Source organism: Schistocerca gregaria, chromosome 9 (genome assembly GCF_023897955.1).
Source record: "Schistocerca gregaria isolate iqSchGreg1 chromosome 9, iqSchGreg1.2, whole genome shotgun sequence".
Lineage (NCBI taxonomy): Eukaryota > Metazoa > Arthropoda > Insecta > Orthoptera > Acrididae > Schistocerca > Schistocerca gregaria.
In genome coordinates, this window is record NC_064928.1 from 176,974,648 (window position 1) to 177,118,826 (window position 144,179).

Genomic DNA, 144,179 nt, shown 5'->3' on the forward strand with positions numbered 1-144,179 from the left:
ACCAACAGGCAACATTGATGAACGGCCAGAACAACAACTACAACAACAACAACAACAACAACACAGCAAAGACACCAGCGGCCACCAGGGGCCACTACCGCCACACATAAACATAAGGAAGAGGTCGCTGCAGATCGCGGAACTATTTTCACTCGTCAAACCACGTGCTGGAAAATAGTTCCGAGGTACTCATCCCTGGCGGAGACAAGTAGGAACTTATTTCAGTTGTTTTCTACATTATTCTTGTATGTAGTTGTGATTCGAAAACGGGTCACTGTTTTGTGTGAGTGTTATACTTGGAGAATTTGTTCTGGTTAATTGAACAGTCCAAAAAATTGCTTTCGGACTTTGATCGTTAGTTTCTTCTTCTTACGCAGACATATCACTTCATGTTTCGAGAACATGCTGGCCACTCTAGTCGAGCGATGTCGTTATCCTGAAGGAAGACATTCACGAGATGTGCGCGACGGAGGCGTGCATTGTGGTCCATTAAGACGAATGCCTCGCCAATATGCAGCCGATATGGTTGCACTATGCCGGAGGATGGCATTCACGTATCGTACAGGCGTTACGGGCCTTCCATGACCACGAGCATCATACGTCGGCCCCACATAATGCCAACCCGAAACATGTGATTTCTTTATTCTCGGAATCGAAAAGTTACACCAACTTTGACGGACTGTTGAAATTGTGAAGGAGAACACACTGCTGACAACTAAGGTCTCTCTTATGTGTATCCGTCCAAAGCTCGGTCTTAACACCGTGCTAGTTGTAGCTCGGTACAGCAATTTACTAACTAGCGTCTAACGAGCAAATAATATTCAACAGAACAAATACAACGCTTGATTAGGAACTCAGGGTGTGGCAGCGAAGACAAACTACCGCACATATATCCGAATCGAGTAAATGCGTGAAGTTGCGCTTTTCGCCATGTTATAGTAGAATGTGTGGTGAGTTTTCTGGCACGTACAGCTACCAAACGGTGACAACGACCTTGTATTGCAACTGTATAGTTTCTTCTATGGTCTGTGTGGAATCTGATGAAACATTAACAACGAGACATCTCCTCAGAGAAATTATGAAAGACTGTGCTGGTAAACTTCTACGTTATTTGATACAAAGACGGCTGAGTAAAACTAAACGTACACAGACAGTTGTCTCTTTACTTATTCTGATCATCACTAAACTGATACAAAATATTTTCTTAGCGCAACGCAAGCTGACTTTCAATAATCCCATCAAAAGAATGGGCCTAACTAACAATAACCTATACCTTTCATAAATCACTTGCCCCACAAAAATCTTCGTTACTCGAACTACTGCAATGCAGCGAGCGCCACTACTGCCAGCTAAATAAAAGATTCAAACTACTGAAGGCACTAACTGCTGATAGGCATAGTTAGCAAATGAGAGATTTTGATAGAGAACAAGCAATGTATTTACCTTAATAGTGTTCAAAAGTCACGATATATATATCAGTCCATGATATCCAATATTACAAATTTACTCTTTCTGATGGACACACGTCCAGATCATCCGCTCTCAAAACTCCGCCATCTCTCTCCCCACAGCCACCACTGCTGGCGGCTCACCTCCAACTGCGCAACGCTACGCGCTGTTCACATCCCCCTGCCCAACACTACAATAGCGAATATTCCAACAATGCCAACCAGACACAGACTGCACACAGCACAGCCAGTGATTTTCATACAGAGAGCTACGTGGCGTTACCAGCATAAAAACCTTAACAGCCTACTTACAACAACAGCAGCACTAAACACACTGCCCCGCCGTGAGCAGAAGAGAAGAGGTCCCACAAACAACTGGCCTCCTATACTAAAAAGAAACAATTCCGTGAGTTTGCTTGTGCACCTGAAGTTGAGCACTCTGTGATCTGCTGATGTAGCGGACACGCAGCCGATCACGCAACTCTATTCAGACTTTCATATTCCACACGGCACTGAAAGAAAAGGGGTAGACAAGCAGTGCTGTTGTGCTCTGCCAGATATCCTAATTACGAGAAAAACTCACACTTTAAAAAAAGATTTCAAGAACCCTATACAATAGAACAGGAAGTGATGAGAGATGCGCAACTTATATTTTAGCAACGATAACACGCCATCCACCAGTCACTGCGAAGCAGCTCTGATCTGCGAGTTACATCAGCCTGCAAATTCCACTCTCTCACTCTGTCAACATGAAAAGGGCAATTAGTTTTAGATTTGGTTACAGTTCTCCGAATGGTGTCTACGACAAAGTATTGCGGTGTTTATATGCTAGATGTTCGTTACAGGTGAAACATCATCTACAAACCCTGGGTGAATTGTTGTTGTACACAATGTAGCCTACTACTGGTCAGTTGAAAGTTTACCCTGGTCGACAGCTGTGGATAAAGAGTGACTTTGGTCTTTGTGAGGAGGAGATTTCATTAACCTCATCTTTAGAATCCAAAGTTGGTTATGTTGGAGGGGGACATCTGCTGGTGCTAAAATTAGTCCGCCACCCTAGTCCCCTGGGGGTGGGGTGGGAGGCGAGTTTAAAATTTCAAATGGGAACTCCCATTTTTTATTGCAGAACCAGATTCTACATAAAAAACTATGTACATTTTGTCTTAAACATTTGTTTTGATTCTTGATAGTTCGCGCTGTAATTCAAGAAAACCCATGTTCTCATTTTTGCGTGGAAAATTGTTAGGGATACATAAAAAATACTTATTTACTTCGTAAATTGTGATTCGCTAAGACTAAAACTCTCTCCCCATAGGGTGGGGGTTTGAGAGACAGGGTTTGAGTTTTACCGCGAAACAAACCCAACTTATCCAAATCTGGGGAAAAAATTAATATTTGGGTCAATATTTGTAAAACTCTAATTCCTCTCTAACCCCACCCTATGGGGAGAGAGAGAGAGAGAGAGAGAGAGAGAGAGAGAGTTTTAGTTTTAGCGAATCAAAATTTACGAAGTAAGTGAGTTTTTTTTATTTATCCGTAACCATTTTCTACGCAAAAATGAGAACATGGATGTTCTTGAATTACAGCGCCAACTAGCAAGAAGCAAGACAAATGTTTAAGACAAAATGTACGTAGTTTTTATGTAGAATCTGATACTGTAATAAAAAATCGGAGTTCTCATTTGAAATTTTAAAGTTGCCTCCCGCTCAGCCCCCAGAGGGCTGTGGTGGCGTGCTAGTTGTAGCACCGGCAGATGTCCCCCTCAAAAATAGTAAAATTTTGATTCTACACATTTCTTCGTGTGAAGCTTATTTTTCGAGTTATTCTGGTTTGTCAACTTAAAATTTACAAGGACACGCTTAGTAGATTACATCCCTCTAGCCACAAAGCCAATGAAGAATATTCCTCACTACCCACATAGATAATCGTAGAACTTTCTAAAAATATATATGAGAAGGGTGGATATGCAAATGTTGTAAGTGCCAAATGTCATATTTTTCCGACGAATCAAAACACTGACCAGGTGCAAGTAGGATTCGAGCGGTCAGGGCTCTGTACAAACTTCATTATGTATACAGACAGTGCATCCATTCCAGGAAGAGACATTCTCGACGATTTTTGTCTGTTATCGAGATTCATACTGTCCATATATCGGTTAAGTTTGAAGTCAGACAACAAATAAAAAAGAAATATTTTTTGTGTGATATAATTACAAATTGACAGTTTTTGGATTTTTCGCTTTACTTGTACTTTGATACCTTGCTTCTTGCCAAGTTTCATGATCCTAGGACAACGGGGAGTCCACTACAGGTTTTGATGAGTAAGTATGAGAGTGTCAAAATATGTCGCATAAATAGCCGTACGTTGTGATTGCACTGACTCACAAGCTTACCCTTTTTGCACCGCTAAAAGACCTCAAACAGTAGAATGAGACATAAATTTCTACTCTATGCGTCTCAACATTCGTGAGAAAAAGTCCTCGTAACATATAGATGGATAGTTAGACAGTCAGATAAGAAATAACAAAAAAAAAAATGTAATTACAAACTGATCCAGACAACTATAAACAGCCGGCCGCTGTGGCCGAGCGGATCTAGCCGCTTTAGTCCCGAACCACGCTGCTGCTACGGTCGCAGGTTTGAATCCTGTCTCGGGCATGGATGTGTGTGATGTGCTTAGGTTAGTTAGGTTTAAGTAGTTCTAGGTCTAGGGGATTGATGACCTCAGATGTTAAGTCCCATTTGAACCATTTGAACTGCACTTAAAAATGTTTTTCAAATATTTTACACGACAGTATCAAAGAACAAGTAGATAAGCAACTAGGAGAGTGCCAAGGAGACGTGAGACCTTGGAGAAGCTGTGCCGAACAAATAATTACCCTGAAATTAATCGTGGCTTATTACCACAAAGGAAACAAGCTTCTCTCAATTTCATTTATGAATTTTAAGAAAGCATATGTGTCTGTCAGTAGACCCTCACTGTTAAATATTTTGAGACATTTCGGACTCCATCAAAATTTAATTAAACCGATAGAGCTTCCCCTAAAAAATACAAATTCGAAAATTAAGTTCAGAGGGGAACTTTCTGAATCATTCTTGCCTGCTACCACTTTCTTTTAGTTGCGCCCTTGAATACATAATGAGGGAATGGTACGTGGACAATCCAAAGACTGCAACACAGAAAAAAACGACAAATTTGAACTGTCTAGGATTTGCTGATGACCTCGTTCTTCTCACTAACAACAAGCACAGTGATTACAGGAAATAACACACAGCTTTGGCCAGCAAAACAGAAATAATGCTAAGGAAAGCACCACTAACAAGAAAAAAATTAGTTTTGGGAAACCATGACATGGAATTGTTGAAAAGCTTAAATATTTGGGATATATAACAACAGACAACCTGAATGAGAAACCATAATGGCAGAGTAGACTAAACAAATTGATTAAAACACATCATGTTACCAAGAACTCATATAACAATAAAACGCCACTAACAACAACAAAAATTAGTTTTGGAGACCAAGACATAGAAATAGTTGAAAAATTTAAATATTTGGGATACATAACAACAGACACCCTGAATGAGAAACCATAATGGCAGAGTAGACTAAACAAATTGATTAAAACACATCATGTTACCAAGAACTCATATAACAATAAAATGCCACTGTTGTTGTTGTTGTGGTCTTCTGTCCTGAGACTGGTTTGATGCAGCTCTCCATGCTACTCTGTCCTGTGCAAGCTTCTTCATCTCCCAGTACCCACTGCAACCCACATCCTTCTGAATTTGCTTAGTGTAGTCATCTCTTGGTCTCCCTCTACGATTTTTACCCTCTACGCTGCCCTCCAATACCAAATTGGTGAGCCCTTGATGCCTCAGAACATGTCCTACCAACCGGTCCCTTCTTCTGTTCAAGTTGTGCCACAGACTCCTCTTCTCCCCAATTCTATTTAATACCTCCTCATTAGTTACGTGATCTACCCATCTAATATTCAGCATTCTTCTGTAGCACCACATTACGAAAGCTTCTATTCTCTTCTTGTCCAAACTAGTTATCCTCCATGTTTCACTTCCATACATGGCTACACTCCAAACAAATACTTTCATAAACGAATTCCTGATACATAAATCTATATTCTAGGTTAACAAATTTCTCTTCTTGAGAAACGCTTTCCTTGCCATTGCCAGTCTACATTTTATATCCTCTCTACTTCGACCATCATCAGTTATTTTACTTCCTAAATAGCAAAACTCTTTTACTACTTAAAGTGTCTCATTTCCTAATCTAATTCCCTCAGCATCACCCGATTTAATTTGACTACATTCCATTATCCTCGTTTTGCTTTTGTTGATGTTCATGTTATATCCTCTTTTCAGGACACTGTCCATTCCGTTCAACTGCTCTTCCAAGTCCTTTGCCGTCTCTGACAGAATTACAATGTCATCGGCAAACCTCAAAGTTTTTATTTCTTCTCCATGAATTTTAATACCTACTCCAAATTTTTCTTTTGTTTCCTCTACTGCTTGCTCAATATACAGATTGAATAACATCGGGGAGAGGCTACAACCCTGTCTCACTCCTTTCCCAACCACTGCTTCCCTTTCATGCCCCTCGACTCTTATAACTGCCATCTGGTTTCTGTACAAATTGTAAATAGCCTTTCGCTCCGTGCATTTCACCCCTGCCACATTCAGAATTTGACAGAGAGTATTCCAATCTACATTGTCAAAAGCTTTCTCTAAGTCTACAAATGCTAGAAACGTAGGTTTGCCCTTCCTTAATCTACACTCCTGGAAATTGAAATAAGAACACCGTGAATTCATTGTCCCAGGAAGGGGAAACTTTATTGACACATTCCTGGGGTCAGATACATCACATGATCACACTGACAGAACCACAGGCCCATAGACACAGGCAACAGAGCATGCACAATGTCGGCACTAGTACAGTGTATATCCACCTTTCGCAGAAATGCAGGCTTCTATTCTCCCATGGAGACGATCGTAGAGATGCTGGATGTAGTCCTGTGGAACGGCTTGCCATGCCATTTCCACCTGGCGCCTCAGTTGGACCAGCGTTCGTGCTGGACGTGCAGACCACGTGAGACGACGCTTCATCCAGTCCCAAACATGCTCAATGGGGGACAGATCCGGGGATCTTGCTGGCCAGGGTAGTCGACTTACACCTTCTAGAGCACGTTGGGTGGCACGGGATACATGCGGACGTGCATTGTCCTGTTGGAACAGCACGTTCCCTTGCCGGTCTAGGAATGGTAGAACGATGGGTTCGATGACGGTTTGGATGTACCGTGCACTATTCATTGTCCCCTCGACGATCACCAGTGATGTACGGCCAGTGTAGGAGATCGCTCCCCACACCATGATGCCGGGTGTTGGCCCTGTGTGCCTCGGTCGTATGCAGTCCTGATTGTGGCTCTCACCTGCACGGCGCCAACTCTGTACAACCTCTGGTACTTTTAGTTTATCCATGTCCCATCGCCTTAAATTTCTACCTTTCTGCAGTTTCTTCAGTTTTCATCTACAGGTCATAACCAATAGATTGTGGTCAGAGTCCACATCTGCCCCTGGAAATGTCTTACAATTTAAAACCTGGTTCCTAAATCTCTGTCTTATCATTATATAATCTATCTGAAACCTATCAGTAACTCCAGGCTTCTTCCATGTATACAGCCTTCTTTTACGGTTCCTGAACCAAGTGTTACCTATGATTAACTTGTGCTCGGTGCAAAATTCTACCAGGTAGCTTCCTCTTTCATTTCTTTGCCCCAGTCCATATTCACCTACTACGTTTCCTTCTCTCCCTTTTCCTACTACCGAATTCCAGTCACCCATGACTATTAAATTTTCATCTCCCTTCACTATCTGAATGATTTCTTTTATTTGATCATACATTTCTTCAATTTCTTCGTCATCTGCAGAGCTAGTTGGCATATAAAGTTGTACTACTGTAGTAGGTGTGGTCTTCGTATCTATCTTGGCCACAATAATGCGTTCACTTTGCAGTTTGTAGTAGCTTACCCACATTCCTATTTTCCTATTCATTATTAAACGGACTCCTGCATTACCCCTATTTGATTTTGTATTTATAACCCTGTAGTCACCTGACCAGAAGTCTTGTTCCTCCTGCCACCGAACTTCACTAATTCTCACTATATCTAACTTTAACCTATCCATTTCCCTTTTTAAATTTTCTAACCTACCTGCCCGATTAAGGGATCTGACATTCCACGCTCCAATCCGTAGAACGCCAGTTTTCTTTCTGCCGATAACGACATCCTCTTGAGTAGTGCCCGCTCGGAGATCCGAATGGGGGACTATTTTACCTCCGGAATATTTTACCTAAGAGGACGCCATCATCATTTAATCATACAGTAAAGCTGCATGCCCTCGGGAAAAATTACGGTAGTAGTTTCCCCTTGCTTTCAGCCGTTCGCAGTACCAGTACAGCAAGGCCGTTTTGGTTATTATTACAAGACCAGATCAGTCAGTCATCCAGACTGTTGCCCCTGCAACTACTGAAAACGCCGCTGCCCCTCTTCAGGAACCACACGTTTGTCTGGCCTCTCAACAGATACCCCTCCGTTGTGGTTGCACCTGCGGTACGGCCATCTCCATCGCTGAGGCACGCAAGCCTCCCCACCAACGGCAAGGTCCATGGTTCATGGGGGGGGGGGGGGGGGGAATGCCACTAACAACAACAAAATTAGTTTTCGAGACCATGGCATAGAAGTTGTTGAAAAGCTTAAATATTTCGGACACATAACAACAGACGACCTGAATGAGAAACCATAATGGCAGAGTAGACTAAACAAATTGATTAAAACACATCATGTTGCCAAGAACTCATGTAACAGTAAAATGCCTCTCAATAGCCACAAAACTGAAACTCAACAAAATAGTCACAGAGTCGCAAAGTATTTGAAACAACCAACACTGTAGGAAAAGACAGTTTACTCAATATAGAAAGAAGAACAATCAGAACACATCCAAATAAAAAAGACCAAAAAGACGGAGTTTGGAGATTAGCCTCAAATGAAATAGTTTGTAAAGAAATAGAACCAGTAACAAGTACGGGGTGTTTCAAAAAGTGTCTCCGCAGTGCCGTACGATTGTTAGCCGCTCGTGCCGTATGATTAGACGAATTGAATTGTGTATTCAACAACAGGGGGGACACTTTCAACATTTAATGTGAAGATTTGTCAGTAGAAATGAATTTTCAATTGATTAATAACTTGTATTTCACTGAGTTTCATTTCGGTATACTCACTGCGGTATACGGCACGCGCGGTTAACAATCATACAGGCAATGCGGAGAGACTTTTTGAACACCCCGTGCAATGAAAAGAAAACGGATTTGTTTCCTACGACATTTGACAAGCATGCAGAAAATAGAACCAGCAGGAGCATAATTGAGAAGCTATTGAGTAGTAAGAGCGGTATTAGATGGATTGCAGACATCAAGAAGGACATGATCAAATAACAGATTACGATGGAGGATTTGAAAGACAAGGAGGACGCACTCGAGAGCCTTCAGGACAAACATATCACACTACCAATAAAAATTAAGAAACACAGAATGTCAAGGGTGATTTCGGGTGAGGAGGGAAGGGCACGATCTGAAAGAATGTAAAAGTATTGCGTCAATAAAAAAAAACAGAAGTGCCCAGTTCATAATATTGATTACAGTGGGCTGATGTAGGACATAAAATAAATAAGTGAATAAAAAATTACAAATTAAACAATGCAAACCCCAGGAAGAAATATCAACAATGTAGGAAAAGATACATTGCTACTCACCGTAAAGAAGACAGGCTAGGTTGCAGACAGATGCAATTAAAAGACACACAAAGTTTTCGGCCACGGCGTTCTTGAGCAAAGGAGAAACAGAAAAGCGCACACCATTCATACACACAAGCCAGCACACCTCTCGTATACATGACCGCTCAGAGCACAATGTATTCTGGCCTTAACTTCCGGAGTTGGGAAGTCATGTGTACGAGAGGTGTGCTTTGCTTGTGTGTATGAATGGTGTGCGCTTCTCTGTTTCTCTTTTGCTGCAAAACGCTGTGACCGAAAACTTCGTGTAAGTGTGTTTTAATTTCGTCTGTGTGCAACGTAACGTATCTTCCTTACGGTAAGTGACAATCTATATTTTCCTTCATTGTTGATATAGTTACAAATTAACTGTTCTCGGAATTTTTCCTTTACTTTTACTGTGATACCTTTCTCCTCGCCAAATTTCATGATTCTAGGTCAACAGGATTGGATTTGGCGAGTCAGTTTTCAGGTATTAAAATATTTAACGTAAATGGCACAGGCGAATTTCCCTTAGGCTTCAAGAGGAATTTAATAATTCCAATCCCAAAGAAAGCAGGTGCTGACAGATGTGAAAATTACCGAACAATCAGTTTAATAAGTCACGGAGGCAAAAAACTAACGCGAATTCCTTACAGACGAATGGAAAAACTGGTACAAACTTACCTCGGGGAAGATCAGTTTGGATTCCGTAGAAATATTGGAACACGTGAGGCAATACTGTCCCTACGACTTATCTTAGAAGCTAGATTAAGCAAAAAGGCATACCTACATTTCTAGCATTTGTAGACTTAGAGAAAGCTATTGACAGTGTTGACTGGAATACTCTCCTTCAAATTCTGAAGGTGGCAGGGGTAAAATAAAGGGAGCGAAAGGCTATTTACAATTTGTACAGAAACCAGATGGCAGTTATAAGAGTCGAGGGACATGAAAGGGAAGCAGTGGTTGGGAAGGGAGTAAGACAAGGTTTTAGCCTCTCCCCGATGTTCTTCAATGTGTATATTGAGCAAGCAGTGAAGGAAACAAAAGAAAAATTGGGATTAGGTATTAAAATCCACGGAGAAGAAGTAAAAACTCTGAGGTTTGGTGATGACATTGTAATTCTGTCAGAGGCAGCAAAGGACTTGGAAGAGCAGTTGAACGGAATGGATAGTGTGTTGAAAGGAGGATATAAGATGGACATCCACAGAAGCAAAAGGAGGATAATGGAATGTAGTAGAATTAAGTCGGGTGATGCTGTGGGAATTAGATTAGGAAATAAGACACTTAAAGTAGTAAAGGAGTTTTGCTATTTGGGGAGCTAAATAACTGATGATGGTCGAAATAGAGAGGATATGAAATGTAGACTAGCAAAGGCAAGGAAAACGTTGCTGAAGAAGAGAAATTTGTATGGAGAGTAGCTATGTATGGAAATGAAACATGAACGACAACTAGTTTGGACAAGAAGTGAATAGAAGCTTTAGAAATGTGGTGCTACAGAAGAATGCTGAAGATTAGGTGGGTAGATCATATAACTAATAAGGAGGTATTGAATAGAATTGGGGAGAAGTTTGTGGCACAACTTGACTAGAAGAAGGGATCGGTTGGTAGGACATGTTCTGAGGCATCAAGGGATCACTAATTTAGTATTGGAGGGCAGCGTGGAAGGTAAAAATCACAGAGGGAGACCTAGAGTTGAATACACTAAACAGATACAGAAGGATTTACGTTGCAGTAGGTACTGGGAGATGAAGATGCTTACACTGGATAGAGTAGCATGGAGAGCTGTATCAAACCAGTCTCAGGACTGAAGACCACAACAACAACAACATAAATGGCCGTATTTTTTTATTACATTGTCTTGAAAGGTTCAATTTTTTGCTCCGCCAACCAACCGTAGACAGTATGTGGCACATATTTCAATTTGACACATCTATCTGACAAAAATAATTTTTGACAGTAAGACAGACAAAAAGACAGACAGGCGGACAAGGATGTGATGCTATGAGGGTTCTGTTTTTAGTGATTGTTGTGCGGAAGTCAAGGAAGAACGTTTCTCTTTGTGTACAAAACTTATTTCTATCCGAAAAATTGAGGAGGTATTGCTGCTTATGCTTTAAAACTCATCACTGCAAAAAATAACTAGGCAAATTAGAAAATAAGCAATTTATTCAGAACGTTCTAAGAGCCATTTCAGGAAACTGACTCGTTTCTAGTACCGATAAGAAAAAATTACTTCCGAGTGCCGTTAATACAGAAGAACTACGGTTTATTTGTGACAAGTATAGAAATACAGCTGAAGTATTTTAATTTGTAGAACTGTAATCAAAGAATTCATGAAAAAGTATGTACTCAGTCGAACTCATGAAAAACATCGGTTAGCACTGATTTCAGTTTCTTATGCAGCAACAAACTTGGGATCAGATGTTGCAAAGTTTAAAAATCTCTTTGCTGTTGACGAAGAAATGGCAGCAAAGTTAACAGGTCTTTCTGTTTAGCAACTGATAAACATGGCTGGTCTTTCACACGAAGTGTGTACATCAACCATGCTCTTTCCTCTTCTAAATGCACCAAAATTTTGCAATTCTTATGTAAGAATTTTTAATAGCAGTTTAACAGAGTATGAAACACTTTGACCATACTGCATTTCGAGTTCTTACACGCCTGCATTGACAACAATGTTTCATCTGCATCTTTATAATGAGAGGTCAGCCGTAAGCAGTGGAACGGCATTTGGAACTCCAGAGGGGAGACCGACTTAGCGCAAAGATCATGCAGCTTCTAGAAATGAATGAAACATTTTCTTCATGGTTTGATACTTGGAGATGTAACAGAGTTCCGAGAACACAGCAACACTGAAAACACATTCTTCATATGGAGATCGGTCGTTCGGGAAAAACAAATTGGCCAGCATGCTCGCTCGACTAAACACCTGTGCACTTTTCTGCATGGGGGAAATGAAAACAAGAGACCTACAAGGAAATACTGGCGACTCCAGAAGAAAGAAATGCCGTTAACATAGGTACAGGGTGATAATCATTGAACTACATAAAAAGACCTAAATTAGTTACAAACTACGGCGTGCACACACTTTTTTCAACATGTGAACGTCACTACAGATTTAGGTTATGACATGTTCGGTATGCCTGCCACCATTGGCGATGATGTGGCGCAGACGAATAGCAAAATTCTGCATGAGCTGCTGAAGTGTCGGAGCATCGATGCTGTTGATGACCTCCTGCATGGCTCGTTTCATCTCAAAAATGGTTTTAGAGTTTTTGCTGAACACCCTGTCTTTAATGTTACCCCAGAAAAAGGAGTCATGTGTGTTCAGATCAGGAGAATATGGCAGCCAATGCAGTCCCATGTAAGTGGCCTATGGGTACCCCCAGAGCCAGAGTCCGGGTCCCAAAGTGCTCATCCAGGACATCAAACACTCTCCTGCTTCGATGGAGTTTATCCTGCATGAAACACATCTTGTCGAAATCGGGGTGACTTTGTGTAAAGGGGATGAAACCGTCTTGCAAAACCTACACGTACTGTTCGGTAGTCACCGTGCCATCAGGGAATATTGCGCCGATTATTCCGTGACTGACAACTGCACACCACACCCATTGAGGGTGAAGAGACTTCTTGATTGCGAAATGCGATTCACGAAAAGAACGCCTCCTTTCCTCTAGCGACTCCCACCCCTGTTCCTGAAGAATCTCCGTAATACTCGTGTGATGATCAAACCTACTAGTAACAAATCTAGCACCCCGCCTCTGAGTTGCTTCTATGTCCTCCCTCAGTCCGACCAGATAGGGATTCCAAACGCTCGAGCAGTACTCAAGACTAGGTCGTATTAGTGTTTTATAAGCGGTCTCCTTTACAGACGAACCACATCTTCCCAAAATTCTACCAATGAACCGAAGACGACTATCCACCTTCCCCACAACCACCATTACATGCTTGTCCCACTTCACATCGCTCTGTAATGTTACGCCCAAATATTTAATCGACGTGACTGTGTCACGTGCTACACTACTAATGGAGTATTCAAACATTACAGGATTGTTTTTCCTATTCATCTGCATTAATTTACATTTATCTATATTTAGAGTTAGCTGCCATTCTTTACATCAATCACAAATCCTGTCCAAGTCATCTTCTATCCTCCTACAGTCACTCAACGACGACACCATCCCGTACACCACAGCCACATGAGCAAACAGCCGCACATTGCTATCCACCCTATCTAAATGATCATTTATGTAGATAGAAAACAACAGCGGACCTACCACACTTCCCTGGGGCACTCCAGATGAGACCCTCACCTCCGATGACCACTCACCATCGAGGACAACGTACTGGGTTCACATAGTTGAATAACTCTCACGCTGTTTGTGCTGCGATAGGTCTATATGAAATTCAGTGCGGAGTATTGTGCGTCTGGTATAACTTTGTGCCATGTATCATTTTGAAGGTTTGTTATGACAGTCTTAATAACAACTATAGGATTCATACCTGGGTCATGTATCCGTTTGCATACATTTGGTAGAACAGGGCAGTAGTTTACTGATCCTTTTCCCCTAATTGCGGGGTAGTGGTTGGTGCTACTTTTTTATTTTTTTAAATCTATTTATTGTTCCGTGGGACCAAATTAAGGAGATGTTTCCATTTTCATGGAACGAGTCAATACATGAAATTATAGCGCAATAGTAGAAACAGATAAAATGAAATATAAAAAAAAAACATATTGAGGCGACAAGTCGAAAGTTTAAATAAAGAAAATCAACAATGTAACACTGGCATTTGCTTAATTTTTCAGCTCTTCCAGGAGCTCCTCGACAGAAAAGATGGAGTGAGCCATGAGGAAACTCTCCAGTTTGGACTTAAAAGTGTTTGGGCTATTGCTAACATTTTTGAGTTCTTGTGGTAGCTTATTAAAAATGGATGCAGCAGAATACTGCACTCCTTCCGGCACAAGAGTCAAGGAAATGCATTCAACATGCAGATTTGATTTATGCCTAGTATTAACTGAGTGAAAGATGCTAACTCTTGGGAATAAGCTAATATTGCTAACAACAAACGACATTGAAGAAAATATATACTGTGAGGGCAATGCCAGAATTCCCAGACTATTGAATAGGGGTCGACAAGAGGTTCTCGAACTTACATCACATACAGCTCGAACAGCCCGTTTTTGAGCCAAAAATACCCCTTCTTAATCAGAAGAATTTCCCCAAAAAATAATACCATACGACATAAGCATATAAAAGTATGCGAAGTAGACTTTTTTCGTGTTGAACGGTCACTTATTTCAGATACTGTTCTAATGGTAAATAAAGCAGCATTTACTTTCTGAACAAGATCCTGAACATGGGCTTTCCACAACAGCTTACCATTTATCCGAACGCCTTATAATATGCCCATTCTGTTAGAAACTATAAAAACTCAGTCTTACTGTGATTTAGCATCAAATTATTTTCCATAAGCCTCGAACTTATTTCATGAACTACATTATTTGATACTGTTTCAATATTACACACAAGATCCTTCACTATCAAGCTGGTGTCATCAGCAAACAGAAATATTTTTGAATTACCTTTAATACTAGATGGCATATCATTTATATAAATAAGAAACAGCAGTGGCCCCAGCACCGACCCTTGGGGAACGCCCCACTTAACAGTGCCCCATTGGGACTGAAAATCACTACCACTCTCAGTATTGCGGAGAATTACCTTCTGCTTTCTGTTCTTAAAGTAAGAGGCGAAAGAATTGTAAGCTACTCCCCTTACTCCATAATGGTCCAACTTCTGCAGTAATATTTTGTGGTCAACACAGTCAAAAGCCTTCGTTAAATCAAAGAGAACACCTGTTGTCTTATTATTATTTTATGACCTTACACAAGTGTAAAATCGTTAAAGCCTTTTTAGAAGGCTATTTCCAATCCCACAGAAAGAGTGATACGTTTACACCGTCACTGTTATACACTGAGTTGACAAAAGTAATGCGAGACCTCTTAATATCATGTCGGACCTCCTTTTGCCCGGCGTATCGAAGCAACTCGATGTGGTGTGGACTCAACAAGACTCTGGAAGTCCCGCACGGAAATACTGAGCAATCTATGGCCGTTCTGAATTGCGAAAGCTTTGCGAGTGCAGGATTTTGTGTACAAACTGACCTCTCGAATACGTCCCATAAATGCTCGATGGCATTCATGTTGGAAGATCTGGGTTGCCAAATCATTCTCTCGAATTGTCCAGAATGTTCTCCAAACCAATCACGAACAGTTGTGGCTTTTGTCACGTCAGTCTAATTCGGCATGTATACAAGTGTAAATAGCCGGCCGCGGTGGTCTCGCGGTTCTAGGCGCGCAGTCCAGAACCGTGTGACTGCTACGGTCGCAGGTTCGAATCCTGCCTCGGGCATGGATGTGTGTGATGTCTTTAGGTTAGTTAGGGTTAAGTAGTTCTAAGTTCTAGGGGACTAATGACCACAGCAGTTGAGTCCCATAGTGCTCAGAGCTCTTTGAACCATTTTTGAACAAGTGTTAATAACTGTTGTGTACTTCATACAGACGGATGACAACAGAAGAAATTCGTGCAGAGGTCACGGGCAGCCAGTCAGCACGAACAGTCGTGAACACATCACTGGGAAACCGGCTGAGATCTCCAACCGCTACACACTTATCACTTACTCCCTATTGCAAACAGAGATTGTATGTTCTCACATGATATACTGAGAACTATGGATGAAGAGCATGGTTCACGTGGCTCTAAGCATTATGAGACTTAACATCTGAGGTCATCAGTCCCCTAGATTTAGAACTACTTAAACCCAGAATGAGATTTTCACTCTGCAGCGCAGTGTGCGGTGATATGAAACATACTGGCAGATTAAAACTGTGTGCCCTTCCAAGACTCGAACTCGGGACCTTTGCCTTTCGCGGGCAAGTTCTCTACAAACTGAGCCACCCAAGCACAACTCACGCCCCGTCCTCACAGATTCACTTCTGCCAGTACCTCGTCTCCTACGTTCCAAACTTTACATAAGCTCTCGTGCGAGGCCTGCACAACTAGCACTCCTGAAAGAAAGGATATTGCGGAGACATGGCTTAGCCACAGCCTGGGGGATGTTTCCAGAATGAGATTTTCACTCTGCAGCGGAATGTGCTCTGATATGAAACTCTCGCAGGAGAGCTTCTGTAAAGTTTGGAAAGTTGGAGACGAGGTACTGGCAGAAGTGAAGCTGTGAGGACGGGGCGTGAGTCGTGCTTGGGTAGCTCAGACGGTAGAGCACTTGCTTGCGACAGGCAAAGGTCCCGAGTTCGAGTCTCGGTCCGACACACAGTTTTAATCTGCCAGGAAGTTTCATAGTTAAACCTAACTAAGGACATAACACACGTCCATGCCTGAGGCAGGATTCGAGCCTACGACCGTAGCAGTAGCGCGGTTCCGGTCTGAAACGCCTAGAACCATTCGGTCACAGCGGCCGGCCGATGAAGATCAACAAGCAGATTCCATATTTCCAGATCTCCTGAAAGCATTTCATACGGTGTCCGACTGCAGGCTGTTAACGAAGGCATGAGCATAAGGAATAAATTGAGAGTGGCTCTGAAACTTCTTAAATGATAGAACCCAGTCATCGACGGCGGTCCATCAGAGACAAGGGCTTTGTCAGGAGCGCCTCAGAAAAGTGTGATAGGACAGCTGTTGTTCTCTGTATACATAAATGATTTGGCTGACAGGGTGGGCAGCAATCTGCAGGTGCCTGCAGATGATGCCATGGTGTCGCAGTTGAGTGACTGCAGGAACATACAAGACGACTTAGACAAACTCTCTGTGTGATGTATGGCAAGTGGCCCTATATGTGGAAAAATGTAAATTAATGCGGATGAATGTGGAGATCAAACCTATAATATTCGGATACAGTATTGCCAGTGTCCTGCGTGACATAGTCAAGTACCGGGTGATCAAAAAGTCAGTATGAATTTGAAAACGTAATAAACCACGGGATAATGTAGATAGAGTGGTAAAAATTGACACACATGCTTGGAATGACAGGGGGTTTTATTAGAACAAAAAAAATTCTAGACGCGTGACAGATCTCTTGCGCGATCCGTTTGGTGATGATCGTGTGCTCAGCCGCCACGTTCGTCATGCTTGGCCTCCCAGGTCCTCAGACCTCAGTCCGTGCGATTATTGGCTTTGGGGTTACCTGAAGTCGCAAGTGTATCGTGATCGACCGACATCTCTAGGGATGCTGAAAGACAACATCCGACGTCAGTGCCTCACCATAACTCCGAACATGCTTTACGGTGCTGTTCACAACATTATTCCTCGACTGCAGCTATTGTTGAGGAATGATGGTGGACATATTCAGCATTTCCTGTAAAGAACATCATCTTTGCTTTGTCTTACATTGCTATGCTAATTATTGCTATTCTGATCAGATGAAGCGCCATCTGTCGGACATTTTTTGAACGTTAGTATTTTTTTGGTTCTAATAAAACCCCATGTCATTCCAAGCATGTGCGTCAATTTGTACATCACTGTCTACATTATTCCGTGATTTATTCAGTTTTCAAATTTATACTGACTTTTTGATCACACGGTAGTTCAATTGTCTGGGCATAAGGTTGCAAAGCGATATGGGGTGGAACCATTTGACAGCTGTGGTAGGAATGGCGAACAGCGGCTGTGGTTTATTGTTAGAATTTTAGGAAAGAGTGGTTGATCTATAAAGGAGACTGCATATAGGACAGTGGTGCGATCTATTCTTGAGTACTGTTGCAGTGTTTGGGACCCGTACTACCAGGTCGGATTGAAGGAAGACATCGAAGCAATTCAGAGGCGAGCTGCTAGATTTGCTACCGGTAGGTTCGAAAAACACGTGTTACCGATATGCTTCGGGAACTCAAATGGGAATCGCTGGAAGGAAGGCGACATTCTTTCCGAGAAATACCTATGAGATAATTTAGAGAATCGGCGTTTGAAGCTGACTGCCGATCGATTCTACTGCCGCCAGTACACATTGCACGTAAGGACGAAGAAGTTAAGATACGACGAATCAGGTCCCATACGGAGGCATATAGACAGTCTTTTTTCCCTCGCTGTATTTGCGAGTGGAACCGCAAAGTGACCAAAAGCAGATTTCAGAGTACCTGACGGCTCAACACAAAAGTTTTGTCTCAAGTACAGATAGTGTTGAGGATCAGTGGACAAAGATCAAAACCACTGTACAATGTGCGTTAGATGAGTATGTGCCGAGCTAGATCGTAAGAGATGGAAAAGAGCCGCCGTGGTACAACAACCGAGTTAGGAAACTGCTGCGGAAGCTAGGGAACTTCACAGCAAACATAAACATAGCCGAAGCGTTGCAGACAAACAAAAATTACGCGAAACGAAATGTAGTGTGAAGAGGGTATGTGAGAGTCGTTCAATGAATTCGAAAGTAAAGTTCTATGTACTGACTTGGCAGAAAATCCTAAGAAATTTTGGTCTTATTTCAAAGCGGTAGGTGGATCAAACCAAGATGTCCAGACACTCTGTGACCAAAATGGTACTGAAACAGAGGATGACAGACTAAAGGCCGAAATACTAAATGTCTTTTTCCAAAGCTGTTTCACAGAGGAAGACTGCACTGTAGTTCCTTCTCTAGATTGTCGCACAGATGAAAAAATGGTAGATATCGAAATAGACGACAGAGGGATAGAGAAACAATTAAAATCGCTCAAAGGTGGAAAGACCGCTGGACCTGATGGGATACGTTCGATTATACACAGAGTACGCGAAGGAACTTGCCCCCCTTCTTGCAGCGGTGTACCGTAGGTCTCTAGAAGAGGGTAGCGTTCGAAAGGAGTGGAAAAGGGCACAGGTAATCCCCGTTTTCATGAAGGGACAACGAACAGATGTGCAGAACTATAGACCTGTATCTCTAACGTCGATCAGCTGTAGAATTTTGGAACACGTATTATGTTCGAGTATAATAACTTTCCTGGAGACTAGAAATCTACTCCGTAGGAATCAGCATGGATTTCGGAAAAGACGATCGTGTGGTACCCAGCTCGCGCTGATCGTCCACGAGACTCAGAGGGCCATTGACACGAGCTCCCAGGTAGATGCCGTGTTTCTTGACTTCCGCAAGGTGTTCGATACAGCTCCCCACAGTCGTTTAATGAACAAAGTAAGAGCATATGGATTATCAGACCAATTGTGCGATTGGATTGAAGAGTTCCTAGATAACAGAACGCAGCATGTCATTCTCAGTGGAGAGAAGTCTTCCGAAGTAAGAGTGATTTCAGGTGTGCCTCAGGGGAGTGTCGTAGGACCGTTGCTATTCACAGTATACATACATGACCTTGTGGATGACATCTGAAGTTCATTGAGGCTTTTTGCGGATGATGCTGTCGTGTATCGAGAGGCTGTAACATTGGAATATTGTTCTGAAATGCAGGAGGATCTGCAGCGAACTGACGCATGGTGTAGGGAATGGCAATTGAATCTCAATGTAGATAAGTGTAATGTGCTGCGAATACATAAAAGAAAGATCCCTTAACATTTAGCTACAATATAGCAGGTTAGCAACTGGAAGCAGGTAATTCCATAAATTATCTGGGAGTACGCATTAGGAGTGATTTAAAATGGAATGATCACATGAAGTTGATCGTCGGTAAAGCAGATGCCAGACTTAGATTCTTTCCAAAAATCCTAAGGAAATGCAATCCGAAAACAAAGGAAGTAGGTTACAGTGCGCTTGTTCGCCCACTGCTTGAATACTGCTCAGTAGTGTGGGATCCGTAGAAGATGGGGCTGATAGAAGAGAAAGAGAAGATCCAACTGAGAGCAGCGTGCTTGGTTACAGGACCATTTAGTAATCGCGAAAGCGTTACTCAGATGATAGATAAATTCCAGTGGAAGACGCTGCAGGAGAGACGCTCAGTAGCTCGGTACTGGCTTTTGTTGAAGTTTCGAGATCCCTTCACCGAGGGGTCAAGCAGTATATTGACCCCCCCCCCCCCCCTACGTATATCTCGCGAAGAGACCATGAGGATAAAATCAGAGAGATTAGAGCCCACACCGAGGCATACCGACAATCCTTCTTTCCACGAGCAATACGAGACTGGAACAGAAGGGAGAACCGATATAGGTACTCAAAGTACCCTCCGCCACACACCGTCAGGTGGCTTGCGGAGTATGGATGTTGATGTAGATGTAGGAGGGAAATTGTAAGTAGTGGTACAGAGTACACTCTGCCACGCACCATACAGTGGTCTTCGGAGTATCTATGCACATGTAGATGTAGTTGTAGATGGAGAATATCAGTACTTTGGGACGTTGAGTGATAGTATTTGGTGTTCAGCGATGACTCTGACGTCTGTTTGTAACGGTCAGCTCGTAGATCACGTGGCCGTTTACGACCAGGTGATCCATACCGCTCCAACTTCAGACATCACGGTGCGGAGACCTGTTGCAAATCGACGCGCCACTCGTTCGATATCTGTTCAAAGGAGGGTCAGTGCTCAGTATTTCGAGAGCGCGTTACCCTGTTGTCGTAACCTTCATTACCAGGCTACCAAATGGCAATGCTACTTCCAATGTTGCAACTCGTACCAAAAACACTTTGAGAAATGTTCCCACCCATGATCAGCCTACTCAGTTCCCTGATTTTGTCGCCTTAGTAACAGCCTTGGATGAAGTGCAGATACATATACTTTCTTATCAGACTTCCAACTGCAGTCTTCATGAACTAACACAGAATGTGTTTCGGGCATGACAAGAAATTCGTCAGATGACATTTAGAAGCATACCACAACGAATACAAAAGCGAGGTCGTGCCCTAGGGGGTCTAAAATCATACTGACGTTGTTGATGGGCGTATCTTCCGAATGGAATGAATCAGTTAAAACCTGTTGTGCGATACACATCCTCACAGAATTTGACAAATATCGGACTGATACTGCTTGGTTTAACATTCTCATTTCCGTAATAGGGTATTTGACTGTATTGCGGGAATTTTATTCAATGGTTAAATATTTCATTGTACGCCTGTAACATTCTTTTCTTCCTCTTGAATTTCACTATTCTTTTGTAAACCCGGAAATGAAATTGTAATCATTTGAAATCCCACGAAAGCACTCCATGCGAGTCATGTCTCTGACGTCACAGGCTAGTTTGCTGTTCCTACTGTCATGTTCACAGCGATGCCTTGGTTTGGAATTTACGTTTCGAAAAATGTGTTACAAATGGTTTGCAGCGCCATACTGTAAAAAAAGCATCTGTTGAAAACTCGCGGAAAGTTGTTTTTGAATGCTCCAGAGAATGATAATATGTGTAAAATGTGGTTGTGCACACGCAAATTGCGACCAAGTCGACGTACAAGCTCATAACTTAGTTAAAACTGTGTTGCACTGTGAAGTTAACATTAACTTATCTCCGAGATATGCTCTCCCACTGCTACAATGAAGGACAGTGTCTTTCAACTACATAAAACTCCTAGTTAGAATCGTCTTTTTACCTAACTACACATGAATTATTCGATACCTCAGTTGTTAGAACGGTAGACCGTCGATAGATCGGTGGTTCGAATCTAACCCGGAAGAAGATTTTAACTTATTTCTAAAACGGCTCGAAAGTCCTCTCATACGAAAACCAAATCACAATTACGTAACTTCACCATATCGATTAGAAACAAAACATTATTATGTTGTCCTTGCTGTTTATATGCGCTTACGTTTGCACTCGCTGTTCACACTCGTCACTTTCGGAAAGATATTTTCTAATTAATGTGACCACACACTTTTTACATTATTGAAAACAATGTTTTTATCTTCCTACCGTCCAGCTAGGATCGTCATTGTTTAAACTTTTGCATTTTCATCATCTTACATAAAGGTGAAGTATGTCTCCTTCAGGTGCTAACGTCTGTTTACACTCACAAACATCACACCCATACGTTTAAGCATTTGGTACATGCTTTATATCTCTGAGCATAACCTCATCATCCTACACCTCCTTGTACTGTGGACGTATGGTGGTATGTTCACTACTGCCAATGCTTTCCAAAACGGTGTATTGTTTGTTCGCAAAGTAAATGAATTTATCCTCTGTTGTCCATTTCTCAGGCTAATATTAATGTGAAGCTCTATATAATACATCCTACAGTCGAAATAACTGCTACAATCAGTTCTTGTTTAACCTATTTTCGGATTTCGTGCAAAACTTTTTAAAAAACTGTATGAACCTTAGGCCAACAGGATTCGAACATGCGACCTCTTAGTCTGCGATTAGATACCCTACCCGTTTCACCAGTCAACGCCTGCCGAATTCACGATTTCTGCTGAGTGTCTTGTAGAAAGAAAATCGGAACTAAGTTTTGCCAAGAATAATGTTACTGTGTTCTGGCTCACAGCTCATGACTGATAGTCGATAATCTAGTTATAATATAAAAACCCATTTGAGAAATTCCATAGTTCTGAGCAAGTTTAATGATGAAATTTGAAACTTCCTGGCAGATTAAAACTGTCTGCCCGACCGAGAATCGAACTCGGGACCTTTGCCTTTCGCGGGCAAGTGCTCTACCACTTGAGCTACCCAAGAACGACTCACGCCCCGTCCTCACAACTTTACTTCTGCCACTACCTCGTCTCCTACCTTCCCCAAACTTTACAGAAGCTCTCCTGCGAAACGTGCAGAACTAGCACTACTGAAAGAAAGGAAAATGCGGAGACATGGCTCAGCCACAGCCTGGGGGATGTTTCCAGAATGAGATTTTCACTCTGCAGCGGACTGTGCGCTGATATGAAACTTCCTGGCAGATAAAACTGTGCGCCGGACCGAGACTCGAACTCGTGACGGGCCGTGAGTCGTGCTTGGGTAGATCAGGTGTTAGAGAACTTGCCCGCGAAAGGCAAAGGTCCCGAGTTCGAGTCTCGGTCCGGCACACAGTTTTAATCTGCCAGGAAGTTTCATATCAGCGCACACTCCGCTGCAGAGTGAAAATCTCAGTCTGAAGCTTAATGATGTTGCGGGGAGCAGGGAGAAGAATGTCCATCGTTGCACATATCGCTCCTCTAAATGAGTGGAGCATAAACGCACCAACTTTCGCAGGGTTTCCACTATGACCGTCCACAACATTTCTTTCTATTGTTACTTAGAAGTTGTAACAATTTTTTCATAGCTAAACAGTTAAACTGTTTCCTGAAAAAGTACGCAACTCACCAGTAGCTTCGTCTTAATCCTAGTCGGAGACGTCACCGTATCATCAGCCAATAACAGAGCGTTTTCGAACACATGGCCAGATCTTGATATTTAATTGTTTTTAAGCTTTAGTTACATAATAATAACAGATATTTTGTGAGAATATTGACGTAAAACCTATTTAAATATAATAATCAGTCAGAATGACAATTCCTGCAATATTTTTAACATAGGAAAACAAAAGCTTGTCTTAATGTCCTCTACTTTAAGAGAAGTACAATTATCGTATACTCTTGCAGGCAGACAGAAAAGATCAGAAATATCGCAGATGTGCTACGGAATAGAAACTGAGTAACAGACTAAAGCGACAATGAGAGATAAGATTAGAAGTTGCGAACGCCAAAGGCGAGATTACGCGTCAGTGGTACCGTGTCTTCCTGGTAGACAAGACGAGTGAGGGCGTAGCAACAAGTGAGTATCCATAAAAAACACACTATCCGTTATACGCGCAATAAAATTTGCGCTGTTAACGGAGCAGTCTATATATTGAAGTAAGCGTAATAGTAAAAGGTAAAAGAAAACTTAATACGAAAACATGTTTCCCTCAAGGCATTGATCGCCTTTTCTCACATTGGGATATGTAGTTAATACTTATCGAGTCTTCTTTTGAAGTAATAAACAGATTACTTACTTTTCTTCCGCTTGATTCGTCTGCATATGACGATTCTTTATAAATTGGCGAAGTTATTTAACAACAAGGGGGTGAAAATTGCTTTCAGGACGGACAATAAACTGCAGCAGAGGCTGAAGCGTAAGAATGGTACAGGGGAGAACCGGATGCGGAAAGCGGGAGTATATGAAATACAATTTTATGATTGGGAAGCGAAGTGCGTAGGGCAAACGGGGAGAAACTGTAAAATACGATTTTGAGAGAATAATAATACAGCGGTTCAGTGAGCGTCAGAGGCAGTACGAATGTGTCACACTTTGAAGAAGAGGAGTGGTTGGTGCCAAATTTAGGTGTAGTAAAGAATTTTTGCACTTTGAGAGAGGAATGTCTCAACGTGTTACATGAGAATACAGAAGTGTCCACGGGACATGTCTAGGCCAAATTTAGCGATGTCTTCATTCAGGAGGATCCACCAGCTTACTGCACTTATGTTTAATGTTTCCCGTTGCTTGTTCTGTTTGGGTGCAAACATTGCGAAATACGTACGTTATTGGTTTTTATGGTTTGCCAGAACTTGAGACATAGCTCTCCATGATTTTACTGTAAACAGCTGCTTCGTTATGGGCTGAAATGTGTATGTTAAGGATAGCACAGGGGGCAAGTAAAAGTGACATGAAGAGCAAAGATCTATGGCACAGAGAAACACAGTAAAGGATATACAGTACTAACGTCACCATAACAGACGTTGAAAATAACCACCATTCATCTTTTGTCACTTTTGGGCCCTCGTCAGCAAGTTTCTGAAGGCAGATCGATACTGGACTGCTGGAATTGCTACAATCTCATACGAAATGTTCTGCTGCAGCTCTTGGAGACTACGAGTCTTGTACACTTTAGACTTGAAGGTCCCCACACAAAGTAATTGCTCACTTCCTTACATATTCCCGAAACATGTAATGGTAAATGTATCACACAATCGGCAACTGGTATGCTACGTTCACAGCACTCATTTTTCCGTTACTCAATGTTGAAAGTTTAATTCAGGCATAATTCCACTATCTTAAAGTGTTATTTGTCGGAAGACAGGGATGATTCTGAGTGTTTTATTAATTAGTTTGCTAGTGTTGTAATTGGAAAAATATTCCAGTGTGCTTTAGCAACCTATCTCCTAGAAGCGAAAATAAATCTGAAAACGAAGCAAACGGCAAATCTGTTAAACCGTTACTACAATATCAAACTGCTCCTACGATTACACCAGCTAAACGCTACTCACTAAATTATGAGTAAACCTGACAATTTGGAAAAAAATATTCTATCCTCAATTACGTGTGTATAGCCAGCCAAACATATAATTCAGCACACTGGTGATTTTTCAAAGAAAATAAGTACCTACTCGTACATCTGTTGCCATGCACCTAGCAGAACGGTTCAAACACTGAATCTTGTCATGCAGATAATTCGTAGGAATAGTGGACAATGAGATAAGTCTTTAATTCTACTTTGCATTATATGGGGTTCTGTACTCCTTTTATCTTAGATGGGATCCTGCTGAATACATTTTCAGCAGTGTATACAATACATACCTGCACCTATGCAATGAGACGAAATCTACATGAAAAATGCCTTTGGGGTCTTGTACTAATGGTATAGTCTGAGTTTTGTAGAAACCATGGAACACCAATTGCAATGTAAAGTGTATAGGAATTAAAAGGCCTGTAAAAAGGCTTCTGTGATATGTTTGGTTACCTGCTTAACACGACATTTTTTCTACTTGCTTGTACTAAATGAATATTTTGTTTGACGTGTACTATCCCAGGAGATAATTGCATACGGCAATAAGCTAAACGTGCCAACATTCTTAAGTGGTGACGTGTAAGAGCGAAACATGGTGAACTGAACATCTTTATTAGTGTTATCCACTTTAACTCCTTATGGAATTTCACGTAAAACAGTTTTAGTGTATCATGGTTAACGTTTACTTCTAACACTAGCAGGTAATTTTTGTGTGCTGGGAACAGCGCGATACGGGTCTTTTGGCCATAGTCCTCAGCAAGTACAAATCTTAAGATTTTGCATTTTCCACAAAAGGTTAAGTAGCTAAACATTTTGGAAGAAATTGAAATATTTAGGCATATGGAGGACAAAGATGTGTCCCTCCTTAACGACCAAATATTTGGCGCTAATTAGGCCCTTTGGAATTATGAAATCGGTGTTCTTAATGAAATCTTTAGGCTCTTTCTTTTCTGTCTAAATATGAGTTTTTTTCCCTCTGGTCGTATGTCGTCTTGTTAGCCAAGCCCTTAGGGTTCTTGACTAGAAAATGATATTGCGAGTTTGTCGCTTCAAGTGTCGACGCATCTTACACATTTTAATGTAAGTATAAAATAGAAAGGGAAAAGAAAGTTCATCCGCATCACGTTTTCGTCCCACGCTAGTGTATTTTTATAAAAAGAATTTTCTTGTTAGTTAAAAGTTCTTGCTCTGTATGACGCAGTATTGCATGTTATAGGTGGGCCTCTTCGTCCGAAATTATAGTCCTGGTTTTATAATGTTTTCGTTCTAGTGATATATGATACGTAGTATCTCTTTAGGCACCGCATCTACTGGTGTATTAGTCCATACACCATGGTATTATATTTTAAATTTACCGCATCCTTTTGTATTTGTACTCCGTCGTTATTTTATGGATAAATTAATGCACAGGTGTTGCTTCTAGTAATTCCATCTTATTAATGTTTTATGTGCATTATATTTATAAAGTTTTAGGGGCAATGTATATCCGGTTTACGATCTCTCATTCTTACCACCAGCTGGGTGGTGAGGTGATTCTATATTAGGTGTCAGTACTAGCACACGACGCTGTGCTCCATTATGCTAACTACTTAAGCCACATCTTATTCTATGATTTGCTCCTGTGAACGTGAACGCGTTATGCATGTCTTGGAGTCACTCACGTCCATCTAGCAAAGGTAAGGCCTTATCACAAGGCTTCGGGAATTTGATTGCATTTCTGAGTGTCCGATCATTGGTGAATTCTCTTATCCGTTCTTACTATTTTACATTTCTAGTATTTACTGAGGTTGGCGAAGGCGATGTTGGCCTGATGTACTCGACGATGCCCTTTACCTACACTGTCTAATGGATCGTCCTAACAAATACTAACTTAAGGTATTTGCTCTTTCAGTATTTGATCTGTTTATACATGCTTTTAGGTTATCCAAGTCTGCACACGGCGACCTCAATCCTTAAATAGACATATTTGTTCTTTGTTTTCTATGTAGATCAGCCTGAAGACGCCTAAATGAGGTGAAACGCGTGGTTGATAAATGAAAAACTGCATTGTACCCAAGATTGTTTTCAACTAATTCTGTTAAACACAGATTTGCTGAGTCATGCCGCAGATGGAATGGAAGAATTTCTAAGTAAACACTTTATTACTGCGTTAAAACATTTTATATATTTCATTGTTATCGCTATTGAATCGTACACATCTGTCGCCAGTTGTAAGTGACTGGTGGCAAATCATGTTTGGAGAAGGGGGGAGGGGTTGTGCAGAAGTAGAGACAGTAACGATCTTCCCCCCCCCCCTCCCCAAGTAAAGAACCGAAACATAGATCCGTATCTGATAACTAACGAAGAGCTGCTACATAGAAATGGGAGAGAAAACAAATTTTTCGCTCAACTTGACTATACAGGGTGAAAAGTATTTAAACCGACAAACTCTGGGAGGTTGTAGGGGACATCAAAACAAATAGTTTTCCCTAATTTCATTTTTTCCTATGAGGAGTATTTAAACCGGTAGAGGTAGCTTTCTCTGGCGGCAAATTAATTAAACCAACAAACTCTTTTTCATTTTTTATGACCGAGAGACAACACATTAACACAACCCATTTTCAATTATAGTAGATTTTCAAAAATGCCTCCACAGACACGTAAACAAAGTTTACTCCGTGTGATCATGTTCTGTATGACACGGGCAAAAACTCCAGGAGTATCCTGAATTGTTGCTGCTGCTGCTACTATCCGGGTAACCAGATCCTCTTCTGATGCAACAGGATTGCGCATCTAGCCCCGTCATGTTGGAACCACATGCGTTGTCTTGTAGGGAGCGGGACGTCTACCAGCAATTCTGGCAATGCTCTGGTGAGAAAATTGTAATATTGCCTGCCATTTAATGACCTAGGTAGCAGTTACGGCCCAATTAAACAGTCCCCAACAACACCGACCCAGACGTTAACGAAGAACCGCACTTGATGAGCGCTAGTAACTGTGGCATGTGGGTTATCCTTACTCCAAACATGCGAATTGTGCACGTTGAAGACTCCATCACGCCCGAACGTTGCTTCATCAGTAAACAACACAGAGGATGGAAATGAAGGATGCATTTCACACTGTCCCAGGAACCAATGCGAAAACTATGCTCTGGGTGGATAATCAACTGGTTCCAGGTTCTGGACACGCTGTAAGTGAAATGGACGTAACAATTGATTTCGAAGGACTGTTCCTACATACGTCTGATTCGTCCCCATGTTACGTGCAATTGCAGGAGTACTGATTGCAGGATGCCGCTCCACATGCTGCAAGACAGCTTCCTGAACTTGCAGCGTTCTTACCGTGCGACGGCGTCCCTGTCCAGGCAATCTGCTAAATGACCCGGTTTCTTGCAGAGATTGGTACACAGTTGCAAAGGTCGCATGATGCGGGATACGGCGATTAGGATATTGTTGTTGGTAAACCCGCTGTGCAGCTCGTACGTTGTGGTGCAGTACGTAGTACACACCAACCGTATCAGTGTACTCACTCCACGTGTATCGCTCCATTAGTAAACAGAGACAATGCACTACTACACAACGACTGAAATGTGCCGGCGCACCTTCAAGTTGGAACCACATGCGTTGTCTTGTAGGGAGCGGGACGTCTTCCAGCAATTCTGGCAATGCTCTGGTGAGAAAATTGTAATAGTGCCTGCCATTTAATGGGCCAGGCAGCAGATACAGTCCAATTAAACAGTCCCCAACAACACCGACTCACACATTAACGAAGAACCGAACTTGATGAGCGCTAGTAACTATGGCATGTGGGTTATCTTCACTCCAATGTGCGAATTTTGAATGTTGAAGACTCAATCACTCCCAAACGTTGCTACATCGGTAAACAACACAGAGGATGGAAATGTAGGATGCATTTCAAGCTCTTCCACGTACCACTGCGAAAACTGTGCTCTGGGTGAATAATCAACTGGTTCCAGGTTGTGGACACGCTGTAAGTGAAACGGACATTGCTGTCGAAGGACTGTGCTTACATTCGTCTGATTCGTCTCCGTGTTACGTGCAGTTGCACGAGTGCTGATCGAAGTATCCCTCTCCACATGCTGCAAGACAGATTCCTCAAATTGCAGCGTTCTTACCGTGCGACGGCGTCCCTGTCCAGGTGATCTGCTAAATGACCCGGTCTCACGCAGACGTTGGTACACAGCAGCAAAGGTCGTACGATGCGAGATACGGCGATTAGGATATTGTTGTTGATAAACCCGCTGTGCAGCTCGTCCGTTGTGGTGCGCTACGTAGTACGCACCAAACGTATCAGTGTACTCACTCCAGGTGTGTTGCTCCTTTAGTAAACGGAGTTTATGCACTACTACACTGGTGGACAGCAGTTGCCTACAACTGAAGAGCGTAATACACCCTCTAACAACTGAAGATCGTAATACAGCATCTAACAACTGAAGAGCGTAATACGGCCTCCACCGGTTTAAATAATCCTCATAGGAAAAAATAACATAAGGGGAAAATATTTGTTTTTATGTCCCCTACAACCTCCCAGAGTTTGTGGGTTTAAATACATTTCACCCTGTATAAAACAATCGATTGATGGGACGCATACTCAGGTATCAAAGGAAAGCTATTTTGCAACGGAGAGAAGGGTAAGGGTTCGGAGTCATTAGAACGCAGGACCGCCAAAAATGTTTAGGTCAGTCAGAGCGCTGCCAGAAGACACCACCACCACTAGCAACGTGCCAAGTGAAGCAGTCCAGTGTTCACACCTATCTCAGCACTGAGGACAGTTATCCAGACGATAAGAACCGGCAGTCCGCAGCTCGTGGTCGTGAGGTAGCGTTCTCGCTTCCCACACCCGGGTTCCCGGGTTCGATTCCCGGCAGGGTCAGTGATTTTCTCAGCCTCGTGATGACTGGGTGTTGTGTGATGTCCTTAGGTTAGTTAGGTTTAAGTAGTTCTAGGGGACTGATGACCATAGATGTTAAGTCCCATAGTGCTCAGAGCCATTTGAACAAGTGGCACATTTTCAACCGTGGGATCTTCCACTATAGTGCGCGTCATTTAGAGCCGAGTTTAGGTTCGTTCTGCCCGTCTGACGCCACAAAACACAGTCAGCCAATGAACAGAGAACGATGTTGCCAGAGCTCCACTGCAGTGCAGAGCACGGACGAGTTTCTGCAGTTTTAGAAACGTCCAGTCATAAATAAAGCAATTGAACAAAAGCAATGTCTCGATGGCAGACTTTCTTTTATAGGAAAAAGGCAATCTTTATACCAATTCCTTCATATTCTATTAATTAATTAAACCAAACAAACAATAAGCCTCCTAACTCAGGCGATAGCAAGGAAAGGTGTTTTTATCATTCTCACTAACCGCTTTTTCGCAATAAAGAACAGTGGTAATTGTTTATTTCCTATGTACTTCGACGAAACGTGAGCAATTCATTGTCATACCACCAGTGTTTCTCGGTATTTCGTGTCATATTTTAGACTTCTTCAGATACTCTGTTGAAACGGAAGCTGCGTTAGCGTAATGGCTAAGGTCTTTGGCTAGTGAACGAAGAGTTCTGAGTTCAAATCTTGAGTGGTGCTTAATATTTTCTTTATTTAAAAACTGTACCGAAGTGTCTTACTTCATGAATTTCATTCGTTTGAATGTAATTTTTTGAAATTTCTAGTGCTTTGTCTCTTCATTATAATCATAATAAGTTTTCAGTTTTTCGAATTTTGTCCTCCAATATTTCTTTTCACAGCAATCAAAAACAATGGAAAGGCACACATGCAGTATTCATGTTATCTGTTTTGTTTGTATATCTTCTCTTCCGCAGACGCTGTTTTACTGTTCATATTGAGATATACTCTTTTGCGACAGTATTAGAAGTATAAAAATCAAATTTCTGGGCCATATAGTTTTTGTGAAATCGAATGATATGTGTGTCAAAGCAGTCGGAGCACCATGTGTCAGCACAGGCGAGCGGTGCAGTGATGACAAAATCGCGCGCAGCGCAGAATGCGGGGAGCACGTCTCTGTAGCAGGGAAAGGGTTAATGCGGCCGTGGTGGCTTTACTTCATAAACTGCGCGCTCCTCCCTACACGTAAGTTTGCGAACTGTACTATACTATGGCTCTGCTTCTCTTGGCGGGCAACTCAGCAATCCCCCTAGTCTGGGCAGGTATGCGCGAGCCGCCAAGATAAAAGAATTCAACTATAGGACTGTGACAGGTAGCAGACGTACTCTTTGAATATTTTTGTTATTGCTAATGCTATTATTAATGTTTTGCAGGATGTCTTCCTTCGAGGAACGAGCCGAACTCCTGAAGAAGTCAATTGAGTGAGTACAATTAAAGAAAAAAAAAAGAACTTAAATTTCACGAGAACGATCTTCCCGCTTAACAGTGTGGCTTTGCGGCTCTTGTGGCCAGCAATGTAAGGTGTGGCATTTGCGTTCCAGTTCGGTCTGAGAATTTTTGTGGAGCTAGCTTGATCCTCGTCAGTTATCAGTGTCTGTAACAATAATCAGTGGTCTCCACGATGTGAGTTCCACAGAGAGCCCAGTATTACTGAAATCAGCCAATTAAAATGCTTTATTATTCGAGTCTCTGATCACAAATGAATTCTTTAAACGATGCCCTATTCCAGTCTGTTATGACCATCCTCAGATCTTTTCTACGCCATGCCCTAAAGTGATACGGCAATAATGGCATCGTCAAAACATATAACTATAAACAGCATAGCATCGTCACATAGATTTAAAATATGGTGTAGAATATCTATGTGACGATGCTATGATAATTATATTTATATGTTTTGACGATGCCATTATGGCCGTATCACTTTAGGACATGGTGTAAAAAAGATCTGAGGATGGTCATAACAGACTGAAACCGGTCATCGTCTAAAGAATTCATTTGTAATCAGAGACTGGAATAATAAAAGCATTTTACAGTATTAGATCACTGTTTGTACACGTGATTATGTCACAGTTGGTGGAACAGTCAATTAAAAGACTGGCAAACTGAACATCGATCCCTGAACACGGATTTGAACACCACATCTCATTGTGTCTTGACCGCTGTACTCGGCCACTTGTTAGCTGGACACGTTCCTGTGTGGTGTTCAAATCCGTGCAAAGGCATCGAATTTCAGATTTCCTGTCTTTCAGCTGATTAAAAGGATATGGACTGGTACAACACGTCACACACACGAGAGAGAACGGTGTGATCGCGCACCTGCCCAGCTGGTCTTCCAGATTTTGGTTTTTCTGTGGTTTCCTTATATTACAGTTCATATACTGAGTTGGCAGAAAATCCTAAGAAACTTTGGTATTATTTCAAAGCGTAGGTGGATCAAAACAAAATGTCCAGACACTCTGTGACCAAAATGGTACTGAATCAGAGGATGACAGACTAAAGGCCGAAATACTAAATGTCTTTTCCCAAAGCTGTTTCACAGTGGAAGACTGCATTGTTGTTCCTTGTCTAGATTGTCGCACAGACTAGAAAATGGTAGATATCGAAATAGACGACAGGGGGATAGACAAACAATTAAAATCGCTCAAAAGAGGGAAGGCCGCTGGACCTGATGGGATACCAGTTCGATTTTACACAGAGTACGTGAAGGAACGCGGCCCCCCTTCTTACAGCAGTGTACCGTAGATATCTAGAAGAGCGTAGCGTTCAAAAGGATTTGAAAAGGGCACAGGTCATCCCCGTTTTCAAGAAGGGACGTGGAACAGATGTGGAGAACTATAGATCTATATCTCTAACGTCGATCAGTTGCAGAATTTTGGAACACGTATTATGATCGAATATAATGACTTTCCTGGAGAGTAGAAATCTACTCTGTAGGAAGCAGCATTCGTTTCGAAAAAGACGGTCGTGTGAAACCCAGCTCGCGCTATTCGTCCACGAGACTCAAAGGGCCATTGACACGGGTTCACAGGTAGATGCCGTTTTTTTGACTTCCGCAAGGCGTTTGACACAGTTCCCCACAGTCGTTTAATGAACAAAGTAAGAGCATATGGACTATCAGACAAATTGTGTGATTGGATTGAGGAGTTCCTAGATAACAGAACGCAGCATGTCATTCTCAATGGAGAGAAATCTTACGAATGATTTCAGGTGTGCCGCAGGGAAGTGTCGTAGGACCGTTGCTATTCGCATTATATATAAATAACCTTGTGGATGACATCGGAAGTTCGCTGAAGCTTTTTGCGGGTGATGCTGCGGTATATCGAAAGGTTGTAGCAATGGAAAACTGTACTGAAATGCAACGAATTAATGCATGGTACAGGGAATGGCAATTGAATCTCAATGTAGACAAGTGTAATGTGCTGCGAATACATAGAAAGAAAGATCCTTTATCATTTAGCTACAATATAGCAGGTCTGCAACTGGAAACAGTTAATTCCATAAATTATCTGTGAGTACGCATTAGGAGTGATTTAAAATGGAATGATCATATGAATTTGATCGTCGGTAAAGCAGATGCCAGACTGAGTAAATGCAATCTGAAAACAAAGGAAGTAGGTTACAGTACACTTGTTCGCCCACTGCTTGAATATTTCTCTACAGTGTGGGATCCGTACCATATAGGATTGATAGAGGAGACAGAGAAGATCCAACGGAGAGCGGCGCGCTTCGTTACAGGATCATTTAGTAATCGCGAAAGCGTTACGGAGATGATAAATAAACTCCAGTGTAAGACTCTGCAGGAGAGACGTTCAGTAGCTCGGTACTGGCTTTTGTTGAAGTTTCGAGAACATTCCTTCACCTAGGAGTCAAGCAGTATATTGCTCCGTCCTGCGTATATCTCGCGAAGAGACCATGAGGATAAAATCAGAGAGATTAGATCCCACACTGAGGTATCTTTCTTTCCATGCACAATACGAGACTGGTATAGAAGGGAGAACGGATAGAGGTACTCATTGTACCCTCCACCACACACCGCCAGGTGGCTTGCGGAGTATGGATGTAGATGTAGATATACTCGAGGCGAATGCGAGGTTTGTTCGTTTGAAAAGGACGCACCACATTCCTTCCCGAGTCTGAACTTGCGTGCACCCTCGAACTACGTCATGGTCGACGGTACATGAAACCCCGGTCCTCCCTTCCTCCTTTCACAGTGCTTTTCTCAGATTTCCAAAAACAAGGATCAGTGTTGGTAACCGTGAAAGTATGTTTTGTGGAAATAATCGTGGTGTGTTCTATTCAAACGAACTAAAATATAAAACACCGATAGTGGTGTATGCAACTCTGTAACAAGTGAGTGGTTTTAAGTAGTATAGTAATGTGCTAACTAGGCTAAATTTACTGACCTTGAACCCTCGCCAGAGCACACGTGTCGGTCATTGACAGTGTGTTACCTACATGCAGAAGAAAGGCAGAGACGTCACAATCTAATATGGTGGAATCTATGATGTAGCAGTGGCATTATGCAGGCCATTAAAATAAAACAGACAATCACAGCCTAGTATTTTACTAGGCATTATAATGAAACTGCGAATCGACATGCAGCCCCATAGTCGCCATGTTCTAAAGTGCCCAAATGATCCGAATTCTGCCTGAAATTAACCAAATTACTTGGGCTGTTTACCAGTAACACCTAATGATATTGACAATACTGGCGTAACTTACGGTGGTCCATGACTGTATTACTTATTAACAGCACATAAGCTTCGTCAGTAAACACACACACACAAACACACACACACACACACACACACACACACACACACACACACACACACACACACGCACACACATACATACTGATATTGGAAAATGTGTAACTGGCTGGCTGCCTCATGGGCATATATTTAACTTGTTTGAATTAAGATGTACACATGTGTTCTCTAACAAAGTAATCCAGGAACTGTATGTTTTATCAAAACTCAGTCATTTTGCAAAAGCTTTATTTCCTCTTCCTCGTGTGATTTTTGTTTCAGTTATATATATGGATGGGTATTTCATTTTTGTACTTCTGTGCTGTTGAGGCTTACTGTTACAGGTCGCACCCTGTTCTCTGACAGCAGGTATGTTCTTGGATTTCTTTCCACAACTGATAGAAATTTCAGTAGCTTGGTAGACCAGTTTTGGAGTGAAAACACTTTAAAAAAACTGTATTAAATTTGCAGATTCGAACAAAATTACCAATCGTGAATTTACCTTCACCTGGGTCAATCATCTTCATGTTGTCACACACAGTGGACAAAAGACTACTAAAAGTTCAAATAACTTATGGGTTTGCTGCCGGGTGACGTCGTCGACCTCCGCCGATATTTCGACAGGAGCACACCCTGCCATTCTCAAGGCACAGCTGCAAGGAGGAAGCAATGTGCAATGGAATTTAATACTTCGGTTCACAGAGGGGAAACAAGGAAGACACCACACACAGAACAAGTGTCAACACAAACAAAGATAACCAACATCAGAAATATCGATAGTTACTGTTAGTCAACAGGAGAGGTAGCACTAATTCTGTCCCTCTGTTTTTGGTGAGAGACAGAGCCGGATTCCAAGCAGCATTTAAACAAAATCCACCATCTCTGTTTATAAGTTTGCTTGATAGTTTGATTTCAACACTATCCCAATACCTGGACGTGCAAGCCAGAATCTCCTTGTTGTTGTATTCCATAGGATGACCGGTGTCAAGGCAATGTTCTGCAATAGCGGATTGGCTCGGCTGTTGTAGGCGTGTGTGACGCTTATGTTCAATACACCGGTCTTCCACAGTCCTGATTGTCTGACCAATATATGACATGCCACAACTGCAAGGAATAAGATGGATACCAGCCATACGCAAACCAAGATCATCATTTAGGGACGCCAACAGGGCCTTACTCTTAGAAGGTGGTCGAAAGACACGTTTCACATCATATTTCCGCAAAATACGGCCAATCCGGTTGGAAATGCTTCTTGCGTAAGGCAAAAAGACCGTAGACTTAGGTGCCACTTCGTTGCTATCGTGACTCGCCCGTTGCACAGAAGGCTGATGGCGCAACGCACGTTTGATCTGCCTCTCACTATAACCATTCTGAAGAACGAGAGGTTAGAGCTCAGCTGCCAAACTTTCAGGGTCTGAGGTAACGTGGGCCCTGTTAACCAAGGTGCGAAGAACTCCTTCACGCTGAGCCGGATGGTGACAACTATCAGCTCGGTGACACAAGTCAGATGGGTGGGCTTCCTATAAACAGAATGTCCCAACGTACCATCAGTCTTCCTTCTGACGAACAGATCAAGGAAGGGAAGGCATCCATTCTTTTCCACCTCCATAGTGAACTGAATAGTCGGGTGTATTGAATTCAGGTGTTCCAAATACCGGTTTAAATTCTCACTACCATCAGGCTAAACAACAAAAGTATCGTCTACATATCTGAAAAACACGCAGGTTTCAAGGTCGCTTACGCCAATGCACGTTCCTCAAAGTCCTCCATAAACAAATTGGCCACAATAGGTGACAACGGGCTTCCCATTGCAACTCCATCAGTCTGTTCGTAGTACTGCCCATTGAATTGAAAGTAAGTGGACGTCATCACATCTCGAAACAAATTTGTTAACTCGACACCAAACTTAACCTCAATCAGCTGCAATGAATCAGAGCTAAAGTCTCACAAAAGGCTACTACTTTTCACATCAGGTCTCATATCAATTGTTTTTCGTTTTGTGTGCCTGGACTGACTTATGAGATCATTATATTTGGAAGATCGTTCAGCAGTGAAATATTTAAACAACTTATCTTTAATAGCTCTAACGAATCTCTCCACAAGTGAAGATTTGAAAGAAGAGAACGATGATTAGTAATTAATTTTATTTTTTGCAATTCCTTGTTGAAATGGGTGTTGCAAATTTCCTTATATAAATCTGTTTGCATTTCACTTCCGGTGCCATAATGTGGGGAAAGTTTAAACGTATTTAGTGTCATTTCACACAGGTTGTCTCACGCGTTGAAAGGGATGTTCCTTTTCTATTTATAAGTATCAACATCGTTTATTTTTGAGCTTTTCATCATTACTGAGGCTTATATCCAACATAATAATTTACTTTGAAATTACAAAACAAACAATAAACGTTCTTAAACTATATTTTCAAAATATTCCTCCAGGTGTTTCGATCTTGTGTGTCCTCGTCCTCTGCACCCATTCTCCTCACTGTGTGCTGTACATTTTGGATCCAGGTGGTCATAGGTCTTCTCCCCTCCGGTTCCCACTCCAGTATCAATTTTGTTATTCTGGTTTTCTCCATTCGTCGTACATCCCCATACCACTGTAATTTCTTCCTATCCATTACGGCATATATTCTTCCTTATATCTCCATTCTCCTTATTATTTTGGTGTTCCATATCTTTTCTTTCCTGGAGATTCTTGCCGATCTTCCCCAGAAGCTCATCTCTAGAGCTTGTAATTTTTTAATGTGCTTCATGCTAACTGTCCAGGTCTCTGTTCCATACAGAACCACACTCTCTAATATGGATTTGTATATTAATGTTTTAGTTCTGCTCATTACATTCCTGCGCCATAAGACTGAGTTAAGCATCCCAATGACCCTCCGTCCGCTACTACTTCTTTTATTGATTTCTGACTCTGATTTTCCCTCGATTTTTAAAATGTTTCCCAAACAACAGAAAGTGTTAATCTTTTTGATTTTCTTTCCTTCAATGTATAGCTCATCTGCATCATTATAATTCATCAGATTAAAAGTCCACCCCCTGTAAAACTAAGTCTTAGAGGTTGTGGAAAGAGAGTGTCAGATAAATAAATAAGATTAACGTGTTAAATATTTTTTCACACAATATATCAGTTATAGATCACGTGTGACTTTCATTTTCACAAAAAATCTGACTCCTCCTGAAAAGTGCTGTTACGAAATTTCAGTAGCAAATCTCTCCGTTATGCGCAACGCCTCTCTTGTAACGTCTGCCAGTGTAGTTTGTTTAGCGTCTCCGTAACGCTCTCTCGCCAGCTAAACGACCCCGTCACGACACGCGCCGCTCTTCCTCGGATCTTTTCTGTCTCCTCTTTGAGTCCTAACAGGGATCCCAGATAAATGAACAATACTCTAGAATCGGGCGAACAAGCGGCTTATAAGCCACTTCTTTCCTTAAGATTATTGCGATGAATTTGAGTCTGGTGTCTGCTTTTAACACTACCTGTTTTATATGGTCATTCCACTTAAGGTCGCTCTGGTTAGTTACGCCTAGTTATCTTAGGCAGACGTTGTCTCCAGCTGTTTGTCATCAATAGCGTAGCTGTACAATAGTGGATTACTTTTCCTATGTATGCGCAATATGTTACATTTATTTACGTTCAGGGTCAACTGCAAGAGCCTGCACTACTAATCAATTCTGTGCAGGTCGATCTGCAAATTCTTACTATCTTCTCGCGTTGCTAATTTGGTACAAACAACTGCATCACCTGCGAATAGCCTTAAACAGCATCCGACGCTTTCTACTAGCTCATTTATATACATTGTAAACAACAACGGTCTTGTCACACTTGCCTTGGAACTACTTTTATTACCTTTACATCTGTCGATTTAGTTCCGTTAAGAGGAACGTGTTGAGTTAAATCTGCAAGAAAGTCTTGAATCCAGTTGCATGTCTGCTCCGATACTCCATAAGCTCGTATTTTTTTCATTCTACGGAATTTGTAGGAAGCGTTTGCAAAAATCGGTCGGTTTTTAAATGCGAAAAATCACGCTTTTGCAAATGAAACTGTGTTTCGTAGAAACGCGTTCCATTTCGAGCCATTCATTATCTGCCGAACAATGCAGAAATTAAATCAGTAAATACATGACAGACATAGAGGTCCTACGCAGAGGGCGAAACGGTGCAAAAATAACTCGACTATCATTCACATTACAAAAACTCCATTTATGTCATACTGCACTCCAATGTATGTTTAGTTACAAGAAGTGTAAATGTTGTCCTTATGAATATCTTAAAACAAACATGTAATTTTGTCAGAATTGTCAAAAGACATAACTTTTAGAGTTTAAGTCAAGAATCCATTGAGTAAAAATTAACTTGTTTATGTCTGGTTGGTTGTCATATTTGGGACCTGTTATGTACAGTCATGTTCAGGAAAACAGGACGCCTTTAACGACTAGTGTTTGTTGTTGTTGTTGTTGTTGTTGTTGTTGTGGTCTTCAGTCCTGAGACTGGTTTGATGCAGCTCTCCGAGCTACTCTATCCTGTGCAATCCTCTTCATCTCCGAGTAACTACTGCAACCTACATCCCTATGAATCTGCTTAGTGTATTCATCTCTTGGTCTCCCTCTACGGTTTTTTCCATCCACGCTGCCCTCCAACGCTAAATTTGTGATTCCTTGATGCTTCAGAATATGTCCTACCAACATGTCCCTTCTTCTTGGCAAGTTGTGCCACAAACTTCTCTTCTCCCCAGTTCTATTCAATACTTCATCGTTAGTTATGTGATCTACCCATCTAATCTTCAATATTCTTCTGTAGCACCACATTTCGAAACCTTCTATTCTCTTCTTGTCCAAACTGTTTATCTTCCATGTTTCACTTCCATACATGGCTACACTCCATACAAATACTTTCAGAAACGACTTCCACACACTTAAATCTATACTCGATGTTAATAAATTTCTCTTCTTCAGAAACGCTTTCCTTCCCATTGCCAGTCTACATTTTATATCTTCTCTACTTCGACCATCATCACTTAATTTGGTCCCCAAATAGCAAAACTCCTTTACTACTTTAAGCGTCTCATTTCCTAATCTAATTCCCTCAGCATCACCGGACTCAATTCGACTACATTCCATTATCTTCGTTTTGCTTTTGTTGATGTTCACCTTGTATCCACCTTTCATGACACTGTCCATTCCGATCAACTGCTCTTCCAAGTCCTTTGCCGTCTCTGACAGAATTGCAATGTAATCGGCAAACCTCAATGTTTTTATTTCTTCTCCATGGATTTTAATGCGTTGATATTCAAAGGACATGGACATAAGTATGTTCGGCAGAAATGATTTGCATTTCACTCAAAATTCTGGTGGGTTGGCGGGCCAGAGAAAAAGGCTGGCATCCTGTGACACCATGAAGGCACGTGTTCGTGCAGTAACATGTGGTGGTGCATTGTCCTGGTGAAAAATAGCGTCTGGGTTCATGTGCAGGAAGGGTTTGGCTACGGGTCGCAGGATGTCCCTCACATAGTTCATGGGGCTACGTTGCCCTGGATACGCACCAGCTGTGATTTGCTGTTGTACCCAGTAGCACCACACACGATAAGGCCTTGAGTTGCAGCTGTACGTCTGGCGCGAATGCAGTCACTGGGATGCCGCTCCCCCTGTCTGCAGCGAACCAAAATGCAACATTTTCAGACAAACAGAACCTGGATTCGTCAGAAGACACTACCTGATACCATTCCTGTCCTCAGTGACGTCCCATACACCATTGCCGTCTAGCATATGCCTGCACATTCGTCAAAGGTAGACAGAGAAATGTACTACGCGCACCTAACCCATGCAGTGGTAAACAGCGACGGACTGCCACTCCTGATAGTGTACGATGTGTTCCACCGTTCCACTGTAGCGCCAGATCCGAGGAGGACGAGGATCTGTCCTGCTGTCGCATTGGGGTGATGTGTCGATCTTCTCGGGCGGTGAGTTGGCTGGTGCAACCTACGAGGTGTACCACACGTCTGGTCGATTCCCACTGATCCGTCACCTTAGCTTTATAGGAAAGCGGGAGCTGCTGTCACGTTTTACGGTTTGGTGGTGTTCCGGCGCGATATCGATGTTGACCTTGAACACGCGAGCCGACATTGGTTCAAATGCCACTCATTTCTGCAGAACATACTAATGTATTTGTCCTCTTCATACGAACATCCTGTTTTCTCTGAACATGAGTGTACTAGAAAATGGGCTTTAACTCGCAACGTAGGACGTGGAGGTATAATAAAGTTTGTGAAGCAAGGCTATAAAACTGTTTCGTTTGGTTAACATAATATAGAATGTTTCTCCATGAAACCAGAGTCGAATGAATTAAAATATGTGTAATGAGTAGGACCTGTATGCATTTTTGTGGAGCCTTACACAAGTGCCACTTTTCCCAACTTAATGCTGTAATGTCACCGGTGGAGTCATACATACTCGGAAAGTTGACAGCAGCCCTCTTCGGACTGAGGTAACGCCTCCGACTTGCGTCTTCCTTTAAGTGCAAATTCCACCCGTTGGGATTTTTTGTGTTCTATCAAAGGCTTTTGATTGTGTAAATCATGGAATACTTCTAGATAAGCTCAAGTACTGTGGTATAAATGGGACAGTGCTAAAATGGTTTAAATCATACCTAGCTGGAAGAGTGCAGAAAGTTGAAATAAACAGTTCACATAATATGCAAAAAACTGGTGATTTCTCAAACTGGGGAGCAGTCAAAAATGAGGTGCCGCAAAGTTCTGTCTTGGATCCTCTGCTGTTCTTAATATATATTAATGACTTGCCATTCTATATTCACTAAGATGCAAAGCTGGTACTTTTTGCCGATGATACAAGTATAGCTATCACACCCAGCAGACAAGTACTAACTGGTGAAATTGTAAACGATGTTTTTCAGAAAATCATTAAGTGGTTCTCTGCAAATGGGCTCTCATTAAACTTTGACAAAACACAGTATATACAGTTCCACACAGTAAATGGAATGACTTCGATCAGAAATCGAGAAATTGAGGATATTCAAAATTTCTAGGTGTATGCATTGATGAGGGGTTGAACTGGGAAAAACACACTGAGGATCTGCTGAAACGTTTGAGTTCAGCTACTTATGCTATTAGGGTCATTAAATTTTGGCGATATACATCTGAGTAAATTAGCTTACCATGCCTATTTTCATTCTCTGCTTTCGTATAGCATCATATTCTGGGGTAACTCACCATTGAGTAAAAGAGTGTTCATTGTACAAAAGAGTGTAATCAGAATAATGGCTGGAGCTCATCCAAGATCATCCTGCAGACACTTATTTAAAGAGCTAGAAATATTCCCCGTAGGCTCACAATATATATATTCACTTATGAAATTTGTTATTAACAATCCAAACGAATCCAAAAGTAATAGCAGTGTACATGGCTACAACACTAGGAGAAAGAATGATCTTCACTACTCAAGGTTAAATCTAACTTTGGCTCAGAAGAGGGTAAATTATGCTGCCACAAAAGTCTTGGTCACTTACCTAATAGCATCAAAAGTATGACAGATAGCCATATAGCTTTTAAAAGGAAATTAAAAGAATTTATTAATGGCAACTCCTTCTACTAATTAGATGAATTTTTAGATACAGTAAGTGGGTAATTTCACAACAACCCCCCCTCCCCCTCAAAAAAAATTTAGTGTCATGTAATATTTTGTCTAATGTAATATCTTCTATAGACACCTTTTATTAACCTGACACGTTCCACATAATTACGAGGTGTCGTATTCATGATCTATCGAACAAGTACTAATCTAATCTAATCCATGCTTTTCTTCGACGGAACTATCAACGGTTTCAGCCATATTATGTACGTGATGAACAGGTTGCATTGTTTTTCTGCACTGTATGAAGGCACCAAAAGAACGATTCCGTATCTTGTTTCACTCCGCCAACTGGAATACTTATCTACATTAATCGTTCACTGTAAAACCACAAAATCACTTTGCCATTTCAGAAAAGTAAATCAAGAATCCCTTGTTATTGTCCTTTATCGAACACACTTCACATGTCTTCCATAATCTTTTTACCACTTGTTGCATCGGAGTTTCCCCAAGAACTTTTATTTCAGCTCATTGTGTGGAACATTAAATTGCTTTACTTGTAAACAACAGGGTCTCTTCTTTACCACGTTCCTCGCATTTACCATCTCAGCGGAATCCGACGTTAGTTGGTTTCATTTATGAATATTTACTCTAAACATGTTGACGCTCTAAAATACCATGCGGTTGCGAAGACATTTTACAATAGGATTTTTGTATGAGGCGATGCACAACAGAAGACAGTTTCAAATTAGATTAGCATTTTAAATCAGAATCGTCACAAAGGAATGGAATGACGAATAGCAGCCTTGCAGGAATGAGAAGTCAGTCGGTAGTGTTAATGTGTGGTGGACGGAAGTGAGTAACGCTTTCCGGAGTAAGCACGTTTACAGTGTACTGCTGGGAGAAGTGGCCACTTACCTCTACGACTAGAATGGCCACTTTTCAAGATCGGAAACCAAATAAAACTATTAAACCGAACGAAATAAGAAAAAAACGAGAAACTACATTTATAGGCCAACAGGTGCTGTTTAAACATTGATATTGTAAAAAAGTATTACTCTTAGGTAGTAAATAATATGAATGGCTAAACAGTCCGCTGAAAATCAGGAACGTTCTTGCTAAAAAGGAAAACAACAAGCTTCCTCAGTCAGTCTCACTGAGAAAAATGATAGTATACGAGTACGCAAAGCACTGGTTGCGCCAAAATATGCCCGATGCCATTTTTCCCACACTGTCAACTTCACCCCACCTTCCCCTAATGGCAGATCGAGGAGCAATTCGTCTGCACATTTCTACATCCACATCTACATTTATACTCCACAAGCCACCCAACGGTGTGTGGCAGAGGGCACTTTACGTGCCACTGTCATTACCTCTCTTTTCTGTTCCAGTCGCGTATGGTTCGCGGGAAGAACGACTGTCTGAATGCTTCCGTGCGCACTCGAATCTCTCTAATTTTACATTCGTGATCTCCTCGGGAGGTATAAGTAGGGGGAAGCAATATATTCGATACCTCATCCAGAAACGCACCCTCTCGAAACCTGGACACCAAGCTACACCGCGATGTAGAGCGCCTCTTTTGCAGAGTCTGCCACTTGAGTTTGCTAAACATCTCCGTAACGCTATCACGGTTACCAAATAACCCTGTGACGAAACGCGCCACTCGTCTTTGGATCTTCTCTATCTCCTCCGTCAACCCGATCTGGTACGTATCCCACACTGATGAGCAATACTCAAGTATAGGTCGAACGAGTGTTTTGTAAGCCACCTCCTTTGTTGATGGACTACATTTTCTAAGGACTCCCCAATGAATCTCAACCTAGTACCCGCCTTACCAACAATTAATTTTATATGATCATTCCACTTCAAATCGTTCCGCACGCAAACTCCCAGATATTTTACAAAAGTAACTGCTACCATTGTTTGTTCCGCTCTCATATAATCATACAATAAAGGATCCTTCTTTCCATGTACTCGCAATACATTACATTTGTCTATGTTACGGGTCAGTTGCCACTCCCTGCACCAAGTGCCTATCCGCTGCCGATCTTACTGCATTTCGCTACAATTTTGTAATGCTGCAACTTCTCTGTATACTAGAGCATCATCCGCGAAAAGCCGCATGGAACTTCCGACACTATCTACTAGGTCATTTATACATATTGTGAAAAGCAATGGTCCCATAACACTCCCCTCTGGCAAACCAGAATTTACTTTAACGTCTGTAGACGTCTCTCCATTGATAACAACATGCTGTGTTCTGTTTAATAAAACTCTTCAATCCAGCCACACAGCTGGTCTGATATTCCATAGGCTCTTATTTTGTTTATCAGGCGACAGTGCGGAACTGTATCGAACGCCTTCCGGAAGTCAAGGAAAATAGCATCTACCTGGGAGCCTCTATTTAATATTTTCTGGGTCTCATGAACAAACAAAGCGAGTTGGGTCTCACACAATCGCTGTTTCCGGAATCCATGTTGATTCCTACAGAGTAGATTCTGGGTTTCCAAAAACGACAGGATAGGCGAGCAAAAAACATGTTCTAAAATTCTACAACAGATAGACGTCAGAGATATAGGCCTATAGTTTTGCGCATATGCTCGACGACCCTTCTTGAAGACTGGGACTACCTGTGCTCTTTTCCAGTCATTTGGTACCTTCCGTTCCTCTAGAGACTTGCGGTACACGACTGATAGAAGGGGGGCAAGTTCTTTCGCGTACTCTGTGTAGGATCGAATTGGTATCCCGTCAGGTCCCGTGGACTTTCCTCTGTTGAGTGATTTCAGTTGCTTTTCTATTCCTTGGACACTTATTTCGATGTCAGCCATTTTTTCATTTGTGCGATGATTTAGAGAAGGAACTGCAGTGCGGTCTTCCTCTGTGAAACAGCTTTTGAAAAAGGTGTTTAGTATTTCAGCTTTCGCGTGTCATCCTCTGTTTCAGTGCTATCATCATCCCGGAGTGTCTGGATATGCGGTTTCGAGCCACTCACTAATTTAACGTAAGACCAGAACTTCCTAGGATTTTCTGTCAAGTCGGTACATAGAATTTTACTTTCGAATTCACTGAACGCTTCACGCGTAGCCCTCCTTACGCGAACTTTGACATCGTTTAGGTTCTGTTTGTCTGAGAGGTTTTGGCTTGGAGTGAAGCTCTCTTTGCTTCCGCAGTAGTTTCGTAACTTTGTTGTTGAACCACGGTGGGTTTTTCCCGTCCCTCACAGTTTTACTCGGCACGTTTCTGTCTAAAACTCATTTTACGATTGCCCTGAACTGTTTCCATAAACACTCAACATTGTCAGTGTCGGAACAGAAATTTTCGTTTTGGTCTGTTTTGTAGTCTGAAATCTGCCTTCTATTACTCTTGCTAAACAGATAAACCTTCCTCCCTTTTTTGATATTCCTATTAACTTCCATATTCAGGGATGCTGCAACGGCCTTATGATCACTAATTCCCTGTTCTGCACTTACAGAGTCGAAGAGTTCGGGTCTGTTTGTTATCAGTAGATCCAAGATGTAATCTCCACAAGTCGGTTCTCTGTTTAATTGCTGGAGGTAATTTTCGGATAGTGCACTCAGTATAATGTCACTCGATGCTCTGTCCCTACCACCTGTCCTAAACATCTGAGTGTCCCAGTCTATATCTGGTAAACTGAAATCTCCACCTTAGATTATAACATGCTGAGAAAATTTACGTGAAATGTATTCCAAATTTTCTCTCAGTTGTTCTGCCACTAATGCTGCTGAGTCTGGACGTCAGTAAAAGGAGCGAACTATTAACCTAGCTCGGTTGTTGAGTGCAACCTCCACCCATAATAATTCACAGGAACTATCCACTTCTACTTCACTACAGGAAAAACACAGAGCGACAAACACGCCACCACCGGTTGCATGCAATCTATCCTTTCTAAACAGCGTCTATGCCTTTGTAAAAGTTTCGGCAGAATTTATCTCTGGCTTCATCCAGCTTTCTGTACCTATAACGATTTCAGCTTCGGTGCTTTCTATCAGCGCTTGAAGTTCCGGTACTTTACCAATGCAGCCTCGACAGTTTACAACTACAATACCGATTGCTGCTTGGCCCCCGCATGTCCTGACTTTGCCCCGCACTCTTTGAGGCTGCTGCCCTTTCTGTACTTGCCCGAGGCCATCTAGCCTAAAAAGCCGCCCAGTTTACGCCACACAATCCCTGCTACCCGTGTAGCCACTTGCTGAGTGTAATGGACTCCTGACCTATCCAGCGGAACCCGAAACCCCACCACCCTATTGCGCAAGTCGAGGAATCTGCAGCCCACACGTTCGCAGAACCGTTTCAGCCTCTGATTCAGACCCTCCACTCGGCTCTGTACCAAAGGTCAGCAGTCAGTCCTGTCGACGATGCTGCAGATGGTGAGCTCTGCTTTCATTCCGCTAGCAAAACTGGCAGTCTTCACCAAATTTGATAGCCGCCGGAAGCCAGAGAAGATTTCCTCCGATCCATAGCGTCACACATCATTGGTTCCGACATGAAAGACCACCTGCAGATGGGTGCACCCTGTACCCTTCATGGCATCCGGAAGGACCCTTTCCACATTTGGAATGACTGCCCCCGGTATGCACACGGAGTGCACATTGGTTTTCTTCCCCTCTCTTGCTGCCATGTCCCTAAGGGGCCCAATTACGCGCCTGACGTTGGGGCTCCCAGCTACCAGTAAGCCCAACCTCTGCGACCGCCTAGATCTTGCAGACTGAGGGGCAACCTCTGGAACAGGACAAGCAGTCATGTCAGGACGAAGATCAGTATCAGCCTGAAACCAGTTCGCCAGAAAAACTGGAGAGGCCTGCCGTTCAGCCCTCCGGAATATCTTTCGCTCCCTGCCACACTTCGAGACGACCTCCCACTCTACCACAGGTGAGGGATTAGCCTCAATGTGGGCAGTATCCCAGGCAGCTACAGTCGTAGCCGATCGGGGGATGCGTGGGACGAACTGGCCGTCCCTGACAAACCCCCATCCGGACCCCCACAGTGATGCCAACAGCCTCAAGCTGTGTGACCGAAGCCAACACTGCCTGAAGCTGGAAGCGAAGGGATGCCACCTTAGCCTGGATCCGAACACATTCTGTGTGAGACAGTACTTGCAGTGGGGCATGGAGAAGTGGTCAATTCGCCAATTACGTTTCGCAAACCCACTGAATCTATCACCATGTTACTTGCGTTGTACTGGTGCGAGCATTAAACTGAGGTAATATTCCTGTGCCTGCCATTGTAAAAGCACATGTGGAACTGATCTAAAGCATCTCTATTTTTGCTTTTCTACCCTCAATTTCTGTTCCTTTATCGTTCATGAGAATCTGGACACTAAATTTGGTGTCACTAACAACCTGTCTGGAGAAGCCCCGGACAGTGGTTGGCCACCAAACTAACCGTCGCCCGCCATATGCCCCGAGAACCACGAGTGATGATATGGGCGCCATTTCTTTTCACAGTAGCTCCATTTGGGTTCTGATCTGTGGCACGCATACAGTGCAAAAATACGTCGACGATATCCTACACCCCGTTTTGATGCTCTTCATGGCAAGCCATCGTGGGCTCAGGTTTCAGCAAGATAATGCCCGCCCGCATACGGCTAGAGTTTCTACTGCTTGTCTTCATACTTGGCAAACCCTACCTTGGCCAGCAAGCTAGCCGGATCTCTCGCCAGTTGAGAACGTTTAGACATTTATGGGCACCACCCTCCAACGAGCTGGAGTTTATCACGATCTAACGCACCAATTGGATATAATGCAATACTGGGCATTAAAATTGCTATACCACAAAGATGACGTACTGCAGAGGCGAAATTTAACCGATAGGAAGAAGATGCTGTGAGATGCAAATGATTAGCTTTTCAGAGCATTCACAAGATGTTGGCGCCGGTGGCGACACCTACAACGTGCTGACATGAGGAAAGTTTCCAACCGAATTCTCATACACAAACAGCAGTTGACCGATGTTGCCCGGTGAAACGTTGTTGTGATGCCTCATGTAAGGAGGAGAAATGCGTACCATCACGTTTTCGACTTTGATAAAGGTCGGATTGTAGCCTATCGCGACTGCGGTTTATCGAATCGCGACATTGCTGCTCGCGTTGGTCGAGATCCAATGACTGTTAGGAGAATATGGAATCGGAAGGGTTCAGGAGGGTAATACGGAACTCCGTGCTGGATCCCAACGGCCTCGTATCACTAGCAGTCGAGATGACAGGCATCTTATCCGCATGGCTGTAACGGATCGTGCATCCACGTCTCGATCCCTGAGTCAACAGATGGGGACATTTGCAAGACAAGATCCATCTGCACGAACAGCTCGACGACCTTTGCAGCAGCATGGACTATCAGCTCTGAGACCATGGCTGCGGTTACCCTTCACGCTGCATCACAGACAGGAGCACCTGTGATGGTGTACTCAACGACGAACCTGGGCGCACGAATGGCAAAACGTCATTTTTTCGGATGAATCCAGGCTCTGTTTACAGCATGATGATGGCCGTATCCGTGTCAGGCGACTTCGCGGTGAACGCAAATTGGAAGCGTGTATTCGTCATCGCCATACTGGAGTATCACCAGGCTTGATGGTATGGGGTGGCATTGGTTACACGTCTCGGTCACCACTTGGTCGCATTGACGGCACTTTCAACGGTGGACGTTACATTTCAGATTTCTGGATACAGAAAATGTTCTACTGCTGCCCTGGCCAGCACATTCTCCAGATCTCTCACCAATTGAAAACGTCTGGACAATGGTGGCTGAGCAACTGGCTCTTCACAATACGTCAGTCACTACTCTTGATGAACTGTGGTATCGTGTTGAAGCTGCATGGGCAGCTGTACCCCTACACGCCATCCAAGCTCTGTTTGACTCAATGCCCACGCGTATCAAGGCCGTTATTACGGCCAGAGATGATTGTTCTGGGTATTGATTTCTCAGCGTCTACACATAAAAATTGCGTGAAAATATAATCACATGTCAGTTCTAGTGTAATATATTTGTCCAATGAACGCCTGTTTATTATCTACATTTACTCTTGGTGTAGCAATTGTAATGGCCAGTAGTGTATATATGTTCGGATCACGACATTTTCTGACAGCCTGCGTGACAGTCTATCTGTTTGTAAGGATCTCCAGTGTTACTTAGCACTGTCGTAAATCTATCAGTACGTCTATCATTCACGTTGATTTCGGGCTACTAACAGATACATTGGTCTTATTCTTAAATACATTCTACAAAAATCATGTGTCATCTAGTGGCACTTTGTCTCTTTGAAATATGAACATACGTTACCCTTCCATTATGAGGGACTGGTCTGCATGCTTAATTGAGTTATTATATACTGACACGTAGTCAACACGGATTTAGAAAACATCTTTCTTGTGAAACTCTAGAGCGCTCCTATTCAAATAGCAAACATTTCCTTTGCTGTTCCTTATCTATATAAACGATTTGGGAGACAATCTGAGCAGCCGTCTTGGGTTGTTTGCAGATGATGCTGTCGTTTATCGACTAGTAAAGTTATGAGAACATCAAAACAAATTGCAAAACGATTTAGAAATGATATCTGAATGATGCGAAAATTGGAAGTTGACCCTAACTATAGAAAAGTGTGATGTCATCCTCATGAGTGCTAGAAGGAATCCGTTAAACTTCGGTTACACGATAAATCAGTCAAATATAAAGGCCACAAATTCAACTAAATACCTAGGAACTACAATTACGAATCACTTAAATTCGAAGGAACACATAGAATATGTTTGGGGATAATGCTAACCAAATACTGCGTTTTATTGGCAGGACACTTAGGAAATGTAACAGATCTACTAAGGAGACTGCGTACACTACGCTTGTCCGACCTCTTTTGGAATACTGCTGCGCGGTGTGGGTTCCTTACCAGATAGGGCTGACGGAGTACATCGAAAAAAGTTCAAAGAAAGGCAGCACGTTTTGTACTATCGAGAAATAAGGGAGAGAATGTCGCAGAAATGATACAGGATTTGGGCTTGACATCATTAAAAGAAAGGCGATTTTCGTTGCGACGGAATCTTCTCACGAAATTCTAAAGACCAGCTTTCTCCTCCGAATGCGAAAATATTTTGTTGTCACCGACCTACATAGGAAGAAACAGTCACCGTGATAAAATAAGGGAAAACAGAGCTCGTACGGAAAGATATAGGTGTTCGTTCTTTCCGCGCGCTATACGAGATTGGAATAATAGAGAATTGTGAAGGTGATTTGATGAACCCTCTGCCAAGCATTTACATGTGATTTGCAAAGTAACCATATAAGTATAGATGTAGATTATCAATGTTCACTAACACATACATGTACTAAGAGGTTGCCCTATGAATTGTCCCTGATATTCCTGAGGTGCCTTGGGAGAGAACTACAATTCAGCTCGGGCCAACTCTAAAGGCTAGTTCCGTTACTGGAACAACAGGGGTAGACTGTTAGTGTCCGCACCGTTAAACCATCTGAAGCACAAGTCGTCAGAGACACAGACAACTATGCGCAGATCCTTTCTAATGTGGAATAAAAAAAGTAAGAAGGAGAAGAAAGAGTAGGATATCCACCATTGTTCCATTACAGTGTACCATGGATCTAAGACGAAAATTATAGACCGTTACTGTGGTGTGCGTACTGTAAGATCTTCGGTACACACACCATCAGATTATTTGACTTGTCGCACTAACAGAGTAGGCGAGTGTCAGCAATATGTCTTGTGGTCTTATCGTGGCGTGTTTATCTTCTGCCGTGAGGTCAGACGATAGAAAAGCCACTTGCACGCTTCGAGCAGCATATTGACGGTGACCAACTTTAAACAGAACTTGATTAATTTTCACACACATTTATTAAAATAATAAAAATCATAGATATTACGTAACTTGATTCTGGATGCTGTTTACAAATGACAATCTGAAGTTCCTTTGGTCTTTGTACGTTAATCTTATTCTCACATATCTTTGTCACACTTGACTAAGTGTCTATACATTTATCTTCATGGCTATGTACAGGACGTAGACTGAAACTTGACTATAGACTAACGCTGACTAATGCAGACTGACTAATCGGAGGTCTGTACACTCGTTATAATACCTCGTGCATTCATGTATCACTGCATGAGTGTGATCCGTGAGGAGAAAAGGTTCTACGTTAGCAGTGATCTCATTGGCTGCGTTACATATCAATACGCGGATTGGCGGAAGCAGAATTTGGTCCGTCTCTAAGACAGCGCCATCTCGTAGAGCGGAGACGGATGAGCGCTGCGCCTGCGCTGTTCTGCTTAGCGAGGCGCACTCTAGTGGGAAAGTTGTGTACGTGGTGACTACGCAGAACAATGTACACAACAGTTACTTACTTGTGTTGTCTGCAAATCTTGAAAAGTTAGAATCCACATTTAATCATTTAAAATGCGTTAGGTGATCAACGTTTGATGATTCTGGAACTGGTGCTTCATAGTGTAACACTGTAGATTTAAGCCAGTTTATATAAAGAAATACTATTAAACCAACCAGCCATTGGCAGAATGGGCCTGGGCAATACACACTTTGCTTCTCCGGCTCACTCCAATGATTCACACTGTCCGTGATATGTTTCTCACCATAGGTTCATTGATGAACATTCTTAGCAGACAGAGCCATCGCTTTCTCCTTTGGCGGTCTGATTCGAGAGAGATTCTGCCCAACAGTACTTTATTGGAGCCGGCGTGCTACAGCAGCTCGTCACATATCTCTTGATGTGCATGTCGACAATATACAGCCATCTACTACAGTTGCTGGTGAGGCCAACATCCTTAGTGTTCATTCATTCCCTGACGCCATTATACAAATCACAGCGCAGTAGCTCTCTACAATACCGAGCAATGCGTTCAGTTCTGTACTAATCCTGCCCTTCATTCTTTCTGAATTGCTCTGATGAGTGAAAAGGTAAAAAATGTTGCATAAACCGGTCGTCATCCTGCACTCCATGCTTAACGTCGTCCTGATTTGGATCTAGTCTGTACAGACAGCCGCCTCATTCAAGAAATTTCATGTGAGGAACTGTTTCTCAGTCGTGTGTCACGAACACGTGCTGTAATTTTCGTGTAAGTTTCATGGTACAACATTATGGAAAAATACTTTTAATCTTTCTCTTTATTCATCTTATTACGTAAGACTTTGGACATAGCTGCTAAGGTTCAGAGACCGTGTCAGAATTATAATAGAACAAGTAAGCCCTCAGTCACAAATATTAAGTCAAAATTGACCAGGCTTCGACGCTACTATGAGCGACGTCTTCAGAATTAAACTAACTGTTCTAAAACGTATTAGGTATATAATACATTAATAAAATTAAATTTTGTACTGGCTGGAAAGAGAAGCAGTACTTACAATTCACATTTTTTAAAAAATTCTAAGCCGGAAAGGCGATGTCATGAATAGTTGTCAATAAGATGGCGAGCCGCTAAGGGCTGTTCGTACTTGAGTGAAAAAGGTTTCCAACAAGACTCAGGTGGCCACGTTAGAAAGTGTGGGCAAGTAAACATGGTGTTGCTACGAGCGCCATCTAGTAGCCGCAGAAACAACTAGGCTACTGTACATTCAAAATTAGACACATGAAATTGTGATGCACCTGATTCAGGCATAACTTAAGCACTAATAACAATAGGATGAAGTTACATACGTATCTGCTTTAAACAGAGATACATTTAGTAACGTAAAAAAACCGTCAGTTATGACATACAAGGAAACAGCAAAAATGTAACAGGAAAACAACATTTCGGTAAACTGCATGAGGAAATCTGAATCAAAGATCAAGCAATGGCTTTATACAGATTTCCTCATGCAGTTTACCGAAATGTTGTTTTCCTTTTACAATGTGAACGAATATTCCCTGAATGGGTTTCCAAGTTCTACAATGGATCGAAGGATGACCTGTGCCATATCACATCTATACTATAGGTTTAAACTAAGTTTCACAAAAGAGCAAACTATCAAAACGGTCTACAGTGACCCTCAATTATCTTTAATTTGTCGTAAATTACAGTGGCTGATGTGGTTTCTCAATAACTATATAACAGAAAAATCATCGCGTTTCAGATTTTTACTTCATGTGGCAAATGTGAACACCATGAGCTTTAATTGACGATCGACACTAGTATTACGAAAAAAGGGGATGTAACAGATGAGACTTCTGCAGTTCGAGTGAAGCTTTATGCGCTGTTACCTTGTCGTTGGTTAGGCAGCTTCAGGGGCGCAGCAGCCATCCACCTCGCCGTCTCGGAACTAACTCTCTTCTCCTTACTACAATTTACCGAAGTTGGTGTAAAAAAAAACTATCTGGCTGTGTTTTCATCTAACCAATCAGGTCTCAATGTTAACCTTAAGCTCCGCCTACAAAAATTCTGTCTATCCAATGAGAAACGTTATACTTTTCGTGGCGGGGCAATGTTTTTAAAGTTTGCAACGTAACAGAGACGCGAAAATGTCTCACGCTAAACTTTGCAGCTGATGTGGTCCTTTTAGCGTTATCGTAAGATCTATACTGTTCTTCTGGAGGGCTCTAGCTTTTAACATGGGCTGGGGGCTGGTCCTTGACGTAACAAAGAAGCGAAAAAGTCTCACGCTAAAACTTGCAGCTGGCGTTGTCCTAGTGGTTAACTGGCGTCGTGGGTGTGAGGTCCGTCCCTTATCGTAGGGCTCAAGTGGCTCTGAGCACTATGCGACTTAACATCTGTGGTCATCAGTCGCCTAGAACTTAGAACTAATTAAACCTAACTAACCTAAGGACATCACACACAACCACGCCCGAGGCAGGATTCGAACCTGCGACCGTAGCAGTCACGCGGCTCCGGACTGAGGCCTAGAACCGCGAGACCACCGCGGCCGGCTATCGTAGGGCCTTCTAGCTTAACACGGTTCTGCTCTCGGCTTCTGTTCTCGTTTCTCCCCTCGAAACTGTGTCTGTCTCATGGTGGGAAGGTATGACATGCATTTAGGCATTCTTGTGTTAGTCTGTGGTATTCCATTTGCTTACTCGTTACTCGTATTACTTTGGTTAATTTAATGTCACGATTTATTCGGAGCTATGTGACATACTACTTGGTTTGCTTATCACGTCAGGGTTTTCATGAAAGGTGTTGGATTTGCCTGACACCTTACAACCTTTCTATCAAATGTTTTCGGTTCCCATAGGAGAGGCACGTCCTTTCGTCTACTAATCGCATGGTTTTACGGTGCGGTCACGAAACACAGACACTGAAGTTATTACAGTGAACAGAGACGTCAATGAACGAACGATAGATCATAACTTTGCGAAAATAAAGAAAGTAAAATATACACTCGAGGGAAGACTTGAACCAAGGACCCTCTTGTTCCGGAGCTGTTCACGCTAACCACGGCACTCCTGAGCGTTTATTGGCCTTGATGTTGCGTGTCTTGCACAAGGACTACTCAGTTTGTATATTTTATTTTTTTCATAGTTCTATACAACTTCTTCCTGTTTTCTCGATTGATGTGTGTTCAGTATTTCAAGGCCTATCCACTGTGCCATCTTATAACTAAATCTGAGGGGGGTGCGATGGGGAGGTTCCCTTGTCAGTATAATGTCCTTTATTTAAACTGAACTACATTTCTCGAAGAATTACTATATATACACAAACAAATAACTTGTTGACGACAATTCATCTAGAGCATCGGTGAGGTCCGTCGGAGCTGGTCCTAGCTCGGCGAGGGACTGGCTGTACTGCTGCTGCTCTGGCCTTATAGAGCCGGCGGAGGTCGGCGGAGTACTCCAACTGTCCCTGTGTCTGTGAGGCGACCTCTGCAGAAAAATGTTCGCATTAGTCTCTAGCAAGTTCTGTTTATTTTGAAGAATTGTTTTCCTCTTGGTTTGCGCCTGCAAGTACTTGTATATATTATATGGTACACAGGGGTGTCTTGAGTGTAGTCTACCTGGCAGGGGCCGTCTGTGGCAGATGTAACAATGACAAAGGTTGCTAAAAGTCAATACATAGCAAATAGGACAAACGTTGATGTGTCTACTTGTCACAATGGTGGTAGGACATACTTCTTCATTAACGAATTACATACTTTTGCTTAACATATTTCATAGCGCAACGTTTTGAACATGTACAGCTCAATAAACATTGATTATATACTGAAGCGATAAATAAACTTATATTGGCTTGCGTATTCAAACATAGACAGATGTAAATAGGCAGAATACGGCGCTGTGCTCCGTTATTATATAAGATAACAAGTTATGGCGCGATTGTTGGATCGGTCACTGTTGCTACAATGGCAGGTTATCAAGATTTAAGTGAGTTTAACACCACGTTTAAACTCACTATAACACCACGTTCATAGTTGGCGCACGAGCGACCAGACGTAGCATCTCCGAGGTAGCGACGAAGTGGGAATTTGCCATTTCACGAGTGTACCGAGAGTATCATGAATCCGGTAAAACATGAAATCTCCGACATCGCTGCAGCTGTAAAGAGGTTTTGCAAAAATGCCACCAAAGACGACTGAAGAGTGACACAATATGACACAAGTGCAACCCTTCCTTAAATTGCTGCAGATTTCAATGCTGCGCCATCAACAAATGTCAGTGTGCGAACCATTAAACCAAACACCACTGACACACGCAGTGGTTGCGGTTACTACAAGCCACACTACAATTTGGGAAACGGGGCCAAATGTCTAGTAGTTTACTGTCGACTTGACATTTTCACACACAGATGTTTTATTCATATCTTACAGAAACTAGCAGTACGGCAATAAACAGCCTTTTAAACACGCCGCTAACGGCAATCAAGTAATTTATAGCAATACAAGAATTTAAAAAAAAATTATTAAAAAAATAGAAGTAACGGTACGGAAATAAACAACCTTTCAAAACACGCCACTAACGGCAACCAAGTAATTTACAGCAATGCAACAGTTTACAAATTTCTTTTAAAAACGGCATTCAAGTCATTTATAGCAATACAAGTTTATTTTTTTTAAAAAAAGAAAAACACAGAAGCTAACAGTAGGGCAATAACAGCCTTTCAAAACACGCCTTAACGGCAATCAAGTAATTTATAGGTATGTGAGAGTTTAAAATAAACACAGAACTTTGTTAATAAAGTACGTTGAGGTAGTGAAGCTACCAACACCGCCATAAAAAAAAAAATCAAAGGTCTCAGCAAACACACGATTAATGGCAATAAAGGAATAAAGGAATTTAAAAAAGTTTTTAAACAAAAGTGTCCTGGAATATCATTAAAACATAACCGATATGACGGACCCGTGTAAGGCGGCCACAAATCACCCACTCAGGGATGTTCAGTCTAGGCAGAATACTGACCAATTTAAATACGCCCGTAAAAACAATTGCCACTCTCAGGCTGGTCACGGCACCGACTTTTAGCCAGCGAAATCTTGTAATAAGATGGCTTAACTTGCTGACAGAATTAGAGCTAACCTCGTGCAAGGAAACATTGCCTCACACAGTCCCGAATGAGCGTCCACATGATCTACCTACAAGAAGCATGAATTTACTCATAACCCACGACAGAATAGCGAAATAATTAAACTGCCAAAACTACACCTCCCATCGGGCAGTAACGAGAGGAGGAGGAAACATCACTGTCTTCAATTACACCGGTGCCGGGGACAGGAATCCCGATTGCCGGAGGCCACAAGGCAGAAGAGACACTGCTTACACGAACTTATTACTTAATGATTAAACCTTCCACTAACTTATCTTGCAATTATGGTCGAACAGGCAGTACGCGACCTCCGATGGCAAGGATCCACACATCCGACCGCGCACACGTCGCCAGTGTACCCAACACCTCACGGTCACGCGATAACACGCTCTGTCACCTGAGTTCACGTCTTCTCTGCAACGTTGACGGGTAGTGACCGCTCCTCCATCGTAGGTGTCCCCTTTTTAAGCCCCAGTGTTGAAACGGACGACTTAAAGAAGCTTGTTAACGTCCCACCAAGGTGAAATGCACAGCGACTAATCGTGGGGCGATTCTGTGTACAACCAACCCGCGGGGAGATCTTCCGTCAACTCGACCCGCTCGTTACACACAACCGACATACACCACGTGGCGACTCGGTACAACCGATCACGCCTGGTCCGCGCTGGCGAGCCACACTGCCCTCCCGTGTCCACCAGACTCTCTCCGAGCGCTCAACGCTCCTACTTCCGCGCCACCACACAAAGTTACAACCGGTCAAAGACCTCACTTCCGCCATAGTAGGTTCCCGGAAGCATACGCAGATATCGATAGCAGAGGGAAAAGACAACCAAGCAGCCACGTAATGACAGACAACATATCAAACAAACATGTCAGGGAAAGAAAAGGAAAACCAATGCAATCTAAATACAAGGTGTAGCAGGAGTCGATACACGGCTCAACCATCGATATGGGCTTTCGAAGCCGAAGACCCACTTATGTACCGCTGATGACTGCACTACACAAACCTTTACGCCTCGCCTGGGCACTTCAACACAGACATTGGACTGTTGATGCCAGGAAACATGTTGCCTGGTCGGACGAGTCTCGTTTCAAATAGCATCAAGCAGATGGACATGTACGGGTATAGAGACAACCTCACGGAACCGTGGACTGTGCATGACAGCAGCGTCTGTTCAAGCTGGCGGAGTCTGTTTAATGGCGTGGCGCGCGTATGGTTTTAGTGATGTGGGTCCCTGATATGTCTACGTAAGACTCTGCCAGGTGACACGTACGTAAGAATCCTGCCCGATCACCTGCATCTATTTATGCCCATTGTGCATTCAGACGGACTTGGGCAACATCAAGCAGAGAATGCGACACCCCACAGTTCCAGAATTGCTACATAGTGGTTCCAGGAACACTATTCCGAGTTTAAAAACTTCCACTAGCCGCCATTCTCCCTAGACATGAACATTATTGAGCATATCTGGGATTGCGTTGCAACGTGCTGTTGTGGAAAGATTTCCAACCCCTCGGATTTACGTACAGCCCTTCAGAATTCTTGGTGTCACTTCCTTCCAGCACTGCTTCAGATGTTGTTCGAGTCCATGACACGTCGTATTGCGGCACTTTTGCGTGCTCACGTGGACCCTAAATAATACAAGATAGGTGTACCAGTCTCATTGGCTCTTCAGTGTAATAGTAAGTTAAAAGCAGACATGTCCCCGATAAAAACAAATATTGTAACGCTAACGTACACACATATTTCAAATTGATAAAATGCCGCTAGACGGCACAAAATTTTAACACAGACTCATTCAGAATAACACCAATATACCCATGACAGTAGTCTGACACCTGCGTGAATGCTTGTCATAACACAAGCTGTACTTAAACAGGTCATGGCTACGAATTCATGCATGGGATTAATTTCTTAATAGATAAGTTGCAGGGGTACCCGTGGTCTAGGGGTAGCGTCTTTGATTCATAATCAAAACGTCCCGGGTTCGATCCCCGCCACTGGCTGAATTTTGATAAATAGTCAGCATTGGCGGCCGAAGACTTCTGGCATAAGAAGTCAGCTTCATTCTGCCAACGGCCTTGTCAAAGAGGGCGGAGGAGCGGATAGAGCTCCAGGGCACTCTCTTGTTCTAGGTGTGGGAAATTGCCCCTAAATGCGGAAGAATCAGCAATGATCAACGACACGAGGATGCATTAAAGACACGAAACGTGTATCCACAGGACATGTGGCCTGTAGTTGAAGAAGTGTCATGATGATCTCTCCTTTGGCAAAAGATTCCGGAATAGTACCCCATTCGGATCTCCGGGAGGGGACTGCCAAGGGAGAGGTTACCATGAAAAAAAGATTGAATAATCAACGAAAGGATAATGTTCTACGAGTCGGGGCGTGGAATGTCAGAAGATTGAACGTGGTAGGGAAACTAGAAAATCTGAAAGGGGAAATGCAAAGGCTCACTCTAGATATAGTAGGGGTCAGTGAAGTGAAGTGAAGTGGAAGGTCAGATGAGTATCGGGTAATATCAACAGCAGCAGAAAATGGTATAACAGGTGTAGGATTCGTTATGAATAGGAAGGTAGGGCAGAGGGTGTGTTACTGTGAACAGTTCAGTGACAGGGTTGTTCTAATCAGAATCGACAGCACACCAACACCGACAACGACAGTTCAGGTATACATGCGGACGTCGCAAGCTGAAGATGAACAGATAGAGAAAGTGTATGAGGATATTGAAAGGGTAATGCAGTATGTAAAGGGAGACGAAAATCTAATAGTCATGGAATGCAGTTGTAGGGGAAGGAGTGGAAGAAAAGGTTACAGGAGAATATGGGCTTGGGACAAGGAATGAAAGAGGAGAATGACTAATTGAGTTCTGTAACAAGTTTCAGCTAGTAATAGCGAATACCCTGTTCAAGAATCACAAGAGTGGGAGGTATACTTGGAAAAGGCAGGGAGATACGGGAAGATTTCAATTAGATTACATCATGGTCAGACAGAGATTTCGAAATCAGATACTGGATTGAAAGGCGTACCCAGGAGCAGATATAGACTCAGATCACAATATAGTAGTGATGAAGAGTAGGCTGAAGTTCAAGACATTAGTCAGGAAGAATTAATACGCTAAGAAGTGGGATACGGAAGTTCTAAGGAATGACGAGATACGTTTGAAGTTCTCTAACTCTATAGATACAGTAATAAGGAATAGCGCAGTAGGCAGTACAGTTGAAGAGGAATGGACATGTCTAAAAAGGGCCATCACAGAAGTTGGAAAGGAAAACATAGGTACAAAGAAGGTAGCTGCGAAGAAACCATGGGTAACAGAAGAAATACTTCAGTTGACTGATGAAAGGAGGGAGTACAAACATGTTCCCGGAAAATCAGGAATACAGAAATACTAGTCGCTGAGGAATGAAATAAATAGGAAGTGCAGGGAAGCTAAGACGAAATGGCTGCAGAAAAATGTAAAGACATCGAAAAAGATATGATTGTCGGAAGGACAGACTCAGCATACAGGAAAGTCAAAACAACCTATGTTGACATTAAAAGCAACGGTGGTAACATTAATAGTGCAACGGGAATTCCACTGTTAAATGCAAAGGAGAGACAGCAGATAGGTGGAAAGAATACATTGAAAGCCTCTATGAGGGTGAAGATTTGTCTGATGTGCTAGAAGAAGAAACAGGAGTCGATTTAGAAGAGATAGGGGATCCAGTATTAGAATCGGAATTTAAAAGAGCTTTGGAGGACTTACGGTCAAATAAGGCAGAAGGGATAGATAACATTCCATCAGAATTTCTAAAATCATTAGGGGAAGTGGCAACAAAACGACTATTCACGTTGGTGTGTAGAATATATGAGTCTGGGGACATACCATCTGACTTTCGGAAAAGCATCATCCACACAATTCCGAAGACGGCAATAGCTGACAAGTGCGAGAATTATAGCACAATCAGCTTAACAGCTCATACATCGAAGCTGCTTACAAGAATAATATACAGAAGAATGGAAAAGAAAATTGAGAATGCGCTAGGTGACGATCAGTTTGGCTTTAGGAAAAGTAAAGGCACGAGAGAGGCAATTCTGACGTTACGGCTAATAATGGAAGCAAGGCTAAAGAAAAATCAAGACACGTTCATAGGATTTGTCGACCTGGAAAAAGCGTTCGACAATATAAAATGGTGCAAGCTGTTCGAGATACTGGAAAAAGTAGGGGTAAGCTATAGGGAGAGACGGGTCATATACAATATGTAGAACAACCAAGAGGGAATAATAAGAGTGGACGATCAAGAACGAAGTGCTCGTATTAAGACGGGTGTAAGACAAGGCTGTAGCCTTTCGCCCCTACTCTTCAATCTGTACATCGAGGAAGCAATGATGAAAATAAAAGAAAGGTTCAGAAGTGGAATTAAAATACAAGGTGAAAGGATGTCAATGATACGATTCACTGATGACATTGCTATCCTGAGTGAAAGTGAAGAAGAATTAAATGATCTGCTGAACGGAATGAACAGTCTAATGAATACACAGTATGGTTTGAGAGTAAATCGGAGAAAGACGAAGGTAATGAGAAGTAGTAGAAACGAGAACAGCGAGAAACTGAACATCAGGATTGATGGTCACGAAGTCAATGAAGTTAAGGAATTCTGCTACCTAGGCAGTAAAATAACCAATGACGGACGGAGCAATGAGGACATCAAAAGCAGACTCGCTATGGCAAAAAAGGCATTTCTGGCCAAGAGAAGTCTACTAATGTCAAATACCGGACTTAATTTGAGGAAGAAATTTCTGAGGATGTACGTCTGGAATACAGCATTGTATGGTAGTGAAACATGGACTGTGGGAAAACTGGAACATAAGAGAATCGTAGCATTTGAGATGTGGTGCTATAGACGAATGTTGAAAATTAGGTGGACTGAAATGGTAAGGAATGAGGAGATTCTACGCAGAATCGGAGAGGAAAGGAATATGTGGTAAACATTGATAAGGAGAAGGGACAGGATGATAGGACGTCTGCTAAGACATGAGGGAATGACTTCCATGGTACTAGAGGGAACTGTAGAGGGCAAAAACTGTAGAGGAAGACAGAGATTGGAATACGTCAAGCAAAGAATTGAGGACGTAGGTTTCAAGTGCTATTCTGAGATGAAGAGGTTAGCACAGGAAAGGAATTCGTGGCGGGCCCAATCAAACCAGTCAGTAGACTGATGACCAAAAAAAGTTAAGTTGCCATATAGGCCAATTCTGAGATAATGCCGTATTCCCATGATATATATTAAGTGAGGTGTAGCTCAAAGTCAACGTACGTACAGTAAAAGGAAAATACAATTGAAACGCCTACGCTATTTCCTGAAAATATGCCAGTAAGAAAATTTATCTGTTGGTAAAGACATCCAGTATTACATTTCACACCCTTGACTCCTTGTACTGTTGTATAGCTACTAATAAGGCTATCATTCACACACAAAGGGCCATTACTCACAGATACGTTGGTGTTATTCTGAAGTACGTTAGACTGAAATCATCTGTCATATACCGCCATTTTATCGCTTTGAAATATTAATGTTCATTACCATTACGGTGTTTTGTGTTATCTGCGACTTTCCCATGTGTTTTGTTATAATTATTATCAGTTCTCATCAAACTCCAAATTAGCAAAAAGGTTGGGCTCAAGCATGCAATTGTTTGATGGCTAAGTGTCTGCTAAAGGCTTGGCGATTGCACGCATGAGCGTTTGTCGTGTTTGCTCAGTACTGATTGCTTAAGCTTAGTCATAACAACAGCTTCTGTCACGGTCCCCTCTGTCATGTGCAATTTTCTAAGAAATTTCTGTTCTGAAGATGGGTAGCTATTTTAGCTGAAACTAGTGCAATGATTATGAATCCCATTTGCTACCTTGACTAATAAAGGGGCCGGCCGGAGTGGCCGTGCGGATCTGGGCGCTACAGTCTGGAGCCGAGCGACCGCTACGGTCGCAGGTTCGAATCCTGCCACAGGCATGGATGTGTAAGGTGTCCTTAGGTTAGGTTTAATCAGTTCTAAGTTCTAGGCGACTAATGACCACAGACGTTAAGTCGCATAGTGCTCAGAGCCATTTGAACTAATACAGGATTATAAATAAAAGTCCGTAACTTTTAAAATTGATACGTTGCTTCTGCCCAGCCTGCTGCCTCCGTCAGACGAAGAACTACACTACTGCCCATTAAAATTGCTACACCACGAAGATGACTTGCTGCAGACGCGAAATTTAATCGACAGGAAGAAGATGCTATGATATGCAAATGATTAGCTTTTCAGATCATTCACACAAGGTTGGTGCCGGTGGCGACACCTACAACGTGCTGACATGAGGAAAGTTTCCAACCGATTTCTCATACACAAACAGCAGTAGACCGGCGTTGCCTGGTGAAACGTTGTTGTGATGCCTCGTGTAAGGAGGAGAAATGCGTACCATCACGTTCCCGACTTTGACAAAGGTAGGATTGTAGCCTATCGCGATTGCGGTTTATTGTATCGCGTCATTGCTGCTCGCGTTGGTCGAGATCCAATTACTGTTAGCAGAATATGGAATCGGTGGGTTCAGGATGGTAATACGGAACGCCGTGCTGGATACCAAAGGCCTCGTGTCACTAGCAGTCGAGATGACAGGCATCTTATCCGCATAGCTGTGACGGACCGTGCAGCTACGTCTCGATCCCTCAGTCAACAGATGGGGGATGTTTGCAACTATCTTCATGAACAGTTCGACGACGTTTACAGCAGCATGCACTATCAGCTCGGAGACCATGGCTGCGGTTATCCTTGGCGCTACATCACAGACAGGAGCGCCTGCGATGGTGTACTCAGCGACTAACCTGGGTGCACGAATAGCAAAACGTCATTTTTTCGGTTTAAATTCAGGTTCTGTTTACAGCATCATGATTGTGTTTAGCGACATCGCGGTGAACGCACATTGGAATCGTGTATTCGTCACCGCCATACTGGTGTATTACCCCGCGTGATGGTTTGGGGTGCCATTGGTTACATGTCTCGGTCACCTCTTGTTCGCCTTGACGGCACTTTGAACAGTAGACGTTATATTTCAGATGTGTTACGACCCGTGGCTTCCTTCGTTCGATCCCTGCGAAACACTACATTTCAGCAGGATAATGCACGACCGCATGTTGCAGATCCTGTACGGGCCTTTCTGGATACAGGAAATATTCGACTGCTGCCCTGGCCAGGACATTCTCCAGATTTCTCACCAAAGGAAAATGTCTGGTCAATGGTGACCGTCCGCAGCTCGTGGTCGTGCGATAGCGTTCTCGCTTCCCGCGCCCGGGTTCCTGGGTTCGATTCCCGGCGGGGTCAGGGATTTTCTCTGCCTCGAGATGACTGGGTGTTGTGTGATGTCCTTAGGTTAGTTAGGTTTAAGTAGTTCTAAGTTCTAGGGGACTGATGACCATAGCTGTTAAGTCCCATAGTGCTCAGAGACAATTTTTTTTTCAATGGTGGCCGAGCAACTGTCTCGTCACAGTACCCCAGTCACTACTCTTGATGAACTGTTGTATCGTGTTGAAGATGCATGGACAGCTGTACCTGTACACGTCATCCAAGCTCTGTTTGACTCAATGCCCAGGCGTATCAAGGCCGTTATTAGCGCCAGAGGTGGTTGTTCTGGATACTGATTTCTCAGGATCTATGCACCCAAATTGCGTGAAAATGTAATCACATGTCAGTTCTAGTATAATATATTTGTCCAATGAATACCCGTTTCTCATCACTTCTTCTTGGTGTTGCAATTTTAATGGCCAGTAGTGTAAGTTTATAGTGTCTTAGAGTGTACAAATTTACATTTCGGAATATTTAAACAAGATGGCATCCGTTTTATAAAGTTTCTGGAGAACTGCCGGATGTGCGTAACTTGCTGGTACGATATTTCGGCCTAGAGTCTTCTGGTCATCTTCAGCTGCGCTTCAGCTGTAAGTCTGTGCGCTCCACTTCGCGCCCTCCGCGGTGAAATCGTCTTCTTATCGAACACCATTGTCTTCGGACGGTGAGGTAGCAGGACGGCTCCGATTACGCAGAGCACAAACTTTTTCTATAAAACGGGGAGATTTGAGTACTGTTCGTCACCTGAAGATGACCAGAAGACTCTGCGTCGAAATATCGTACCAGCAAGTTACGCACATCCGGCAGTTCTCCCGAAATTTTATAGAACAATCTGTAAGTCGGAAAATAATTTTACAAGATGACGTTCTTTGCACAATTTTGCCACTTTATCGGTATGTCTGCTACACCGGTTCCCGTGAGATCACCGAAGTTAAGCGCTGTTGAGCGTGGCTCGCACTTGGATGGGTGACCATCCAGCCGCCATGCGCTGTTGCCATTTTTCGGGGTGCACTCAGCCTCGTGATGCCAAATGAGGAGCTACTTGACCGAATAGTAGCGGCATCGGTCAAGAATACCATCATAACGACCGGGAGAGCGGTGTGCTGACCCCACGGCCCTTCTATCCACATCCTCCTCTGAGGATGACACGGCGGTCGGATGGTCCCGGTAGGTCACTCGTGGCCTGAAGACGGAGTGATCAGTATGCCTTCAGATTTGCGCTACTCCTTCAGTCGCCATAGAAGGTAACATGCTGCATATTCCCTACCGGGAAGTCTTCAGTTCTGTGATAAATTTTGTTTGATAACCTGTGTAAGGGGTCTTTCGTTAATAAGCATTGGTGTGGTACTAAGGGTTTTTTTCTCGTGTATCGTGAAATACTACCTCTGTCTCAATGTATTGATCCGTAGCTTTCAGCATATGTGACAAGAGCCCGAGTTGGTTTTCACGTGCAAATCTCGAGGCATAATAATTTATGTACAAGTGCACTGAAAAAACAGTATAACGGGACTTCTCTTTTTCAGGACGGACCAACTGAAATACGAGAAGATGCGCCAGTTTGCGACTGGTGAAGGCGAGCGGTATGAGGAGAGCACGCTGGCCCTCCTCTTCCTCAGGTGCGTCCGAGCTGGGCTGCAGTTCTTCCTTTCTTCCAACGACGTAGCTGGGGGGAAGTTTGACGACATTGTCCTTCACTGGAGCAACGGGGGCAGTCCTGAAGTTTACGCACTTTTCGGCCAACTCAAGCATAAGACGTCAGAGACACAGAAAAGCATTCGAAAATCCGATCTAATGTGGAGTAGAAAGGATAATAAGAAGAATAAAAAGAAGGATAATAAGGATTTTTCCATTGTGGTGTACCACGAATCTTACACGAAGATCATAGACTCTCTGGGCGGCGGTAGTTATGCACTTGTGCTGTCTACAAATCTTGACCTAGACAAAGACGCACAGCATATGTTCGTCCGACACGACCCGGAATCAGTGCCCGGGATGAAACTTCTGGAATCAGGCGGCTGTTTGTACAGACTGAACCCCAATGACGACGACGTTAACAGTGCGGTACAGGGTGACGTCCGATTTATGCAACACTTTTACCTTTTCGCTAGCCAGAGCAATTCAAGAAGCATCAAGGGCTGGATTTATTCGGAATTGGAAGTGTTGCTCGGTGTTGAAGGCAGCTGCTGCGCTGTCATGTGTGAAAATTTATGCAGCGGCGTCAGGGAATGGATGAATACCCAAGACGTTTGTCTCACCAGTAACTGGAAATGTTGGTTGAATATTGTTGACACGTACATCGAGAGAGATGTGACTTGTTGCAATAGCGTTCTGGCTCGAATAAAGTATAACTGTGTAGAAACCGTTGAAGCGCACATACGGAGCTGCAATCCCGCTTGGATCATACCGCCAGGGGAGGAAGGGACGGCGCTGTCTGCTACCAAGGTCCATCAAGCAGTATGTGGCGAGAAACACGTCGTGGTCAGTGTGACGCGTTTCAGTGAGCTAGAGAAGAAAATTATGTGTTGCTGGGGCCCGTTCTGTCGATGGCTGGTAAGTTTCATTCATTTTTCGTTCCTTAGTATTTCACTAAACGCGCAGACTCAAATGGACAGTGTTACAGGGTTAGAGCTTTTGGCTACCCTGGCGGGTCTATAAGCACAAAAGAAATAGGCAGTCTAAAATAATGAAAGCTACTAGAATAGTGAAGGTACTCTAAATAAATCTGTGAGGAAAAGCAACCCTGAAGAAACACCGTTTTGGGGAAAGGAATGGGGGAAAGAAGTTTACAACACAACAAGAAGTTTTAGTGTCACAGCATTATTTTCACGCTATAACATCCATCACTATATGAAAATGGTGCAACTAACACTATTTCTGTATCAAAAATCCTAAAACGTATGTCAGAAAGTTGTAGAAATTTTTCAGTAGTGTGTCACCTCACCGAGCATCGTGTTAGGAGGGAGCAGGCTATTCCATCATGTCCAGCACTAGAGAATAATGATTTTTATTTTCTTTTGCCTAGGCCTGCTTGTTATGTGCAAAACTTTTGAGGATGGCTGTGACGTTTTTTAATCTAAACTACGCTTTCAAGGCCCTCTTATTGTTTACAGACTATATTTCCATAGTTAACTGTTAAATAATACCAAACTATAATTTTAATGGTGCAAAATTCGAGTTGTATAAGCAAACAATATAGCCAAAAGACAAATGAACGGATCAAGCATCATTCTAGGGGTAAAAGATGTTTCTATGAAAGCTTTATTGTGCTGTAACACTTGAACTGCATATTTCTGCAATAGTGTTAGTTGCACCATTTTCATAATGGTGAAATATAACTTCTCAATGCAAAAACATGAACGTAAACGAGCCCAAACGCAATGGCAAACTAGGTCTTACACACAAAATAGAACGTTGATATTTCTTTGAACCACAGATTTCTGATCACGATCAGTATTTTGTACCAAAATAAAAAAAGCTTTTCACTATAAAAAAACACCCCAAAGTTGCTCACGACAATTCGCAATTATGATCGCCAACATATATTCTAACATAAAAACGACATGCATCATGAAGGAATTATCTGAATGGTACATAAGTCCGTAGACGTGATGTACTGGGTGGTCAAAAAGTCAGTATAAATTTGAAAACTTAATAAACCACGGAATAATGTTGATAGAGAGGTAAAAATTGACACACATGCTTGGAATGACATGGGGTTTTATTAGACCAAAAAAAAATGTCCGACAGATGGCGCTGGACAGCAAAACGCCAGTGACTGCGCATGATAATCGTGTATAAAAGGAGCTGTAATGAGAAAGAGAATCAGATGCGCCAGCAGTCGCAGCATGTTGACGTTACCTGAAAAGGCGCTTTTAGTGAAGCTGTATTATCAGAATGGCAAATGTGCTAGTTCAACGTTACGATCCTATCGCCATAGGAATTCGAACGGGCCGGCCGAAGTGGTCGTGCGGTTCTAGGCACTGCAGTCTGGAACCGCGAGACCGCTTCGGTCGCAGGTTCGAATCCTGCCTCGGGCATGGATGTGTGGAATGTCCTTAGGTTAGTTAGGTTTAACTAGTTCTAAGTTCTAGGGGACTAATGACCTTAGAAGTAGAGTCCCATAGTGCTCAGAGCCATTTGAAGCATTTGATTCGAACGGGTAAGGTCCGTTGACAAATGCAGCAGTGGCGAGAATAATTTCGGGTTGTTTCCACAATTTACCCCGCAGTGGCCGACCGAGCACAAGGCGTAATGCTGCTGAGACAGTTCAGGGAGACTGTAGCGGGTTCGTCTATGCACGGGGAAGACAGCGCTCGTGCAGAGTCGCACTTCGCACCGGCATTCCACACATTACTGTTTGGTTGGCACTTAGGCGTACCCTACGATGCTATCCGTGCAAAATCCATGTGCATCATGAACTGTTACCTGGCGATTTAGTGAAGTTGAGGGCATTTGCGGTTTGGGCGTTTCAAGAGATGGCGGAAGATGACGATTGGTTAAGTAACGTGTTGTGGACCAACGAAGCTCATCTGACGCTCCGAGGGTCTGTCAACGTCCACAACTGTAGAATCTGGGCTACCGAAAAATCCCAGAACTGTCGTGGAAACTCCATTGCACGACGAAAAAATCACGGTATGGGTTGTATTTACCACGTCTACCACTATCGGGCCTTTTTTCTTCGAGGAAACGCGTGATTCTGGTTTTGTAACTGCTACCGTGACGGGTGAGAGCTACGCCGATACGTTACAGAATCCCATCATCCCCAGCCTGGATGATAAACACCTGCTGTAACGTAGGATGTTTATGCAGGATGGCGCTCCACCCCATATTGCTAGAGGAGTGAAAGACCTCTTGGGCGCGTGGTTTGGTGATGATCGTGTGCTGAGCCGCCACTTTCGTCATGCTTGGCCTCCCAGGCCCCCAGACCTCAGTTCGTGCGATTGTTGGCTTTGAGTTACCTGAAGTCGCAAGTGTATCGTGATCGACCGACATCTCTAGGGATGCTGAAAGACAACATCCGACGCCAATGCCTCACCATAACTCCGGACATGCTTTACAGTGCTGTTCGCAACACTATTCCTCGACTGCAGGTATTGTTGAGGAATGATGGTGGACATATTGAGCATTTCTTGTAAAGAACATCATCTTTGCTTTGTTTTTCTTTGTTATGCTAATTATGGCTATTCTGATCAGATGATGCGCCATGTGTCGGCCTTTTTTTTTTTTTTTTTTGAACTTTTGTATTTTTTCGGTTCTAATATAACCCCATGTCATTCCAAGCACGTGTGTCAATTTGTAGCTCTCTATCTACATTATTCCGTGATTTATTCAGTTTTCAAATTTATACTGACTTTTTGATCACCCGGTACATGTACTGACTGTGGGGCCGAATAGGGTGCCTAAAGGATGCTGCGTTCTGGGAATGCTACACGACAATTCAAGCAAATCACATTAATAGTCGCAAGCGATGGGCGACATGCAAACAGTCAATGTCTTTCACTATAGACAAGGTCCATACAAGCAATGGATATGAATCACACTTGACTGCTACCGTAGCGCTCTCTAGTAGGCTGGGTTTGGTACTGTAAGGCAGAGGCTGCCCGGAGCGGCGCCTGTATTCTCTTCTTGTAGCGGCCGCTCCTGTCATGAGGCCGTTGTAGTCAGCAGGCTATTTATTGGCTGTCGTCGTCTCGCAGCCTTCACTATATTCTTGGCGCTTGTTGTTACGACGAACACAGACAAACCAATTATTACAATTTCTGCAAAACTGACTTATTTATTCAAGATAAACAACTTCAAAAATTGAGCAAGTCAGCAACGCATTGATCCACCTGTGGACCTAATGTAAGCAGTTATTCTGCCTGGCATTGATTCTCAGACTTTTCGGATATATTCCTGGAGGATATCGTGTCGAAGTATGTCCAATTGGCGCGTTAGACCGTCAAAATTTTTGAGATGGTTGGGCGGCTCTGTCCATAATGCTCGAAACGTTGTCAATTGGGGTCAGATCCGGCAACCCAGCTGGCCAAGGTAAGCGTTTGGCAATCACGGAGCACTAGTAATAGAAACTCTCACCTTATATTGCTCGAGATGGCTTCCTATGAAAGGCAACAAAACGGGGCGTGGAATATCTTTGAAAAACTGCTGTGCGGATGTCATCCCACACTATCACTCCTGGTTGTCAGGGCGTATGGCGAGCGAGAGTCAGATTGGTATCCCAGTGTTATCTGGGCCGCCTTTAGACAAGTTTTCTGCCTGGAATCTGATTGACTACATTCAGTCTTCAGTGATCAGTCTCGCTTAGAAACGAGCCCTGATGAACAGTAAAAGACGTCCTGGACAGTGGAAGGATACTAACCTGACTTTGTTGCGCCGTATGACCTAACAACCAAGAGCGATGGTGTGTGATGCCATTTCGTTTCATGGCAACATCCCTGTGCTTACCATCCGCGGAACCCTTACAGCACGACGGTACGTCACCGATATTCTATGTCCAATTTTGTTTTCCTGGTCGTACATTTGAACCATATAACGCCTACCTACACACGCCAAGAGTTTTTACTCCTCGTGAGCCGTGTATCGACTCTTGCTACACCTTGTATTTAGATTGCATTGGTTTTCCTGACATGTTTGTTTGATATGTTGTCTGTCATTAAGTGGCTGCTTGGTTGTCTTTTCCCTCTGCTATCGATATCTGCGTATGCTTCCGGGAAACTGCTATGGCGGAAGTGAGGTCTTTGACAGGTTGTAACTTCGTGTGGTGGCGCGGAAGGAGGAGCGTTGAGCGCTCGGAGAGAGTCTGGTGGACACGGGAGGGCAGTGTGGCTCGCCAGCGCGGACCAGGCGTGATCGGTTGTACCGAGTCGCCACGTGACGTATGTCGGTTGTGTGTAACGAGCGGGTCGAGTTGACGGAAGAGCTCCCCGCGGGTTGGTTGTACACAGAATCGCCCCACGATTAGTCGCTGTGCATTTCACCTTGGTGGGACGTTAACAAGCTTCTTTAAGTCCTCCGTTTCAACACTGGGGCTTAAAAAGGGGACACCTACGATGGAGGAGCGGTCACTACCCGTCAACGTTGCAGAGAAGACGTGAACTCCGGTGACAGAGCGTGTTGTCGCGTGACCGTGTGGTGTTGGGTACGCTGGCGACGTGTGCGCGGTCGGATGTGTGGATCCTTGCCATCGGAGGTCGCGTACTGCCTGTTCGACTATAATTGCAAGATAAGTTAGTGGAAGGTTTAATCATTAAGTAATAAGTTTGCGTAACCAGTGTCTCTTCTGCCTTGTGGCCTCCGGCAATAGGGTTTCCTGTTCCCGGCACCGGTGTAATTGAAGACAGTGCTCTTTCCTCCTCCTCTCGTTACTGCACGACGGGAGGTGTAGTTTTGGCAGTTTAATTATTTCGCTATTCTGTCGTGGGTTATGAGTAAATTCATGCTTCTTGTTGGTTGATCATGTGGTCGCTCATTCAGGCCTGCGTGGTGTAATGTTTCCTTGCACGAGGTTAGCCCTCTTATTACAAGTTTTTGGTGGCTAAAAGTCGGTGCAGTGACCAGCCTGAGAGTGGAAATGTGTTTACGGGTGTATTTAAATTGGTCAGCATTCTGCCTAGCCTGAGCATCCCTGAGTGGGTGATTTGTGGCCGCCTTACACGGGTCCGACATATCTGTTATGCTCTAATGATATTCCTTTATTGCCAGTAATAGTGTGTTTACTGAGACCTTAGATTTCTTTTTTTAATGGCGGTGCAAGCTTCACTACCTCACAGTACTTTATTAACAAAGTTGTGTATTTACTTTAGTAGCCTGTTTACTAATGTTCTTTAATTTTTTTGAACTGCTGTATTGCTATAAATAACTTGATTGCCGTTAGCTGCGTGTTTTTAAAGGCTGTTATTGCCGTAGTGTTAGCTTGTGTGAGTTTTTTTTAAAGAAATTTTTGAGCTGTTGTATAGCTATAAATTACTTGACTGCCGTTTTTAAAATAATTTTTTAAACTGTTGCAGTGCGGTAAATTACTTGATTGCCGTTAGCGGCGTGTTTAAAAGGCTGTTTATTGCCGTACTGCTAGTTTCTATAAGATATGAATAAAACATGTGTGTGAAAATGTCAACTCGACAGTAAACCACTAGAAATTTGGCCCCGTTTCTCAACTTGTGGTGTGGCTTGTAGTAACCGCAACCACTGTGTGTGTGTGTCAGCTTGTGTTTATGCTTGCCAAACCCTGGTCAGCAAGGTCGCTAGATATCTCCCCAACTAAGAACGTTTGGGGTGAGAGCTCCAAAGCCCTTTCGGGATTTCGACTATCTAACACGCCAACTGGACCGAATTTGCTACGATATATCTCAGAATGAAATCCAACAACTCCACCTACAAATGGTAAGCCGAATAATTGCTTGCCTATGGGCCAGCACATTACTGACTTTCCCAATTTGGGAAAATCTTTGTCTTGAATAAATAATCCACTCTTTTTCTAAAATAGTAATCATTTGCTTGCCTGTACATGTACAGCACATCTACTGATCTCCACCTTCAGATAATTCCTCCGTGGTGCATTGATTTTGTTTTCTTTTTTTCCCCTTACAATGCGTATTCTATCAATGCACCAATTTATAATTATTTCTCAAAACATTAAAGATTCGAGCATTAAACAAACAAAGGAATGCTGTTGTAACCTAATTGTTCTACAAGACTAACGAAAGGCGTATGCTTCACATACTGCTGCTACAGATAAAGAAGTTCAAGGTAAACACCACTTCTTAATGACTATAGTTTGACATCTGAACCACACTTAGCGAACACAATGGTCTCTTACAGGGTGTCCAGAAAAGGACTCCCTGATTTCAAAATTAAATATCTCGAAAACAAAGATCGATAGAGGAATGCAGTAAACGGTATGTTTATTGTGAAAGCTGCAAGAAGTTTATACAGCAGTTTGAAATATTAGTTACAAAAGCTGCTAACAGATGGTGCTGTACGCTGTACAGTTCGTATCAGCATACATAAGTGAAATAATCGTATGAAAACAATCTTTGCAAACAATCACATCACAATATTTTCAAAATATTCACCATTGGCACTACAGAGGTGACACAAACGAAGAATGAAATTCGCCATCACATTTCGTAGCGTCTCAACCGAAATGGATTCACATGCCACAGAGATCGCCGATTCAAGCTCCTCCAGCGTGACGGGATGCTTCGGGTAGACCATGCCTTTCACTGTGCCCCACAAAAAAGAAGTCACAGGGAGTCAAATCCGGCGTATATGGAGGCCAATCCATGCCTGCAACAGTAAATTTGGGATATTCCAAGGCAATGAGTCGGTTCCCGAAGTATTCCTCAAGAAAGCGAAACACTTGTTCGATCCGATGTGGTCGGGCTCCATCTTGCATAAACCATTCAGTACCTGGTCGATTCTCTAACGCTTGCTGTGTGGCGACAAATTATTCCAAAATTGCAACGTAACGTGCACCAGTGACCGTTTCTCGAATGAAAAAAGGGCCAATAATGCCTCTGCTGCATACTGCAGCCCACACAGTAACTTTAGGAGAATACAGGTGTTTCGCTTCACATCAATATGGCTTTTCGGAACCCCAAAATCGCCAGTTCTGCATATTCACGTATCCATTCAGGTGGAAGTGTGCTTCATCTGTAAACCAGATGCAGCCAACAACAAATCCTTCACTATGAATCATTGTGAGCATCTGATTAGCAAAGGCAATCCTTTGTTGCACAGCTCGTATGGGTAAGGCCTAGTGCGTTTGAATTCTGAATGGAAACATGTGCAGTCTCTTTCTCAGTATATTTTGCGTGCTGGAACGCTTCAAACCAGTCTCAGATGCAATTCTACTGACGGATGACATTGGATTTCGCTGAATAATTCCAGAAACTGTGGCGATATCTTCAGGCGTAACTGCGGTTTGCTTGCGGCCAACATGCCCCACTAGATCATCAGTTACGCTGCCTGTTCGTTGAAATTTTACGAAGAGCGTAGGAATGGTTTTCGCATCGGGTCCTTTTGGAACATTAAATCGTGCTTGAAAACTTCGCCTTGTTGCCGTAGGACTCTCTTCTAACCTGTGGTACTCTAGCTCCAGAAAAACGCGTTGTTCAATCGAGTACATGGTTTTAATCTCTTCCCTCGGTACGCTAACCTCCTTTCACGTTTCAATAGTGGAACTGATCGCTCTGGGCTTCGGATCATTATTTGTACTAGGCATTACGTATGGCGATTAGAGCGCCATATGTTAGCAGCTTTTGTAACTATTATTTCAAACTGCTGTATAAACTTCTTACAGCTTTCACAATAAACATAAACATACCGTTTACTGCATTCCTCTAACGATCTTTGTTTTCGAGATATTTAATTTTGAAATCAGAGAGTCCTTTTCTGGACACCCTGTATATTATATACAGCACATACAAACAGCATTATTTGTCAGAATACACTTGATCAGTTTATTAGTACCACTAACATATATTACATGCTAGTCAACGGGCTTAATTCAGTCTTTGTGCCATCCATTAAAGAAACCAAAATACATACGTTGCAAGATACACGTGGGTACGACTGCCCATCTGACTAACAGCTTCAAGTTCACGTGTCGGCGAGGATTACCAAAGTAATCCATGTAATTCCCATGACATCACCCCATGCTCACAAAAAAACCGTTTGAGATAATTCAGAATTCAGCTGAATATATTTCTACGCTTGTAATACGTTTAGCACAGCAGTATGATCAGCAGCAAATGCTCTCTGTTGATATCTCAGCGATCTGGTTGCTGGTGACTCACCGAAAACAATAAAAACCTCTCCTTGCATCATCGTCTTACAAAGTCTCAGTTCAACTGGCAACTAGGCCATTGGAGTACATTCATCGTTTTTTTTATATAACCACTGCATTTCTCAAAGTAAGACTTCAAGTTTACTTAGAGCATCCATATGAAGCAGAGCAAGTGCTCTTTTACAAAACTGTGCTATCGCTCCTTAAAGCAGTGTTTTCAGTGACAAAAACTTACCTTACTTCGACTTCTGATACCAAAGTCATAATTACAGGGACCCCCAACATCAGGTTATTAACATAACCTTGCAGTACAAAAGTTTATCTTCTTCTGTCACGCGATGGAGAGTACAAGTCAATTTTCTGTATATACTGCCACTTTACAGCAAAACTGTATCAAATTTCCCCTTGTCAAAACATAATTGTAATAAATGTACAGACATGTACACAAAAAATTTAACACTATGCTCCATGATGCAACAAAATTGTAACATACTACACCACGTAACAGCAAATATATACTGAAACGCCAAAGAAACCGTTATAGGTATGTACATTCAAATAAAGAGATATGTGAACGGGCAGAATACAGCGCTGCGATCGCCAACGCCTATATAAGTCAACAAGTTCTGACACAGTTGTTAGGTCGGTTACTGCTACTACAATGGCAGATTATCACGAATTAAGTGAATTTTATCGTGGTGTTGTAGTCGGCGTACGATCGATAGGACACAGCATCTGTAAGGTAGCGACGAAGAGGGGACTATCCCGTACGACCATTTCACGAGTGTGCCGTGAATATCAGGAATCCGGTAAAACATCAGATCTACGATATCGCTGTGGCCGGAAAAAGATCCTGCAAGAACGGTACCAACGACGGCCGAAGAGAATCGTTCAACGTGACGGAAGTGCAACCCTTCTGCAAATTGCTACACATTTCAGTGCTGGGCCATCAACAAGTGTCAGCGTGCGAACCATTCAACAGAACCTTAACGATAGAGACTTTCTGAGCTGAAGGCTTACTTGATGACTTCAGGACACAAAGCTTTACGTCTTGCGAGGGACAGTTGATTACTGGAAACATGTTGCCTAGTCGGACGAGTCTCCTTTCAAATTGTATGAAGCGGATGGACAACCTCATGAATCCATGGTCCCTGCATGTCAGCAGGGGACTGTTCAAGCTGGTGGAGGCTCTGTGATGACGTGGGGCGTTTGCAGTTGGTGTGATATGGATCCCTTGATACGTCTAGATACGACTCTTGACAGGTGACACATACGTATGGACGCTATCTGATCACCTACATCCATTCATGTCCATTGTGCATTCCGACGTACTTGGGCAGTTCCAGCACGACAATATGACACCCCAAATGTCTAGAATTGCTCTTCAGAGTTTGAACACTTCCGCTGACCAGCAAACTCCCCAGACATGAACATTATTAAGCATATCTGGGGCGTCTTGTGCTGTTCAGAAGACATCTCCACCTCCTCACACTCTTCTGGACAACCTTGCGGGATTCATGGTATAAATTCCGTCCAGTACTATTGCAGACATTAGCCGAGTCAATGCCATATAGTGTGGCGGCACTTCTGTGTGCCCTCAGTGGTCATACACAATATTTGGCAGATGTACAAGTTTATTTGGCTCTTCAGTGTATAACAAATTGCCTTCGTAAGAATTAAAATGCAACAAAGCCCCATACATCAGAGCGGCACAAGAAATGTGAATACTATTAGGACAACGATAGACAGTTTACACAATAATGCAATGAAAGTCAGTTTACAGGGTGACTACCATTATCCTGAGCGGAATGGGGGGAGGGGAGGGGGAAGTCGGAAGGACAGCGATGGCCACTGAACAAATGTTGACTACCGTTACTCTGAACACAGCTGGAAGCAATAATGAGTAGTCACTATATTGTAATCACCACTAGCCTGAAGGCAATTGGGGGCAATATAGGTCAATTCATAGTGTGACTATCAACACCAAATGCAATTGGGGGCCTTTACCGGGTGACTACCATAAGCCAAATGCAATTGTGGATGATGATGATGTGTAGCCCCCATGAACCATGGAACTTGCCGTTGGTGGGGAGGCTTGTATGCCTCAGCGATACAGATAGCCATACCGTAGGTGGAACCACAATGGAGTGGTATCTGTTGAAAGGCCAGACAAACGTATGGTTCCAGAAGATGGGCAGCACCCTTTTCAGTAGTTGCAGGGGCAACGGTCTGGATGATTGACTGATCCTACCTGTAACACTAATCAAAACGGCCTTGCTGTACTGGTACTGCGAACAGCTGAAAGAGAGGGGAAACTACACCTGCAATTTTTCCCGAGACCATGCAGCTTTACTGTATGGTTAAATGATGATGGCCTCCACTTGGGTAAAATATTCCAGAGGTAAAATAGTCCCCCATTCGGATCTCCGGGCGGGGACCACTCAGGAGGACGTTGTTATCAGGAGAAGAAAACTGGCGTTCTACGGGTCTGAGGGTGGAATATAAGATCCCTTAATCGGGAAGGTAGGTTAGAAAATTTAAAAAGGTAAATGGATAGTTTTAAGTTTCATATAGTGGGAATTAGTGAAGTGGCAGGAGGAACTAGATTTCTGGTCAGGTGGATACAGGATTATAAATCAAATAGGGGTAATGCAGGAGTAGGTTTAATAATGAATAAAAATAAGAATGCGGGTAAGCTACTACAAACAGCATAGTGAATGCATTATTGTGCCCAAGATAGATACAGAGCCCACGCCTACCAGAGTAGTACAAGTTTATATGCCAACTAGCTCCGCAGATGACGAAGAGACTGATGAAATGTATGATGAAATAAAAGAAACTATTCAGATAGTGAAGGGAGACGAAAATTTAATAGTGACTGGAATTCGATAGTAGGGAAGAGGCCTGTAGATACTAGAAGGTTTCAGATAGATTACATAATGGTAAGGCAGAGATTAAGGAATCAGGTTTTAAATTGTATGACACTTCCTGGGACAGATGTGAACTCTGACCACAATCTACTGGTTATGAACTGTCGATTAAAACTGAAGAAATTGCAAGAAGGTGGGAATTTAAGGAGATGGGACCTGGATAAATTGACAGAACCAGAGGCTGTAGAGTGTTTGAGGGAGAGCATCAGGTAACGATTGAAAAAATGGGGGAAAGAAATACAGTAGATAAAGAATGGGTAGCTTTGAGAGATGAAATAGTAAAGGCAATTGAGAATCAAGTAGGTAAAAAGACGAGGGCTAATAGAAATCCTTGGGTAACAGAAGAGATATTAAATTTAACTGATGAAAGAAGAAAATACAAAAATGCAGAAAATGAATCAGGCAAAAAGGAATACAAACGTCTCAAAAATGAGATCGAGAGGAAGTGCAAAATGGCCAAGCATGGATGGCTAAAGGAAAAATGTAAGGATGTAGAGGCTTATCTCACGAGGGGTAAGATAGATACTGCCTATAGGAAAATTAAGAAGTCTTTGGAGAAAAGAGAACCAATTGCTTGAATATAAAGAGCTCAGATTGAAAACCAGTTATAAGCAAAGAAGGAAAAACAGAAAGGTGGAAAGAGTATATAGAGGGTCCATACAAGGGCGATGTTCTTGAGGACAATATTATGGAAATGGAAGAGGATGTAGATGAAGACAAAATGGGAGGTATGATACTGCGTGAAGGGTTTGTCAGTGCACTGAAAGGCTTAATTCGAAACAACGCCCCAGGAGTAGAAAACATTCCATTAGAACTACTGACAGCCTTGTGAGAATCAGCCCTGACAAAACTGGGACTGGATGAAGCGTCGTCTCACGTGGTCTGCTCGTCCAGCACAAACGCTGGTCCAACTGAGGCGCCAGGTGGAAATGGCATGGCAAGCCGTTCCACAGGACTACATCCAGCATCTCTACGATCGTCTCCATGGGAGAATAGCAGCCTGCATTGGTGCGAAAGGTGGATATACACTGTACTAGTGCCGACATTGTGCATGCTCTGTTGCCTGTGTCTATGTGCCTGTGGTTCTGTCAGTGTGATCATGTGATGTATCTGACCCCAGGAATGTGTCAATAAAGTTTCCCCTTCCTGGGACAATGAATTCACGGTGTTCTTATTTCAATTTCCAGGAGTGTATTACTGGTTACGGCAATGATGGGCAGTTTGGAGGCTGACTATCGTTAGACCCATATTTGGTCAATGATGCTGAACTACATCGCACATTGAGTTGTCTCGTCTAATTTGTAGGAAATTGCTCCATACATGCCCATTGTTAAACGAAACTGTAATACAGCGTCACGGATATATCAGAAATTGTAACAATTTACACCCAGACATCGCTATGTAACATCAAAATTTACCAATACATCAGTATTAGTATACAAAGATTTAACATATTCCCCTATATATCACTAAGCTAGTTGAGACATGATATGACCAGCTACAACTCACTCCATCAAGCTAAAACAATTAGTCAGAAAACTGAGACTGATGAAGACTCCATAAGTATAGTCTGGTTCCAACAAACGAAACAATTACTCAGTTCAAGATGTCATATACCTGTTACAGACATCAAATTCTCCTTTACTACGACTTCAGCATTATGTCTTGTGCGCGCCATTGGCCTTGACCACATGATGTTAATCCAAATTGGAGGACTGAATGGCATCATGGTGCTATTTCTCTTAATGGCCATGCTGTCTATTTCATTTTCATGACTGATGTAACATAAATGTTGCATGTGAAGAATTACTGTCAGTAAGCCTCTGTATGAGGTGTAATATCTTTCATTTCCTCATTCTGGTTATTTCATTATTCGTATGTAGGAGGAAGTAATATGTTGTCTAATTTTCTTTTTTGGATGTACGGTCTTGAAACCTCAAGGGAAAAGCCCCCATTTTGATGTGAAACGCTTTTGTCATAACAATTGCATCCGGGGTATGTTGAGCATTTAATAGCGCTCTTCCACTAACTACGCTAACTAAACGATTCCCTGACAAAACATGCCCATCTTCATTATATCTTCTGTACCTGGCAGAGTAGCTCAGTGTGGTAAGTGTCTTAGGCTGTCGAGCAATACTGAAAAATAAGTGGAACAAATATTTTTAAGTCACTTCATTTAACGCTAGTTTACATTTCCCTAAAATTCTCTCAATGATTCTCAGTTTGGCATACGTCATCCTACAATGAGTTTTAGAACACTCAAAATAGGTACTCCATGAATTTTTACAGTCGATGCTTTTTCCAATCGCTGCCTGTCAATAGTGTATTCGAACAGTAGTGAATCTTTTCCCATGTTTATGCACAACAGTTTAAATTTGTTTACGTTTATGATCTACAGCCAGTCATTACACAATCGTTAATCCTTTGCATGTCTTCCTGCATTTCGCTATGGCACATTTCTACATGTTGTAAATATTAATGGCCCTTTAAAACATAATTCGGGAAGTTCCATTATTGCCTTTACACCTGTTGATTTTGTCCTGTTAAGGCCGAGAACTGAATTCCATCGTCAAGGAAGTCCTGAATCGATTCATAAATCTGATACTCAACAAGCTCGAGTCTTCAGAATGAGATTTTCACTCTGCAACGGAGGCAAATGTCCCGAGTTCGAGTCTCAGTCCGGCACACAGTTTTCATCTCCCTGGAAGTTTCAGGTCGTGTTTTGCTCAGTAAGCGTTTATGTGCGAGGATATATAAAATGAAGTCAGAAATCTGGCCCTTACTTGATAAGCTTGTGTTTCGTTTGAGTCAGTTTTATGACATCGGTTAATTTGTTTTGTAAGCCATGCTGGTAAACCAACTATCACACACTCAATGACAAAAGACGTTTTGCACTTCGAAGAAGACGAGGAATACAAAAGTAATGGCACATGGTGAGACGTGATATTGTATTGTTACAACCCATCAAGTTCTCCAATAAACGGAACTGACGGCGAGAGCAGAGAAAATGCTATACTTTTTCATTACTTACAGGTTCTTGTCAACGATGTGGAACGTAGCTACCAAACTCTACTTCGCCTGGCGCAGCACGCTGGACCCAAGCGCCGCCTGGTGGTTGTCTCGTACAAGGGCAACGACTTATTTTCGGATACGTGCAAATCGGACGACATTCATGAGGACAGCTGGAAGAAGTTTACAGGTGTCACTATCAAACTGAACAGTGAACAACATATGTGTTGTCTGGGGGATCTCTGTGACACGGAAGGTCTGAAGGCGATGTTAGATGCGAACCCTGACGCTCTGGGCGCGCTAGCGCAGCTGTCAGGCCCTGTGAGGATGGGTCAAGACTTGGACTCACCACCCGTGAACCTCATTCCCAGAGAGCTTACATATCGGATGCGTATCAGACAAGAATTTTTCTCATCACTGGGACATAAGGATGTGTGCATCATGGATGAGGTGTCTTATAAACACTTGACCAACAAGTCTGCTCTGAAAAACAGGATCAAGTTGGAAGAGCTTGAGAACTATCTCACTGCTTCGAACGCTGCCTGGCCCCTCTTTGTGGTTGCCAACAATATTGATCATACTGCAGTTGAAATGATATGCATTAAATATGATGACATTCATGTGTACGTTCTAGGATATGCAGATAACAGATGGGAGATTCTGTTCCTCTGTGGAGGCAGTGCGAAAATTCGACCATACGTCGAAGGGGAATCAAGAAGTCTCCTGAAAATTGTGGATGGTCAGAGTAATCGAATTGTTGTCGAAGGGAAGCCAGGGGTAGGGAAATCAACTATGTTGGTGGATTTGGCGAGGCAGCTGAAAGGCCAGCATCCTTCATGGTGGATTCTGAAAATCGATTTGCAGAAATACTCAGAAGTCTTCGACGACTGTGGCTGCGGTGTCGAAGCTAGTAAGGATATTTTAGTTAGAGCGGTGTACAACGAGAAAAACCTGGGCATACTGGAACACTCACTTCTCCGGCACTGTTTGCTGGAGTATCCCCGTATCGTTTGCTTGGCTGATGGCTTTGATGAGGTCAGTCCAGACTACGCAGACATATGCCTACGGGCTCTGCAGGAATTGGCTCCACGACGAGGGAAGCTGCTGGTGACAACTCGGCCGTCCATGACAGCCCACCTCGAGGCTGGCCTGGGCGTTCTTGCGCACTTACTGCCTGTGTTCAGCGAAGCTGAAGTTCACCAGTTCCATGGGTGGTCCCGCCCACAGACAGGTGTTAACGATGTGGTTAGAGACCTGCTGAGGATTCCTTTGTTTTCAAGAATGTATGCAGAATCATTGGAGGGTCAAACTGTGGTAGATGACGTTGTAAGCCTCTATGATAGATTTTTTGAAAGGAAATTCAGAAGACTGTATGAAGAGAAGTGGGGGGATAATTTGTCCATAGCTGGGAAGAAGAAAAAAGTGGAGCGGGAACGCAGGGAACACGAGAAGCAATTAGGGTTTTTGGCAGTATCACACCTTCTCCCTAGATTCGAAGTACCTCGCCCTGAGAGATGATCTCGTAAAAGCTGGTGTCATTTACCAGTTCATTGACGATAAGCCAGTTTTTATACACAGGACCTTTGCCGAACATTTCTTAGCCAAGTGGTGCTTTTCTTGCGAAGCAGGCGGTCTGCGTGCGGATGTGTACCGTAAAGCTCTTTCTGACAGCGGCCTGGAGTTCTTCGTCGAGTCTTTCGACCGAATGGCCAGTAGGGGCCGACCACTGATGACGGCTGTGCTGAACGGCAGCAAGAGTGAGGTGAGATCGCTGCTGGAACAGGGAGCAGACCCTGTAGAGGGTGACCTGATGGGCCGCAACTCGTTTCACCTGGGGGCAGCGTACAGTCGTGACTCCGCATCACTGCAGCTCCTGCGAGAAATCGCGGAGGTGGCGCGGGCGGTGAGGGCGGGGAGACCAGCACCAGGGGCAGCAGGAGCGCCGCGGGAGGCAGCGGAGGCAGAGGGGGTGTCCGAGGTGGAGGTCGAGGGGAGGGCAGTCGAGGGAGGGAGGACGATGGAATGCGGACGAGTGTCGTGTGAGGCGGGTTCAGTGGAGACCTCCTCTGGCGCAGCGACTGGGGAGATGGCGACTGAGGAGATGGTGGCAACTGTTGATCCACTGTGGTGCTTGGAGGCGGTGTGGGGCATGGAGGACGAGCTGATGCACTGGACGCCGCTGCGGTGCGCTGTGGAACGTCGACGCTGGAAGGCTGTGACTGCTCTCCTGGACATGGGTGCCGAGCTGCACCACCTCGGAGACTTCCAGCGTGACCAGCACGATCCTGAAGAGCTGTGGGATATTTTCAACAGATACGGCTACAGTGCGCTGTTTCGTCACGTACTCGACAAGAAGTACAAGTCGATGTGGAGTTCGCAGACGGTTAAAAAGCGAGTCGAAAAGCATTTAGAGGTAAGGTACATATATCTACTTTTTTATATTAATATGAAACCAGATCCACAGGCTAATCAGGGAAGATTCAGGGAAGTGGGGAAAAAACATACTTTAGTGCAATTTACATCTGAAACTAAACATAATTTTAAATGAAACAGTTAGTTCACTGTTACCAATCACCGTTTTATTTATTTCCATGACGCGTTTCGAAGGTTTAAACCTCCATCATCGGGTGGATTTGCATACGTTAGTATTACATATGTGTGTGTGTGTGTGTGTGTGTGTGTGTGTGTTGTGTTACGATTGTTAGAGGAACTTGTGGCACTGCCTAGTGGAGAAGCAAGACACTATTTCAGAATATGGTTTAGGATTACTTTGGACAAAAAATTAAACTGCTATCTAATGGTAAACATTAAATAAGTAAACTAGGGTACCTTCAGTGGTCACAGGTTCCTTTTGCTGTCTTAACACAGCACATGTATACTGCCACATTTGTAAAGAAATATGGAGTCTGGAATCAGCTCGGTGCAAGGTTTGTATAGCAGAAGAGAAGACATAATCGCAAAGTGCAAAGAATATACATCGTAACAACATTATTACAGAATAATTGTTTAAAGCATTTGGAGGTGTTTCTTTTGAGGTGTCGAATATATGTGTGTGTACTTCAGGTGGTATATAAATCCAATTTTGACAAGTTGAAACACCTAAACATTCGTACTCGTTTATACTATTAGGTGAAATGTTAAAATATCTTAAACTTCATACTTGTTAATAACAGTTAGGTGAAATGTTACAGACTTGAATTATAATGATCATATTGGCTACAGCAGTAAAATAATACATAGATGACACTCTTTGATTGGGATTAATAAATGGATGTGAAGGGCTGGAGGTAGAAGAAGAGGAAGAGAGAGAGAAAGTGTTGTGTGTGTGTGTGTGTGTGAGAGAGAGAGAGAGAGAGAGAGAGAGAGAGAGAGAGAGAGAGATTATATGAGAGCAAATATTTACATGGCAAGGAGTCTTAATATTACATGTTGCATAGTTTATCTGCCTAACGGTTGGGATAATACATCGGTTTGCTATAAAATATGCAGATAGATATACATTTGTGACAGTAGCTGATGTACATACAGTTTTAAGCTGACAAGGGGTACAAGCTGTTGGTGGGATGAATTATTTCTGAATGAGGTCAATCTCTTGTACTCTTGGCGGCTGTCAATATTTATGGTAAATATTGGGATGTGTGCACATGTATGTATGTGTGTGTGTGTGTGTGTGTGTGTGTGTGTGTGTGTGTGTGCATTTTAAGAGTATAGGCAGTTGCTGAAAACAGAGATGATACTATTGTCATTTTTGTCATTTAAGATGGATTCTGGTTGTTTCATTTGGTGCTTGTATATTTGGAGTGTTTCAAGGATGTCTAGTTTTCTGCCTTTTGTTTGCATGTGTAGGATTCTAATACTTTTGTTGTTAACATGGTGTTTTGTTTCATGCAGGTGGGTAGCTACTGCTAGTGTGGTATTTTTTGTTTTTTAGTGCTGCCATGTGTTCCTTGAACCTAATCTCAAATGATCTGCCTGCCTGGCCTATGTAGAAGCAGTTACAGTCCAAACATTCAATTTTGTACACACCTGTGTGATGAAGTGGGTTTCGTGTGCCGATGTTGTGGGGTAACGGTGACTGGTAACAGTGAACTAGTTGTTTCATTTAATGTCAGTAACAGTCACGGTAAAGCCTAACCTAAAAATGTTCGCATTTAAAGGTAAACATAATTTACTTCTACATTTACATAAACCATCTGGAAATCAGTGTGAATAGCATAAGATAATTAGAATAGTGCAGGCATTACTTAAAAATGAAACACCCGCCTTGGCTAATGCTGACGGTACAGCGTCTTGCTCCTCTCTGCCACAACGAAGTTTTGAAATATTTCAAATTAGGTTCATAACGCACCTTGCCGCAGTGGTAATACCGGTTCCCGTCAGAACACCGAAGTTAAGCGCTGTCTGACTGGGCTGGCACTTTGATGGGTGTCCATCCGGTCTGCCGAGCGCTGTTGGCAAGCGAAGTGCACTCAGCCGTTGTGAGGCAAACTTAAGAGCTTCTTGAACTGAAATGCAGCCAGGAGAAGAGTGTGCTGACCACATGCCCCTCCACCTCCGCCTGCGAGGTGAGGATGACACGGTGGCCGGTCGGTACCGTTGGGCCTTTCAAGCCCTGTTAGCACGGGGAGGCTCATAATGTTGTTTACGACCTTTTCTTTCATATCAGTACATATTGCTCAGGGTAAGAGTGAGACTATGCCATACAAATGAAATTTGTAATGAATCAACAACACAATTGCGAAAAACTAGAACACTTATTCAGAAGTTAATTACGATTAGACACTAGATCGGGTCAGCGATGTTACTCACGTGCTTGGCAGAAGAATGTTGGCAGTGCTAGGCACGAGGTGAGATGGGACAGTAAAACGCATGTAGTCGATCACAAACCTTTTCAGATTCAGTACGTCAAGCTATTTGGCAATTTGGTCCTTTATTTGACGTGTTTGGCAGATAAACACTGAAAGAAATTTTCTTTGATTGTGAAGCTCATAAAAAATTTCTGATTTACATTTGTATTTGTCAAAACAAACGCCAGATGTTTGCCAGAAAAGAGTGATGGACCGTACGAATGTTGATGCTTCATGGCGTATTTTGAGCGAAAAAAAAAAAAAATTCTGTCGCAGTTTCTCTCTTTGTATCGTGAGTGTGAAAATTAAGAGCGAAGGATGATATGGAGGAAGCAACATATCACAAAAATGACACAGATGTCGCGTCTTTCCCATGTAAATGCGACGCGTACAGACGTAAAGAAAGAGACTCAACATTTTATACCCTACGTACAAATGGAAGCGCAGCAAAATGATATTGTCTCTAAATACTTCATGTTTTCCTTCACATATTTCCGTAATACTGTCAGTGTACGAGGTGCAATTCAGGTTACAAATTTTAAATCTTTGAAACCTACTCCAGTTGCAAGGTACCTGAAAGTTATAGGGAATCGTCGAGAAACTCGAAGAGATTATCACATAACACTGTCTCCTTTTTCAGAGTGAAGGAGTAACAGTTCTAATAAGTTATGGAAGTCTGACCGTCAATTTGGAGGGCGTCGTTGATGGCAATCAAAGGGGTCATGGTATGAGAAGCTGTGCCACCCCAGATCATCAATCGTGGTTGTCGGGTCACGGCGGCCGACAGTCAGGGAGGTGTCCCACCATCGTCTGGGGCGTAGAAGTAATGAGTTCCGCTTGCAACTGATCCCCGACGATCGGCGAAGACGTGTCTGAAGATGCCCCAGACAGCAGTGGGATACCAGATTGAATGTTATGCGCTGTACGCCCCGACAACAGCGAGCTATGGTCCTGGGTGCCACTTCTTCTCATAGCATGATCTGTTTGGTTGTGATACGAGGCAGCCTTTCAGCACAGCCGTACGTCAACGATATTCTACACTCCGTTTTGTTTCCCTTCATGGCATGCCTTCCATGGCTCACATTTCAGCAAAATAATGCCATCCACCACACGGCAAGAGTATCTACTGCTTGCCTCTGTGCTTCCAAAACCAAACTTTGACCAGCAATGATCTCTCCCCAATCGAGAATGTTTCGAGCATTATGGGCAGGGCATTCTAACCATCTTTGCCGATTATCACGGTATAAGTGTATTTATTTTTTGTTTTTATGATTATATACACTCCTGGAAATTGAAATAAGAACACCGTGAATTCATTGTCCCAGGAAGGGGAAACTTTATTGACACATTCCTGGGGTCAGATACATCACATGATCACACTGACAGAACCACAGGCATATAGACACAGGCAACAGAGCATGCACAATGTCGGCACTAGTACAGTGTATATCCACCTTTCGCAGCAATGCAGGCTGCTATTCTCCCATGGAGACGATCGTAGAGATGCTGGGTGTAGTCCTGTGAAACGACTTGCCATGCCATTTCCACCTGGCGCCTCAGTTGGACCAGCGTTCATGCTGGACGTGCTGACCGCGTGAGACGACGCTTCATCCAGTCCCAAACATGCTCAATGGGGGACAGATCCGGAGATCTTGCGGGCCAGGGTAGTTGACTTACACCTTCTAGAGCACGTTGGGTGGCACGGGATACATGTGGACGTGCATTGTCCTGTTGGAACAGCAAGCTCCCTTGCCGGTCTAGGGATGGTAGAACGATGGGTTCGATGACGGTATGGATGTACTGTGCACTATTCAGTGTCCCCTCAACGATCACCAGTGATGTACGGCCAGTGCAGGAGATCGCTCCCCACACCATGATGCCGGGTGTTGGCCCTGTGTGCCTCGGTCGTATGCAGTCCTGATTGTGGCGCTCACCTGCACGGCGCCAAACACGCGTACGACCATCATTGGCACCAAGGCAGAAGCGACTCTCATCGCTGAAGACGACACGTCTCCATTCGTCCTTCCATTCACGCCTGTCGCGACACCACTGGAGGCGAGCTGCACGATGTTGGGGCGTGAGCGGAAGAAGGCCTAACGGTGTGCGGGACCGTAGCCCAGCTTCATGGAGACGGTTGCGAATGGTCCTCGCCGATACACCAAGAGCAACAGTGTCCCTAATTTGTTGGGAAGTGGCGGTGCGGTCCCCTACGGCACTGCGTAGGATCCTACGGTCTTGGCGTGCACCCGTGCGAAGCTGCGGTCCGGTCCCAGGTCGACGGGCACGTGCACCTTCCGCCGACCACTGGCGACAACATCGATGTACTGTGGAGACCTCACGCCCCACGTGTTGAGCAATTCGGCGGTACGTCCACCCGGCCTCCCGCATGCCCACTATACGCCCTCACTGAAAGTCCGTCAGCTGCACATACGGTTCACGTCCACACTGTCGCGGCATGCTACCAGTGTTAAAGACTGCGATGGAGCTCCGTATGCCACGGCAAACTGGCTGACACTGACGGTGGCGGTGCACAAATGCTGCGCAGCTGGCGCCATTCGACGGCCAACACCGCGGTTCCTGGTGTGTCCGCTGTGCCGTGCGTGTGATCATTGCTTGTACAGCCCTCTCGCAGTGTCCGGAACAGGTATGGTGGATCTGACACACCGGTGTCAATGTGTTCTTTTTTCCATTTCCAGGAGTGTATTTTATGATTTTGGTTGGGATGGCTTTTAATATTGTCGGCTAGCATGAGACTTTAAATCAACTTATACCGCGATAACACAGGTACGAACATCGGCTGCCCCGAAGTACGAATGATATAATATTTTTAAAACACAGCTCGCGACTCACGGCCTTCTAATAAATAGTTTGCGTGAGCGCTGCTATTTAGAAAAGAAAATGTGCGTATTCTTACGCAAACTGTAATTATTAATGTAAGTCTCAGGGGCTACTGGTTATTACATAAAGACTAACTGAGATACTGCGTAATTTAATGATTTTAAATATTTCTTTTTCGTCATTTACAAGGCAAAACTGGAGAGCATCTCGTCTGCCGTTATGCGGCCAAAATGAAACATACTGAACTCACTCAGTATTCTAAATATTAATAAACGAAATCTATTTTGACTCTTTTTAACTTTGAAATTAATGAAAGATCAAAACTGAGAAGTCTATCGCATTTACATTTAATATTATAACATTATATTTTAATTACTTATTACAATCAGTGTAACGGCCGACTAAATCCTGCTATGGGAGATGAGCTCCCTGTACTGCGAAGTTCTGTAATAACTTTGTTAATTATAATTAATGGCTGCAATCATTAGAGGTGACAACTAATTCAATAATACACACTTTCTAATTACAATTTCTATAATATTTTTCAAAATAAAGATAAAACTTACGTTAATTATCCGACAGCACTACAATGGCGACCTACCGCTAGACGAAACAAAACAAGAGAGCTAGTTCAATCAAGGCATTGTCTCTGATCTTCATGGCCTATGCTACACAGAATTATACAAAAAACCGGTGTTTTGTCAATTACATCGATATTTGTGTTCTTTACTATTTGTTATACATCGCTCACGCTTACACAGTCTTGAAATAATTTATAATTCACACGTCTCATAACAAAAACTTCTTTTCCCTTTCTCCAAATGTCCATTTATGTGACGTACCGTCACACCATCTAACGCGCCAGTTGGCAGAATTTGGTACGATACCCATCAAAAGGACATACAACAACTCTATCAACGAATTCCTAGCGGAAGGGACGGTGGTTGATCAATGCTTTATTGCCTTGCCCAATTTTCAAAGCTCTTTTTCATTTTAAATAATCAAATTTCTTGCAAAATGAGACCAAATGAAGATGCAAAATCGATTGATAACCAATCCTGGCCGGCTGCAAGATTATTTCAGGCAGCGGAAGGACATACTGTGTTACATGACACAGAATAACGGCGCAACGAAACCATGTGCGTGTATCCCCTACAACGGCTCTAGCCAGTCAACTGCCCTGTGGACACATCTTACTGGCTTGACAGTAGGAAGAGTTGAAGGCTGCTTAACTTGCTGGCTTCAAGCACCTTTCCCCACAACAGTCCAGAAGCTTCATCAACTGTCACGAGATGGATATACTCTCATTCTGTGCATCTTCAGGTTTTGACGGCGAAACACTGTTCCATTAAGTTTCGGGTGTGCAGCCGCAATAAATCTCCTTCTTCTTCTAATATTTCGGCTGCGTAACGTTCAGCCATCTCCATAGTGAGCCTCAAGACTGACGCTCCAGTGCTCGCTTAGTCCCTTTATACTCGTGTAGAGCACGACTGCGCATGCGGCCACAGATGCAAATGCGCCAGAGACGTTGGTCGGCGGCAGAGACGTGCATAATGCGCGAGTTGTATCTATGACTCCGCAGTCGATCTATGTTAGTATATCGATATATCATTGTGAGCTGCACTGTGACGACGTCTTTGTGAGTTTATTACAGCAAGTGCCGGACTCCATGATTTATCAAGATTGAAACCACTATCTCTATTAATTAAATTAGTCGTCAAGCCCAAAAGGATGGCGTAGTTACCAAAATTTCGACGTTGTCATACAACATACTGTGACCATTATCAATACAGTGCTCTGCCACTGCCGACTTATTAGGTTGTAAAAGTCGTGTGTACCTCCGGTGTTCTGTACATCATTCTTGGACAGTACGAGTTGTTTGTCCGATGTAAGAAAGGCCACATTCACATGGAATTTTGTAAAATCCAGATTTTCGGAGCAGCAAATCATCTTTCACGAAGCCCACGGGTGCAGTTGTCTTGGATGGAGGACGAAAAATCACTTTTACTTTGTGTCTGCCAAGGATGCGTCCTATTTTTGATGAGAGGCTACCCACATATTGCAGGAAGGCCATCGATTAAAAGGTTTCTTCATCTTCTTCTGCTTTCTTTGTGGCCTCTTTCGGTTTCATTTTTAGTGACCTCTGTATTTGTTGTGGAGAGTACCCATTGTCTTCAAACACTCGTTATAAGTGGGAAAGTTCATCTTGCAGACTGCTTTCGTCAGAAATAAGATGCGCTCTACACGAGTATAAAGGGACGAAGCGAGCACCGAAGTGGCAGTCTTGCGGCTCACTCTGAAGATGGGTGAACGTTATACAGCCGAAATATTAGAAGAAGGAGATTTCTTGCGGCTACACACCCGAAACTTAATGGAAGATACTCTCATTCTACTTTACTTCATTAGACATCATGGGTTTTCAGTAATTTGTCTGTGTACGTACACAGCTAACGTCATGGCATAAAAATGGGTTTTCTCTTCAACAAAACGAATTGATATTTTGGAAAGTGGCAAAATGTTTTAATTATTTATTTTATTTATTTATTTGTTTAACCTGTTCTGATCTCCTACATCAGAGCAGGGTTTACACTTACAGTGTATGTTACATCATAGTTTTGTGAGAGAATAACAGTTTTAATATGGCAGCTAGTATTAAAACGTTTACAGCGTCTTCAGTATCGGTGTGAGTAAATTATACTGACTCTGATCTAAAAAAAGTTAATACTGGCATTACTTGTGTTACTGAAGCAGCTAATAGTAATAATAATAACGAAAATAATTGTGACATTAATAACAATAACAATACTGGCAGATAAAAGAAGAATTTAAAAGTCTAGAAAATACATGTACTGTGATATGGTGAGTTCTGGGAAAATTTAAGGAGACAATGTGGGAAATGAGGTAATCAGGTTGAAAAGAGTCATGTACAAGGGTAACAAGTGCATAGAGGGACAATGATAATCTTGTTGTTCAAATGAAATGAATTGATTGTATTTCATTGGTGGCCCGCATTCTGAAGGATGATGGTTCGAGTCCTTATCCGGCCAACCTGATTCAGATTTTCCCTGATTTCCCTAAACCGCTTCAGTCAAACGCCGAGATAGTTCCTTTGAAAGGGGACATCCGATTTCCTTCCCATTCCTTCCCTAATCCTCTGGGATCGATAACCTTGCTGTTTGGTCCCCTCCCCCAAATCAACCATCCAGCAAGCTTAACACAAGTTGCCATGTCATCTTGCATATGTGTATCAAGCTTGTATGCAGAACAAGGAATACGGTTCAAAATTAATTCAGAACAACTTTCATTCATTGATTAAGACTGTGAACGGCTCTTCGTCTAATTTAAACAAGGCTTTTGTTATCGTCGTTGGAACCCAGTATTTGAGGGACAACTTTTCATTAGCATTTTTAATAGAACTTGAGCTAAAAATCTTCACAATTATAACTTCACTTGCACGATTTATTTCAATTCACACCATCTTGAAATAGTGACACTAGAAAATCCCATCGCCTCAGTGGCAACATTTGCAGAACACAGAAGGAAATTGTGGGAGGAATCATGTGCTAGTTTTCGTTGCTTGCTGCAACGCAGCTCAAGAAGTGAGCCATTTTCCTTTTAGTGTTCGTGTTTGAGAGTGCATCATGCCTGTGAGGGTCTCAGAAGTCGTCCATGCATGATGGAGTGTGTGCAGCATTCTTTAAAAAAATATGAACTTCGACACGGAAAACAATGCCATACATATATGTTTTCAAAGGTTTATCACTGTCTTCCATACTCAACAATCATATACAAGCGCTCACTCGAAGACAGATCCACACCAAAAGACTTGAAAATCTTAGAGATCACATCAATATTAAAGAAAAGCAATAAGGGGGTGTAAGTTACAGGCCCATATCATTAACATGGGTATCTAGCAGATTTTTGAAACATATATTGTGTTCAAAAATCATGATTCATATAAAAGAGAATCGTCTATTGACACGCAGTCACATGGATTCAGAAAACATCATTGTTGTGAAACACGAATAGCTCTTTCCACTCACAATAAGGGGTTTAAAATGTATTGCCCATTTCTAGAATTACAGACCGGTTTTGATTCTGTGCCTGACAATCGGCTTGTAATCAAAATTGGATGCTTATAGAATATCGTCTCAGTTATGCGATCTCCTGTTAGAGAGGACACAGTTCGTAGTAATTGAGATAAAGTCTTGAGTAAAACAGAAGTCCTTTTTAGTGTTCCACAGAGCATCATTATAGGCGCTCTTCTGTTTCCTATCAATATAAACGATTTAGGAGATAATCTGACCAGATGTCTTAGGCTGGTTGCATTTTATGCTTTCGTTTACTGCGTAGTAAAGCTATCAGAATATCAAAGCCAACTTCAAAGCAATAAAGATAAGATATCTGTGTGATACGAAATTTGGTAGCTGAGTCTAAATAATAAGAAGTGTGAGGTCATGTACATGAGAGCTAAAGGGCATCCGTTATACTTTGATTACATGATAATTCAATTAAAACTGAAGGCCGTAATTACAACAAAATATCTAGGAATTACTATACCAACAACACAAATTGAAAAGAATACAGAAAATGTTGTAGACAAGGTGAACCAAAGACTGCATATTATATGCAGAACACTTAGAAGGGGCAACAGATCTACTAAAGAGACTACCTAAACTATGCCTGTCCATCCTCTTTTGAAATACTGCTGCATGGTGTGGGACCCTTACCAGACAGGCTTAACAGAGTACAGCGAGAAAGTTCAAAGGTTAGCAGCACATTTTGTATTATCAAGAAACAGGAAAGAGTATGTTACTGGCATGATTCGGGAATTGGGGTCATCATTAAAACAAGAACGTTTCTCGTTGCAGTGGGGTCGTCTCACGAAATTACAATCACCAATTTTGTCCCCCGAAGGCGAAAATATTTTGTTGACAACAACCTACATAGGGAGAAACCCGTCCGGCTAGCCGCGCGGTCTAATGGGCTGCTTCCCAACCAGAAAGGCGTGCCGGTCCCAAGCAATAATCCGCCCAGCGGATTAGTGTCGAGGTCCAGTGTGCTGGTCAGCCTTTGGATGGTTTTTAGAGCGGATTTCCATCTACCTCGCCAAGTGCGGGCTGGTTCCCCTTGTTCCGTGTCAGTTGCAATGTGTCAGCGATTGCTGCACAAACACTGTCCCCATTTATGCATACACCATCTTTGTTCTACCACGCAAACATCTGGGGTTAGACTCGTCTGGTATGAGACATTACCGGGGGGTCCACTGGGGACTGAACTGCACAATAAACCTGGGTTCGGTGTGGGGCGGCGGTGGGGTGGGTGGATTGCTGTGGCCTGTTGTTGGGTTGTGAACCACTGAGGGTTACAACGGAACGAACCCTGTCCTTCTTTTCTAGGTCTCCAGTTTAATACATACATACATTGGGAGAAACGGTCATCATAATAAAGTAAGGGAAATCAGAGTTCAAACAGAATGATATTCGTTTTTTCTACACCCTGATGGAGAGTGGAATAATAGAAAATTATTGTGAAGGTGGTTCGATGAACCATCTTCCAGGCACTAAAATATGATTTGCAGAGTAGCCATATAGATGTAGATGTAGATCTAGATATATATTTGTATCTGTAGCCATATTTTCACCTCGGATGAGAGGTCAGTGTCCTATCATTTTTAAAGTTATTGTACTTGTGTTTCACTTCTACAAAAATATTACCTGCACTTCACAGGTTGGTCATAGATAACTTCAGGTAAAATATTTTTAGCGTCTCATAAAATTCTTCATTAAAGATGTGAATGAAGTCTGCTGCTGGCACATTCAATTATTATTCCATATTTAGCATGTTTCATTCATTCAGCACTGTGTTGGAACTGCTTAACGATGAATTTTGTGTTTTCTCTCTAGGCTGGAGTGTCTGTGGTCTGTGCAGGGATGTCTTTAGACCAGTATCATAAAATCCTGTCTGAAGGCAAAATCCAATTTAATTCTGTGGTAAGTGCAGTCAAATGGCAATAGTTTCCATTCCTGTGAAAATGAAATATTTCATGTAGAAAGACCTTGTCGCTAACTGCAAGATTAAGACACTTCTAACATCTCTCTGTGCTGCCATTATCGAAACACTGGTGCAAGTTCCCTATGACGGCTGTAGGACATAAGACTCATTCTATCTAAACATTAGCTTCAGACCACATGCCGAATATCTGTTGGTGTCCGCTCCTAGCCTTGGTAGTGACCAAAAACATAAACCCACTTTTAAAGTTATGTTCGTGGTGGTGGATTTATTATACAGGGTGTTAGTGGTGTAACTGCAGATTTTGCTACTAATGAGGGTAGCGTACTAAATTTGCAAACTATTACCTACAGCTATTTTTAGGTCGATTAGTACCTCCAGATGTGCGTGGCACAGACAAGCCTTTTCAACAGAAAATGCTATATATGCTTTCACTGATCAAATATTAAATGCTCTGAATAACCGGACATCACCCATTGGTATTTTTTGTGATCTCTCAAAGGCCTTTTATTGTGTAAATCATGGAATTCTTTTAGATAAGCTAAATCATTATGGTTTGAGTGGGGCAGTGCACAAATGGTTTAATTCACACTTAACTGGAAGAATGCAGAAAGTTGAAATAAGTGGTTCGTGTAATGTTAAAACAACAGCTGATTCCTCAAACTGGGGTGCTATCAAGCACGGGGTCCCACAGGGTTCCGTCTTAGGTCCTTTACTGTTCTTGATATACATTAATGACTTACCATTCCACATTGATGAAGATGCAAAGTTAGTTCTTTTTGCTGATGATACAAGTATAGTAATAACATCCAAAAACCAAGAACTAAGTGATGTAATTGTAAATGATGTTTTTCACAAAATTATTAAGTGGTTCTCAGCAAACGGACTCTCTTTAAATTTTGATAAAACACAGTATATACAGTTCTGTACAGTAAATGGCACAACTCCAGTAATAAATATAGAATTTGAACAGAAGTCTGTAGCTAAGGTAGAATTTTCAAAATTTTTAGGTGTGTCCATTGATGAGAGGTTAAACTGGAAGCAACACATTGATGGTCTGCTGAAACGTCTGAGTTCAGCTACGTATGCTATTAGGGTTATTGCAAATTTTGGTGATAAGAATCTCAGTAAATTAGCTTACTATGCCTACTTTCATTCACTGCTTTCGTATGGCATCATATTCTGGGGTAATTCATAGTTGAGTAGAAAAGTATTCATTGCACAAAAACGTGTAATCAGAATAATTGCTGGAGCCCACCCACGGTCATCCTGCAGACATCTATATAAGGATCTAGGGATCCTCACAGTAACCTCACAGTATATATATTCCCTTATGAAATTTGTTGATAATAATCCAACCCAATTCAAAAGTAATAGCAGTGTGCATACCTATAACACCAGGAGAAAGGATGATCTTCACTATGCAGGGTTAACTCTGACTTTGGCACAGAAAGGGGTAAATTATGCTGCCACAAAAGTCTTTGGGCACCTACCAAACAGCATCAAAAGCCTGACAGATAGCCAACTAACATTTAAAAATAAATTAAAAGAATTTCTAGATGACAACTCCGTCTACTCATTGGCTGAATTTTTAGATATAAACTAAGAAAAAAAAACTTTATCGTTAGTGTCATGCAATATTTTGTGTAATGTAATTTCTTGTACAGACATCTTTTATTAACCTGACACGTTCCACATCATTACGAAGTGCCGTATTCATGATCTATGGAACAAGTATTAATCTAATCTAATCTAATCTAATCTGGTTGGTTGATTGGTTTGTGGGGGTTGAAGGTACCAGACTACAAAGGTCATCGGTCCCTTTTTCCACGATCATGATGCACCCACAAAGAACAAAAACAAGGAACAGAGATGACAAGGGACGATACAGAACAACAAAGATAAGCACAAAGACCTGACAGAAGTTATTAAAAGCACACAGAGTGTTAAAGTGGTTGTCCGACCATGGAAACAAAAAAAGGAAAAGCGAAACACCAAGAGACACACTAAAAATCCCAATCTAAAACAGTAGGCTAAAGGCCAGACGCAACGCACAAACGAGAAAACCCTCAGATTGAGCGATGAAAGCCCCCTGTTTGAATGTTCGAATAAAACTGAAAACGAAGCCTACCATTGCAGCGTCATCTGTTAAAAGTGCAGGGAATGTATCAGGCAGCACAAACGTCTGCCTGAGTGCAGTTAAAAGTGGACAGTCCAACAAGTTGGGGGCCACTGTCAACGCTGAACCACAGGGACAAAGAGGTGGGTCCTCACGGCGCAATAATTAACCATGCATCAGCCAGGTGTGGCCAATGTGTAGCTGGCAGACAACAACTGAGTGCTTGCGAGAGGCTCGCAAGGAGGAGCGCCACACACCAGTAGCCTCCTTGACGACCCAAAGTTTGTTGGGTGAAGGCAAAAAATGCTTCAAATGGCTCTGACCACTATGGGACTTAACTTTTGAGATCATCAGTCTCCTAGAACTTAGAACTACTGAAAACTTACTAATCTAAGGACATCACATACAGCCATGCCCGAGGCAGCATTCGAACCTGCGACCGTAGCGGGCGCGCGGTTCCAGACTGTAGCACCTAGAACCGCTCGGCCACTCCGGCCGGTGGGTGAAGGCAGAGAGCACTATTCATCTCTCAAGATACCAAGGAGCTTCTGCCACAAAACTGACTGGAGATAACACTCCGGAAGACCAATCTCCAGAGCCACTGCATCGACAAGCCTGTTTGACCAGCCTGTCAACCTGTTCATTACTCGGGATGCCAACATGACCCAAGATCCACACAAACACCATGAAGTGGTCACAATCGGCAAAAGTATGGTGGGACATATGGATATCCATCACTAGACGAGAGCGAGGAAAACACTGATCGATAGCTCGTAAACCGATCAGGGAGTCACTACAGATAACAAAGGACTCACCTGTGGAGGAGCAGGTGTACTCTAGGGCGCAAGAGATTGCGACAAGGTCTGCAGTGAAAACACTGCAGCCATCCAGCAATGAGCGTTGTTCAGATTGTTCCACAAGACGAAAAGCATACCTAACTCGAACAGCAACCACCGACCCGTCGCTATGGACTACTGCAGAGCTGGGAAACGCGGCAAGGATGAAAAGAAAACGTTGGAGGATGGACTGAGTCTTTTAGGCCTTGTGCCAAATCCAGCTGAAGGCATGGGTAGGGCACACACCATGGGGACATGCTCACTGTAAATAGAGTTAAGGATGTAGACACAGACACCACCAGATACGCATATGGGCCCGGAGAGAAGAGGATGGATGTGAACCACGATCATACATCCTGACTCGTGCCAACTTTCTGGAAGATGGACAACTGAGTTCGGGAACAGGAGACTGTAATTTGGATGCCCGGTCAAGTTACAAATGTGCAGCATAAGCAGCCAGCAGTGCTTGGCACAGGATACGCAATGGAGCGACACACCAGCCTCCACAAGTATGCTGTTTACAGGGCTTGTGTGGAAAGCTCCAGTTGTGAGTCTGATCAAACAGTGAAGTATGGGGTGAAGCAACTGAAATGTGGAAGGCAATGCCGAACCATAAGCCAGGCTCCCGTAATCGAGATAGGACTGTATCAACACCTGACAGAGTCACAGAAAGGTAGACCGTTCGGCACACCAGCTGGTGTGACTCAAGCAAAGAAGAGCGTTAAGATGGCGCCAACACGTTTGTTTAAGCTGCCGAAGATGAGGGAGCCAAGTCAACTGGGCATCAAAAATCAAGCCCAGAAACTGATGCGTCTCCACCACAGCAAGAGGTTCGCCATCAAGATTAAGCTGTGGCTCAGGGTGAACAGTGCGACGCCGGCAGAAGTGCATGACGCAGGCATTGACCACTGCGAACTGGAAGCCGTGCATGACGGTCCAAGACTGCGCCCTATGGATTGCACCCTGTTCAGCAACCACAATTCTAGTGGGGCTATATTACAAGTAAAAGTCATCAGCATACAAAGAAGCTGATACGGACGTTCCCACAGCTGCAGCTAGCCCATTGATAGCAATAAAACGAGGCTGACACTCAAGAGAGAGCCTAGCGGGACACCATTCTAATGGACTCGGGAGGGACTTGAACATGGAACGAACGAAGCGTCAGAAAATTTAGAAAAAAATCCAGTATGCGCTGACACGTGCCTCTTACGACAGGCAGTTAATTCTGCTAGCCTATTCTTACCCCGGAACCCCCAAGGGGGAAGCCATTAATGCTCCATCAGTTTTCGTGTTTGCAGCTATCTAAATTCAGTTTCTTCTTCTAACATCTCGGCTGTGTATCATTCAGCTTTCTTCAGAGCTTTTAAACTTGCTGACCATGCCACTGCGCCTGCGTCCGCAGATACAGTCATCAGAGACGTTGATCTGCGCTAGGGTGTAGATGTATCACTCTGAACCACAGTATTCCCACATCTTTGTAAGTTTATTACAGGAAGCACCAGATTTCGTGACTAATCCGAGCTGTAGCATCTATTTTTATTAGTTCGTCGCCTAGCTTATTTCAACTGTTGGGTCCCTGAAATATACTGTGACCAGTAAAATTTCGACTTTTTCGTACAATATAGAGTGAGCACTATCAACACAGCGTTCTACCACAGCCGACTTTTTTTTTTTTTTTTTTTTTTGGCTATAGGAGGTGGGTCCCCCTGACCCCCACATGGACCATGGACACGGTCGTTGGTAGGGAGGCTTTTGTGATTTGGCGATATAGATAGCCGTACCGTAGGTGCAACCACAACAGAAGTGTATTTGTCGAGAGGCCAGACAAAAGTGTGGTTCCTGAAGTGGCGCAGCAGCCTTTTCAGTAGTTGCAGTGGCAACAGTCTGGATGATTGACTGATCTGATCTCGTAACATTAACCAAAACAGCCTTCCTGTGCTGGTACTATGAATGGCTGAAAGCAAGGGAAAACAACAGCCATAATTTTTCCCGAGCCCATGCAGCTCTTCTGCATGGTTAAATGATGATGGCGTTCTCTTGGGTAAAATATTACAAAGGTAAAATAGTCCCCCATTTGGACCTTCGGTTCGGGACTACTCGGGAGGATGTCGTCATCAGGAGAAACAAAACTGGCATTCTGCGAATCGGACTGTGGAATGACGGATCCCTTAATCAGGCAGGTAGGTTAGAAAAAGGGAAATGGATAGATTATAGTTAGATATAATGGGAATTAGTAAAGTTCTGTGGAAGGGGGAACAAGACTTCTGGCAAGGTGAATAAATGTTTACAAATACAAAATCAAATAGGGAAAATGCAGGAGTAGGTTTAATAATGAATAAAAAATAGGAACGGACATAAGCTTCCATGGACAGCATAGTGAAAGCATTAATGCAGCATTATTGACGCCCACACCCACCGCAGTAGAACAATTTGTACGCCTACTAGCTCCGCAGATGAGGAGGAGATTGAGAAAATGTAAGACGAAAAAAGAAATTATTCAGATAATTAAGGCAGACGAAAATTTGATAGTCATGGGGGACTGGAATCCGATAGTAGGAAAAGATAGAAAAGGAAAAGTAGTAGGTGTATAGGTACTGGGGGAAAGGAACGAAAGAGGAAGCTGCCTGGTAAAATTTTGCCCAGAGCATAATTTAATCGCCGGCCGCGGTGGTCTCGCGGTTCTAGGCGCGCAATCCGGAGCCGTGCGACTGCTACGGTCGCAGGTTCGAATCCTGCCTCGGGCATGGATGTGTGTGATGTCCTTAGGTTAGTTAGGTTTAAGTAGTTCTAAGTTCTAGGGGACTAATGACTACAGCAGTTGAGTCCCATAGTGCTCAGAGCCATTTGAACCATAATTTAATCATAGCTAACAAACACCTGGCACCTGGATTAAGAATCATAAGAGAAAGTTGTATACATGGGAGAAGCCTGGAGATACTAGAAGGTTTCAGATTGATTATATAATGGTAAGAAAGAGATGTCGGGACCAGGTTTTTAGCTGTAAGACATTTCCAGGAGCAAATGTGGACACTGACCACAATTTATTGGTCAGGAACTGCAGGTGAAAACTGAAGAAACTTCAAAAAGGATAAATTTTAAAGAAATGGGACCTGGATAAACTAATAGAATCAGAGGTAGTAGAGAGTTTCAGAGGGAGCATTAGGGAACGATTGACAAGAACAGGGGAAAGGAGTAGAGTAAAGAAGAATTGGTAGCTTTGAGAGATGAAATAGTAAAGGCAGCCGAGGATTAAGTAGGTAAAAAGAAAAGGACTAGTATAAATCCTTGGCCAACACCACAGATATCGAATATAATTGATGAAAGGTGAAAGTATAAAAATGTAATAAATGAACCAAGCGGAAGGCACAAAAAAATTTCTAAAAAATGAGAACGGCAGGACGTGCAAAATAGCTAAGCAGGAACGGCTAGAGAACAAATGTAAGGATGTAAAAGCTTATATCAATAGGTGTAAGCTAGAGAAAAGAGAACCACTTGCATGAATATTAAGAGTTCAGATGGAAAACCAGTCCTAAGCAAAGCCAAAAGGTAGAAGAGTATATAGGGGGTCTATACAAGGGATATGTACTTCAGAGCAACGTTACGGAAATGGAAGAGGGTGTAGATAAAGATGAGAATAGAGATATAATTTTGCGTGAAGAATCTGACAAAGCACAGACAGACTTAAGTGGAAACAAGGACTCGGGAGTACACAACATCCCATTAGAGCTATTGATAGCCTTGGGAGAGCCAGCCATGACAAAACTCTTCCATCTGGTGAGCAAGATGTATGAGACAGGCGAAATACCCTCAGATTTCAAGAAGAATATAATAATTCCGCTTCCAAAGAAAGCAAGTGCTGACAGGTGTGAAATTTACCGAACTATCAGTGTAATAAGTCACGCTTGCAAAATACTAACACGAATCCTTTACAGAAGAATAGAAAAACTGGCAGAAGCCGACCTCGGGGAAGATCAGATTGGATTCCAGAGAAATATACGAACACGCAAAGTAATACTCGCCCAAAGACTTCCTATAGTAGATAGGCTATAGAAAGAGAAACCTACGTTTATAGTATCTGTAGACTTAGCGAAAGCATTTGACTGGAATACTTTTTCAAAATCTAAAAGTGGCAGTGGTAAAGTACAGGGAGCGAAAGGTTTTCTACAATCTGTATCTGCGGCCACATTTTTTACCTGGAATAAGAGGTGACTATACTGTCACTTTGTATTGGTGTTTCACAGCCATAAAAATACTGATGACAACAGCTAAAATATTTATGGAGTCTGTAACTCATAAAATTCTTCATTAAAGACGTGGTTGAAATCTGCTGCTGACACATTCAAATGTTATTCCTTATTTAGCAAATTTCAATGAATTCAGCACTGTGTTGGAACTACTTAACGATGATTTTTGTCTTTTCTCTCTAGCCTACAGTGTCTTACGTCGGTGAAGGGAAGTCTTTAGAAGAGTATAATAAAATGCTGTTTGAAGGCGCATTCCTTTTTAATATTGAGGTAAGTACAGTCGAATGGCAAATTTTTTCATTCCTGTACAAATGAAATACTTTATACTCAAGGGCCATATCGCTCACTGCAAGATTAACACACTTGTAATTTCTCTCTGTGCTCCCATTATTTCAACGCTGGTGCAAATTCACCATACTGTTTGTAGAACATAAGGCACGCTCTATCTAAATAAAAGCATGAGACCACGTTGCGTATAACGGTTGGTAGTGAGCAATAACATAGACCGACTTTTAAAGTTAATTAAGTTGTGACGGATTTATTATACAGATGATTAGCAGTATACGTGCAGATTTTTCCACCAGTGACTGAGGACAATGTACTTTATTTGGGAAATACACTACTGGCCATTAAAATTGCTACACCACGAACATGATATGCTACAGACGCGAAATTTAACCGACAGGAAGAAGATGCTGAGATATGCAAATGATTACTTTTTCAGAGCATTCATACAAGATTGACGCCGGTGGCGACACCTACAACATGCTGACATGAGGAAAGTTTCCAACCGATTTCTCATACACAAACAACAGTTGACTGGCGGTGCCTGGTGAAACGTTGTTGTGAAGCTTCGTGTAAGGACGAGAAATGCGTACCATCACGTTTCCGACTTTGATAAAGGTCGGATTGTAGCCTATCGCGATTGCGGTTTATCGAATCGCGACATTGCTGCTCGCGTTGGTCGAGATCCAATAGCAGAATATGGAATCGGTGGGTTCAGGAGGGTAACACGGGACACCGTGCTGGGTCCCAACTGCCTCGTATCATTAGCAGTCGAGATGACAGGCATCTTATCCTCATGGCTGTAACGGATCGTGCAGCCACGTCTCGATCCCTGATTCAACAGACGGGGACTTTTGCAAGACAACAACCATCTGCAAGAACAGTTTGACGACGTTTGCAGCAGCATGGACTATGAGCTCGGATACCGTGGCTGTGGTTACCCTTGACGCTGCATCACAGACACGAGCGCCTGCGATGGTGTACTCAACGACGAACGTAGGTGCACGAATGGCAAAACGCCATTTTTTCGAATGAATCCAGGTTTTGTTTACAGCATCATAATGGGCGCATCCGTGTTTGACGACAACGCGGTGAACGCACATTGGAAGCGTGCATTCGTCATGGCCATACTGGCGTATCACCCGGCGTAATGGTATGGGGTGCCATTGTTTACACGTCTCGGTCATCTCTTGTTCGTATTGACGGCACTTTGAACAGTGGACGTTAGATTTAAAATGTGTTACGACCCGTAGCTCTACCCTATCCCTGCGAAACCGTACATTTCAGCAGGATAATGCACGACCGCATGTTGCAGGTTCTGTACGAGCCTTTCTGGATACAGAAAATCATCGACTGCAGCCCTGGCCAGCACATTCTCCAGATTTCTCACCAACTGAAAGCATCAGGTCAATGGTGGCCGAGCAACCAGCTCGTCGCAATACGCCAGTCACTACTCTTGATAAACTGTGTTATCATGTTGAAGCTGCATGGGCAGCTGTACCTGTACACACCATCCAAGCTCTGTTTGACACAATGCCCATGCGTATCAAGGCCGTTATTACAGCCAGAGCTGGTTGATCTGGGTACTGATTTCTCAGGATCTATGCACCGAAATTGCGTGAAAATTTAACCACATGTCAGTTCTAGTATAATATATTTGTCCAATGAATAACCGTTTATCATCTGCGTTTCTTCTTGGTATAACAATTTTAATGGCCACTATTATGGGTAGTGTTTTTTTTTAGGTTGATTAGTACCGCATGTCCGCAGCTCGTGGTCGCGCGGGGCAGCGTTCTCGCTTCCCGCGCCCGGGTTACCGGGTTCGATTCCCGACGGAGTCAGGGAATTTCTCTGCCTCGTGATGACTGGGTGTTGTGTGTCGTCCTTAGGTTAGTTAGGTTTACGTAGTTCTAGGAGACTGATGACCGTAGCTGTTAAGTCCCGTAGTTCTCAGAGCCAGTACCGCCAGGTGAACGTGGCACAAACAAGCCATTCATGCTCTATCAATGCTGCCGCCTAAATTCACTTTCTTCTTCTAATATTTCGGGTGTGTATCGTTCAGCCGAAAGACTAATAATCCAGCCCTCCCCCTGTCCCTTTAAACTTGCGAACCGCGCCACTGCGCATTCCCCCCTACGCAGACATCAGAGACAAAAAATGTACAGTGAACATAAATTATATCTCTGGTTGTGCAGTCGATTCACGCTAGGATGTAGATGTTCCACTCTGAGCTGCACTATCGCAACATCTTTGTACGTTTAATAAAGGAAGCGCCGGATTGCTTGACTTATCCAAACTGAAGCTTCCATCTTTACTAATTAAATTCGCCGCCAAGCGTGTGTCATTTGCCTCTTCCCCCACCAAGTTCGAGAAATATGCTGTCGACGTTTTTGAGCAACACAGAGTGACCACTATCAGTTCAGTTGTCTGACACAGGCGATTTACTCGGCTGCAGGAGGTGGGTGTCTCCACTGTGCTCCATACATCTTTCAAGGACCGTACGAATCTTCTGTCTGCATGAGAGGCCACATTCGACGGGTATCTTGTAAACTCCACTCTTCAAAAGTATTAAATCATCTAAAACCCATTAACGCCAGAATTAGCTTTTTCGTGATTTAAAAAAAAATTGCCTTATTATGTCTGTAAAAGGCATAAATTACACAAGAGTTGTTTCGACAAAAGTCATTACCGCCATTAGCGAGATATTTGATGTTGCCATATGGCAACACTAGGCGCTTTCACTACCTAAATTTACGTGGATTACAACTTCAACTAAAATAAGTAGGTTACTGAAATTTCTTATTACATATACAAGTTTTTGAGCAAATTTACCATTCAGTCTTCATCATACTACTGATACTTTCTAACACGGTACAAATAGTAATAAAAAATCAAACCTTTACTCAGCATTATTTTACATGAAATGAAATAAAACAGTCAATACTCAGTCCCACATTACACTTTGAACACATTGTTCTCACAATATATTTACAGGCCTTGTGTGCACACCTCTTCTTATTTGTTCATTCTGTGTGCTGGACGAGGTGGTCAGTCTTATAAAACCTAACTGAATCTGATATGCGGCTGTCAGAACATGCCCTTGATGCAGGTGGTCTCCCGGCTCCTTTTGGTAAAGCTTGGTATCTTTTCAAGTACACTGTTGCTATTTCTCTCTTGAACTCAAGATGAGAAATAGTTTGGTTTCCTGCTTTATTATATAAAATCCAACTGTTTTGTATGGGGACATCTAAAAAAATGGCTCTGAGCACTACGCGACTTAACTTCTGAGGTCATCAGTCGCCTAGAACGTAGAACTACTTAAACCTAACTAACCTAAGGACATCACACACATCCATGCCCGAGGCAGGATTCGAACCTGCGACCTTTGCGGTCGCTCGGCTCCAGACTGTAGCGCCTAGAACCGCACGGAACATTTAACATCCACGTAAAGGGACACCAGTATCATTTCTTGCTTCTTATTGCAGTGCCATAGCACGCTAGATTCTGATCCATCTGATCAGTACCTCCCATATATGTATTATATTTGGCTACCAGTTTTGGTCTGGGATTCATTATATTTCGCTTTCTTAGTTGCGATAATCTCTTGACTTGACCAACTTCTTGCGCACCACGTGAAGAAGAGATCATTGTGACAAATGAGTTGTCCAGCCACCGCACACACAATAATCCATCATTCTTCTCTATTGCTGTCTCAAAATATGGGGGCTCAACAAACAAATCATCTTCAATATCGTCATTATAAAGAATCTCCAGCGCCTCAGCAAGCGAGAAACCTCTTCTAAAACAAAAAAGAGAAAATTCGTCCTTCTACTGAGTACAAGCGCCCAGCCTTGCCATATGGCAACACCGACGTTCAAACAGTCTAAATGTTCGTAATTTATTTCACAGCAAGTAGTAATCTCAAAAGAATATATATTTGAGTACTTAAAGCGCAAACTTACTAAAAAACCAAATTATACACAGTGGTACAAAAAGGTACGGCTAAACTTTCAGGAAACGTTCCTCACACACAAAGAAACAAAATATGTTATGTGGACATGTGTCCGGAAACGCTTACTTTCCATGTTAGAGCTCATTTTATTACTTCTCTTCAAATCACATTAATCATGGAATGGAAACACACAGCAACAGAACGTACCCGCGTGACTTCAAACACTTTGTTACAGGAAATGTTCAAAATGTCCTCCGTTAGCGAGGATACATGCATCCACGCTCCGACGCATGGAATCCCTGATGCGGTGATGCAGCCCTGGAGAATGGCGTATTGTATCATAGCCGTCCACAATACGAGCACGAAGAGTCTCTACATTTGGTACCGGGGTTGCGTAGACAAGAGCTTTCAAATGCCCCCATAAATGGAAGTCAAGAGGGTTGAGGTCAGGAGAGCGTGGAGGCCATGGAATTGGTACGCCTCTACCAGTCCATCGGTCACCGAATCTGTTGTTGAGAAGCGTACGAACACTTCGACTGAAATGTGCAGGAGCTCCATCGTGCATGAACCACATGTTGTGTCGTACTTGTAAAGGCACATGTTCTAGCAGCACAGGTAGAGTATCCCGTATGAAATCATGATAACGTGCTCCATTGAGCGCAGGTGGAAGAACAAACTAAAATGAGCTCTAACATGGAAATTAAGCGTTTCCGGACACATGTCCACATAACATCTTTTCTTTATGTGTGAGGAATGTTTCCTGAAAGTTTGGCAGTACCTTTTTGTAACACCCTGTGTATCGTAAGTTACTGTGTAAAACATACTTATTCGAATTTATACTCCATTTTTCTTCATCATTCATCAAACAACGATTTCCAACACTGATTACGCCGCAGAATTTCAATGTATTATTAAAATTGTTGCATTGTAGTGATCTTTACGGTCATGCGGAACGAAATCCAGTGCTGCCAACACTCTCGCTTCGTTGATATCGTGGAATCAACGATTTAAAAAAAAAAATGTTGCAAATATTGCCATATGGCAACGCACAGCGCTAATGGGTTAACAGAACCTAAGTGTGATGCTGTCTTCGGTGGAGGACGAAAAATCATACGTAACTTGCGCTTACTGGAGATCCGTCTCAGTTTTGAAGACAGGCTTCCCGTATACGACAGGAAAGTTTTGGATTTAAATACTTCCGTGTCTTTCTCTGCATTGCTTAAGGCCTCCTTTGGTTTCGTTCGTAGTGCATTTGGTTTCTCCTAGGAGAAGACATGTTGGCCACAAATACTCTCTCCAAGTGTAGGAGCTCCTCCAGCAGAAGCTCAGGTCAGTAATGACGTGTGTTCTGCAAACCAAATCTTCTGAGAACAGTCATCGTCTACGGTGGATGGTGGCAGTTATTTGCAGGCAAATATAAATCTGCAAGTGTTGGTTTCTGATGTGCTGTACGGCTCAAGGCACCATTATCTTTGCGCCACATAGCAAAACATCCAAAAACGGAAGGCATCCCTCCTGATCATTTTCCATTGTAAACTGCACTTGCGCCTGGAATAGATTTACATGCCTCAAAAATCTTGTAATTTATCTTCTTCTTGAAGACAACGGGTGTTCTCCACGTCAGATACGCAAAGTGCTACGAATGAAACCGAAGGAGGCCTTAAGGGGGGTAGGATGTCAAACAGGCCGACTTGGAGCAGGAGAGGCACCACAGGACATTTTAATTTCCACTGTCTATACTTTTACAAGTAAATTCATAAAACTTTGTCAGCATGACCAGCAAGGATTCAGGATTCACACTCGTAGCAGCGGAAGTGCAAAAACATAACAAAATAACTTTTTTAACGTGAAATTTCATCATTTTTTCACTTACTATTGGCTGCATTTGTTGCTATAGGTACTCTTTTCTTCATAAGGAAGAGAGACTGTTCGATGAATTTTGCACAGCATACAAACCATACTTACAGGCGTCTGAAACTCTAGAATCTATTTAATTCATGAAAAAATAAATGAGTTGTTACGTTTTAAACTTTATGTTTAGAAAAGAATCTAATTTTGTAGTTAATTATCTCAATTTTTACCACAGTTTTTAATAGATTTGGAAAAGTCTAGAGTTTCATACACCTGTAAGTATGGGTTGTATGCTGTGCAAAATTTATCAAAGAATCGCTCTTACTTGTGAAGAAAAATGTACCTATAGCAACAAATGCAGACAACGGTAAGTGAAAAAATGACGAAATTTCATATCTAGAAAAATTTATTTTGTTATGGTTTTGCACTTCCACTGCTATGAGTGTGAATCCTGAATCATTCCTGGTCATGTTGACAAAATTTTATGAATTTATTTGTAAAAGTATAGACAGTAGAAAATAAAATGTCCTGTGGTGCCTCTCCTGCTCCAAGTCGGCCCGTTAGACGTCCTACCTCCGTTAATCAGTGCTGAAGAAGACCCAGAGAGATCAAATCCATGGCTTTCCTGTTAAATGTCGGATCCTATCGTCGAAAACAGGACGGATCCTCAGCAACAACAATGTAAAAATGACCGATCGTCCTCCACTGAATACAGCAACACTCTTGGGTTCCGTCAAAGATGATTTGATGCTCCGGAAGGCAGGAATTTACAATACACCCTGCGAACGTGACCTTTGTTCATCGTACAGTCGATTCGTACAGTCGGTACAAAATTTACGGAACGCCGCAGGTACACACATCTTTCACAGCCAAATAAATCGGCTGCGGCGGAACGCTGTAGTGAAAGCGGTCACTCTATGTAGCACGGAAACGTCGAAATTTTACCATCTTCTTCGTCTTCATTGGTCTTCGTGGTGAAAGAGGCAACTGAAATTCGCTTGGCGGCAGATTTAATCAGTATAGATAGCGGCTTCAGCTTAGATCAGTCATCGAATCCGGCGTTTTCTGTAATAAACTTACAGAGACGTCGTGACAGTGTATCTCATAGCCGTACATCGAGACGCCCAGCTCGGATCGACTGAACAGCCGCAGATGTAATTCATGGACAATGTACTTCTTTGCCGCCGAGGTACATCTCTGCCTCCTGTGTCAGCATACGGACGGGCGCGTTCCGTGAGTTTAAAAGGACGGAGCAACTGCTGGAGCGTCGGTCTTTCTGCTCACTCTGAATGTGGCTGAACGACACAAAGCCGAAATACGCATTAGAAGAAAAAGAAACTGAATTTATGCAGCTGTACACCAGAAAATTAATCGAGTAGTCGTTGCGCCGGGAAAACATGAAGGTGCTAGCTATTAATGTTTTTCGCTGTGCAGCAGGTCTGGTATTGAAGTGCGGCCACATGGACGTAAGACGGAAAGCCTATACTGGTAGCCAGTCCACTTAATACCACAGTTACGACTGTGCAGGAAACATCAAGTAACAAGCTATGTGACTATGAGACTGTTAGACACGGAGGAGGAACTACTAGCTCTCTGGAGTGAGTACATATTAAGCCACCAACTATCACAATAGCTGTACCTATACACCTAACACCCTCTGTACATGGTAAACATTATTGCACTTCACAACTTATATCGTAGCTTCATAGGGAGTGTAAAAACGATGTGTTGTGCCTGATACTGTCTTTCCAACCACCATATTAATATGACAACGCTTGACTGTGTCCTGCATATTGGACTGTGATGGCACCAGACTCCTTCATATCTGGCATGGAATTCAATTGCCCATCAAAGTTAACTATTGAAGGGAGCAGGGGGAAGTAAAACTCGATATATTCTTGAAAACGCATAGAAATGCGAATTAGTCTTGGTACAGTAAATGGTGGTAATATGCCAGTCCACAAATTTCGATTGTATAGGCATGAAACCACAGAGAACACAACAGAAATAATGATAACCCCAACACCTGGAGGGAATATCGACGCAGTAAGTTAGAGGTGACTGAGTAACTAACAAATTTAATGAGCCATGAGCATAGACGTAGTGTGAGGACACACACAGATGAAATTGTAGATATCGCGAAATTAAACCACCACGGTGAAAATCGCGTATTTTAAGGTTAATCACGTACAGTTGTTCTGTAGGCATTCTACCACGGACATCTTGGCTAAAACTGAACGTAGCTGTGCAAAGTTGCTTCCAGATACACTCCTGGAAATTGAAATAAGAACACCGTGAATTCATTGTCCCAGGAAGGGGAAACTATATTGACACATTCCTGGGGTCAGATACATCACTTGATCACACTGACATAACCACAGGCATATAGACACAGGCAACAGAGCATGCACAATGTTGGCACTAGTACAGTGTATATCCACGTTTTGCAGCAATGCAGGCTGCTATTCTCCCATGGAGACAATCGTAGAGATGCTGGATGTAGTCCTGTGGAGTGGCTTACCATGCCATTTCCACCTGGCGCCTCAGTTGGACCAGCAATCATGCTGGACGTGCAGACCGCGTGAGACGACGCTTCATCCAGTCCCAAACATGTTCAATGGGGGACAGATCCGGAGATCTTACTGGCCAGGGTAGTTGACTTACACCTTCTAGAGCACGTTGGGAGGCACGGGATACATGCGGACGTGCATTGTCCTGTTGGAACAGCAAGTTCCCTTGCCGGTCTAGGAATGGTAGAACGATGGGTTTGATGACGGTTTGGATGTACCGTGCACTATTCAGTGTCCCCTCGACGATCACCAGAGGTGTACGGCCAGTGTAGGAGATCGCTCCCCACACCATGATGCCGGGTGTTGGCCCTGTGTGCCTCGGTCATATGCAGTGCTGATTGTGGCGCTCACCTGCACGGCGCCAAACACGCATACGACCATCATTGGCACCAAGGCAGAAGCGGCTCTCACTGCTCAAGACGACACGTCTCCATTCGTCCCTCCATTCACGCCTGTCGCGACACCACTGGAGGCGGGCAGCACGATGTTGGGGCGTGAGCGGAAGACGGCCTAACGGTGTGCGGGACCGTAGCCCAGCTTCATGGAGACGGTTGCGAATGGTCCTCGCCGATACCCCATGAGCAACAGTGTCCCTAATTTGCTGGGAAGTGGCGGTGCGGTCCCCTACGGCACTGCGTAGGATCCTACAGTCCTGGCGTGCATCCCTGCGTCGCTGCGGTCCGGTCCCAGGTCGACGGGCACGTGCACCTTCTGCCGACCACTGGCGACAACATCGATGTACCGTGGAGACTTCACGCCCCACGTGTTGAGCATTTCGGCGGAACATCCACCCGGCCTCCCGCATGCCCACTATACGCCCTTGCTCAAAGTCCGTAAACTGCACATACGGTTCACGTCCACGCTGTCACGGCATGCTACCAGTGTTAAAGACTGTGATGGAGCTCCGTATGCCATGGCAAACTGGCTGACACTGACGGCAGCGGAGCATAAATGCTGCGCAGCTAGCGCCATTCGACGGCCAACACCGCGGTTCCTGGTGTGTCCGCTGTGCCGTGCGTGTGATCATTGCTTGTACAGCCCTCTCGCAGTGTGCGGAGCAAGTATGGTGGGTCTGACACACCGGTGTCAATGTGTTCTTTTTTCCATTTCCAGGAGTGTAGATGAAAAAAAAATGTATCGCGAATATGTCGGAAAATACTGTCCAACTGTTAGTCACGAAGTAAAGTGTAACAAGAACTGCAATGAACTGAGACCGAGAGAGGATCTCAGCATTTTTGTTACCTCTGGACTCAACACATACCGCGATTCCTCTGGGGGCGATAGATTCCTGCAGCCAAATTAATTGAGCCAGCCTGTCCATGCAAGGGTTCTGTGATCCCTAGGGGATGTCCCAATTCTTTGAAAGCAGGAAAGGTTGCTGTCCCTACACACGACCAGTGGCTCAAAACTGAACTAATGGCCACGGTAACTTGTGGTTGGTTCGTTGGTTGGTTTAGGGGGGGGGGGGGGGGAGTTGAAGGGGCTAGACTAGAAAGGTCATCGGTCCTCTTTTTCCACAATCATAAAACACCCCCGAGGAAGAAAAACAAGCAACAGAGATGACAAGGGACGACGCAGAATTGCAAAGACGCAGACAAAGACCAGACAAAAAGAATTAAAAGCACACAGAGAGCTACAGTCGTTGGCCGACCATGCAAACAAAAAGAAGGAAAAGCCAACCACCAAGAGACACACTAAAAACACCAATCTAAAACAGAAGCCCATAGGCTAGACGCAACGCACAAAAGAGAGAAACCCTCAGATTGAGCGATAAAAGCCCCCTACTCGAATAAAACGCGAAACTAAGCCTGCCATTGCAGCGTCATCCTTTAAAAGTGCAGGGAGCTTATCAGGCAGCGCAAACGTTTGCCTGAGCGCAGTTAAAAGCGGGCAGTCCAAAAAAATATGGACCACTGAAGCACTGAACCACAGCGGCACAGAGGTGGGTCCTTGCGGCGCAGTTAATAACCATGCTTCAGCCAGGTGTGGCCAGTGCGTAGCTGGAAGAGTACAACGGAGTCCTTGCGAGAGGCCCGAAAGGAGGAGCGCCACACCCCGATAGTCTCCTCGACGACACGAAGTTTGCTGGGTGCAGGCAGGGTGCGCCACTCATCACTCCAGGTACCAAGGACCTGCTGCCTCAAAACTGACTGGAGATCACACTCCGAAAGGCCAATCTCCGGGACCTGTGAATCGACAGCCGGTTTGCTAAGCCTCTCAACAGTTCATTACCTGGGATGCCAATATGACGCAGGATCCACACAAAGACCACAGAGCGGCCAGAATCTGCAAGAGTATGGAGGGACTCCCGGATATCCATCACCAGACGAGAGCTAGGGAGACACTGCTCGATAGCTTGGAAACCGCTCAGGGAGTCACTACAGATAACGAAGGACTCATCTGAGCAGGAGCGTAGATACTCTATGGCGCGAGAGATGGCGATGAGCTCTGCAGTGAAAACACTGCAGCCATCCAGCAATGAGCGTTGTTCAGATTGTTCGCCAAGACTAAAAGCGTACCCAACTCGATCAGCAACAATCGAACCGTCACTATAGTCTACGGCAGAGCCGGGAAACGCGGCAGGAATTAAAAGAAAGCATCGGCAGCGGGCCCCAGGAGGGACTTTCAGGAATTGTGCCAAATCCAGCTAAAGGCTTGGGCAGGGTACACACCAAAGGGGGTAGACGTATATGGCCGTGGAAAACAGGTGGAAGAGGGAAAATATCAAGCCCAGAGAGAAGAGCCCGGACGTGAACCGTGATCCTACACAATGACCGAGTCCTCTGTTCTGGAAGATGGACGACCGTGTTTGGCAACAGGAAACGGTAATTTGGATGCCCGGGCAAGCTACAAACATGTGCTGCGTAAGTGGGCAGCTGACGTTGGCGCCAGACCCGCAATGGAGCGACCCCAGACTCCACAAGGATGCTGATTACAGGGCTTGTGCAGAAAGCTCCAGTTGCGAGTCGGATCGCATAGTGAAGTATGGGGTCAAGCACCTGCAACGTGAAAGGCAATGCCGAACCGTAAGCCAGGCTCCCATAATCGAGAAGGGAATGAATCAACACTTGATACACTCATAGAAGGGCAGACCCATCGGCACCCCAGCTGGTGTGACTTAAGCAACAAAGAGCGTTAGGATGCTGTCAGCACGTTTAAGCTGGCGAATACGAGTGAGTCAGGTCAACTGGGCATCAAAAAGCAATCCCAAAAACCAATGCATCTCTACCACCACAAGAGGTTCGCCATCAAGATAAAGCCATGGCTCAGTGTGAAATGTGCGATGCTGGCAAAAATGTATGACGCAATTCTTGGGGCAGAAATCTGGAAGCTGCGTGACACGGCCTGAGACTGTGCCTTATGGATAGCTCCTAGCAACCGCAATTCCAGTAGAGCTATAGTACAGACAAAAGTCATCAGCATACAAAAAAACCGATATAGACGTTCCCACAGCTGCCGCTAGCAAATTGATAGCAACTAAAAAGAGGCAGACACTCAAGACAGAGACTTGTGGGACCACCTTCTCCTGGATTCAGAAGAACTATGAGAGGGACCAACTTTCACACAGAAGGAAAGAAACGACAGGAATTTTTGAATAAAAATAGGGAGTGGGCCCCTAATATCCCACCCATGAAGTGTGGTGAGCATGTGGTGTCGCCATGTTGTATTGTATGCCTTCCACATGTCAAAAATGACGGCAACCAGATGCTGACGTTGGGCAAATGCTGTGCGGATGGCAGACTCCAGGCAGACCAGATTATCTGTGGCAGACTGGCCCTGGCCCTTACGGTACCCACCCTGGGGCGGAGCCAGAAGGTCCCGAGGCTCAAGTAGCCAACTCAACTTCCACCTCATCTTGCATTTGAGCAACTTGCATGCACCATTGGTGAGCCTAATAGGGCAGTATCTGTCTACCTCCAGTGGGTTCTTTCTAGGTTTCAACAATGAGGATGATGATGCATTCCTGCCAATGTGATAGGAACTCACCCTGAACCCAGATACGGTTGGAAGGGTCTAGGAGGCGTCGCAGGCAGTTCAGCATATCATGGCAAGCGGCTAGGGCACTTTGAAATTCCCACTCACTGAATGGAGTGTTGTACCATTCAGGGTGGAGCATATGGAATGAAAGGCTCCAACATTCCAAACACCCTTTCAGGGAGCTAAAAGACAGCTGGTAATTCGTGTAAGCGGAACATTGAGCATAATGCTCTGGTAAGAGTTCTGCAACTGTGTCCAAGTCAGTAGAGACTGCTCCATTCAGTGAAAGCCCTATACACTGATAGGGGTCCAATAGCCATAGGGTTGCCTAATCTTGGCCCAAATCTGCAATGGAAAGATAGGGATACCCATGGTGGAGACATACCTTTCCCAGCACTTCTGCTTCCATCGTTGAATAAGGCGCTGGGCTAGGGCATGGAGCCGCTTAAAGGCAATGAGGTGGTCCAGTGACGGGTGCTGCTTATGACGTTGGAGGGCTCACCTGCTATTGTGATTGGCCTCAGCGTTCTCTGGCGACCACCAAGGCACCGTCCTCCACTGAGGGGACCCAGAAGGGCAGGGAATTGCCGATTCCGCTGCAGAAACGAATCCGGTGGTGACCATGTGAACCACCACATCAATGGCGCCATGAGAAAGAGGCTTTCTTGTGGCATTAGAGGCGAACGAGCCCCAGTTAGCCTTATTCAAAGCCAATCTGGGGAGGCGCATAGAAGAGTGACAGTGCGGCAGTGACAGAAAGAATGGAAAGTGGTCACTACCATACAAGTCATCATGCACATGGACAGACGGTAGAAGGCCAGAGCTGCAGACTGAAAGGTCGATGGCTGAGTACGTGCCATACATTACACTGAAATGTGTAGAGGCTCCATTATTTAAGAGAGAAAGGTCGAGCTGTTCCAACACATGCTCAGTGACATTGCCTCAGCCTGTTGCCGCCAACCAACCCCACAAAGGGTTATGAGTGTTAGTCACTCAGTAACAGAAAAGGTGGCGGCAGTTGGGCTATCAGTGGAGCCAATTTATGCTGTGGGACATCACCATCAAGTGGAAGATAGAGACTGCAGGCAGTAGTAGCCTGAGGCGCCCACACCCTAAGAAAGACAGCCTCTACTGGTGTCTGTAGAGGGACACACTCGCTGTAAAGAAAGTTAAGGATGTAGACACAGACTCCACCATATATCTTCTCATAAGTTGCCCCGATAGCCACAGAGAGTGGAGGTTCGCATTGCCAGAAGCAAAGTTTTCTGGAGAGCAATGCAGAAGACAGGGTGATGGCTGATGAGTTGTCAGAGCTCAGCAAGGTGGTGGAAAAATCGGCAGCAATTCCACTGACAAACGACATCGTCCATGGCCGAAAAACCGTGAAGGGGCTGAGCAGGCACATTATACCAACAGGTCAACTACTACCACAAAAGGAGAGCCTGAATCTAGAACCATTGCATCTGAGGGAGAGGCAAGCTTGAGGTCGTCAGGGGACGCCTGAATCGCCATAGGTAGCATAGCTGGTAAGTAGCGGTTGGGATTGGGGTGCCACCGCAATTCCCTTGGTCTTAGGGGTCTTCTTTCTTGACTTTTATCACTCCTCTGGTTTCTCTGGCTTGGAGGGCTTCACATATTCAGTCTCAGGGACTGAGGAGGATCGTGAAGCCCTACTACCAGCTGCTTCTGAACACTTAAACCACTGGTGGGCGTTAGCCTTCCGACTAGGAGAAACCTGGAAAGGAAGGGACCGGAGGGAACCCTTATGAGGGAGAGGAACCGAAGAAGTGGTATACTTCTCCAGCTTAGAAGTGGGGACGGACGTCCCCCATGGTTGGGGGGTTGTTGCCCCTGAAGTGGGTGTTGCAGGAAGCCCCCCCCCCCCCCCCCCGTCAAAAGGGGAAGTGTAGTCTATGGCTCTGAGAGCTGACTGTAATGGGTGCAATGGATGGTGCTGGAACTGCAATTATAGCGGCAGCATAAGACTTTGTCATGTGCATTGGATGGAGCCATTCACATTCCCTTTTTGCCTCAGTGTAGGTCAGTCGGTCCAGATTCTTGTATTCCATTATTTTCCTCACCCTCTGTAGAATCCTACAGTCCGGAGGGCAAGGGGAATGGTGCTCTCCACAGTTGACACAAATGGGAGGCGATGCACATGGGCTATTGAGATGGGATGGACGACCACAATATCGAAATATGAGGCTGTAAGTACAGTGGGAAGACATATGGCCGAACTTCTAGCACCTAAAGCACCAAATCGGTGGAGGTATGTATGGCCTGACATCACAGCGGTAGATCATCACCTTAAGCTTCTTGGGTAATGTCTCACCCTCGAAAGCCAAAGCACCACATCGGTGGAGGGATAATGGCCTGACATCACAGCGGTAGATCGTCACCTTGAGCTTCTCGAGTAATGTATCACCCTCGAAAGCCAAGATGAAAGCAAGGCACCGTTGGCAACCTGATCATCCCTCGAACACTGGTGAATGTGCCAGACGAAATGAACACCTTGTCGCTCTAAGTTGGCGCACAGCTCATCATCAGACTATAAGAGAAGATCCTTGTGAAATATAATACCCTGGACCATATTTAAGCTCTTATGGGGTGTGATGGTAACAGGAACATCCCCCAGTGTGTCACAAGCGAATAATGCCCGTGACAGGGCAGAGAATGCGCGTCTTAATCAAGACTGACCCAAATCGCATTTTGGACAAGACCTCCACAACACCAAACTTGTCCTCTAAATTCTCTACAAATAACTGAAGCTTCATGGACACAACGGATTCCCAGTCAGCTCGTGTACAGACTAGGTACCAGCGAAAATAAGATTCACTGCCATCCTTAGCCTTGCGTTCCTCCCATGGTGTGGCCAGGGAGGGGAACGATTCGAGGTCATACTTCTGTGTGTTGAATTGAGCCCTGGAACGCTTTGAGACTGCTGGTGGCTGGCCACCAGTAACAGATGTACCACAGTTTGTTGCGGGTCATCTGCCCTGATGCCACCCACTCCGACCGAGGGTCCTCCCCATGGGTGCAACCTAGCTGCAGCAAGGGCCACCTGGCAGGATGGCAATTGCCAGGAGTCCAGATGCCCCAGGGAGATAGGCATCCCTTGGCATATGTGGGGAGTTAATGGCGCAGGCATCAGCAGAGCGGTGTCAGGGGGCTACAATCAACAGGGTACATGGTGGTCCCACCACAATGGACAGGCTACCATGCTAGAAATCAGGGTGCAAAGGAGTCCATGGTCGTCGTCGGAGCAGAAAGCGACACTGCATAGCTCATAGGGGAAACCACACCCAGGAAGGTATCCTCAGTCAAGAGACGGAGAATGAGCGGGACTACAATGCGACAACGAGAAAGAGGGCTAAGATCTCAATGCACTATGGACACGATGCACCATGTAAGGCGCACTTCCACAATTACCTCGCTCTTCAGAAAGATTTGGAAATGTGGAGGTCAAACCCTACAGGGCACCATCACATAAAGCCCGAAACGTGTGAGACTCCTTTAAGTCGACAGACAGGAATACCGTGGGCCTATTCATACCCCTAGAACCTCAGGGGCAATGGAACCTCTACACATCAATGCTATCATGTGCGTTTTCTGAATTAAATAATTTGTGGTCATAAAAATGACTCCACTACTGCCATACGATAGTTCGCTATGTAGACAAGCTGTCTCTGGCTTCAGTTGCCTCAGAAAAACTATTTGTAATTTATAAGTAGTGAGCGTGTGGGTGCTGTTCTGTCATTCTGCGCAACAGGTTAATCTGAGATGTACCCTTTACCCTGTGGATCCTACAAGATGCAATTTCCACCTCCACACTACTACAGAAGTCAGACAGACGCTACTAACGTTCTAAAGAGAAATGTCTTAAAACTTTCAGCAATAAATACCTTCTGGAGTCGTCTGCTGTAAGGAAATGAGACAAAAATTCACAAAATTTGTTACGTAACTAGTGGGATACTTGGGTACTGGAGTAGTGCTAGTTAGTGTAAGAAAAAAATTAGACTAAATAAAATTAGTATTTATTTGAAAAAATTCTGAGAAATCACAATAGCACTTTTAGTTATGAACTGAACAAGTTATTTCCGGGTTCTTTTCGGAATATGAAGTTACCTCTCAAGGATAGGATTCGCTAATGATATTTCTGTACAAAGTTTAAGATTGTTATTGACTTGGCAAAATGGCTGAGAGCCGTGTCGACTCAACTTGAATAATTATCTGTTAGAATGTTGCTAGGTACGGTCGAGGCTGTCACTTGTGAAATGCTGTGAAGTGGACTGTTGTGGAGGAAATATGGAGATCGAAAGAGCTGTAGTGCACAATACCATAAGTTGCGATGACTGCTGTCCGCGCTGCTCGCTGCTGACAAATAAGATAACTCTCGTTCTATCTGGACTGACCTTCGCCAATCAAACTCTCCCTACGCCTTGATGAAGTCAAGGACTCCTATTCGCCCCTAGTCTAACTATTGGCGTGGTACACCGGGCAGATAACCAGTCCACCACTATGCCACTAAAAAATTCACTCGCAGGCGTTTAAATATAACTCTGTCCGTTCACACTGCACAATAAGTGTGGCGGACAACACAGTGAACAACACTTAATCGCAAGCACTCAATATAGAGTCACACTCCGATTCGCTCTCGACAGAGGTGCTCTCCCAGTGAAGTACTGAGGAGAGACTTGTTCCTCGTACTTTGAGTACATGTATGAGCACACCTGCTCTCGTTACGTGTTCTCACTGCAAGAGCGACAACGGAACAACCCTCTCCACGCCAAACGTGGTCGCTTCCATTATTCCTTCAGGTCAAGGCGTCAGGAATATCGTCTGTCAATCAGCATTGTTTTCCTAAAATGGGAGAATGACGTTTCGTTTAAGGCGACCAATCCGGAAATCTGTAGCATCAGCGTTTGGCATTTGCTGTCTCCCTATGAAAATCTCTGACACTGCGTGCTATATTTGTAAAGAATGCGTAGGCTGGGCACTCCCACACAATGTGGCGGAATTTGCTTTTAAGCCGAACACGGGGTCATTCTTCCTTTCACTCAGGCAAACGCTGTCTGCTCTATGGGCGGTCGCAGGCCGACATAGATAGGCTGAGTCGTCCTCTGAAGGGACTGGCCCCCTGGCATGCGGCTTGCCCCTCCCAAACTAAAAGCCCCTGTGACCGTCGTGTCTGGAATGTATGTGTGTACGCCAGCCTCAAGTATTTCAATCTCGGTGCGCATTGGCGATTTACTAGTTATTTGCATATCGTTTGCATGAATTCAAACAACAGTGACTTTATCTTATCGAGTTTGGGTTCGAATGAAGCGTCTTGATGTGCGGAATATGATTGTGAGGGCGGAATATGTAAGCAATGAAGGTCAGGAGACCACGACATCTTACAAAGTAAGAAGATTAAATTCGTCAAGTTTCTAATTAATGTGTGTACTGCCCTGTGCCTCCTACCACCAAACTCATAACTCCATGAGCAGTTCGAATCTGTGGTTGCAAACGCGGCCGTAATTATATCTCAATTTGTAATAGGACTGGCCTATAGAGACTTTGCTACATTCTCTGCACATACCCGACAGTCTCTGTTTTACAACTGCATCATTTACAGTTAGTAAGAGCTAAAAGGTTTAGGTTCTTCAGTTGAAAGTAAAAAGGAAGCCAGCCATCTGTCTGAAGATTGTATTGTGCGCTACACATGCGTTACTGGTCATGGTCCTGTTATTGGTGGTATGCCTTTTTCAACCTCCGACCCTAGAGCTCTACAACAATCAATTGTGGAGTGCCTACAGTTTAACGTAAATAACAAACCACGGATCCACTCGTTATTTTTCACATAAAAGAACATTGCTAGCTGTGTAAGGAGTGATAAATGACCAAAGAAAAGCCTAGTAACTGATCGAGGATCGAACACGAGACGTTTGGATGTGTAGTGTAGCAGTTAACCACCGCCCCAGTGAACTACATGTTGATCAGTCACGTGACTATAAATTACATTACCATTATTCTTATTTATCACATTATTATATGTGTTTTTAAGAATACATCCAGTTTTACTTCACCCGTTTCCCTTCGTTAACTAATTGAAATCCCAGCTAGAGGTAAAGGACATCAAATAAATTCGCAATTGCGAATAAGAACTACCATCAGTTGTAGAATGGACAGTGAAAATTTGTGCCGAACCCGGATTTTTCTCGCTTATCGCGAGCTGTCGCCTTACCATTTGGCTATCCGTGCAAGTCTCACGGTCAGACCCAAAGTTTATTGTCAACCTGTACTCGTACATCCATTATGTGTATTCCTGCACAGGTCAGACGCCGTACTTGAAAGTCGCTTGCCCAGTATCGGCATATAAATATGATACTGCAATACCTGTGTTATTCTGATTACCATTCAAAGTTCCAAAGGAACTTTGCATCGTAATCAGAATAACACCAGCTATGCAATATTGAACAGGTGAAGCAGTATGGTGTAACCACGTCCAGGGAGCAGGACACTATCAGGTGAGATCATATTAATGTGATGGTCGGGAAGACAGTAAAAACCGCAACACCTCCATTTTACAATCCCTATGATGCCAACGATCTACACAGTGAATAATATTTATAATTAGTAAATTTATAAAGGTAGTTTGTGGTATAGGTATTAGACCGTAGTCTCTCTAACAAAGTATGATCGAATAAATGGTCTCTAGCTTGGAAACCACGCTTTTCCGGACATCAGTTCATTAGAACTTTTTATTTCCGTGTCCTCTCAATGATCAGTCACTATAGTTTGTACACGGCGGAAAAATTGACCCTCTATGTACTCTGTTCAGTATGTTAGCTGTTTTTACTCTGTGTCTAACAGTCTTCCCACAAACATATAACATTATTAATCAACTGATTTTTTTTCTTTCTTTGTGCAGTTGTAACTGTGCTGCAAAGTAGACTACTTCTCTCAGTGTACACGTTCCATTTCCGTTTTGCGTCGACGTGTACACACTTCAATAAATGACTTGCTTCTCAGGGGAAGACATGCATGGTTTGTTTGTGTCGACCATGCATGGAAGTCATAATGAACCTAAATGCATACTACTCGCAGAAGTTATAATTACTAGTTTGAAATTAAGTAAATACTGGTGAAACGTTGTTCAATACAATGTCCTCAGCCATTATAGAAATATCTGCACTTACACCCCTAACACCCTACATAATAAATCCATCAAGTAACTTTAAAATTAGTGCTATTTAACTGCTCACTACCAAAGGTAGGAACGGACCCCAACTGATATTAATAATGTGCCCTATCGTTTTTGCTTAGATAGAGTGAATCTTACGTCATACGACCTGCTAAATTTATTTCAGTTACTATTGTTATGATTTAGGAATAAATTATATAAATGTTATATCTACATTATACACTAAATTGAAAATTAATAAAATGACGGTCTCAGACTCGCTTGTGGGTGTGTTATCTAGTAATCTGAGACAAATGGAACATTGGGAGGTAGACTAGCTACAGAAGTGTTGCTTGCATTGCAGTAGCATGTGCCGACGAATTGATGTGTTGCAATGGTTGGATGCCAACATATATCTGGAGACAACGACCACTGCATCTCCGCGACTGTGGCCTGGCTAGACTACCAGTAACTCCAAATTATGGCCATCATCTGCGAAAGCAATCAATATCATGAGAGATCTCGCAGCAGAGAATGCTTCAAACACAGCCTCCCACAAAAATATTCCACTGTGGGAAGACCTCTATCCTATTATCAGTTGTGATACTATTCATGTATCTGATCAGTCCAGCTCGGATTGTTTCTCTCGCCAGTCATGTTAAATACATCAAAAAAAGTTTTGCATCACCCCAGTTCCCAGACATCCTGAATATAGACGTTGACTGTGGATAGTGTATCACAGACACAGACGCTTTGACTGTTCAGAGATGTCACTAAGCAGGCCCAAAGACGTAAACAACCATGCATGAGCAGCACCTATCAGACAGAGGGTGTCCAACAGCCGATTAGTTCCAGTCATTCCACCAGGAAAGAGGTTCACGGGTTGTCTTGTCTCTAGTTCAGCCATGCGTAAATGGTCAATACCGAGGTTCGATTGCGTCTGCAATGTTACTTTATGACAGGAAGGGCTCCCAACAAAGGAAGTGTCCAGGCATCTTGGAGTGAACCAAAGCGATGTTGTTTGGACATGGAGGAGATACAGAGAGACAGGAACTGTCGATGCCATGCTTCGCTCAGGCCACCCAAAGGCTGCAACTATAGTGGATGGCCGCTACCTACAGATTATGGATCGCAGGAAACCCTTACAGCAACACCAACATGTTGAATAACGTTTTTCGTTCAACCACAGGACGCCGTGCTACGACTCAAACTGTGCACAATAGGGTGTATGATGTGTATCTTCACTACCGACATCCATGGCAAAGTCCATCTTTGCTACCACGGCACCATGCAGCGCGGTACAGATGGGTCCACCAACATGCCAAATGGACCGCTCAGAATTCGCATCACGTTCTCTACAACGATGAGTGTCACTTATGCTTTCAACCAGACAATCGTCGGGAATGCGTTTGGAGACAACCCGGTCAGGCTGAACGCCTTAGACACCCACTGTCCAGCGAGTACAGCAAGTTGGATGTTTCCTGCTGTTTTGGTGTGGCATTATGTGTGGCCGATGTACGCCGCTGGTGGTCATGAAATGTGACGTAACGGCTGTACGAAAGGTGAATGCCGTCCTCCGATCAATAGTGTAACCATATTGGCAGCATAATGACAAGGCTTTCGTCCTCATGGACGACAATTCGCATCCCATCTTGATCATCTTGTGAATGACTTCTTTCAGGATAACGACAGCTTTACTAGAGTGGCCAGCATGTTCGCCATACATGAACACTATCGAACATGCCTAGGATATGTGGAATAATCGCGTCTACTGCCGGATGTTTGTGTCGCCCTGGCACAGTATTTCGGCCATGTAACTCGTTGCCTACTTCAGGTGCTACCTGAGACTACCGTATTGGAGGAGCTCGTCCAGTATTTAGGCCCAGAGGGCGCTGGCTGCTCTCTTTGCCGTCCGCGCCGCCTGGCGCTGCTTGTAATGTGTTGTCTCTTCCCCGATGGTCCCTCAGACGTCCGCGCCCGACTTGGTCGCCATCTCTGGCAGCTGTCTGAGGCTCGTCCTGTGTCGGGCGTTCCGTTCGCGGTTCGCTCCAACCTGTTGCTGCTCCTGAGGTGCCCGGCTCGTCCACCATCTGTGGTCGTGGCAGCTGTCTGCAGCTGGACACGCGTTTGGCGTTCCGTTCGTAATCCGCGCACGCTTGGCGCTGCTCCTGAGGTGTTGGCACTTTCCTGGTGCTCCCATGGACGTCCGCGCCCGCCTTATCCACAATATGCATTTGTGGCAACTGCCGGAGGCCCATCCCGCGTCGGGCTGCTTGTAAGGTGTTGTCTCTTCCCTGGAGCTCCCTCGGACGTCCGAGCCCGACTTGGTCTCCATCTGTGAGAGCTCTCTGAGGCCTGTCGTTTGTCGGGCGTTCCGTTCGCGGTCTGCGCCCACCTGGCGCTGCTCCTGAGGTGTTGGCACTTCCCTGGTGCTTCGACGGTCGTCCGTGCTCGTCTCGTCTGTCATCTGCGGTCGTGGAGGCTGTCAGAGGCCCATCCTGCGTCGGGAGTTGCGTTCGCGGTCCGCGATCGCCTGGCGCTGCTCCTGCAATGTTACTACTTCTTGAAGAGTTTCTTGGTTCCTTTTATTGTTCCCTGATAAGTTCCAGAGCCGCACTCCACGCCGAACTGCGCTGGTAACCGCCGTCTCGATTCATTAGGTTATCTGTGACCTTGATCTCGGTGGCTTCCTTTATGACACTGTCCCAAAGTCCTGGTGTCTGTGTCACAATTTTGGTGTTGTTGTAGTCCATTGTGTGACCAAGCTCCAGACAGTGCTCCGCTATGACAGATTTGGTTGCCTGTCCGAGTCTAGTGTGCCTCTGGTGTTCTTTGCATCTGATGTCCACCATCCTGGTTGTCTGGCCAATGTATGACTATCCATACTGGCAGAGGATGTTGTAAATGCCTGGTTTACGTAGCCCCAGGTCGTCCTTCACAAACTCTAGCATTGTCCCAATTTTGGAGGGTGGACAGAAGACACTCTTTATATCGTATTCTGAAAGAATTCTGCTGATCTTTGCATAAATAGGTCCAGCATATGGCAGGTATGCCTTATGCCACCGTCTTCGCCTCCTCTGGCTCCTCCACTGTACCCTGTGGTTGGCTGGTAGCACGAAGTGCCCTTTGGATGTCTGTGGAGGAGTATCCATTTCTGCTGAACACCAACTGTAGATGTTCCATCTCTGTGGCCAGACTTTCCGTATCTAATAGAGCCCAAGCCCTGTGAACTAATTTTTTCAAGACTCCATTCTTCTGTGCTGGGTGGTGGCAGCTACTGGCTTGAAGGGATGTCATTGTGGGTGGGCTTACGATAAACACTGTGCCCAGGGTGCCATCTGCCATTCTCTTTACCAGGACATGCAAGAATAGGAGCTGACCATCCTTCTCTAGCTCCATAGTAAATTTTATACTTAGTGCTACCAGCCAACCACAGGGTACAAAGGAGGAGCCAGAGGAGGCGAAGACGGTGGCATACGGCATACCTGCCATATGCTGGACCTATTTCTGTGAAGATCTGCAGAATTCTTTCAAAATATGATATAAAGAGTGTCTTCTGTCCACCCTCCAAAATCGGGACAATGCTAGGGAGTGTGAAGGACGACCTGGGGCTACGTAAACCAGGCATTTACAACAGCTCGTGCCAGTGTGGAAAATCATACATTGGTGAGACAAACAGGACGGTGGACGTCAGATGCAAAGAACGCCAGAGGCACACTAGACTCGGACAGGCAACCAAATCTGCCATAGCGGAGCACTGTCTGGAGCTTGGTCACACAATGGATTACAACAACACCAAAATTGTGACACAGACTCCAAGACTTTGGGACACTGGCATAAAGAAGGCCACCGGGTCAAGGTCACAGACAACCTAATGAATCGAGCCAGCAGTTATCCTCTCAGCTCGGCGTGGAGTCCGGCTCTGGAGCTTATCAGGAACCAAGAAACTCTTCAAGAAGTAGGAGCAGCGCGAACGCAACTCTCGACGCAGGACGGTCCTCTGACAGCCGCTACGACCGCAGATAATGGATGAGTCGACCACCGACGACCGTCGGAGCGCCAGGGAAGTGCTAACACCTCAGGAGCAGCGCCAGGCGGGAGCGGACCACGGACGGAACGCCAGACACAGGACGAGCTGCCACAGATGGCGACCAAGTCGGGCACGGATGTCTGAGGGAGCACCAGGGAAGAGACAACACATTACACGCTCCTCCAATACGGCAGTCTCAGGTAGCACCTGAAGTAGCAACGAGTTACATGGCCGAAATATTGTGCCACAGTGACACAAACATCCGGCAGTAGACGCGATTATTCCACATATCGAGATCTCGCTGGGAGAGCCTGAAGAGTTACATGCCTAGGAGAGATTGAAAAGGGCTTTCTATGGACGACGTGACCAACCAACCACTCTGAGGGATCCACGCCGAATCGCCGTTGAGGAATGTGACAATCTGGACCAACAGTGCGTTGATGAATTTGTGGATAGTACTCCACGACGAGTATAGACATGCATTAATGCAAAAGGACGTGCTACTGCCTATTAGAGATACCACTGTGTACAGCAGTCTGGACCACCACTTCTAAAGATCTCGCTGAATGGTAGTATGACATGAAATGCGTGGTATTCATGAGGAATAAAAAGGGCTGAACTGATGTTTATGTTGATCTCTGCTCCAATTTTCTGTACACGTTCCGGAACTCTCGGAACCGAGGTGATGCAAAACTTTTTTTGATGTGTGCATTTGTTAGTAACTTTTGTTGCTATTCCACAGCGGCTTGTTTTATACATACACACACACACACACACACACACACACACACACACACACACACACACACACACACACACATTTGATAAAAATGTTCCATTCCACAAGGATTCCGTTTAATCTTGAGAAATTTTTAGTTTGCAACAGTTGTAAAACACCATTCCGTCTTTGGTCGTTAACATCTCAGTCCCTTCGATCAACTCCACTGTAGAAAGTCTTGACCTGCAGAAGGAAACATGCTGTGAATGCCCATGTGGTACTTCTGGCTTTTAAAATAGATCGCAACAGTGAGAAATGGTGACTGCCCAGGGCAAACACTGTCTCTCAGTGTATCTGCACTGGGCCTTTGGGGTCAATCTGAGAAGCTGTAGCACACTCGTAGTAAACTCCTCTGCAACTGATGGTACACCGACCTGATTACAGATGACAAGCTGAAACTGTAGGCCTGGGTTCAATAAGCCTTTTTCTTGAGCACCGCTCAACTACTTGAACAGATGTGCAATTTTGCTACATTATAGAAAGTATTGTAGTTTGGAAAGTTTTTCTGTTTAGCATTGCCGGCAGTTAACACCATTAATTTATTAAAATAGGGGAAATTATCAGACTACTAAAGCGAAACGATACTGCAACAGTTCTAAGACCTACCAATGGTGCCCACCATCCTACACTGAAGCGCCAAAGAAGCTAGTGTGGGTATGCGTATTCAAATACACAGATATGTAAACAGGCAGAAAGAGGCAGTGAGGTCTTCAGTGTCTATAAAAACAAGTGTCTGACGCAGTTGTTAGATTGGTTACTGCTGCTACAGTGGCAGGATATCAATATTTGAGTGAGTTTGAACGTAGTGTTACAGTCAGACCACAAGCGACGGGACACAGCATCTCCGAATATCAGCTGTCCGATAAAACATCAAATCTCCGTCATCGCTGTGGCCGGGAAAAGATCCTGAAATAACGGGACCAATGAGGACTGGAGAGAATAGTTCCATGTAACAGAAGTGCAACGCCTCCACAAGTTGCTGCAAATTTCAATGATAGGCTATCAGCAAGTATCAGCTTGCGAACCATTCAACAAAACATCAGCGGTATGGGCTTTTGGAGCCGAAGGCCCACAAGTGTACTCTTGATGACTGCACGACACAAAGCTTTACACCTCGCCTGGACCTGTCAACACTGAGACTGGACTGTTGATGACTGGAAACATGTTGCCTGGTGGAACGAGTCTCGTTTCAAGTTGTATCGAGGGGATCGACGTGTACGAGTATGGAGACAACCTCATGAATATACGCACCCTTCCAGTCATTAGGGTCTCTTCAAACTGTTGGAGGCTCTGTAATGGTGTGCGGCGCGTGCAGTTGATGTGTTATGAGACCCCTGGTATGTCCTGATACGACTCTGACAGTTGACACGTACGTAATATTCCATTGTGCATTACGACGGACTTGCGCAATTCCAGCAGGACAATTCGACACCTCACACTTCTAGAATTGCTACAGAGTTGCTCCAGGAACACATTTGTTAGTTTAAAAATTTCCGACGGCCACCAAACTCCCCAGACACGAACATTATTAGGCATGTCTGGGAGGCCTTGAAACGTGCTGTTCAGAAGAGATCTCCACCCCCCTCGTACTCTTACGGATTTATAGGCAGCCCTTTAAGATTCATGCTGTCAATTCCCTCCAGCACTACTTTAGACATTAGTCGAGTAGATGCCTCGTCGTGTTACGGCACTTCTGCGTGCTAGTGGGGGCCTCACACGATACTACGCAGGTATACCAGTTTCTTTGGCTCTTCAGTGTAGTGCAAATTGCGAATGACCTGATGAATTACTACATCAAGTGTCAACCTGTAACTAAGCGGAGGAGGGCACCTACTTCCCAATATAAAGCGAAACGGATTTTTAAATGCATGGTATGCAAAGTGATGCAGACACGTGAGTTATTTGGGCAAAAGAGACACGTGTACAAAGCGACAGGCAATGAATCTTGGGATTAATGTTGCACATGCTCGTCAGTTTCGTTCAGAAACAACATAGTGGATGACATTTTAATTTAATAACTCAGTCATAATGTGTTTTAACTACTTGCACACACAAAAACTACAAATGAAATAGTAAAAGTCTTAGCTTTTGTGAAGGAAGGAAGGATTATATTTGTCTGGGTGACATCTAATGAAGTGCTGAAATCTTGAGCTTATCTGACAGTTCTACACCTACACGCAAGCCACCTGACGGTGTGTGGGGGAGGGTTACTTGAGTACCTCTAACGGTTTTCCCTTCTATTCAAGTCTCGTACTGTTCGTGGAAAGAAGGATTGTCGGTATGCCTCTGTGTGGGCTCTAATCTCTCTGATTTTATTCTCATGGTCTCTTCGCGAGATATACGTAGGAGGGAGCAATATACTGCTTGACTCCTCGGTGAAGGAATGTTCTCGAAACTTCAACAATAGCCCGTACCGAGCTACTGAGCGTCTCTCCTGCAGTGTCTTCCACTGGAGTTTATCTATCATCTCCATAACGCTTTCGCGATTACTAAATGATCCTGTAACGAAGCGCGCTGCTGTCCGTTGGATCTTCTCTATCTCTTCTATCAAACCTATCTGGTACGAATCCCACACCGGTGAGCAGTATTCAAGCAGTGGGCGAACAAGCGTGCTGTAACCTACTTACTTTGTTTTTGGATTGCATTTCCTTAGGATTCTTCCAATTAATCTCAGTGTGGCATCTGCTTAACCGACGATCAACTTTATACGATCATTCCATTTTAAAACACTCCTAATGCGTACTCCCAGATAATTTATGGAATTAATTGCTTCCAGTTGCTGACCTGCTATATTGTAGCTAAATGATGAGGGATCTTTCTTTCTATGTATTCGCAGCACATTACATTTGTCTACAAGGAGATTCAATTGCCATTCCCTAAACCATGCGTCAATTCGTTGCAGATCCTCCTGCATTTCAGTACAATTTTCCACTGTTACAACCTCTCGATATACCACAGCATCATCCGCAAAAAGCCTCAGTGAACTTCTGATGCCATCCACAAGGTCATTGTGAATAGCAACGGTCCTACGACACTCCCTTGCGGCACACCTGAAGTCACTCTTACTTCGAAAGACTTCTCTCCCTTGAGAATAACATGTTGCGTTATGTTATCTAGGAACTCTTCAATCCAAACACATAATTGGTCTGATAGTCCATATGCTCTTACTTTGTTCATTAAACGACTGTGGAAAACTGTATCGAACGCCTTGCGGAAGTCAAGAAACACGGCATCTACCTGTGAACCCGTGTCTATGGCCCTCTGAGTGTCGTGGACGAATAGCGTGAGCTGGGTTTCACACGAGCGTCTTTTTCGAAACCCATGCTGCTTCCTACAGAGTAGATTTCTAGTCTCCAGAAAAGTCATTATACTCGGACATAATACGTGTTCCAAAATTCTACAACTGATCGACGTTAGAGATATAGGTCTATAGTTCTGCACATCTCTTCCACGTCCCTTCTTGAAAACGGGGATGACCTGTGCCCTTTTGCAATCCTTTGGAACGCTACGCTCTTCTAGATATCTACGGTACACTGCCGCAAGAAGGGGGGCCGAGTTCCTTCGCGTACTCTGTGTATAATCGAACTGGTATCCCATCAGGTCCAGCGGCCTTTCCTCTTTTGAGCGATTCGAATTGTTTGTCTATCCCCCTGTCGTCTATTTCCATTTCTACCGTTTTGTAGTCTGTGCGACAATCTAGAGAAGGAACTACAGTGCAGTCTTCCTCTGGGAAACAGCTATGGGAAAAGACTTTTAGTATTTCGGCATTTAGTCTGTCATCCTCTGTTTCAGTACCATTTTGGTCACAGAGTGTCTGGACATTTTGTTTTGATCCACCTACCGCTTTGACATAAGACCAAAGTTTCTTAGGATTTTCTGCCAACTCAGTATATGAAGTGTAATGTAAGGAAACCACAGAAAAACCAAAATCTGGAAGACCAGCTGCGCAGGTGCGCGATCGCATCGTTCTCACTCGTGTGTGTGACGTGTTGTACCAGTGCATATCCTTATAATCAGCTGAAAGACAGGAAAATCTGAACTTCGATGCCTTTGCACGGATTTGAACACCACACAGGAACGTGTCCAGCTAACAAGTGGCCCAGTACAGCGGTCAAGGAACAATGAGATGTGGTGTTCAAATCCGTGTTCTGGGATCGATATTCAGTTTGCCAGTCTTTTAATTGACTGTTCCACCAACTGTAAAATCGAACTGGTTACAGCTTCACATATTGTTGTGTGACAGTTACTTAATTAAGATATTGTTACAATCAATAAGTGAAGATTTATAGCCACACGTAACTAAATAATTCTCATCGTATACTCATTTTGCCTAACTACAATATGGCAGCCGTGCAACGATAAAAATCTGCACTTACACAGAGGTTATAATCAATGAAAGAAGGTTTACAAGTATGTTACTGATCCTTTAACAATTTTTGCCTCTCGATAATATGGCTGCAATTCAAGAAATCAGCACCCACTTAGAAGTTATGGTCAGTGATAGGTTTACAGTGGTAGAGATAGATAATCCCTAATCACTTACAGTTTTTGATTAACAGCGATATGACGGGGATGCAACAAGAAGCATCTTTTTATAAGTTACGATCAACTACAGATAGCATATGGTCACAAATAAGTACTTCTTGAATACGTACAATTCGCAGCGATGCAACGATAAGAATTAGCAGGCACACACACACAAGTTCTGTGTTGGAAGACGAGAGTTCTCCATCTAGACAGCACGCAGATCTATGATTCTTGTACCGCCACTTCGAATAAGAGCCACCTGTTTCACGGTGTTCCACTGGTTCAACAAATAAAGAAAAATATCTGTATGCAACATCCTAGGATGTAAATTTTAGTTTTTATTCCTGAATTATTTTATATTTCAAGTAAAAACACGCTTGTCTTACGCTAACAGTAAACAAAGATCAGACATTACGAAATAATTTTCTGAACGACCTCTTGCTACATGGAAACGCGTTTACAGAGATACATCACTCAACTGTGCGTAAGGTGTTTTAGAATCTGACCAGTGTTCAGACTCAGCCCATAATCTATGTGGATACATAAACACCAAATCAGCGTGATACAATTAAGTGATCTGTACCAGATATAAATAGAGTATTTTATTCCCTGATTATAGGCTACATCCGAACACCGATCGGAAAATCGAATCATTTAAACGCAGCAAATTGGTGCAAGCGTCTAAGCTTCCTTATAAGTGTTATGCTGCGTCATTGTGAGACACCAAAATAATTACAAAAATGTCGCTTCGAACATCTTTGCAGCCATCCTCCTCAGGTCACTGAATTTCTGAGTGTTTACAATATGTACCGTCCAATTTGGTTATCAGATGACAATTGATGTCACACTTCGCTACGTCAGTGGACAGATCAAGGTCGAGATGGCGGCAGATCTGTGGCTGCACGTTCTACACCACTGAAGCAAGTGACTGGCACCGAACATCCAGTAGGCAGCTTGTTCACGGAGCAACGTTTCTCCCGCAGCGACACATCGCTGTCGCGTGACATTTCTCCAGGTCTCGTGAAGACGCGGCTGGCTCACAGACACCCCTGCGGAATTGGATCTTCATGTCGGCAAACTGTAGCTCTTCTCTCTGTTTAAGCCATTGAGGCGGTATTTTTTTCCACTTTTTTAAGCCACCCTCAATTTCCGCCGCTTGATCGGTGGCTGCCAAGAAAGCACTTGGCATTCTCGGAAATTAGCATTGGAGATGGTTTTCAGATATTGCCGATTTGCTACGCTGCCCTGTCGTACATAGCATCCACACTCCGATCAGCGACTGCCAAAGTAGCTATCACCGCAATCACTTTTAAGTTCGTAAAGGCCTGCCTACCATATCCATCACGTTTCCCCATAGATCTCGGGTCTTTTGGACTCTCTGGAATATTGTGTTAATTGTACCGTGACCCAGCACCATGGCTATGCAGTTTCTGACGCAACTGCAGTAAGATATGACAGCAACTTGGAGCTGTTCCGGTCCATTGTTCTGTCTTCACAGCCTGTCACAGTTCATTGTACACCCAGCCATTCGGTCGGCCTGAGGGGGACTGCTGCAAGGTGCGTCGAAACATAGCGTTTATAGTTGAGTTAGTGTTTCAGAGTGATGTGGTCTGACACCGAAGAGTACACTACTGGCCATTAAAATTGCTACACCAAAAAGAAATGCAGATGATAAACTGGTATTCAGCGGACAAATATATTATACTAAAACTGACATGTGATTACATTTTCACGAAGTTTGGGTGCACAGATCCTGAGAAATCAGTACCCAGAACAACCAAATCTGGCCGTAATAACGGCCTTCATACGCCTGGGCATTGAGTCAGACAGAGCTTGGATGGTGTGTACAGGTACAGATGCCCATGCAGCTTCAACACGATACCACAGTTCATGGAGAGTAGGGACTGGCGTATTATGACTCGGCTACCATTGACCAGACGTTTTCAATTGGTGGGAGATCTGGAGAATGTAGTAGTCAGGGCAGCAGTCGAACATTTTCTGTATCCAGAAAGGCCCGTACAGGACCTGCAACATGCGGTCGTGCATTATCCTGCTGAAATGTAGGGTTTCTCAGGGATCGAATGAAGGGTAGAGCCACGGGTCGCAACACGTCTGAAATGTAACGTCCACTGTTCAAAGTGCTTTCAATGCGAACAATAAGTCACCGAGACGTGTAACCAATGGCACTCCATACCATCACACCAGGTGATACGCCAGTATGGTGATGACGAATACACGGTTCCAATGTGCGTTCACCACGATGTCGCCAAACACGAATGCGACATCATGATGCTGTAAGCAGAACCTGGATTCATCCGAAAAAATGCCGTTTTGTCATTCGTGCACCCAGGTTCGTCGTTGAGTACACCATCATATGCATTCCTGTCTGTGACGCAGCATCGGCTAAACGCAGCCATGGACTCCGAGCTGATAGTCCATGCTGCTGCAAACGTCGTCGAACTGTTTTTGCAGATGGTTGTTGTCTTGCAAACGTCCTCATCTGTTGACTCAGGGATCGAGACGTGTCTGCACGATCCGTTACAGCCATGCCTGTCATCTCGACTGCTAGTGATACGAGGCCTTTGGGAGACAGCACGGCGTTCCGTATTACCCTCCCGAACCCACCGATTCCATATTCTGCTAGCAGTCATTGGATCTCGACCAACGCGAGCACCAATGTCGCCATACGACAAACCGCAATCGCGACAGTCTACAGTCGGACCTGTATCAAAGTCGGAAACGTGATGGTACGCATTTCTCCTCCTTACACGAGGCATCACAACAACGTTACACTAGGCAACACCGGTCAACTGCTGTTTGTGTATGAGAAATCGTTTGGAAACTTCCCTGGTGTCAGCACATTGTAGGTGTCGCCACCGGCGCCAACTTTCTGTGAATGCTCTGAAAAGCTAATCATTTGCATATCTCAACATCTTCTTGCTGTCGGTCAAATTTCGCGTCTGAATCACGTCATCTTCATGGTGTAGCAATTTTAATGGCTACTAGTGTATATTTCTGGTAGAGGGCCAATGGCTATTTTTTTCTAATCTGTATATATAAATACAAAAAATTATGATTAGTATTGCTGTAATCATTCTAATACCTCATTACTGCTTACAGATCTTGAAGCTACTTACGTTTAAAGTAGAAGACATGAAGAGAAAGTCAACAACTGTTGAGTCTCCAGCATTGGAGATACACCAGGGCGCCAGTGGAAGGAGTCGACTGGACAAGAGCAGACGGGTGCCTCTTCGTGAAGAGAGGTTTGGCAACAGCGCACTTAAGCAGTTGACAACACCAGGCGACGGAGTCGTGCGCGGCAGTGCAGCTGGTGAGGCGACGCTGCACGAAACGGCGAGAGGAGGCGACTGCGAACGTGTAAGGCAACTGATCGGAGCCGGAGCCGGCATCAATGCGCAGAACAATCAGGGTGAATCAGCGATACATTTGGCAGCAAAATCTGGTCACGTGGAATGTATAAAATTGCTACATTCTGCAGGTGCTGACGTCAGTTTGCGAGACAAGAAAGGCAAAACTCCATTGCACTGTGCGGCAGCGACCGGCAGGGCCCAGAGTGTGGAGCTACTGCTGGAGGCTGGCGCAGACGCCCTCGCACAGGACTCCGAATGCTGCACGCCACTGCACGTGGCAGCCATCAGGAGGAACCCTGAATGTGTCAGGCTGCTGTCCTGCGCAGTCGGAAACCTGGAGTCGACAGACGCGAGTGGCTTCACAGCGCTGCACTATGCTGCACGGAATGGTGACGAGGAGTGTCTGAAACACCTGTTAAGTGCAGGCGCTCACCACAGCCCAGTGAGTGACACCCTGAACACACCTCTGCACCTGGCGGCGGACAGAGGTAAAGCAGAGTGCGTGAGGCAGCTGGTGCAAGCGGGAGCAGACGTGACGGCGAAGAACGCCGACGGTTTCACCGCGCTGTACTTGGCCGGACGGAGCTGCAGCCCAGACTGTCTGAGGCACCTCCTGAAAGGAGGCGCAGACATCCAGGAGAAGGACGGGTTTGGTAGGACACCGCTACACTGGGCGGTGACAGGAGGCTCTCCAGCCTGCGTCAGGGTACTGCTGCACGAAGGAGCTGATGTGGACGAGAGAGACAAAAATGGCGCCACTGCTCTGCACGAGGCGGCGCGCACAGCCTGGCCCGATTGTGTCAGGGAGCTGGTGGACGCGAAGGCGGACGTGGCAGCGAGGAACGCCGACGGAAAGACGGCGCTGCACTTGGCCGCGCAGGTCGGCTACCCCGGCTCTGTGAAGGATCTCCTCGAGGCGGGCGCAGATGTCCAGGCGTTGGATGATGCCGGTAGAACACCGCTACACTGGGCCACAAAAGGAGGCTCTCCGGCTTGCGCCAGGCTACTGGTGGAGGCAGGAGCTGATACGCACCAGAGAGACAACAACGGTGATACACCACTGCAGTTGGCCGACAGTTACAGTGACAATGAGATTATGAGGAGTATTTGGGATTCTGTACTGAATGTGGGAAACCGTTGCTCGAGCCCAGAGCACGCATCGAATGAGTGAATCAAGACGGTCACATTGCACCCTACTTTATTGCCGGATCTGGTCAAGGAGCGTGCGTCAGGCTACTGTGCGAAGCTGAGACTTACTCTGAAACAACATCGAGCAGCTGGTGTCCGTGACAGAGCCAATATTCACGTACAACATGTCGAGAGCGTTACTCCACTGCACTATGCAGCACGTTCTAGTTCTATGCACTGCGTAAAAAATCACCTCGAGGATGGAGCAATAGTCTGAGTAAACGACAAGTCTCGTATCACACCTCTGCAAAATGCTGCCAGCTATAGTGGCGCTTTTTTAGATTAGATTAGATTAGATTGTTTTTTCGTTCCATAGATCCGTGATGAGGAGATGCTCGTGGATGTGGAACATGTCAATTTTTTTAAAAAAAGCTGAAATAATAATACTAATAGTATGAATATATGCATACATCATTTGTTTCGATTAAAAAATTCGTCAATGGAGTAGGAGTTGGCCACTAGTAAGTCTTTCAGTCGCCCTTTAAACTGATCCTTCTTTGTAATTAAATTTTTTATGTTTGCTGGAAAGTTATTGAAGATGTGTGTTCCTGAGTAGTGGACCCCTTTTTGAACTAAAGTAAGTGCTCTTAAGTCCTTGTGCAGATCATTTTTGTTCCTGGTATTGTATGTATGAACTGAGCTGTTTATTGGAAAAAGATATATATTATTTAGGACAAATTTCATCAAGGAGTAAATATACTGAGAGGCAGTAGTTAGTATACCCAGTTCTTTGAAGAGGTCTCTACAGGACGTCCGTGAATTTACTCCACAAACAATACGTAATAGACGCTTTTGAACTCTGAAAACTTTTGTCTGACTGATTGTAGAGGCTGCAGCTAATTTACAACTGCAAAATATTGACGGTTGCACATCTTTGCTAAGTGCTATGCTGAGAAGCAACTTGAACTGCAACTGAAAGGTTGACAGGCGAATGTGCCGCAGCCATTGGTAGTGTCGAGACCATTCGGGTTCTGGTAAGGTAGGTACTACTGTGCAGGTTGTAACCTACTCTTCTGTACAGGGATACAAATAATATTTAAAATTGTTCAGCAAACCTGAATGGTGAACAGTGATGTGGTCTGTGTAAATAATTATCAGTTCTTTGAGAACACGAAAAAGGGGTGAATTCACATTGTAAAATTGTATACTATTTATCTTTATCACTGTTTTGTACATTTCTACGTGTTTCCCACTGGCATAATATATCTAGAAGTATGTTTCATGTTTGGTGAGGAAATATCGATGATAGTGATTTTTGTTACACGTCTACTTAAATGATTTGTTGTGAACGTTTTACTCATGATTATTTCCATATTTTAATACTTCGTTTTGAACGACACACCATAGCACTCAGATACTGAAAGACCAAAACTGTTCTATAAAAATGTTAGCATTGTCACCACATTGGCTCACGGCGTACAGCCCTCAGCAAAAAGTAATAAACACTCGCCTCACAACGACAGAAAACCCGCCGCTAACCACACAGCTCAGCGATATATTTTGCCATACTAAGATATTGTTTGAGATCGATATACACAAAGACAATGTTATGTGTAATTTAGAGCTGTGATAATTGACATTATAAATTTCGTAAGTAATCGTAGAAAAATTGTAGAGGAAACAATAATAAGAATAATAACAATAATAATATTAATAACTATAACAATTTTAGTGTTAAAAATCTTCTATCTGAAACACCTTATATTACATATTTTTACATTTGAATGCAAAGAAATTGCACGTTACCATCTGTTTGAATGAAAATGGAAATGAAAACTAACTGTTGCAAAAAAAGTCATTGCTTTGGGAGTGACTTTACTTTTTTATCGTGTTTTCATTTTAAAAAAAAAAGATGTGTATCACTGATCATTTGCGACATTAGTATTTAAAGGCACATTTGCACGCTGAGCGGTTATTTAGGAAAAATTCGTAGTTGTAAGTTGAAAAATAAAGATATAATGAAAAATCACAGATGAAATACACGGCTGTGCAAGCATTGTCTGCAGCCGCTGGAAAACAGTGGAAGAATTACGATAGTCAGATGAAGAAAGTATAGGTTACCTTTTGTTTGATAGGTCCTGACAGATCAGACGTGTGTGGTACACGGCGATTAACATTGTATTATTTCAATATTTTATTCTCTACCTTTTGTTTGATAGGTCCTGACAGATCAGACGTGTGTGGTACACGGCGATTAACATTGTATTATTTCAATATTTTATTCTCGAATTGCGATCAGCGGCACTCGTAATCACATGATGTAAGTGTATTTTTAAACTATGTCTCTACCTCAGAATATAATTATTACTACTCCATGTATATTTTATTTTGTGTCACTAGTTATTTGTAAGATTGTTGAGTGTCTTAGCTTGGCAAAGAAAGGATCCGTAAATTGACGAGATAGTCGTCCAGCACGAACCATCGACGTCTTCGGGTGCTGATGATCTCAAATACGAATATATAGGTAAAAGGTGAATGTGGAAGAGCGCGGTCATATTTAACATAACGGACAAAGATGTCTTGCCTAAGCACATAAAAAATCAAAGTTTGTAAAATATCAAACATAATTAATATTGCATACTGTTACCTCTCTTCTGTGTGTGTAAAGTTCAGATACAAAAAAGACCATTTATATTTATAAGTTTTAGAATGACAAACCTGAGACATTACTACACATGGAAGCAGGCTGTTGCGGTGAATGTCGTCGTAAGGCAGAAAATGAAGATCTGTAGTATGATGCTCAACAGCAACATATGACAGTAAAATATAAAATGCAAAACCACAGTGACTGTGTCACAGACCTATTGAACAGTGGTACTAATGTTAACACCGCGACTACTAGATCGAAACCACCCGTACATCGTGCAGTAATAAATGAAAATTACGAATACCATAAGGCACTACTGGAGGCGAAAGCAGAAGTAAGCATATGTAACATCTGTGGCTCGACACCACTGCATGGTGCGACTAAATATCACCCAACTGTCAGGCTGTTGTTGAGTGCAGGAGCCGCCGTGTTTGTGCAAGATATAAATGATCACAAGACACTTCATTATGTGGTACTTTACGAAAAAAATTAAATTCCAGTTGGAGTTACTTTAGTCACCACGAATTTCTGAGTGTTGAGTCGTGTAGGGTTGACATCTTTGGACTTGGCAGCCATTACTGCCTACGAATATTGCGTGTGGCAGCTACTGCATAGACACTACGCGAATCTGCCTTGTGTGTGCAAGGTTCTACCCACACTAACTAAATTCCCCCACTAAACTTGTACTGTAACAAGACTGTCATCGGCGAGGTTGATGGGAGCAGATGCAATGACAGAAATGTAATGGAACACCATTGCCAGATTCTGTCTGCTGCCAACCTTAGCTGGCTGAAAACACCGCGCCAACAAAAGAAAGAGCCACTGACTGAGCTGATGATAGCTGGACTATTATAAATACCTGATTCTGACGGCAACAAATTTATTCACCTGCAAGATTTGTTTGGCACATTCCAGTCATTCATGTACACACCTACGAACCCAGTCTCAAGCAATCGACTTCTCTTCATAGATTACACATCCTTCCTTTGCAACTGTTCTCCCAATGAGATCTCACACTCTCTTCCCTATAGTTCCTTATAATAGGACTCCCCCACCCCCTGTAATACTTTTCTATCTACTCTACAAATATACCTTTGTGCCATCCAATAACACATAACCCAGTTTGCCACGTTTTCGTGACCACAAACGTATCACTCACTTCATTATTGCCTTCCGCGCAAGACTTAATTTTACGTCCTCAAGATTAATATTTCGCCATGTGGACGTTCCCAATCAGTAACCTTTGGGCCCCATCTGCAGTGTTTCACCATCACCATTATCAAAACAGATTTTTAAAACAGCAAATTACAACCATGCATTTGATAGTTTTATAATATCTGTATGTTTTACCACTATTAGGATATTTTGAATCTGTTTTGATTTGTAAATTATTTAGCCTGAAAATTAACTTTTGTTCATGAAATCTTTCCTCACAAAACAATAGTGCCTTTCTTAAGCAACGTGTTGTTGAATGAACATATTTTTCTACAAATCGTAACTGTGAAGGTTAATCCAAAATCATAAAGTACCACATCTCTCTATACGTGGTGACTCATAAGTAAGCTTAAATACAGGGTGAAAAGTATTTAAACCGACAAACACTGGGAGGTTGTAGGGCACATCAAAACAAATATTTTTCCCTAATATCATTTTTCCCTATGAGGAGTATTTAAACCGGTAGAGGAAGATTTCTTTAGCTGCAAATTAATAAAACCAACAAACACTTTTCCATTTTTTATGACCAAGAGACAACACATTAACACAACCCAACTTCAATTGCAGTAGATTTTCAAAAATGCCTCCATTGACACGTAAACAAAGGTTACACCGTCGGATCATGTTCTGTCTGACACTGGCAAAAACCTCAGGAGTACCCTGAATTGTTCCTGCTGCTGCTGCTGCTGCTGCTGCTGCTGCTGCTACTATCCAGACAACCAGCTCCTCTTCTGATGCAACAGGAGTTGCGTAAACAAGTTTGCGCATCTCTCCCCACACAAAAAGTCCAGAGGGGACATGTCTGGGGATCGAACAGGCCACGGTACAGGACCAGCACTGTCAGTCCACGGTTCTGTGAAACTTCGGTCCAGGAATCGACGCACACAACGACTGAAATGTGTAGGCGCACCTTCATGTTGGAACCACAGGTGTTGTCTTGTAGGGAGCGAGACGTCTTCCAGCAATTCTGGAAATGCACTGGCGCGAAAATTATAATAGTGCATGCCATTTAATGGCCTAGGTAGCAGATACGGCCCAATTAAACAGTCCCTAACAACACCGACCCACACATAAACGAAGAACCGCACTTGATTGTCGCTAGTAACTGTAGCATGTGGGTTATTCTCACTCCAAACATGAGAATTGTGCATGTTGAAGACTCCATCACGCCCGAACGTTGCTTCATCGGTAAACAATACAGACGATGGAAATGTAGGATGGATTTCACACTGTTCCAGGTACCACTGCGAAAACTGTGCTCCGGGTGGATAATCAACTGGTTCCAGGTTGTGGACACGCTGTAAGTGAAACGGACATTGCTGTCGAAGGACTGTTCTTACATTCGTCTGATTTGTCCCCATGTTAGGTGCAGTTGCACGAGTGCTGATCGAAGTATCCCTCTCCACATGCTGCAAGACAGATTCCTCAAATTGCAGCATTCTTACCGTGCGACGTCATCCCCGTCCAGATAATCTGCTAAATGACCCGGTCTCACGCAGACGTTGGTGCACAGCGGCAAAGGTCGTATGATTCGGGATACGGCGATTAGGATATTGTTGTTGATAAACCCGCTGTGCAGCTCGTCCGTTGTGGTGCGCTACGTAGTACGCACCAACCATATCAGTGTACTCACTCCAGTTGTGTCGCTCCATTAGTAAACGGAGTTAATGCACTACTACACTGGTGGGCAACAGTTGCCTACAACTGAAGATCGTAATACGCCATCTAACAGCTGAAGTGCGTAATACGGCCTCTACCGGTTTAAATAATCCTCAAAGGAAAAAAATGACATTAGGGAAAAATATTTGTTTTGATGTCCCGTACAACCTCGCAGAGTTTGTCGGTTTAAATACTTTTCACCCTGTAATTCATGGGTGTAGTGTATGCATCAAAAGGCGAGTAAAATGGTAAATAAAGTTTGGTCTGAAGCTGCTTTATTTCCGAGATATGATGCATAATGTCATTTGTGCTAGGCTTTACATCATGGGCCAAATACAGGCTTTTGACGTGTCGTGTTCGCCTGCATATCGACTGATGTTTCTTTATACAAACATCTCCACTGATCGGTTGATACTGGCATGAAATGCCTTTCATTACGTGACATCGGAGTGGACCGTCACACGCTATCGCGCTGTTGAAGCGTAACGGCACCAGACGTACTTCGTACATTCATTCTGTCAGTAGAACATTGATTGTAGTCGTTGTATATGCTTCGATGGCGTACCCAGACAGTGAATACGCGGATGTGCCACTCCTCTACGGTGCAGCAGAGGGCAATGCACGATCATCAAGACGATAGTATTAGGAAATATTCCCAAAGGGAAGAGTACAAACCATCAGACGTCCACACCTGTGGACAAGTGTTTAAGAGAATATGGTATCCACGGTGTGATACGGTTAGCTTGGCGTTAACTGCCATGTTGTTGTTGTTATGGTCTTCAGTCCTGAGACTGGTTTGATGCAGCTCTCCATGCTACTCTATCCTGTGCAAGCTTCTTCATCTCCCAGTACCTACTGCAGCCTACATCCTTCTGAATCTGCTTAGTGTACTCATTTCTTGGCTCCATCAACGGTTTTTACCCTCCACGCTGCCCTCCAATACTAAATTGGTGATCCCTTGATGCCTCAGAACATGTATGACCAACCGATCCCTTCTTCCAGTCAAGTTGTGCCACAGACTCCTCTTCTCCCCAATTCTATTTAATACCTCCTCATTAGTTATGTGATCTACACATCTAATCTTCAGCATTCTTCTGTAGCACCACATTTCGAAAGCTTCTATTCTCTTCTTGTCTAAACTATTTATCGTCCACGTTTCACTTCCATACATGGCTACACTCCATACAAATACTCTCAGAAATGACATCTTAACACTTAAATCAATACCCGATGTCAACAAATTTCTCTTCTTCAGAAACGCTTCCCTCGCCATTGTCAGTCTACATTTTATATCCTCTCGACTTCGACCATCATCAGTTATTTTGCTCCCCAAATAGCAAAACTCCTTTACTACTTTAAGTGTCTCATTTCCTAATCTAATTCCCTCAGCATCATCCGACTTAATTCGACTACATTCCATTATCCTTGTTTTGCTTTTGTTGGTGTTCATCTTATACCCGCCTTTCTAGACACTGTCCATTTCTTTCAACTGTTCTTCCAAGTTTCTGACAGAATGACAATGTCATCGACGAAGTTTTTATTTCTTCTCCATTGATTTTAACACCTACTTCGAACTTTCTTTTGTGTCCTTTACTGCTTGCTCAATATACAGATTGAATAGCACCGGGGAGAGGCTACAACCCTGTCTCACTCCTTTCCCAACCACTGCTTGCCTTTCATGTCCCTCGACTCTTATAACTGCCATCTGGTTTCTGTACAAATTGCCTGCCATACCATAATAATAACTGAAAAAAACATATACACGTAGCCTATTAGCAAATTCCCGTCACAATCTTCTAGGACTCATAGAGGGGAGTGAGTAGATAATACAGGGTGTATCAAAACGAATAATCCGATTTGGCACATCTATAGTTCCGAAACTAAAAAACGTATAAAATGAATTTTGTTTTTTGATGAAATTTTTTTTTTCATACCTTTCCCTAGGTGTTCCATACGCAACCCCTGAGATGCACGGCATATGTCAATCCAGAATTCAAATAGTTACCACACTGCAGCGAGCATGTCTTGAGCTACAACTTACGTAGCTGTTGCTATGCGATGTTTCAGTTCATTCGCTGTTGTTGTTAACGGAGGCACATAAACAGAGTCATTTAAAAGCCCCACAAGAGATAATCACATGTAGTCAGGTCCGGTGATCTTGGAGGCAAGTAACGTAAGGCTCCATCATTTGGCCCAATAAGACCGATCCATCGCTCAGTACTCCTTAGATTTAAATATTGCCGCAATTCCAGACACCAGTGTGGCATTGCCCTATCTTCTTCGAATCAGTCTCCAACTGTGGAAAAAGAAAGTTCTCAGGCATATGTGTTTCCTGTAACAGTGTTCTAGGCAAATAAAAATGGACCATACACTTTTTCTTGTGAAACTGTACAACACACACTAAATTTTGGAGAGTCCCTCTCATGAGTTATGCGTCAATGGGAAAAGGAGTGGATGACAGTCGGTGGAAATAAGCTACGTCTGGTCAAGGCCACCACGCGGGCATGGCGTACGTCCCACCAGTCATGCAGGCGGGCACAGTCCCTTAACACACGGATTTTTACTCCGGCGGGAGGACCCCCCAATCTGCAGTGCTTGTGGCGTCCAGATTACTGTCCGCCACATTTTACTTGACTGTCTTTTATTCTCTGACCAGAGGGCGGTGGTTTCCTTGCCACCGGATTTGCCCTCTATTTTGCAAGACGACGCAACGACTGTGGTAAAGGTATTACGGTTTTGCGTCCTGTCCAACTTGTCGTCTCGGATTTTTGGGAGAGGATTTTAATGTGCTGCTGGGTGACTCGCTCACCCAGGTTTTAGGTAAGAGGTCCGCCTGTCACGATTACCTACTTGTTTGATTTCGATTTCTGTTCTCTTTTCTTTGTGTTTCCTTTCCTTTTTAGAGCGTTTCTTCTCCTCTTGTTTT

At 43.6% G+C, this 144,179-nt stretch overlaps 1 protein-coding gene across 1 annotated transcript; it reads left to right on the plus strand.

The window, feature by feature from the left end:
* Positions 1-134,386: 134,386 nt before the first annotated feature.
* Positions 134,387-136,058, plus strand: LOC126291483 (serine/threonine-protein phosphatase 6 regulatory ankyrin repeat subunit A-like). The gene has a single exon (XM_049984992.1). The coding sequence runs from the start codon at positions 134,387-134,389 to the stop codon at positions 135,773-135,775; it is 1,389 nt and encodes a 462-aa protein (XP_049840949.1). The 3' UTR covers positions 135,776-136,058.
* The last annotated feature ends 8,121 nt before the right edge of the window (positions 136,059-144,179 follow it).

Coding starts and splice junctions, on each gene's coding strand:
- LOC126291483 (XM_049984992.1), top strand. CDS start 134,387: ATGAAGAGAAAGTCAACAACTGTTGAGTCTCCAGCATTGGAGATACAC.